The sequence below is a fragment of the Hevea brasiliensis genome, chromosome 5 (assembly GCF_030052815.1).
Source record: "Hevea brasiliensis isolate MT/VB/25A 57/8 chromosome 5, ASM3005281v1, whole genome shotgun sequence".
Classification (NCBI taxonomy): domain Eukaryota; kingdom Viridiplantae; phylum Streptophyta; class Magnoliopsida; order Malpighiales; family Euphorbiaceae; genus Hevea; species Hevea brasiliensis.
In genome coordinates, this window is record NC_079497.1 from 106900640 (window position 1) to 107044818 (window position 144179).

Genomic DNA, 144179 nt, shown 5'->3' on the forward strand with positions numbered 1-144179 from the left:
ATAATTATAAGTATGGAAGATAAATGGAGAGTAAAAAGGAAATAGTAAATTCTAAGAAGATATGTCAGGCAGGACAACAGTATAACAAATGGTAGATACAATTAATATCTGATAATAACACACAATAATTACAAAAAAATAATGAAACTAAAAAGGGAGACTAAGGGGTATGAGCTAAATCTTATTTATCAAACAATGGTATACCATAAATGGTGGGAGAACATTTCTCCTTCTTTTCAAATTGGCTCGTGTTTCGATTCTAGGAGATTATGTTAAGAAGAGAGGTCATGTCAAAGTGACCCAATTAATTAAAAATTTGATGGGTGTTAGTACATATCCAATCTTTTGAGGTGAAAATAATGATAATGGTGTACCTAATGTTAAGTATGAAAGAATAATCAGAGATGTGACAGGAGTTAAATCGAGCTAGTTACTAAGGCTTACAACCCTTTTGAACTATAAGCTGGAGGAAGTGCTATTTGCTAATGAGTTACAGCGAATGAAATTGTTGCTAATGGGAAAAGTTGAGGCTGAAGTTTAGAAAGCTATGGGCAGTATATGTGATTATATTAAGGAGAATGAACACGTGAAGTATCTTGTTCAGAATTAAGGCATGGCACATATTTCCAACAGCCGTGTTAGTTTAGATGGAACTTATAATTTTTGGGGCTCCTATCCATCCAGGATGAGCAATTTCCTACTAAGGCTGGCAGGGAATGATAATGTTCTGACAGTTAAGTTGGGAAAGGGGATACAAAAAGAATTTTCTATAGTTAATTACAAGTGTTACATAATGTGAAGAATGTGCTGGTAGGAGTCAATCATAAGGTTAGAATTCTCAAAATAATGAAACTAGTAATTAAGATAAGACTAAGCAATAAAAATGAAAGTTAAAGTTGATGATGGGATGGACATCCTTGAAGGATGAGATAGAACTAATATTAAGGAATAAGTACAGCATGTTGAAAAGATATCAACGATAGTAGAAATAGGAAAAGAAAGTGGATAAGATCCAAAGGACAGGAAGAAAGCTCGGTAGAGCTAGTTATAATGATGAGGATAAGAAGGAATAGGTATGCCAGGAACACACTAAAAGATGTTTGAAACAAGTTATTATGAGATGATAGATTAAAGGAGTAGTGGAGCCTCAATCTAAGTATCAATGTGTCAGGAAGTATGTCACACAATAAGAAGCTTTAGGAGGAAGTCAGGATATTCCCATTCCAAAGGAGGAGCGGGAAATGATAAAGTCGCATGGATTGAGTTATCAAGGAATATAAACACTTTTGTTATATAAGAGAAGAGACCCAGTTCACTTTCTAATGTTGATAAAAGCTACACTTGGGCCTTGGAGGGAACACTATCTGACTAGTTACATAAGATGGATAGAGGTTAGTCTAAGTACCTTAGTAATGACACAAAAGAGATTGAAAATTTGAAGTATCATGGGAGTGAGAAGATTTATAGGTATTGACCATTGAGGTCATAGGACAAGTAAAGGTTTCGAACGAGATGTATATGATAGGTGCTACAGGAAAGCATTTCATAGGATATTATAAGGTAAGGAACATAAGTCATGTTTTTGGAAAACAGAGATTATTGAAACAAAGGAATGAGGACTGAAGTCACCAAGAGATTCGTTAGGGCATAATAAAAGTGAGGTAAGCACCAAAGTTTATTAAAGTTATCAGATATCAAGTTGAGAGAAAAAAAAAAAAAAAAAAAAAAGAGGGGTAAACGAGTAGTCAAATGTGATGGTTTAGACTCAGAAGGAGGATGGTAGCTGGCATACTACGACAGGGGCAGATAGACATAAAAATTTTTAACCATCCATGCAGATCCAAGGCGGAAAGATGTAAAATTTGCAATGGGTGACCGTGTTCTTAAAGGTTTCTTCTATGAAAAGGGTTATGAGATTTGGAAAGAAAAGGCAAATTAGCACTCTGTTATATAGGACCTTTTAAGATCATGGACAGAGTGGGAGCAGTTGCCTATCAGTTAGAGTTGCCACCAAACCTTTCTCATGTCCACCCAGTATTCCACATTTTCATGCTTAGAAAGTATATTCCTGATCCTTCTCATGTGCTGTGACCAGACATAGTAGAGTTAAATGAGAATTTGATCTTTGAGGAGCAACTAGTAGCCATAGTAGACTATCAGATGAGACAACTTTTGTCCAGGCAAATCCCTATGGTTAGTCCTGTGGAGGAGTTAATCTATGGAGAAATGCACTTGGAAGTTAGAGCAGGATATGCGTAGCAAGTACTCATAAGTTTGATATGCAACTATGTGTCATTGTTCTGCCTTGTGTAAAATTCGAGGACGAATTTTTTATAAGAGAGAAAGAATATAACAACAAAAAAAATATAAAAATAAAAAAATAAATAAAAATTAAAAATTAAATTTAAAATTTAAAATTTTTCCAGGAATGAATCTGGACAAAATGTCTGTCCAGGTTCATTCCCAGAATTTCAAAAAAAAAAAAAAAACAACCAAACAGCCAGCAGACCCCCTGCCCTCTCTCTGTCAGACCCTACTCCTCGTAAGATGTAACATGCTCCTGTAGTACACCTAATAATTACCGTACTTTACCTACCGGTAACCCATTAAATATACTACAAGGGATTTTAAAACAATTTTCTTACTTTTATAAGTGGTGAACATTTTCTAATAGATATTGAAATCATTTATTTGAAGTTTTTAAACTAATAAAAATTTTTGTTTCATTTTATTTTTTTTGCAAATTTTATAGAAATTTCGGCAGAGTGCCGTCTGTATTTTAAGAAAACAGTTCTTCAAAACCTGAAAATAAAGACACTCCCAATATATTTCTCAATCACAACTTCATTAATCAATTTCATTTTATAAATCAGCACAAGCAACTCAATGCACTGTTTAAATTAAATCAAACATTGAAACCTCTCATTAAGGTAACAAAATTAATATTTACATTCATAAGATCATTAAAAATTTAGTAGTGCAAAACTTTATAAATACATAAAATCTCAAGATAACCTTATAATAATTTATATTTTATTACAATCCAAAAATATATTACAAAAGAGTTGGTACAACTGCTCAAAGGAAATTTCATACATATATTTACAGAATTACATCAAAATCTAAAATACAAGGTATACCTATGATATACCAATCTAAAATACAAGGGTATACCTATGATATACACGAAGATAGTCTCACTATGCTTTTTAGTAATCTTACTCAGCTGCTTTATATTTTCTTTCACCTGCGACAGCATATAAAGCTATCGCTGAGTGGTGAACTCAGTGGTGCACAAACTAATAATTTAAAACTTAATACAAGTTATGCTTGACAATTCATAACAAATAAAAATTTAAAATTTCTAAATTCTTCAAAATTCATAACATTCAGAAATCAATATTTTCATTCATGCAAATTATTCTTTTGAATAACATTTTGATCAAATAGTAACTATTTATCTACATTTCTTTTAAATTCTGAAATAATACGAAAATATTTTGAATCACTAATAAATTATTTATTTCAACTACAATTTATCAAACTATACATAATTTAAAGGGCGTTGCCAACAATTTACACAGTTGAACCCATGACCCAAAATTCAAATAGATGCCGTGTTGTACACCACGACATTTCACACTCTCCCAATAACTGAGGCTAAAAGGGAGAAACAAAGACTAGCCAGTATATATGAGTACTCATTCAAACTCTTCCCCCACTGGCAAGCCAGAGAGGAAGGAACTCGCCCCATCTAGTGGAGGAGATATCTCACTAGACAAGCTAATGAGAATTCACAACATATTTTGCCATGTCAACTGTGGTTTCAAATCATATTCAAAATAATTTCTATTTACAAAGTGTTTACAAATCATCAACATATTTAATCATCATAAATTCATGCTCAAGGTTGGCAATACATCAAACTTAAAATTTACAATCCTCAAAACCATGCAATAAATCCTTAAATGCATAAGAAAATTTACATGTAATTTATACAATTTCATTCAACAAATTAAAATCCTCAACACAACAAAATTATAAATCATAAAATAAACTTGTTCAAATCAATTTAGAAGTGAAAAGTAACAAAATATTTAGTTGTGCAAAAACCTTATACGAGTCGCCTCTTGGCTTTAACTCGATGTCTCTGGTTCTTTTCCGATATTCTTTTCCACTGAAACATACAGTTTCACAGTGTTTTAGTATCATAACTTATCATAAACCTAAAATAAATTCAAATTCACTTTTATCTAGCTTATATATGCTAAACTTGACGTTCTTCAAAACGTTCTTCAAAATTTGTGTTTTGGGGTTACTATTCACTACACTATTCAAGTCAATTTATTGACTTTCTAAGGCTTAATAGGTATGGAAATTCCAACTTCACCCACATACCACATTTTGGTTACTAAATTTGTTGGTTTTAGTTGTTTTCTCAAATTCTAAGTCTTTTAGGCAAATTTGCAAATTTCAGTTTTGGTGTCTTAATTGCATTGTTCCATTGGTCATTTTTCTGTTAGAATTTGACAAAACTTTCTTCATAGAAAATGTTCCCTATTGTCTTAACTTTATTTTCCTTTTTGAATCACTCCATTTGGAGTTTTATAGCTCAAGTTATCGCCATTTGAATCATGGCTGCCGGATTGGACTTAACCTAGATTTCTAGGCACCAAACTGGTTCTGGCAATTTTAGGTCACCAATTTTGGGTGGCCAAATGACTTGGTTAAGGACAGAATTTGGGTTTATGTTCTTCATGAAAGTTTTAGGTCTATATTTCAGCTATCCACTGGTAAAATTTCAGGTCATTTAGACCTACCTAGCCCAAGTTATGGCCAAATGAATAAATACTATTCATTTTGTCATTTTTGTACAGGTCAGACTGCATAAATTTGGATTTGGTCAATTTGTTCACTAGGTTTTAGTCACTTTTTGGGCATGATTCCTAAATGAAAATTGTGTCATTTTGTGTCTGTTTTCATTCCCAATTGGCTTCACACCAATTGGACTTGTAAATTTTCAGTTTTGGTCCCTAAAAGGGACCTTGGTCTTGCTGCCTACAGCATGACCTTAAGCAATCCGAATTTGCATTTAGTTCCAATGCTTCTAACATACTCCAATTGGTCACAAATGACCATTTCTCACCTCAAACCAAGTCCAACACACTATTTAACATATTCTCACTTTTTTATCTTCTAAACCCTAGGTGCCAAACCCTAATTTACCAATATGTTGCATTTAACTACTACAATGCATCCCAACATCACTTCCATACTCATACCCACTTACCTACACTTTGAATTCAATCAAATTCATGCACATACACATCAAAACCCTAGCTGGCCAAATTTTCCTCTTGTCCTCCAATAATTATTTTCTTTTAATTTTAAGTTAAAATCTAAGCTACTTGAATTAAAAACATGGAAATTAAACTAAGAAATGGAAGTTTGCTTACTAACCTTACTTTGAATTTTCACCTATTCAAAACCTCTTCCTTTCTTCTTCTTTTTGTTGTCAAGTTCTCTATCAAAGCTTAAAATCAAGATTTAATGATGGAAGTTTAACTTTCTATGGTGGGATTTAAGGTTTGATCAAGCTCAAAATGAGCTTCCATGGAGTTTTGGTGAGGGAGAGGTGAGAGAGAGATGGTTCACGTTTTTGAAGAAGATGAAGTCTTTTTTTCTTTTCTTTTCTTTTTCTTTTATGAATTTATCCTTTAGGAAGACCATAAATTAAATTAATTAAATTTTAATTATAATATTTATTGCATCATGCATGAGGTCATGCATGATGTCATCACTTTTTACTTTTTTTTTCTTTTTTTTATTTATTTTTCTATTAGTTCTTTAATTTAATTCCCGATTCTGATATTTTTTTTTCTCGAATTTCATTGACAGTTAGGTCAGGAGTCAGCACTCTAGGTCAATTGACCAAATTGCCCCTTACCAGTTCAGCCCGGTTTGCAAATAATTCAATATTTCTTCCGGCTCCCTGACCTAATTATTTGACTGGCTTAACAATTCTTTTTTGTAATTTTCTCTTTTTCCACTGTGTTCGTAATAGTCCTAAGGACTGCGGCGTCACATTTTTTAAATTTGAGTTACGATTGACCTCGCAGTCATTTTCCGATAAGGTCACCCATCGCTGTGACTTTCGGCTTATTTAACCTTTTATGTTCTGTTTTTTTTATTTTTACTTTTCTATCTGGTAATCACTATTTATCTTCAATCAGAGCTTTTCTAGGTGTCTTAAACATAGTTCTAATCCTTTTAATTTTTCGGACCGATACTGGTCACCAGAACAGTAATATATACCAGGCTATGCAAATAGGGGTTTTACACTCTCCCTCACGCATCTCTCTTTCCCCCATCTCTTCTCTCCTTTTTCTTTATACTTTTCGAATGGTGAGAGGTCAACCACCACTAACTGACGACCAAGTGGCTTCAGGCGACGCCAGCGAGCCACCAGCAGGCCGGCAGCACCGCCAGAAGCGGTGGTAAGAGAGGGAGAAGAGAGAGAAATGCGCACAGTGGGTAGTGGCTTCCCATCGTGATTTCGGCTTCATCCGACATCCGATTCGATTCAAGTGGCGTTGCAAAGCTTGTTCCGAGAGCTTTTTTTTTATACCCATTTTGCAACATTTGGTGGTCGAATGAGCGAGATATGAAGGAGAAAATTTCCAATTTTTCAAGCTTTTTCATCAGATCTAGGACGATCCGACCGTTGAATCGATGATCCGAGATCACTTATGGACTCAGGAAGAGGAGAGGAACATTATGGTATGATCAGATCTGGAAGATGTCGCTAGCGACCGACGGCCGGCCACCGTGTGCGGTGGCTCCGACGAGCTTTGGGGATAATTCAACTTCCAGAGACTTCCTTATAAATTTTTGAAATTTTTGAGACACAGATAACCTTTGGGTAAGATTATTTTCATCATTTCTCAGTCTGTGGTGCTTAAATGTAGTGTTTCTTAAACAGAAAAAATTGGAGAAAGATTCTAAGAAAAATATATGATGAAAGTAAAATTATTTGGAGATATTCTATAGTGTTTGTTAAATTTTTGAGTGATTGTAGAATATTTTTGAAAATATAAATGGATTTTAGTTAGATTTTTAGCATATGGGCATATAAGATTATCTGAAATTATGATATTTAAATTTTATATGATTGGTTGAATCTTGAGATTAGAGGTTTAAATATGTAAATATTGAATTGGGTTGAATTAAGAATATGTTAGTTGTTGGAAACTTATGGAATTGAGTAATATTCTTAAATAAAATATTCATGAGTGATTAGAAAATTACAATTCCTTTTGCGATAGCTTTATAACTTTATTAAGGACCGCGGGGCAAAATTTTAGAATTTTTAGAGCTTGTTTGAGTGGATTTTTACAAAATATCAATTATAGGGACTAAAATGTAAATTTTCAAGTTTATGACTATTGTCTGATTTGGAGGGCCCAGGAGGGGCCATATAATGTTGATGAGATGTGATCGTGGAAATTGAGAATTTAGAAGTGTTATTTGAATCTTTTTGTAGGTTGGGTAGGTCCTAGGTATAGGGGAAACTCTGCCGAATTTTCTAAATAAATTAGGATTATCTCTTTAGATTTATTTTTATTTGAATTAACACTAATGAATTCACAATAAAATTATGTAGGTGATCAGGATCAACCATTTTCCTTCACCCAACCTCTACAGTCGTCTCTGGTGTACTGTGAGTAAAATATTAATTTTAATTATAATTTTGATATTATTATATATTCAAGCATGCTTATGCATCACTTATAAATATGTATCTATGTAGTTAAACATTAGGCATGTTTTATATTGCATTCATAATTGATGAAGTGCCATGGATGTTGTTTGTGGTAATTTAGAGCAGTGTGCATGCGTTGGCGTGCGTGTGGTATGGTATTGGATATGGACAGAACGGGTAGACACGGCTTGAGAGACACTCACTTGGACCTGGTCCTTTATGGATAAGTCGGGGTAGACACTGCTTGAGAGACACTCGCTGAGACCCCGCATTTGGTTTATTAAGTGAAAGTCCGGCTTGAGAGACACTCGCTGGTAGAGGTTGGATTAAGAGAGCTGTATAGGGGATCAGCTCCCATATATGTACTGTTTGAACAGTGTCAGGTGTGTGAGTGCTCCAAATTGCCTTTTTACTGCTATGATGTGATATATATGAAAATTTTAATGGTATTGCATTCCACTCTTTAGGATGCATTAGCTTTAGATAGCTGTAGAAATTGTACTTAAAATTGGTATTTTACTCTCGGAGTTGAACGCTCACTCCTGTTCACCCTATTTTTCCAGGCTACAAGAGGAGACCTTTTCAGAATAAACCTACTTCTTTTTCGCAGGTTATCAATAATTACTTAATTTTATTATTATTCTCTAAATTTATAATTTAGAACTCCACATGTATTAGCAGTAGTATAAACCCTGTTAAGAATTGTGTCAATTTAAATTCTTGAAGTTAATAAATAAAGATTTGTATGATACTTAAATAATTTGTAAATGATGCAACCGGATTGAGCTGGGCTCTCCTAATATTAGTTTCTGATAATTACTGAGTTAAGTTGGCCTGAAATAAAATTATAATAGTTTAATTTAAATTATTTTATATGCATATTGGGCCTAAATTGTGGGCCTGGTCATGGATTTGAGAACAGTAAGGCTTACTATGGACCTCGGGGGCTTTATGTCGGCCCAGGTCCTAGTGTCGGTCCGGCCCATAGGTTGGGTCGTGACAAATGAAAATAATTAGTGATTGCCAGATAGGTAAGTATAAATAAGAAAAATAGAACATAAAAGGTTAAATGAGCCGGGAGTCACAGCGATGGGTGACCTTCCCAGGAAGTGACTGCGAAGGCCATCGTAACCTAAATTTTGAACAAAAAAATGTGATGTCGTCGTCCTTAAGACTATTGTGAACACAGTGGAAAAGAGAAAATCACATAAAATAATTGTTAAGCAGGTTAAATAATTAGGTCACGGATCTAGAAGAAATATCGAATAACTTGCAAACCGGATCGAACCAACGAGGGGCAATCTGACCAATTCACCCCTAGAGCTGACTCCTGACCTAACTGTCCAATAAAATCGGAGAAATAAAAATTTCTGAATCGAGAATTAAATTAAAGAAATAAAAAATTAGAGAAAAAGAAAGAAATTAGAAAAAGTGATTTATTACATCATGTGGATGACATCACACATGATGTAATAAGTAATTTTAATTTTTGCCAATTTTTTACCAAGTCAAAAATCATTATTAAAGACAAAATACATTAAAAATTAAAACAAAAAAAAAATCACTCTTTCTTCCTCACTAAAATCGGCAGCCACCTCTCCTCTCTCCACCACTGTTCTTCCTCCATGAAAGCTTAATACAAGCTTGTAAACTCCCACTTAACCCTACCTTGCCCCCAAATTGTTCCATTAAACCTTATTAACCTCACTTGAGAAAGAGATTGAAGAAGAAAAGAAAAGGAAAAAGGGAGTGAAATTAAAGAATTGGAATTCAAGTGAAGGTAAACAATTTACTTTGAAATTTTAGTTTTGATGCACATGTATTAAGTTAATTTAACTTAGATTTTAACCTAAAAATCAAAGAAAACAATTGTTGGGGGACTTTTAGTGAATTCGGCCAATATTAGAGGGAGATGGAATTGAATGAATTTGATGCATTTGAATGATTGTTTAGGTTGAATTATGTATGTAGACCATGAATATACACTTTGATTTCATTAGATTTTAAACTTAGGTAATTAAGGTTCTTGAACATTTAAAAAATTTGGGAAAATTTAGGAAAATAGTCAATTGATGCAATTGACCTTAGTTGAGTTGAGAAATGATCAATTGGGACCATTTGTGATGTGTGTGAATTGGTAGAACCAAATTGTAATTCGGATTGGTTAGTGTACAGATTCTGGCAGCTTGACCTAGGTCTCTTTCAGGGACCAAACTGAAAATTTACCAACCCAATTGTTGGAAGGCCAATTGGGAATGAAAACAGACACATAATGTCACATTTTTCATCTAGGAATTATGCCCAGAAAATGATCATAACATAGTGAACAATTAGGTTAAACTCGAGTGTAGTGCACTGCCACTGTACCAAAATGACCAAATGAACAGTGGCCATAACTTGGGCTATACAGATCCAAATGACCTGCTTTTTATGGAATTGGAAAGGTATGACATAGCACTAAAACTTTCATGAAGAATAACAACCCAAATTCTGCTCATATCTATGTTATTTTGCCACCCAAAATTAATGGTCCAAAACTGCCAGAACCAAATTAGGTGCCCAGAAATCTGGGTTAAACCAATCCAGCTAGCTATGTTCAAATGGCCATATCTTGGGCTACAAAACTCCAAATGGAGTGATTCAAAAAGGAAAGTAAATTTAAGACAATAAGGAACAAGTTTTATGAAGAATACTTTGCCAAATTCCCACAATAACATGATCAATGGAACAGTATAAAATAAGACATTAAATCTGAAAATTTTGAAATTATACCTAAGAGACCTAAAATTTGAAGAAACAATAAAAACCAACAAATTAGGCACCCAAAATATGGTATGTGGGTGTAATTGGATTTTCCATACCTATTAAGCATAAGAAAGTCAACATTTTGACATGAATAGTAATCCCGAAATGAAAATTTTCAAAAGCGTTAGTTTAAGCATATTGGAGCTAGAATTAAGCATATATGAATTAATTATTGGATTTATTATAAGATAAGATACTGAAACACTGTCAATTGTGTGTTTCAGCTGAAAAAGACTCGGAAGGGACAAAGGACTGAGTCAAGGCCTATAGGCGACTCACGTCAGGTTTGTGCACAATAAATTTATGTAATTGTTTTCCAATTGAAAATTTGAATTGTTATGTTTTATGAAATCACTGTGTTATTTATGAATTGTGTTGCCACTTTGTGACTGTAAAAATGACTTTGGAAATTATTTGGGATCTCTCATAAATTATTGGAAATAATTGTTTTAAATAAATTTTGGATTCACACTTAGCATGATAGTATCACATTATTCCTGCTCCATTTATAGGGTTGAGATCGTTTATTTTCCTTCCCTCTCTGGCTTACTAGCTGAGGTTGAGATCAGATGAGTACTGATTAGCTAGCTAGCCACCTCCCTCATTGATTTCGATTAGTGAGGTTGTAGATCGTTTTGGCGTGGTGTACAACACGGCATTGATCGGAAATTTTGTGTCATGGCTTAAGTTGTGCATGTATTGGCAACACTCTTTTTATTAAATTGTTTGACCAAAATTATGCTAAAAGACGTTTTTTTTAAAAAATTGTGGAATATGATTGTGAAATTTTTAAACTGTGAATTATTCATAAATATTTTATATGATGCCTTTACATTTTATTGTGCACCATTGAGTATTTTTATACTCAGCGATAGCTTCTTTTGCTGTCACAGATAGAGGCAAGGAAAAAGCAGCAAAGTGAGCTGCTGAATGTGGGGACTACCCAGAGACTTTTGTACGGGTATTTGATTATACTCTTGTAATTTCTTGATGTAAATAATTTTGTAGTCATATGTATTTTTGTAACTGAGCAGTTGTACAGTCATATATAATAATATGGTCTCTTGGCTTTTTATGTCTGTGAACTAAATTGTGAATGTAATCAAATATTTTAAATGCAATGTGAATGAATTTACTTAACTGTCTTACAAATATTATGAATTGTGGAGATTGGATGGATTTGTGTTGATTGAGTGATTTGGTGGTTGAGATTTGATGAAGTGCTATTATTGGAAGTGTTTTTCCACAGGTAATTTTTTTGTTTTTCTCAATTATTGCCGGCACTCTGCCGAAATTTTTTCAGAATTTATGGAAAAATAAAATGGACAACAATTTTAACTAGCTTTTAATCTTCAATTAAATGTTTTTAGTTCCTACCAAAAATGCTCACCACTTTCAAAAAGTAAGAAAATAGTTTTAAAATCTCTTGTAGTGTACTTAATGGGTTATCGGTAAGTGAAGTTCGGTAAGTCATTAGGTATACTATGGGATCATGTTATGCCTTACAAAGGGGTAAGGTATGACATGTTTTAGTGTTATCAGAGCATGGTTTTGAAATGAATTTTGATTGTGCATGTGCATATTTCCTTTGATAAGTACAACTGCTCAAGTGTCCTAAATTGATACATATGACATATTTACATCATGAATATGCACTAATGGAGGTCAACCTCCTTGTGTTTGATCTCAGGAAGTAGAAATTTCTAAAAACGGAATGGAAGAGGGAGGTCATTCCGTAGAGCAATCTGTTGAGGTTGAGGTCCAAGGAGAAGCCCCGGCACTCCAGAATGTGAGTGGGTCAGCCAGTCTAGCTCCTCCTCAAGCACGGCAATTTTTTGCTCAATTTGCACAGCAGATGGCTGCGTTTTTTCAACAAATGGCGGGAACTGTACCACCTCAAGCTCAGATGCAAGCACCAGTAGCACAACCACAGCCCCCAGCTTGGCAATATGAAAAATTAATGAAATTTGGGGCTTCTGAGTTCAAGGGCACCATGGACCCACTGGAAGTAGAACAATGGCTAGAACGGATGGAAAGGGTATTTAGAAAGCTGCAATGTGCCGAGGAATTAAAATTTGAATACTCAGTATCTCTTCTGCAAGGGGATGCATATGAATGGTGGAAGACCATCCCCCACAGCCTGATTAAGCCACCTGTTCTTACATGGGCAGATTTCTTGAGGGAGTTCAGATAGAAATGGCTCTTCGATACCTATGTTGACATGAAATTGCAAGAATTCTTGAATCTGAAACAAGGTGATAGGACCGTAACAGAATATGAGTGGGACTTTTCAAGACTAAGCCACTATGCTGGAAGGTTGGTCTCCACCCCCAGAGACAGATGCAAGAGGTTTGAGGCCAGGTTAAGGCCTACATTGAGAATGCAAGTAGTGGGGTTCCAACACCAGAATTTTTCTGAGTTAATATCACAAGCCTTGGAATGTGAGAGGATAGAAATGGACAGGTCAGTGAAGAAGAATACCCAAGAGAAAGAGAAAACTGAGAAAGCTACTGGCCAATCTACTGAGAGCAATTCTGGGAAGCGAAAACAATCTGGGGGATCCAGCTCTCGCTAATCTGGTAGAGGCAGATTCTATGGCTAAAGACCACCTCGGTCTGGTCAGCAGACTCAGCAGGCATCTCGGGGAGCATTATCAGTCTGGCAGTGTGAGATTTGTGGTAGAACACATGGTGGGGTGTGTTTCAAGGCCACCGGTGCATGCTTTAACTATGGAGGGACCAGGCATTTCACTAAGGATTGTACTAGTCCGCGCCGATCTGGACCTCCTGCCATATCTAAGGGATCAGCCCAAGTCTCTAATCCAAGAGGGTCACAGCCATCTGGTAGAGGTAGAGGCAGAGGTAGGGGTAGCACCCCAGAAAGTCAAAGCACTGTTAATCAGCTAGAACCTAGTGGCGCACCAGCTAGAGTGTATACAATGCGTCAGCGGTAGGAGGCTGAAACATCAGATATACTAGCTGGTATTTTCTCTATCCTTGACCAAGACGTATATGTGTTATTTAATCCTGGCTCCACACATTCATATGTCAGTGCTAGTGTGATTTGTTCTACTGCTATTTCATGTGTAAGAATGGACTATGATGTGCTAGTAACTAGTCCATTAGGCCAAGAGGTCAGGGTAAATAGAATATATAGCGATTGTCCTTTGGTAATCCAAGAACACACTTTTCTATCCAACCTGATTGAAATGCCCTTCAGAGATTTTGATATCATCTTGGGTATGGATTGGTTAGTCAGGCATCACACTATGATTGACTGTAGACTGAAGACAGTCACTTTTGGTCTTCCCCAGTATGGTGATGTGGTAATACAAGGGGAGAGGCAATTATTGCCATTAAATATTATTTCAGCTACATTAGCCAGAAAGATGATCAGAAAAGGGTGTGAAGCATGCTTGGCACACGTGATGGACACCCGAGTGGAGAGTCCAGTGTTAAGGGACATCCCTACTGTATGTGATTATCTGGACGTGTTTCCTAATGAGTTACCAGGATTACGTCCGGAGAGAGAGGTGCAGTTTGAGATTGATGTTATGCCTGGTGTAAACCCAATCTCCATAACACTATACAGAATGGCACCAGCAGAACTGAAAGAATTGAAAGTATAGTTGCAAGAATTGCTGGATAAGGGCTTTTTCTGCCTTGGTGTGTCATCTTGGGAAGCGCCAGTGCTATTTGTTAAGAAGAAAGATGGCACTCTCCACTTATGTATTGACTATCGGTAGTTGAATAAGATGACAATAAAGAATAGATATCCATTACCCCGCATTGATGATTTGTTCGATCAGTTGAGGGATGCAGCTATGTTCTCCAAGATTGACCTAAGATCGAGTTATTATTAGCTGAAGGTGCAAGAACAGAGTATCCCTAAAACTGCTTTTAGAACCCGCTACGACCATTATGAGTTCCTGGTCATGCCATTCGGGTTAACTAATGCTCCAGCTACTTTTATGGATCTAATGAACACTATCTTCATACCATACCTCGACCAGTTTGTAGTGGTATTCATAGATAATATATGAGTCTACTGGAGGAGTGCAGAGAAGCATGATAGACATTTGCGAATTGTACTGCAGACTTTGAGGGAGAAATAGCTATATGCAAAACTATCAAAATGTGAATTTTGATTGAAAATAATATCCTTCTTAGGGCATATAGTATCAGCTGAGGGCATCAAGGTAGATCCAAGTAAGATTGAAGCTATCCTTAATTGGAGACCACCCAGAAATGTCACAGAAATTCATAGTTTTCTAGGTTCAGCTGGATACTACCGCCAATTTGTGAAGGGTTTCTCTATGTTAGCTTCTCCACTGACCAAGTTACTTCGAAAAGATGTGAAATTTCAGTGGACGGACAAATGCCAGCAGAGCTTTGATGAGTTGAAGAGGTGTTTGACTGAAGCTCCAGTCCTTACTTTAACTACCCTGGGTAAAGAATACATAATTTACAGTGATGCTTCTCACAATGGGTTAGGCTGTGTACTAATGCAAGATCGAAATGTCATTGCATATGCATCATGCTAGCTGAAACCGCATGAGAGAAATTATCCGACACATAACTTAGAGCTAGTAGCTATTGTGTTTGCTCTTAAGATCTAGAGACATTATTTGTATAGCGAGAAGTGCTACATCTACATAGATCACAAGAGTTTGAAGTATCTGGGCACTCAGAAAGAGTTGAATTTGAGATAGAGGATATGGTTAGAATTGATTAAGGACTATGATTGTTTGATAGACTATCAGTCAGGAAAGAAAAATATTGTGGCTGACGCCTTAAGTTGTAAGACTATGGCAAGTCTACAGGATTTTCCTTTGTCTATGGTATATGAGTTGAGAGCATTGCATGCCAGCTTAGAGATTAATGACGAAGGGCAGACAGCAGTTGCATGGCATGTACAGCCAGTGTTGATTGATCATATCAGAATGGCGGCTCAGAATGACCAGAAATATCAGAAGCTATTAAAAGAAGTCAGACAGGGCAAAAAACCAGAATTGTCAGTGAGAGATGATGGCTTACTGCTACACCAGGGCAGGATGTGTGTTCCTAATGATGTTGATTTGAGGCAGATCATTATGAAGGAAGCACATGAGTCTCCTTTTGCTATGCATCCTGGTGGCACTAAAATGTACAGAGGACTGAAAGAGCACTACTGGTGGATGGGTATGAAAAGAGATGTAGCTGAATTTGTATCCAAATGCCTAAATTGTCAACAAGTGAAGGCAGAGCATCAAGTACCAGCTGGGTTATTACATCCACTACAGGTACCGGAGTGGAAATGGGAGAGAATAACTATGGATTTTGTGATGGGACTTTCGAGGACACAGAATAGCCATGATGCAGTATGAGTCATTGTTGATAGACTGATCAAGTTTGCTCATTTTTTACCAGTCCGGATGGACTACAGTTTAGAAAGATTGGCCAAGTTGTACATTGATGAGATAGTAAGACTGCAAAGAGTGCCAGTATCCATTGTATCTGACAGAGATCCTAGGTTCACTTTTAGATTCTGGGGTAGTCTTCAGAGAGCCCTAGGAACTAGATTGAACTTCAGCACGACATTCCACCCACAGACAGATGGCCAGTCTGATAGGGTAATTCAGATTTTGGAGGACATGCTATGAGCTTGTGTGATTGAGTTTGAGGGCAGTTGTGACACACACTTGCCTTTGATTGAGTTTGCTTATAACAACAGCTACCAATCAAGCATTGGATGCCTCCATATGAAGCTCTATATAGCAGAAAATGTAGAACCCCATTGTGTTGGGATGACGTGGGTGAAAGAAAGATGATTGGGCCCGAAATTGTTCAGCAGATTGAAGAGAAAATCAGATTGATCAGAGATCGACTCAAGGCTACATCATATCGTCAGAAGTCCTACATTGATTTGAAGAGGTGCGACATTGAGTATACAGTGGGTGAGAAAGTATTCCTCAAAGTTTTCCCTTGAAAGAAAATTATGAGATTTGGCAGAAAGGGGAAATTGAGTCCTCGTTTCATCGGGTCATATGAGGCTCTGGAGAGAGTGGGTCCTCTGGCATACTGCTTGGCACTACCTCTAGAGTTGGAGAGGATACATAACATTTTTCATGTATCCATGTTGAGGAGGTATAGATCCGATCCATCTCATGTACAACCAGTGGAAGAAATTGAAGTAAATCCAAACCTCACATATGAGGAAGAACCTATAGAGATTCTAGCTTATGAAGTGAAGCAACTACGGAACAAGCAAATACCGTTGGTAAAGGTGTTGTGGAACCATCATTCAGGCCAGGAGGTTACTTGGGAACGTGAGGAGGACATGAGGAGGCAACACCCACAGCTGTTCAGAGACTAATGCCAGGTAAAATTTCGAGACAAAATTTATTTTAAGGGGGGAGAATTGTAACACCCCTATTTGCATGGCCTACTATATTTTACTGTTCTGGTGATCGGTGTCGGTCCGGACAATTAAGGGAAGTAGAACCCTGTATAAGATATCTAGATAAGCCCAGAATGCAAATAATTAGTGATTGCCACATAGGTAAGTATAAATAAGAAAAACAGAACATAAAAGGTTAAATGAGCCGGGAGTCACAGCGATGAGTGACCTTCCCGGGAAGTGACTGCGAAGGCCATTGTAACCCAAATTTTGAACCAGAAAATATGATGCCGCGGTCCTTAGGACTATTGCAAACATAGTGGAAAAGAGAAAATCACAGAAAAGAATTGTTAAGCAGGTCAAATAATTAGGTCAGGGATCTGAAAGAAATATCAAATAACTTGCAAACCGGATCAAACCAGCGAGGGGCAATTTGGTCAATTCACCCCTAGAGCTAACTCCTGACCTAACTTTCCAATAAAATCAGAGAAATAAAAATTTTTGAATCGAGAATTAAATTAAAGAAACAAAAAAATTAAAGAAAAAGAAAGAAATTGGAAAAAGTGATTTATTACATCATGTGGATGACATCACACATGATGTAATAAGTAATTTTAATTTTAGCTAATTTTTTACCAAGTCAAAAATCATTATTAAAGACAAAATACATTAAAAATTAAAACAAAAAAATCACTCTTTCTTCCTCACTAAAATCGACAGCCACCTCTCCTCTCTCCACCATTGTTCTTCCTCCATGAAAGCTTAATACAAGCTTGTAAACTCCCACTTAACCCTACCTTGCCCCCAAATTGTTCCATTAAACCTTGTTAACCTCACTTGAGAAAGAGATTGAAGAAGAAAAGAAAAGGAAAAAGGGAGTGAAATTGAAGAATTAGAATTCAAGTGAAGGTAAGCAATTTATTTTGAAATTTTAGTTTTGATGCACATGTATTAAGTTAATTTAACTTAGATTTTAACCTAAAAATCAAAGAAAACAATTGTTGGGGGACTTTTAGTGAATTCGGCTAGCATTAGAGGGAGATGGAATTGAATGAATTTGATGCATTTGAATGGTTGTTTAGGTTAAATTATGTATATAGACCATGAATATACACTTTGATTTCATTAGATTTTAAACTTAGGTAATTAGGGTTCTTGAACATTTAGAAAATTTGGGAAAATTTGGGGAAATGGTCAATTGATGCAATTGACCTTAGTTGAGTTGAGAAAGAAATGGTCAATTGGGACCATTTGTGGTGTGTGTGAATTGGTAGAACCAAATTGTAATTCGGATTGGTTAGTGTACAGATTTTGGCAGGTTGACCTAGGTCCCTTTCAGGGACTAAAACTGAAAATTTACCAACCCAATTGGTGGGAGGCTAATTGGGAATGAAAATAAACACATAATGGCACATTTTTCATTTAGGAATCATGCCTAGAAAATGACCATAACATAGTAAACAATTAGGTTAACCGGGTGTAGTGCGCTATCACTGTACCAAAATGACCAAATGAACAATGTTTGTTCATTTGGTCATAACTTGGGCTATTCAAGTCCAAATGACCTGCTTTTTGTGGCATTGGAAAGGTATGACATAGCACTACAACTTGCATGAAGAACACCAACCCAAATTCTACCCATATCTAAGTTATTTTGCAACCCAAAATTAATGGTCTAAAACTGCCAGAACCAAATTAGGTGCCCAAAAATCTGGGTTAAACCAATCCGGCCATCCATATTCAAATAGCCATATCTTGGGCTACAAGACTTCAAATGGAGTGATTCAAAAATAGAAGTAAAGTTAAGACAATAAAGAACAAGTTTTATGAAGAATACTTTGCCAAATTCCCATAGCAACATGATCAATGAAACAGTATAAAACAGGACATTAAATCTGAAAATTTTGAAATTGTACCTAAGAGACCTAAAATTTGAATAAACAATAAAAACTAACAAATTAGGCACCCAAAATGTGGTATGTGGGTGTAATTGGATTTCCCATACCTATTAAACATAAAAAAAAGTCAACATTTTGACATGAATAGTAAACCCCAAATGAAAATTTTCAAAAGCGTTAGTTTAAGTATATTGGAGTTAGAATTGAGCATATATGAATTAATTATTAGATTTATTGTAAGATAAGATACTGAAACACTGTCAATTGTGTGTTTTAGCTGAAAAAGACCCGGAAGGAACAAAGGACTGAGTCAAGGCCTAGAGGCGACTCACGTCAGGTTTGTGCATAATAAATTTATGTAATTGTTTTCCAATTGAAAATTTGAATTGTTATACTTTATGAAATCGTTGTGTTATTTATGAATTGTGTTTCCACTTTGTGACTGCAAAAATGACTTTGGAAGTTGTTTGGGATCTCTCATAAATTATTGGAAATAATTGTTTTAAATTGATTTTGGATTCACACTTAGCATGACACTATCACATTATTCCTCCTCCATTTATGGGGTTGAGATCGTTTATTTTCCTCCCTCTCTGGCTTACCAGCTGAGGTCGAGACCGGATAAGTACTCATTAGTTAGCTAACCACCTCCCTCATTGATTTTAATTAGTGAGGTTGTAGATCGCTTTGTCCTGGTGTACAACACGGCATTGATCGAAAATTTTATGTCATGGCTTAAATTGTGTATGGATTGGCAACACTTTATTTATTAAATTATTTGACCAAAATTGTGCTAAAAGACGCTTTAAAAAAAATTATGGAATATGATTATGAAATTTTTGAACTGGGAATTATTCATAAATATTTTATATTATGCCTTTATATTTTATTGTGCACCACTGAGTATTTTTATACTCAGCGATAGCTTCTTTTGCTATCGCAGATAGAAGCAAGGAAAAAGCAGCAGAGTGAGCTACTGATTGTGGGGACTACCCAAAGACTTTTGTACGGGTATTTGATTATACCCTTGTAATTTCTTGATGTAAATAATTTTGTAGTTATATGTACTTTTGTAACTGAGCAGTTGTAGAGTCATATGTAATAATATGGTCTCTTGGCTTTTTATGTCTGTGAACTAAATTGTAAATGTAATCAAATATTTTAAATGCAATGTGAATGGATTTACTTAACTGCCTTGCAAATGTTATGAATTGTGGAGATTGGATGGATTTGTGTTGATTGAGTGATTTGGTGGTTGAGATTTGATGAAGTGCTATTATTGTAAGTGTTTTTACACAGGTAAATTTTTTGTTTTTCTCGATTACTGCCGGCACTCTGCTGAAATTTTTTCAGAATTTGCCGAAAAATAAAATGGATAACAATTTTAACTAGCTTTTAATCTTCAATTAAATGTTTTTAGTTCCTACCAAAAATGCTTACCACTTTCAAAAAATAAGAAAATAATTTTAAAATCCCTTGTAATGTACTTAATGGGTTATCGGTAGGTGAAGTTCGGTAAGTCATTAGGTATACTACGGGATCATGTTATGCCTTACAGAGAGATAAGGTGTGACAAGTGTATTTTAAACCCTTTTGCAGGTTAGGTAGGTCCTAGGTATAAGGGAAAATCTGCCAGATTTTCTACACAACTTAGGATGTCTTTAGTTCTTTTAAGCTTGTATTGAGTCCATTATATTAAATAATTATAATGTAATTGTCAGGTGAGCCGGGATAGTCTTCCCCCTTCTCCCAGCTGCCACAGTGACCTCGGTTCACATCTGTGAGTAAAATATTGATTTTAATTATAATTTCAATATTATTATATATTCAGGCATGCCCATGCATCACTTATAAATATATATCTATGTAGTTAAACACTAGGCACATTTTATATTGCATTCTTAATTGATGAAATACTATGGATGTTGTTTTATGGTAATTTGGAGCAGTGTGCGTGTGTTGGCGTGCGTATGGTGTGTGGTATTGGATATGGACAGGACCGGTAGATACGGCTGGAGCTGGACTCGCTGGAATTCGATCTTTTTATGGATAAGTCGGGGTAGGCACGGCTCGAAATGATCTCACTGGCCCTCACATTTGGTCTATTGAGCGAAAGTCCGGCTTAAGATGTACTCGTTGGCAAAGGTTGGATTAAGAAAGCTGTATAGGGGATCAGCTCCCATATATGTACAACTTGAACATTATATGGGTGCGTGAGTGCTCCAAATTACCTTTTTACTGTTAAGATGTGATTTGTATGAAAATTTTGAAGGTGTTGCATTCCACTCTTTAGGATGCATTAGCTTTAGATAGCTATAGAAATTGTGCTTAAAATCGGTATTTTACTCTCTGAGTCGAATGCTTACCCCTGTTCACCTTATTTTTCTAGGATATAGAAGATTTCTTGTTGAGTTTTAACCTGCCTCTCTCCTTCGCAGGTCATTTAATAATATCTGTTATGTTTTGTATAACTTTACTAAATTCTAGAACTCCGCTTGTATTAGAAGTACTTTATTTGATTTGGGTCTATATTATAAATATCACGTTGGATCTATAAACCTATTAAATGCATGTATAATTGGATTGGATGAGGGAGCTGAGTTCCCATTTGATTTTATGACATTATGAGTATGTGGAGTGTGAGCTAAGCTCCCCAAATTGTTTTATATATTGTGCTTACAAGTCGGGTGAGTCAAAACTCCCCGTTGTATAGTCCATGTTATGGTCAGACTCTGTTCAATTGAATTCTTGAAATTGGGCTTAATATAGGCCTTAGGATTGGGTTAAGAAATATTTAGGCTTACTATGGGCCGCAAGGGCTTTAGACTAGTCCAGGTCCAAGTGTCGGTCCGACCCATAGGTTAGATCGTGACAAAGTTACACTTTTTTTTTTTAATTTCTTTAAGAAAAAATCAATTTCATCTCTAATTTTTTTAATTAAGTATTTCCTTATTAAATTTTTCTTAAAGATAAATTAATTTTAATATGTTTTTTCTTATTTTATTTTAATTGATAGATTTCTAAAAAAAATTAAAATATTTTTACAAATATAACTTAATTCTAAATCAATAAAATTCTTTTAAAATTTTTTTGTTCGAACTGCCGCCATCATTTTTCAAACCCCCATCGAACCAGTTTAAAATGAGGCTCAAATCGGAACCAGTGGGATTTGAACCGTCTCTCAAACCGTCCTATGACAGTTTGGTTCAGATTTATAATTTCATTGAACTTAAACCGACGGTTCAAGAACCATAACCGATGGTTCCTAGACTGTGGCCACTCCTAATTAGGAAAATACTATTTTAGATTCAAATTCAAGAATTATTTATAAATTCACAATCAAGTCAATCAATTGGTCAGAGCACTTCTCTGTCAAGGCAAAAGCTACGGGTTCAAGCTCCGTCAATCCCGACTAATCCAAATCCAATAATCTAATAAAAAAAAATACATCAATTCATCTTTCCCTTTTCTTCTGCCAAAAGGGGTAAATAGCACAATATCATTTATAAGGAGAAATCTTTATCATTCCTTTGTTAAAAAAATTATTTTTCTCTATCCAAATTATCTAGAAGATTGTAATTATCTATGTTAGTATTTTTTTTCCTCTTACTTAAATAGTTAGCTGATATATAAAAATGCTTCCCTTGAATCCTGTTTTAATTCATCCGGCGTAGGTCCACCTCAAGAATTCAATTACTAAAATGTGGAAAAGCAAACAAACCTGAGTTTTTGTGTCCCAAGTTCCAACTTCATTCAAATATTTATCAGCTGTCATTTGTAGGCATTAAATTAAAAGCCCTCAAATTATGAGACAATACCATCTCAAAAATCCATTGATTGAGAGATTTGCATGGACAAGGTAGAGGGAGATTCTGAAAATTAATGAAGCAATGGTCAACTCCTATGCATTCAATAACTTACACATTATATCAGAATCAAAATGTGAAGAAATCTTGATACAGTCTCCTTGGTATATTGGCGAATATGAATATTTTAAGAGGAAAAGAAAGAAAGAAAGAAAGAAGGCCGTACAATTTCAAAAATACGTGGATGAAGTGTCAATACTTGATATATTAGTGGAGAATAGATAGGTACAAAGAAAGAGACTTGGATCTTTATTCCCTATGATCTCAATCAGGGCATATGGTACATAAAAGCACGAAAAAACAGAATAATGGTAGTTTCAAATTTCAGTAAGATGCTTAACGTGGATGTGCAAACCGAACATGCATTTTGCTGCATGGATCTCCTAGTCACCCAATTTCCAATTCCTATACTCAATCATAACAGATAAAAGACTGGTGAGCTTACAATTGGAATCTGCTCCATCAAGTGGTGAGCTGATAATAGGTTGTCGAATGCCTCAATCACAAAGACCATTTAAAGAGAATAGAAAAACCAAAATAGGAGCTGAAGCTTCATCCTTTGCCGCATGTTGAAACCCTTGCATCTTTGCAAACTGTACAATCAGCTGAAAATTTGTCATTCCATATCTCATTCCTCCTTCCATATACGGCCAGTGACCCTTAACTTCAGCTCTTGCCTATCCCCACCAGAAAAATAAAGAGCTAAACTCCTCTGAATAATGAGTCCGTCCTGGCTATCACGAACTTTCCCGTGACTATCACGGATGCTCCTGGGAATTCCTTGCCATGTTAGCTTGCGGCCATTCCCACCAACTTCTAAGCTATAGCTAAATTTCTTTGCTTCATGATCATCACCCATAAAACGTAAAAAGGCCATGTATACTGGTCCCATGCCCAGTTGAAATGCCTCGAAATGCAAGCAGAACTGTCTTCCAAAACAATTGAAGACCTTCACAGGATCACAAGATTCAAAGTTAATTAAAGTTTGGGATACAGTCTACAGTAACTAAAATTGTCCAACAAAACAGTAAGAAGTCCTTAATTTTGGTTAATTGGATTGTGGAAAAAGATTTCCAGAAATATAATGGCTTATTATTGCAATTTAACTTTATCACAGCGATGTCAATGCAGTTCACACAACACCAGTAAAATTCCTATTCGAACAGTATAAACTGAAGGCATAGGACCGTCAGAGGAAATTAACTATTCCCAAACAGCCCAGCAAGAACCAGTTGCAAATTTCTATTGAAAATCTAGTTTAAATTGTTTTTTCAGTACTGTCAAAGCATTTTTTTTTCATGCACCAAGATGAGTCAACTTCTAGCTCCAGGCCTGATTAAAAAAAAAAAAAAAACATAGAACAGTGAATATTAATTAGTATGCATGATCAGATCTTGCAATTAAAAAGTTAAGCATCTAAAAGGGTATACATATGTTTCTGTATCCATGGCAAACTTACATTCCTTGACATACCAAAATAGTTAAAAAATTCATATCACATGAGGACTTACAGTTAGCATCCATGTGGCATTTTCAACTTCATGGGGATTTGATTTGACATAACGATGATTAAGGGTACATCCATCATGCATGTCAACCTTGTGATCGTCCTTGAGATGTGCAACAAGGGTTGGGATGTCACCTGTGACAGAGCACTCAGACCCAGCATAAGGGCAATTATATGGACGAAATTGACAGTGTTGCTCATGTTTGAGCTTGCTGTAGTATGGGAAAATATCATGACATCCCAAATCCTGGTACTTGCAGGGTAGTTCTAGTGATTCTGCAACTTTCTCCAGCGCTAAACATCTTATATTTCCAAGATCATAGCGACACGTAGGACAACAGTTATGCACTCTAATCTTGCAGTTCATGCATAAAGTGTGTCCATTTGGGCACTATATATACAAAGTCCAACACAAAAGGTGTAGTTAAGATATTTGATCACTATATTCAGCAATTTTAAAAAGAGAGAAAATAAATAAAAAGAAAATTAATTTCTTGATTGGAATGCTAAACTGATAATTATTTTCTAGATTGGAATGCTAAAATGATCATCAAATTTGATTAACCAAAATAAGAAGTTACAATTTTTATTGTAAACAAATCATGACGTATTACTTCCTGATTCCTAAATGACTTGAACAATGCAGTGAAACAGACTAATCAGTGAAGCCTCATTCATTACTCTACAACCATTATTAAAGAATGTGAAGACTTATCTCCTTTACAAATTATGGTGCTTTCTTATGTATTTTCCAAATCCCCTTCATATGGGTCAACCAACACTCTCTGAGTCTGAAAGCAACTCTCCACCACAACATTATTCCAAGGCATCTATCATCATCTAGACACTATGCCTCTATATGGATATACATTTATATGTTAATGGTTAGCATTAAGGGCTTTATGTTATTTTTTTTAAAGAATACCTAGGTGGATTTTTGTTAAATTGTGCGTGTGAAATTTTGGATAGAATGTGGTATGGATTTTGGCTAAAAAAAAAAAAAAAAACTCTTTCTTTTTGAGTTTAAGAAAAAAAAAAGTGCAACATGTATCATTACATGGCCTAAAAAAATAAAGCTCAAAATCTTAGTTAAAAAAAAGGGTTAACCAACAGAAGATTAGGTTTCAGTTTGGACTCTGGAGGATTCCCAAACTTAACTGGCTGGCTTGGTTTAAAAAAATGAGCTTATGGTTTGAAGAATTCCCGAACCGAACTGTGAGCTCCCCTATCAGGAAGTCAAACTAGAAATGACCTCTCTAAATTATTTGAGGAATCGTAAGCAAAGAATTTCCTTATGATAACTTTTGGGAAAAGGAGAAAAAGAAGAGGTTGTAAATCCTGTTGTAAGCATTACATAGAATAAGAAAATTTTCAATTCTAAATGAGGAAGAATGGAGAAAAATGATTCATATAGCCGACTTCAACTAGTTTGGATTAAGGCTTAGTTGTTGTCTTTGTAAGTGGGGGAGAATCAACTCATCCCAAACTATGTGAAAATGCTGCCTCAAAAAATGGAGAGAGGTGGCTTAAGTAAGGGGCCAATAAGAGGGGTAAAATAGATGAAATCATGAAAAGACCTGATGAATTGGAGGGTACATTAAATTTGAGCAGACAGGGCACTCCAGCAGCTCATGCACACCATTGTTTGAATAAACTCCATGCTTTCCACCAAAACCGAGAGTACCTTTAGTTGTTGTACTGTTATTCTCTACTTTTGTTGTTCCAATGTCATAGTCTGCAACTGTAGGGTGAGATTCAAGTACCTCTTTGCAAGCGCTGCCCCCAGGAGCCATTTCTATTCCAAATTGGGCAATGATGACTGAATTTTACACTGTTGTATATTTTCAAAAGATCCAATGCCTCATTTTCCTGTGAATGCAAGGGGATTTTAACTATTTCAAAAAATCACACATAGTAAGCATGCAAACACAACATACAGAAAGCAAACTCTATTTTCTAAAGCACAACATACTGAATGCAAATTCTATTTTCTAAACAGGACTAATAAACTGCTAGTGAACAACATGGAACATTTAAAACAAAAGGGAAAATAAAGGACTAAAAGCACAAATAATATAAGAAGCTGCATTTCATTCAGAAACTAAATAATTGAAATGCATATAAAGACAATAACCCAGCTTTGAATATCATATAGAGTTTGAAAGCAGAAACCGAATAAAAATTGCCGAAAACAAAGAGCTCTTATGTGCAATTCCCTACAATCACATCACTTGTATGATTGGATCACTAACCATAAGCAATTGAAACTGAGAGACATCAAATAGGAATTTTGCAAAAAATAACCTTTCAAATAAAGCAGATGTCAAAGAGAAGTCATTTCAAATTTCCAATGAAGGTGCTAATCGATCAAATTTAAACCTGAAATATACACAGAAAGACCCTTTCAATCTATTCCAAGCAACCAAAATAAATTCAAAATATGCGACAAGAATACCAAACCAAAACAAAACCCATTTGAAAATTTCAACTGAACAACCATTTCCTACAAAAAAAAAAAATATCCAAGCATGGATTGTGCCAAAAAGTACAGTTAACATTTCTAATGTCCAATAAAGCAACCACAAAATGAGACAAAAACACTGAAAGAAAACAAACACCATTTCCCTATTTAATCCAAGTTCTCGCTTCTCAAAGTTTTATCTTAATCTAAATTTCAACCTTCTCCCAGATTGACTAAAATCACCTTAGCAATCCAATCAAGCACAAGCAAGACATTAAAATGAAAAAGGAAAACCCATGTCCAAGTCCCCCACAATAATTAAGAAACAAAGCAAAAACAAAGATACCCAGTTCGAGATTTTCCACGTCGGGTTGTGTCTTCACGTGCAATCAATCAATTTAGACAAATCAAAACGAAAAAAAACAGTGAACTGAAAATAAAATCGAAGAACAAACCAGAGAAAATTGATAAAAAAAAATAATAATAATAATAGTAAAAACGATGATAATAACAAAATTTGGCACACCAGCTCTTCATTACCCGTAGAAGGAAATCGAGGGAGGAAACGGGTGTGTCCTTTGTGCTTCGGTGGCGGAAGCCGTGAACGGCTTTTTGTTCGCTGTTTCTATATGCACCGCCACTGCTGCCCAATGCGGTGATGGGTAGTTTTTTTTAAGCCTGTTTGATAAAAAAAAAATTAAAATTATTAGGATATTTACAGTTGTAGTAAATTTTTTTTCGCGCATCATGGCAAAATCGGATGAAATTAAATTTAAAAAAATAATGGTAAATTACTAAATTATAATATAATATTTAAAATTTATTTATTTAATAAAATATTTTATTAATTTAAATTATAAATTTAAATATTTTTATTTATATTTTATATAATAAATAAAAAAATTTAAATATACATTTTAAATTAATAAATTATTTTAAATTAAATAAACTTTTAAAATATTTTATTATAATTTATTATTAATTTTCTCAAATTTAATTTAATACTTTAACTATAATTGTGATAACTAACTATTGATTATAATAAAAAAAATTGCCAATACTATAAAAATTTTAAATTTTTTTATCTAATAAATTGTCTTTTAATATATTTTAAAAATAAATAAAATAATCAATAATTATTGTTTTTTAGTCATTTCTTTTTTAAAAAATATAATTTCATAATAATTAAATAAATATTTGTTTAAATCAATACTTTATTTTTTATCTATATATAGTATATATAAATGTATAAAGGAGTAATATTGATTTTACTTAAATTACCCTTCATTCTTAAAATTAATTTTAATTATAATTTTATTATTTAAATTAATTTTAAATTTTATATAAATTTAATATTCTTAATCTTAGAATTTATATAAATTTAAAATTCTTAATTTTACTTATATTGAATTTTATTTAAATATAAATTTTATAAGAAGTAATTATATTTTATTATTTAAATTAATTTTTAAATTTATATAAATTTAGAATTTTTAATTTTAGAATTCATATAAATTTAAAATTTTTAATTTTAGAATTTATATAAATTTAAAATTCTTAATCTTACTTATTCTTAATTTCAATTAAATATAAAATTTTATAAAAAATAATTAATAAATAAAAAATTAAAAATATTATTAATTTATCTATTATTTATAAAAATATGAAAAAAATATATTTATAATGATAAATAAATAATTTGTTATCAATAATGCATATTAGAGACAATAATATACACTAATTATATAAATTCATCGTTAATATTATTTAGTAATAAAAATATAGATCATTAATAATTTTAATAATTAATGTCTTACAAACATTATCATCACTAATCTTTTAGCAATAAAAAATTTATCATTAAATCTTTTATAGTAATAATTCTACAATATATTATATTATCACTAATAATTTTTAGGGATAAAATATTTATCATTAAATATCTAATAATTTTATTTTTTAATATTATAATAATTAATATAAATTAAAATTTTAATATTATTGTAATAATAATTCTACTTTTACTAAAAATATATTATAATTCTTAATATAGTAATTCTATAATTATAATCCTTTAAGTATTATTACTTTTTACAATAATAATACACTAAATGAACAAGAATTTATTTCAAAAAATTATTTTATTTTTTAACTTTATAAATAATTTTCTTTCACATATTAGATGTGTAATATATTATGCAAGTTAATATTATTTTAAATCATGAAAAATTAAAATAACATATACAAATTAAATTAAAAAAAAGTAAAATAATAGAATTTAAATGAATTAAATTCAATGAGTTAATTTATATTTATTATTAATTTATTTTAATTTTTAAATATTTTCACCTATTCATATCTTAATACTTATTATCATATTTTTTTAATTATATTACATTGAAATTTATAATTAAATTAATATTATATGTTAATAATATAACATATAACTTTCATAAAAATATAATTAAATAAAAAAATAATTTTTAAATTAATAAATATGTTCATTTATATAATTAATTAAAATGACTTTAAAATTAATATATTAATTTAAATAATTGAATATAATATTTATAATATTATGATAATATTATATATTATGTAAAAAATTAATAAAAGATTGTATAAAAAAAATTAAATAACAAATTTTATAACAACACACGTTAAAAAAAATTATATATAAATAAAGATAAAAATATTTAATTTAATAATTATAAAATTCATTCAAATTGAGTTTATATTAAATCCATCCTAATAATTATGGCTTTTGCTCCCAATCCCGTAGCGGACCAAAGCCTCTGCCCACACGCAATATTTGAATTTTGTGTGAACCGTTGTCTTTCCACGCGGAGGAACATTGTGATAAGGAGTTTTCGATTACACATTGGTCAAAGAAGTTTTCAGTTTTCATTAATAATTTTAATATATATATTTTAAATAATATTTTAAATTTTTTATTAATTATTTTAAATTTATTTTTATTATTTTTATTTCTCAAACCTTTTTAATAAAAATTTTTTAATATAAATAATTAAAATTTATTCATATATATAATTTAGATATAAATATATATAATTAATATATATATATTAATATATTATAAATTACTTTATTATAATAATAGCTACTTATTATAAAATTAATAAAGTAACTATTAAATAATTTATAATAAAAAATATTACGTGAAAATACTATAAAAGGAAATGTTACATATTAATCATGTGACAATATTGTAAAAGAGAATGTCGTATGTCAAGTAAAAATTACTCGTGCTAATACATGTGACTATTAATAATTTTAATTTATATACTTTTTTTAATTTTAATATATAAAAATAATGTAATATTTTAAATTTTTTATTAATTGTTCCAAATTTTATTTTATTTTATTACTTTTATTTCTCTAACTTTTTAATAAAGATTTTATAATAAAAATAATTAAAAATTATCTATATATAATGTAGATATAAATATATATAATTCATATATGTTAATATATTGTAAGTTACCTTATAATAATGACTACTTATTGTAATATTAATAGAATAATTATTAAATAATTTATAACTTATATATAATAAAGAATGCGACATGATAATATTATGGAAGAGAATACTATATGTTAACTATGTGGTCGTACTATAAAAGAGAGTGACATGCAACATTTTTTTTTTGGAATACCTTCATATATGTACATATATGTATATGGTAATATCGTAAAAGAAAATGACATGTAACATATATTTTTTTTTTGAATTATGATTATCCTATACAATTTTTTTTTCTGAATGAAAAAAAAAAAATCAAATCTGTAGTCTCAGTTGTCCAAGAAGGGCTGAATCGGACTTGATCAAATTTTTTATGCAACTCATATATGTATATTAAGTATTTTCCAATTTGAAGCTCAACACACTTAGTTAACTGAAAATAATAAAATTTCACAAACGCTTTCAATCAATATATCAAATGTGCCTAACTTACATTTTTCACAATATGAATTCAAGGTAACTCACCATATAGATATTAAAAGTGTACAAATTCAAAATTTAAAGTAAGTTAGAGCTATTCAAGGCGATTAGTTTTATCACTTGATTCAATAATCTCAACACGCATGTATCAACAAACTCAAATCTAATATCAATATGTTCAATAACCACAATATCTGTCACGACCTAACCTATGGGCCGGACCGGCACTAGGACCTGGGCCAGCCTAAAGCCCTCGAGGCCCGTAGTAAGCCTAACTATTCCTCAAATCCATAACCAGGCCCATAATTTAGGCCCGATATGCATATAAAATAATCTAAATCAAACTGTTATAATTTCATTTCAGGCCGACTTAGCCCAGAAATTTTCAGAAAACTAAAATTAGGGGAGCCCAGCTCAACCCTGTTACCTCATTTATAAACTGTTTAAATACCATACAAATCTTTATTTATTAATCTCAAAAATTTAAATTAACACAATTTCTAACAAGGCCCACATTATTACTAACACATGCGGAGTTCTAGATTTTAAATTTAGAAAAGATAGTAAAATAATTAAATAATCGACGTTAAACCTGCGAGGAAGAAAACAGGTTGCTCTGTAAAATAACTCCTCCTGTGGCCTGGAAAAATATTGAACTGGAGTGAGCGTTCGACTCAGAGAGTAAAATATCAATTTTAACCATAATCTCTATAACTATCTAAAGCTAATGCACCCTGTAGAGTGAAATGCAATATCAACAACAATTGCACATCATAACATCAAAAAGGTAATTTGGAGCACTCACACACCCAGTAATATCAATCATAATATATGGGAGCTGATCCCCTATACAGCTCTCTTAAATCCAACCTGGTGCCAGCGAAGAACTCAAGCCGGACTTTCGCTTAATAAACCAAATCGGGGTCCCAGCGAAGAACTTAAGCCGTGACTACCCCCGAAGGATCGAGTCCCAGCGAAGATCTCAAGCCGTGTCTACCCGTCCTATCTATAGTCCAAACCACATCACACGCACGCTGACGCACGCACACTGCTCCAAATTACCACAACAACATCCATGGAACTTTAACAGTTGTGAATGCAACATAAAACGTGTGACACCCCTTACCCGTGTACAGTATACCCGAGTAAGCAATGTCACACGGTGTACCGGCACACTCTATTATACATTAATTAATTTTTATCATGGTTTTGAATATAACTTGTGAAATATAATATATATTTGAGCCATTTATCGAAATTATAATTTATTTGAGGTTCCGAAAATTTTTATAGAAAATCCGACAGAGTACCGGCTAAAAATGGAGAAAACAGTTATTCGGAACCTGTGAAAAACACTTCCAATATTCATATCTCATCACTCTCAAACTCCAATATCAAAATCTCAACATTTTTCAATTTCATTTCTCAATCATTCATCTAATGTGATAATCAAGTACAATTCACAGATAGATATTCACATTTTCCATTCACCAACACAATTTTCATTATTTACATGAACATCAAAATACATTACATAAATCCAAATACATATGAGAAAATAATAAAAAAAAAAATTAGTTACAAAATACCAAAATGAAACCTAGTGCCCTACCAATGCACTGCGGAGGGTGAGGTGACACGGACACTATGCAGAGCTGCAGGATGGACTCACCCAGTCTGCGGTCTACTGGGCTCACGATCAGTATCTCTAGAACCTACGTGTGGCAAAAGCAACGTGCTAAGCAATGATGCTTAGTGGTGCAATAATAAAATAAAAGAAAATAGCAGAAAATAAATATGTATTGAATGTATATGTCTTATTTGTTTTGTATTTGTTATATTCATTTATTTCTTTAACTTTGTCCATTTTCATTCATTTGGTTGCCCAAGTAACCTATACTGGACGACTGGACTGGATAAACGGGTAAACTAACACTGGGTATCAAGTACCTCAGGCCGTCACACCATCGGTCACATATGTATCTCCTTGTGCAAATGTAACAAATAACAAGTCAGAATAATATTAGGCATGAGGCCAAGTCTCAACACAATATCAAAATGGCTAAAAGCCATAAAATCACAGAATGGTATAATGCCATGTGCAGTACTGCTAACTGAACCCTATTGGCATGCCAAACTATCCAAACCAATCTTGTTAGGTATACAAGGGCATTTAATGCTTTAAAATTCTTCAATTTGTGAATTTCAAGTTTTGGTATCACTATTCACTTCATTAGTCAACAAAAATGTTGACTTTTAGATAGAAAATAGGTGTATTGGTTTTAACACTCCCAATGTACCACATTTTGCATTTAAAACTTGTTGGAATTAATCACCAAATCCATTTTTAAGCTTAGCACTAAGGGGCAGAATTTTCAGCTTTTGTACCATAAATTTACTGTTCCATTAGGGACTGTTACAGTGGAAATTTGAGGAAATGGTAAACATGAAAGTTGTTCCTTATTTTGTCTAGTTGAATTTATTTTTTTGAATCACTCCATTTGGAGTTTTGTAGCTCCAGATATGGTCCAAAAACCACAGCTGGCCGGATTTGAAAACTGCAGAATTTACCAAATCTACAGTACAATGAACAGTGACTGCCACTGCCTTGTTGGATAGGTTCTGGTCATAATTTGGGGTAGGTTTCTTCATGAAAGTTGTTTGTCTATATCTTAAATTGTTGCTGTAAAAATTTCAGATCAATTGACCCATTCTACAATGAGTTATGGCCAAATGAACAATTACTGTTCATTTGGTCATTCTGCAGATTCTGGTTGCAGGGTATCCGGATTGGGGTCAGTTTTTGGTCCACTTGCTTTGGTCTTTTGGACATGGTTTCTTCAGCAAAATTGTGCCATTATATGTCTAGTTTCATGTCCAATTGGCCAAGCACCAATTGAACCTACACAGCCAAAGATATGGCAGTCCAAACAGGCTGGACTCACAGCCTCCTTGCTGCTGTCACTAGGCAGCCTACCAATTTGGTTTGTAACACTCTAGTTCACTTCAAATTATGGTCAACTTACCTCAAATGGTCACTAATTGACCATGAGAATGTTCACTCACCATCTCATAAGCAAAATCAAATTTTCACTCCCAAAACCCTAATCCCCATTATGAATTTACACAAGATGACTTAATTAACTAACTAATTCACTATCCCCATATATCTATGCTTTAAACATGATCTCTAGTCCACTTTAAGTCCATCAAAACAATCAACCCTATCCCTTCCTTAGGGCTGCCGAAATTCATGGTATACATACACATAAATTGTGTTCATTTGACTTACAAATTCTTACTCCTTTTTAAGTCTCTAACATGGAAATAAAGAGTTTTAGGTATATATGTGCACTAACCTCTTGTAGAGCAGAATTTTTCAAGCTTAAACTTCACTTTCTTTCTTCTTCTTGGCTGCCAAAGGGTTATGCAAGGTGCAAGGATGAATTTTAGTGAAAGGAGTAGGAGGATTTATGGTGAAATGAGGAGAGAAATTGAGCTTGTTGAATGTGTTAATGGGGGTTTGGTCTAGGGCATGGTTTCGGCTGGTTTAGGGAGGAGGAAGATGGTTGTTGCTTTTTAATTTCTTTGGTCTTATTTATCTCTTTTTATTAGCTAATTAAATGGTTGTTTAATTTTGATTGGTGGGAACTTTTAATTGACATCATAATGATGTCATAATTTGCTTTTTATTGATTTTTCTTTTCTTTTCTTTTCTACTAGCTTTACATTAATTTTTTATCACCCTTAATTCATATTTTATGTCATAATAATTATTTACTCAACTGGACAAGTCGGCCAAAAATCGTCTCTGAAGGCGAAATGACCAAAATGCCCTCCGTTTGGCTTAAAGGGTCTAAATTGTTTGTACCGATTGAAAAATTTTTCTAAATATTTTCTTGGCATTCTAATGCCATAGGGACCTCAATGACCCTTCTCTGGAGTCCAAAAAATTATTTTATGAATTTTTCCCCGGGTCTAGGGCTCCTAGTTGCGAGAACCGCAACTTCCCTCTGGGTTACCCATCGCCTGGGCACCGGCTCATTTGACTTAGTTGTATTTTATTTCTAAAATTTTTACTAAATTTTTCTTATTAATATTTGAGTTAATTATGGTCCCTCACTTTAGTTTAAATATTTTTCCGATCATTCTAGCTGTCCGGACCAACACTGGTCACCGGAACAGTAGAATGTATGGAGTTGCTACAGGGAGGGTGTTACAACTCTTCCCCTCTAATTTAAATTTCGTCCTCGAAATTTTACCTGATGCAAACAGTTGAGGGAACTGTTGCCTCATCGTTTCTTCACTTTCCCAAGTTGCCTCCTCGGTGTTGTGGTGCCTCCAAAGCACTTTCACCAGTGGAATCTGCTTATTTCTCAACTCTTTCACTTCCCGAGCCAGGATCCGTAGAGGTTCTTCTTCATATGTCAAATCCGGTTGTATTTCAATTTCTTCCCTGGAGATGACATGTGAAGGATCTGAGCGGTATCTTCTGAGTATAGACACGTGGAACACATTGTGGATCTTGTCCAGCTCTGGTGGTAAAGCTAGCCTATAGGCCACTGGACCCACACGTTCAATGACTTCATATGGGCCAATGAACCTAGGGCTTAACTTACATTTTCTTCCAAACCTCAGTACTTTCTTCCACGGTGACACTTTGAGGAACACTTTGTCGCCAACCGCATATTCTATTTCTTTTCTCTTCAGGTCGGCATAAGATTTCTGTCTGTCTGAGGCAACTTTTAGATTGGCTTTGATTAGTTTCACTTTCTCCTCAGTCTGTTTCACCGTGTCCGCCCCACCGATTTGTCTTCGCCCAATTCAGATCCTGCATGCTGAGTTCTACATTTCCTCCCATACGATTGCTTCATACGGCCATTTGGATACTAGCTTGGTAGCTATTGTTGTATGCAAATTGCCGATGGGAGGTATCTATCCCAACTTCCTCTAACTCAATGACACAACCTCAAAGATATCCTCAAGGACGACATATATTTCATTTTAATATTATCATTTTAATTCAATATGTGTATTAATTCAATTGGTTCAATTGTTTACAGATTACTCTTTCGGATTGCCCATCCGTTGCGAGGATGGAATCTTTGTCTTGAAGTGGAGTTGTGTACCCAAGGACTCATGCAACTTCTTCCAAAATCTCGATGTAAACCTTGGGTCTCGATCAAATATGATGGAAAGTGGAATTCCATGCAGTCTAACTATCTCACTGATATACAATTCTGCTAACTTCTCCAGTGAGTAGTCAGTCCTAACTGGCAGAAAGTGTGCTGATTTTGTCAATCTATCAACTATCACCCATACTGCATCATGTTTCTTCTGGGTGAGAGGTAGACCACTTACAAAATCCATGGTGACCCGATCCCATTTCCATTCAGGTATGCGTATAGGCTGTAGCAAACCTGATGGAACTTGATGTTCTGCCTTGACTTGCTGACATGTCAAGCATTTAGTCACATAGTCAGCTATGTCCTTCTTCATACCAGGCCACCAATACTGAAGTTTCAGATCATGATACATTTTGTACTTCCTGGGTGCATAGCATAAACACTGGTATGTGCCTCTTTCAGAATACTGGCCTTCAATTCCACATCATCTGGTACACATACTCTTCCTTTGTAGTACAGACACCCATCTGCTTTCACCTCATAGTCAGTTGCTTTTCCTTCTGAGATTTTGCTCATAATAGCCATTAGCTTCTCATCTACCTTCTGCCCATTTAAAATCTATTGTAGCAGGTTTGGCCTTACTTGCAACTCAGCCAAAATAGCTCCATCTCGAACCAAAGATAGACGGGCATTCAATGATCTCAAGGCTGTCATGGATTTTCTGCTCAAAGCATCAGCAACAACATTTGCCTTCCCAGGATGATAGTCAATCACACAATCATAGTCCTTCAGGAACTCAATCCATCGCTTCTGTCTAAGGTTGAGCTCCTTCTGAGTTAGCAAATATTTCAGACTTTTGTGGTCTGTGTAAATGTAGCACTTTTCACCATACAAGTAATGCCTCCATATCTTCAGTGCAAAGATAATTGCTACAAGCTCTAGATCATGGGTAGGGTAATTCTGTTCATGTGGTCTTAGCTGTCTGGAAGCATAAGCGACCACCTTTCCCTCTTGCATCAATACACACCCTAACCCATTATGAGAGGCATCACTGTAGACCACAAAGTCCTTTCCTGACACTGGATGTGTTAACACTGGTGCCTCTATCAACATAGCCTTCAACTTCTCAAAACTGGTCTGGCACTTATCATTCCAGTCAAATTTGACATTCTTATGTAACAACTTGGTCATTGGAGCAGCTATTAAGGAAAATCCTTTCACAAATCTTCTGTAATATCCAGCTAGCCCCAAGAAGCTTCTGACCTCAGTTGTATTTCTGGGAGGCTTCCATTCCATCACTGCTTCTATTTTCTTGGGATCCACCCTAATCCCATCAGCTGACACTATGTGTCCAAGGAATGCAATCTCATTCAACCAAAAGTCACACTTGGATAACTTAGCATACAGCTTCTTTTCTCTCAGGGTTTGCAGAACAATCCTCAAATGCTCATCATGTTCTTCCCTGGTCTTGGAATACACCAAAATATCATCAATAAAGACCACTACGAACCGATCTAAGTGTGGAAGGAAGATACGGTTCATAAGGTCCATGAATGCCGCTGGTGCATTTGTTAGGCTAAAGGGCATCACTAGAAACTCATAATGCCCATATCGGGTCCTGAATGCAGTCTTTGGCATATCTGCTTCCTTCACCCTCAACTGATGATACCCTGATCTGATATCAATCTTAGAAAATACTCCTGCTCCCTTCAACTGATCAAACAGATCATCAATTCTAGGCAACGGATATTTGTTCTTCACAGTCACTTTATTCAATTGCCGGTAATCAATGCAAAGCCTCAAAGTCCCATCCTTTTTCTTTACAAACAGCACTGGAGCTCCCCATGGTGACACGCTGGGGCGTATGAACCCCTTATCAAGCAACTCTTGCAACTGAGTTTTCAACTCTCTCAATTCAGTGGGTGCCATCCTATAAGGAGCAATGGAAATGGGTGCTGTACCCGGCAGTGTCTCAATAGCAAATTCAACTTCCCTTTCTGGTGGAAAACCAGACAACTCTTCAGGAAATACCTCTGGGAAGTCTCTTACTGTGGGTATATCACTCAGGTTTGGCTTAGCCTGCTTAGTATCCACCACATGTGCTAGGTAGGCTTCACAGCCTTTTCTCATCATTCTTCTTATAACTGTGGCTGAGATGACATTGGACAAGAAATCTGTCCTTTCCCCCACAACAGTGATCTCATTACCTTCAGAAGTTTTCAAAGAAATTCTCTTTAATTTGCAATCAACTATTGCCTGATGACGTGACAATCAATCCATTCCCAAAATCACGTCAAACTCGTGGAAGGGCAACTCAATCAGGTCTGCCAAGAATTCATACCCCTGAATCCTTAACGGGCAACCCTTGTATACTTTGTTCACCACTACACTTTGACCTAATGGATTAGTGACCAGAATGTCTTGGTCACTCTCCCCTACTAGTATCCCCCTTTCTACGGGTAAGTTGATGCAGATGTATGAATGAGTGGATCCTGGATCCACCAATGCATGCACAGGTGTATTGTAGAGGGAGAACGTACCCCTGATGACGTCTGGGGCATCTTGCTCCTTTTGAGCTCTAATGGCATAGGCTCGCAGTGGTGCATTATCCGCCTCTCTGCCGCTCGAGATCTGTGCCTTTGTGATGGTCCCATCTGCGTCAGTTGCCGATTTCCTACCCCTTTGTGGTGCAGAGCAGTGTGCATGCGCTTGTGTTGGAGCAGCTGTAGTAGTTCTGCGTGGACATTTCTTCAACTGATGCTTTGTTGACCCACACCTTAAGCAGGCACCAGTCACTCTCCAACACTCCCCCTTATGCCATTTCAAACAGTGTGGACATGCAAAGATCTTTGCTGGTCCCCTGAACCCCATCCCTGGAGAGCTGCCCACTGATGGTGTGGACTGACCTCTCCTAGGGGTAAACTGTGGCCTGGGTCCCTGAGACTGACCCTGACCTTGTGGTTGACCTGAACTCTGTGCAGGTGGACCCTTGAACTTCTTCCCAAATGTAAGAGATGAACTAGACTGACCTGGGCCCCTCTTCTGCTGTCTCTCTCTTCTGGTCTGTTCACTTATTCTAACCTTTTCAACCTTCAGCTTCCACTAACTTGGTGAAGTCTATGATTCCCAAGGCAGTGATCATGATCTTTATATTATCATTTAATCCCTCTTCAAATCTCTTACACCTTTCAGCTTCATTAGGGACTATCTCCCTTCCATAGCGGCTCAATCGGACAAATTCCTTTTCATACTCGGCCACTGACAGCTGTCTTTGTCTCAGATTAATGAACTCTCTTCTTCTCTCTTCCAGGTATACACTACCCACATATTTCTTCTTGAATTCTGAGAGAAAGAAGTCCCAAGTTACTATTTCTAGCTGTACTTCACTGGACACAGTATCACACCATTCATATGCGTCGTCTTGCAGCAGAGATACAGCAGCTTCTAGATTTTGCTCTGGAGTGCAGTGGAGTTGTTTTAAAACTCTGCCTGTTCTGTTCAACCAATTTTCGGCTGCAACAGAATCATCTTCTCTCTTGCCAAAGAAGTCCACTGCTCCAAACTTCCTCAATTTTTCCAGGTGTGATTTCGGTTGTGGAGGTGGTGGTGGTGGTGCTGGCATTACCCCGGCCATTTGTCTGAAGAATTCGGCCATTTGCTGGAACATGCCCTGTGGAGGCTGAGCAGGCTCTGCTTGAGCTGGCAGAGCAAGTTCTCCCATACCCCTAGTCTCAGCTGCTGCAGGTGGAGCATGACTCTCCACTTCCTCCTCAACTGCCCTCTGAGATGTAGGGTCCATATCCTATTCAAAATAAGAAAGACAAACAGATCTACATTAGTGTCACCTCGACTCTTACAAATGCAATGCATGGTATGGACTCAATCTAAGCCCAGAAATGCATAAACCGTGCTCTGATACCACTAAATGTGACACCCCTTAGTATACCCGAGTAAGCAATGTCACACGGTGTACCGGCACACTCTATTATACCTTAATTAATTTTTATCATGGTTTTGAATATAACTTATGAAATATAATATATATTTGAGCCATTTATCGAAATTATAATTTATTTGAGGTTCCGAAAATTTTTATAGAAAATCCGGCAGAGTACCGGCTAAAAATGGAGAAAACAGTTATTCGGAACCTGTGAAAAACACTTCCAATATTCATATCTCATCACTCTCAAACTCCAATATCAAAATCTCAACATTTTTCAATTTCATTTCTCAATCATTCATCTAATGTGATAATCAAGTACAATTCACAAATAGATATTCACATTTTCCATTCACCAACACAATTTTCATTATTTACATGAACATCAAAATACATTACATAAATCCAAATACATATGAGAAAATAATAAAAAAAATTAGTTACAAAATACCAAAATGAAACCTAGTGCCCTACCAATGCACTGCGGAGGGTGAGGTGACACGGACACTATGCAGAGCTGCAGGATGGACTCACCCAGTCTGCGGTCTACTGGGCTCACGATCAGTATCTCCAGAACCTACGCGTGGCAAAAGCAACACGCTAAGCAATGATGCTTAGTGGTGCAATAATAAAATAAAAGAAAATAGCAGAAAATAAATATGTATTGAATGTACATGTCTTATTTGTTTTGTATTTGTTATATTCATTTATTTCTTTAACTTTGTCCATTTTCATTCATTTGGTTGCCCAAGTAACCTATCTTTGGGCATCGGATCAAGCTAAGCGGGTAACCGCCTTTGGGTATCAAGTACCTCGAGCCGTCACACCATCGGTCACATATATATCTCCCGGTGTGCAACAGAACAGCTAACAAGCTGTAAATAATATTAGGCACGAGGCCAAGTCTCAACACAATATCAAAATGGCTAAAAGCCATAAAATCACAGAATGGCATAATGCCATGTGCAGTACTGCTAACTGAACCCTATTGGCATGCCAAACTATCCAAACCAATCTTGCTAGGTATACAAGGGCATTTGATACTTTAAAATTCTTTAATTTGTGAATTTCAAGTTTTTGTGTCACTATTCACTTCATTAGTCAACAAAAATGTTGACTTTTGGATAGAAAATAGGTTTATTGGTTTTAACACTGCCAATGTACCACATTTTGCATTTAAAACTTGTTGGAATTAATCGCCAAATCCATTTTTAAGCTTAGCACTAAGGGGCAGAATTTTTAGCTTTTATACCATAAATTTACTGTTCCATTAAGGACTGTTACAGTGGAGATTTGAGGAAATGGTAAACATGAAAGTTGTTCCTTATTTTGTCTAGTTGAATTTCATTTTTTGAATCACTCCATTTGGAGTTTTGTAGCTCCAGATATGGTCCAAAAACCACAGCTGGCCGGATTTGAAAACTGCAGAATTTACCAAATCTACAGTACAATGAACAGTGACTGCCACTGCCTTGTTGGATAGGTTCTTGTCATAATTTGGGGTAGTTTTCTTCATGAAAGTTGTTTTTCTATATCTTAACTTGTTGCTGTAAAAATTTCAGGTCAATTGACCCATTCTACAATGAGTTATGGCCAAATGAACAATTACTGTTCATTTGGTCATTCTGCAGATTCTGGTTGCAGGGTATCCGGATTGGGGTCAGTTTTTGGTCCACTTGCTTTGGTCTTTTGGACATGGTTTCTTCAGAAAAATTGTGCCATTATAAGTCTAGTTTCATGTCCAATTGGCCAAGCACCAATTGAACCTACACAGCCAAAGATATGGCAGTCCAAACAGGCTGGACTCACAGCCTCCTTGCTGCTGTCACTAGGCAGCCTACCAATTTGGTTTGTAACGCTCTAGTTCACTTCAAATTATGGTCAACTTACCTCAAATGGTCACTAATTGACCATGAGAATGTTCATTCACCATCTCATAAGCAAAATCAAATTTTCACTCCCAAAACCCTAATCCCCATTATGAATTTACACAAGATGACTTAATTAACTAACTAATTCACTATCCCCATATATATATGCTTTAAACATGATCTCTAGTCCACTTTAAGTCCATCAAAACAATCAACCCTATCCCTTCCTTAGGGCTGCCGAAATTCATGGTATACATACACATAAATTGTGTTCATTTGACTTACAAATTCTTACTCCTTTTTAAGTCTCTAACATGGAAATAAAGAGTTTTAAGTATATATGTGCACTAACCTCTTGTAGAGCAGAATTTTTCAAGCTTAAACTTCACTTTCTTTCTTCTTCTTGGCTGCCAAAGGGTTATGCAAGGTGCAAGGATGAATTTTAGTGAAAGGAGTAGGAGGATTTATGGTGAAATGAGGAGAGAAATTGAGCTTGTTGAATGTGTTAATGGGGGTTTGGTCTAGGGCATGGTTTAATTTGGTTTAGGGAGGAGGAAGATGGTTGTTGCTTTTTAATTTCTTTGGTCTTATTTATCTCTTTTTATTAGCTAATTAAATGGTTGTTTAATTTTGATTGGTGGGAACTTTTAATTGACATCATAATGATGTCATAATTTGCTTTTTATTGATTTTTCTTTTCTTTTCTTTTCTACTAGCTTTACATTAATTTTTCATCACCCTTAATTCATATTTTATGTCATAATAATTATTTACTCAACTGGACAAGTCGGCCAAAAATCGTCTCTGAAGGCGAAATGACCAAAATGTCCTCCGTTTGGCTTAACGGGTCTAAATTGTCTGTACCGATTGAAAATTTTTTCTAAATATTTTCTTGGCATTCTAATGCCATAGGAACCTCAATGACCCTTCTCTGGAGTCCAAAAAATTATTTTATGAATTTTTCCCCGGGTCTAGGGCTCCTAGTTGTGAGAAACGCAACTTCCCTCTGGGTTACCCATCGCCTGGGCACCGGCTCATTTGACTTAGTTGTATTTTATTTCTAAAATTTTTACTAAATTTTTCTTATTAATATTTGAGTTAATTATGGTCCCTCACATTAGTTTAAATATTTTTCCGATCGTTCTAGCTGTCCGGACTAACACTGGTCACCGGAACAGTAGAATGTACGGAGTTGCTACAGGGAGGGTGTTACAAAACGTGCCTAGAGTTTAACTATATAGATACATACATATAAATGATGCATGGGCATGCTTAAACATATAATAATATCGAAATTATAATTAAAATTAATATTTTACTCACAGTACACCGATGACTATTGTGGCTGCTGGATGCAGAAAAATAGCTGACCTCGATCACCTAATAATTAAATTATAAATTTATTAGTACTAAGTTAAGATAAAACTCTAAAGAGGCAATAGACAGCCTAATTCATGCCGGAAATCCGGCAGAGTTTTCCCTACACCTGGGACCTACCTAACCTGCAAAAAGGCTCAAATAATACTTCTAAATTCTCAATTTCCACAACCACATCTCATCAATATCACATGGCCCCTCCTGGGCCCTCCAAATCAGACAATACTCAATATCTTAAAAATTACGTTTTAGTCCCTATAACTGACATTTTTCAAAAATCCACTCAAACAAGCTCTAAAAATTCTAAAATTTTGCCCCGCGGTCCTTAATAATATTATAAGGCTATTGCAAAATGAATTATAATTTTTTAATCACCCATGAATATTTTATTCAAGAATTTTACTCGATTCCATAAGTTTTCAACATCTAACATATTCTTAATTCAATCTAATTAAATATTCACATATTTAAACCTCCATCCTCAAGCTTCAACCAATTATATAAAATTTAATTATCTTAATTTCAAATAATCTTATATGCCCATATGCTAAAAATCTAACTAAATTCCATCTATATTTTTCAAAAATATTCTACAATCACTCAAAAATTCAACTAACACCATAGAATATCTCCAAATAATTTTACTTTCATCATATATTTTTCTTAGAATTTTTCTCCAATTTTTCCTATTTAAGAAACACTGTATTTATGCTCCACAGACAGCGAAATAATGAAAATAGTCTTACCCGAAGTTTATCTGTGTCTCAAAAATTCCAAAAATTTATGAGGAAGCCTCTGGAAGTTGAATCATCTCCATAGCCCACAGGAGCCACAGCCGGAACCACCGCGCACGGTGGCCGGCCGCCGGTCGCCGGCGACATTTCCGATCTATATGTGGTCTCAGATCGTCGATTCAACGGTCAGATCGTCCTAGATCTGACAAAAAAGCTTGAAAAACCCTAAACTTCTCTCCTCCATATCTCACTCATTCGACCTCCATTTATTGCAAAATTGGTATCAAAAGAAAGCTCTTGGAACAAGCTTTCCAACGCCACCTAAATCGCCTCGATCGGACGTCGGATGAAGCTGGAATCGCGTCGGGAAGTCGCCGCCCACTGTGCGCGCGTTTTCTCTCTCTTCTCCCTCTCTTGCCGCCGTTTTTGGTGTCTGGCCGTCGCCGGAGGTTCGCCGGCCAGGTGGGGAGCTGCTCAGGAGGTCGCCGGCCGGTCACCGAAAAAAGAAAGAAGAAGAAGAGAGGGAAGGAGAGGAGAGAAAAGAGAGAATGGGGGGGGGGGGGGGTTCCTGCGCCCGATTTTTTGAATTTTTTTTTTTTTTTTTATAAAAACTTTGGCAGTGACAGTGGAATTCCACTGTCACACGCCAAAGTCAAATCTCATCATTTTTTTTTTTTCGGTTGTTACATTCTTCCCCCTTAAGAAAAATTCGTCCTCGAATTTTCAAATAAACAAAGAAATAAGGAAAAGGAGATTATTAGAACAAGTGTAATCATTACTCCTTCAGCTATGCAGAGATTGGTAAAATATTTATTCTTCAAACTCTTCGTATATTATATATGACATTCTACCGCTCTCTGATTCTACTATAGTATCCTATTTGTCATCATCCCTTTCTAGAGGGCTTTTATCTTGTAAACATTTTATTGACCATTTTTCTGACATTTCAAGTATTCGCTATACCTCACTGTTCTTGACTTGATGTCTCATAACTTCAATCAACTTTGGTGCTTACCTCACTTTTATTATGCCCCAACATGTCTCTTGGTGACTTCAATCATCATTCCTTTGTTTTAATAATCTCTGTTTCCCCAATAACATAACTTATGTTCCTTATTCCATGGTATCCTATGAGTAGCTTTCCTGTAGCACCTAATCTAGGCATCTTGTTCAAGATCTTCACTCTTCTTATGACCTCAGTGGTCAATACCTATAAATCTTCTCACTCCCATGATACTTCAAATTTTTAATATCTTTTGTGTCATTACTAAGGTACTTAGACCAACCTCTATCGATCTTATGTAAGAGTCTCCTCCAAGGGCCAAGTGTATCATTTATCAATATTGGAAAGTGAACTGGGTCTCTCCTTCTAGGTAACAAAAGTATTTATATTCCCTGACAACTCAATCCATGCGACTTTATCGATTCTCACTCCTTCTCTGGAATGGAAATATCTAGACTTCTTCCATTAGCTTCTTAGTATGTGGCCTACTTCTGACACATTGGCACTCAGATCGAGGCTCCACTACTCCTTTAATCTATCATCTCATAATAACTTATTTTAAACATCCCTTAGTGTGTTCCTAGCATACCTATTCCTCCTTATCCTCATCATTATAACTGGCTCTATCAAGCTTTCTTCCTGTCCTTTGCATCTTATCCACTTCCCTTTTCCTATTTTTGGTATTGTTGATATCTTTTCAACCTGTTGTACTTATTCCTTAATTTTAGTCCTATCTCATCCTTACACCTTTTCCTTCAAGAATGTCCATCCTATCATCAACTTTAACTTTCATTTTATTTCTTAGTCTTATCTTGATTACTAGTTCTATTACTTCGAGAATTCTAACCTTACGATTTACTCCTACCAGCACATTTTTCACCTTATGTAACACTTGTAATTAACCATAGAAAATTTTTCTTGTATCCCCTTTTTTTTTTCTAACTTAACTATTAGAATATTATCATTCCTTACCAGCGTTAGTAGGAAATTGCTTATCCTGGATGAATATGAGCCCCAGAAACTATGAGTTCCATCTGAACTAACACGGCTATGGAAAATGTGTGCCATGCCTTAATTCTAAATAAGATACTTCACATGTTCATTCTCCTTAATATAATCACATACACTGCCCATAGCTTTCCAGACTTTAGTCTCAACTTTTCCCATTAGCAACAATTCTATTCACTGTAACTCATTAGCAATTAGCACTTCCTCCAGCTTATAGTTCAAAAGGGTTGTAAGCCCTAGTAACTAGCTTGATTTAACTCCTGTTATTACTCTGATCGTCCTTTCATACTTAACACTAGGTATGCACTTACTGTCATTCTCATATCAGGAAATTGTGTATGAATTGGTGCCTACCAAACTCTCAAATAACTAGGTCTCCTTGATTCAGTCTCTGTTCTTTAAATAACCCTCTAGAACCAAAAGCACAAGCTAAACTTAAAAAGAAAGAAAAATATCCTCTTATATTTAATTATGCCCGATTGTCCATATAACAACGTTTAACCTATGTTTCTCGATTTTTCTCTCCAAATTTCATCATCTCCTAGCACAATTGTGCTCTACCCATAATGCATCATCTGCATGAACCCTTTACCGTACCATTGTCCTTCTTGATATAATATTTTATAATTTATTAACTTTACTTATACTCGACCTATGATTTATATCTATCATCGTTTATATTGTGCTCTTAACTTTTGTTGATTCCTGAAAGATCTCTCTTACTCATAGATTCTTCCAACACTAATTCCACCCTTATCTATGGTCATTAATTTGATGCTTGAACTTTCTAATGATTTATAACCACCCAAACTTGTCACTTTTCATTCTACCCCTACTGTTGTTCTGTCGTTACTGCTTCACTACAAAGTGATTCTGTTGATCACACTAAAGACGTTTGCCTGACATTCATAACGAACCTCTAACTACCTTCTAACTATCTCAAAAGTCTAACCTAAAGCCTATGTGTCATTATTTATAATTCTTTCCACTCATCATACCTATTCGATCCCTTAGATTAACTTTTATTCAACTTACTACTTACTAACTTCTTTTTCTCTACCTAATTAGATAGTCCGCAATATCATCGCACACCTTCTACTTTTTGCTCATTATTATTGTATTCCTCGCCTAATCTTCTTGATACTGTTAACAAGTTAAAAGAATCTTGCCCCATTACTATCCACTTCACTTTAGAAATAGAGAATAAATAAAGTATGATCCAATCATGTAACTCCAAGCTCTATATTTTAGCCCCTGGCACTACTTCAACTACATCATGCTATGAGTATCACATTACTAGATTCCATATCTCCATCACTATTCTCACTAATTTGGTCCCAATTTGGGTTTTCCATCCTTGTCATTCACCTTACCAAGAATAACACTTAGCCTACCCTATGTCTTACTTTGTTCCTTTTATTATGCGCTCTTTAGGTTATCCTTTCATTTATTTCCTTTGTCTTACCCAAAATAGAACTTGACTATTCAATCCCTGGTTCCATTTTTCTTCCTAACATGACAGCTGTACTTGCTAACTATATCTTTTAGAGTCTCTATCGCGTTATCATATGTCTGTGCTACTCAGATTTGGTCTTTTGACCACTCTAGCTAGTACTTCTACTGGCATTTAGATTATATTGGATCTGGCACCAATTGTCCAAGCCTTCATTCTGCACTTTCTCTATCCATTGGCCTTCTACAATTTATCTTCGCTAATTTATTACTCTTAACACTATTATAATTAGATTATACTATTGTTTTGAACAATATGAAGTTAGAAAGGAACTCAGGAAATTGCAGTCATACCTTTATCGTATGATTTCTATTCTTATCCTTTAGCTTACATAATACCCTTACCATCTCGAGAACTGATTCTGCAGTAATTTTATTTATTTGTTATTATTACTATTATTTTCCATGTTTACTCAATTAGCCAAAACTTAAGATTCCGGGCACCCAAACCCGTCATCCAATTCAAAGGATTTACATCCATCGTGATCTGATTATATATGATTCCTATAATAGAACTTGCATCCTCCGCAGGATACCTGAGCCAACTTCTCTCTACCACACTCTACAGTCCCATCTGGGGTACTATTTTGTTGGTCACCATTATTAGTAATAACTTTCGATCCCTTCTGAAAAGATAGGACTATACCCTAACTTGCTGCAACAAAGATACTACATTTACCACCTTGCCCAAAACCATGTCAAATTAATGTCTCTTTTATCATATCATAGCTCTGTAAATCATCAATTCATAGTTCCGACCTTCTCTAGGTAGTAGGGTTATACTTTACACCTTACTGATACACACAAGGTATACTATTCTCACTAAACTCTAAGCAAAACGTCAGTCGTACTACAAAAATGATCCAAAATTCCATACTGAAGACTAGATGATCTCACTCTATAGGTGTCACCTTTACTTTACAACTAATCCGAAACCTCTGGTCTGATGGCAACTCTTGATGTAACTCTAGCTCATGTTAGGGTAACTGAGTCACTGACTCTAGTTATCACCCCACTGTGACCTTTCAATATTCTAACTCTAGACCCCTAACTAGGAGTTCCCAACTCCTCTGCAGATATAGAACTCTGTTCTGGCATAACTGTATCAAAACAGAAGCCATCTGTAAACACCCTCATTATGGAGCACCACGGGGTTGCACGTAGCTCTACACAATAATCTCATGTCGGTACTGTAATATGCAGCTTACAGAGCAGACATCGAGAACATTGTATAGTTACTACGATACGTCCCGACAGACTAGGTCTCCCAATTTCTTATCTCTCTTGAATCTTCTATTATCAAAAACTTATTCTGACTAGATCATCTACTGATGATTGCCAGCAGTGGTATCCTCATCCTTATCTAGGCCAACTGTACTTTCAAGACTCACTTTTATGTACTCGTGCCTTGCACGAAATGGGCACACCATTTAAACCCATACTGACAAAAATATAGTATTTATTGGAGTACATATCCTCATGATAGACCTCAACATGTCTGCTAACTCTATTTCACCTTTCTATGTACTCCACGAAAATCGAGACACTAACTGAGGCACTTTTATAGTTCCCGAGGTATAACGCAGAATCTAGAAACAAGGAATTACAGAAAAAGACGAAACAGAATCCAATACTCTGCATGTAACATCCTAACAAGACTCCTTTTACACTCCCAATTATATTATTTCCCATGAATCTAGAGCCTAGGCTCTGATACCAACTTTGTCACGACCCAACCTATGGGCCGGACCGGCACTAGGACCTGGGCTAGCCTAAAGCCCCTGAGGCCCGTAGTAAGCTTAACCATTCCTCAAATCCATAACCAGGCCCATAATTTAGGCCCAATATGCATATAAAATAATCTAAATCAAACTGTTATAATTTCATTTCAGGCCGACTTAGCCCAGAAATTTTCAGAAAACTAAAATTAGGGAAGCCCAGCTCAACCCTGTTACCTCATTTACAAACTGTTTAAATACCATATAAATCTTTATTTATTAATCTCAAAAATTTAAATTAACACAATTTCTAAAAAGGCCCACACTATTACTAACACATGCGGAGTTCTAGATTTTAAATTTAGAAAAGATAGTAAAACAATTAAATAATCGACGTTAAACCTGCGAGGAAGAAAACAGGTTGCTTTGTAAAATAACTCCTCCTGTGGCCTAGAAAAATATTGAACAGGAGTGAGCATTCGACTCAGAGAGTAAAATATCAATTTTAACCATAATCTCTATAACTATCTAAAGCTAATGCACCCTGTAGAGTGAAATGTAACATCAACAACAATTGCACATCATAACATCAAAAAGGTAATTTGGAGCACTCACACACCCAGTAATATCAATCATAATATATGGGAGCTGATCCCCTATACAGCTCTCTTAAATCCAACCTGGTGCCAGCGAACTTAATAAACCAAATCGGGGTCCCAGTGAAGAACTCAAGCCGTGACTACCCCCGAAGGATCAGGTCCCAGCGAAGATCTCAAGCCGTATCTACTCGTCCTATCTATAGTCCACACCACATCACACGCATGCTGACGCACGCACACTGCTCCAAATTACCACAACAACATCCATGGCACTTTAACAGTTGTGAATGCAACATAAAACGTGCCTAGAGTTTAACTACATAGATACATACATATAAGTGATGCATGGGCATGCTTAAACATATAATAATATCGAAATTACAATTAAAATTAATATTTTACTCACGATTAATCGATGACTATTGTGGCTGCTGGATGCAGAAAAATAGCTGACCTCGATCACCTAATAATTAAATTATAAATTTATTAGTACTAAGTTAAGATAAAACTCTAAAGAGGCAATAGACAGCCTAATTCATGTCGGAAATCCGGCAGAGTTTTCCCTACACCTGGGACCTACCTAACCTGTAAAAAGGCTCAAATAACACTTCTAAATTCTCAATTTCCACAACCACATCTCATCAATATCACATGGCCCCTCCTGGGCCCTCCAAATCAGACAATACTCAATATCTTAAAAATTATGTTTTAGTCCCTATAATTGACATTTTTCAAAAATCCACTCAAACAAGCTCTAAAAATTCTAAAATTGCCCCGCGGTCCTTAATAATATTATAAGGCTATTGCAAAATGAATTATAATTTTTTAATCACCCATGAATATTTTATTCAAGAATTTTACTCGATTCCATAAGTTTCCAACATCTAACATATTCTTAATTCAACCTAATTAAATATTCACATATTTAAACCTCCATCCTCAAGCTTCAACTAATTATATAAAATTTAATTATCTTAATTTCAAATAATCTTATATGCCCATATGCTAAAAATCTAACTAAATTTCATCTATATTTTTCAAAAATATTCTACAATCACTCAAAAATTCAACTAACACCATATAATATTTCCAAATAATTTTACTTTCATCATATATTTTTCTTAGAATTTTTCTCCAATTTTTCCTGTTTAAGAAACACTGTATTTATGCTCCACAGACAGCGAAATAATGAAAATAGTCTTACCCGAAGTTTATCTGTGTCTCAAAAATTTCAAAAATTTAAGAGGAAGCCTCTGGAAGTTGAATCATCTCCATAGCCCACAGGAGCCACAGCCGGAACCACCGCGCACGGTGGCCGGCCGCCGGTCGCCGGCGACATTTGCCAAATCTGATCATACCACCATGCTCCTCTCCTCTTTCTCAGTCTATATGTGGTCTCAGATCGTCGATCCAACGGTCAGATCGTCCTAGATCTGACAAAAAAGCTTGAAAAACCCGAAACTTCTCTCCTCCATATCTCACTCATTCGACCTCCATTTGTTGCAAAATTGGTATCAAAAGAAAGCTCTCGGAACAAGCTTTCCAACGCCACCTAAATCGCCTCAATCGGACGTCGGATGAAGCCGGAATCGCACCGGAAAGTCGCTGCCCACTGTGCGCGCGTTTTCTCTCTCTTCTCCCTCTCTTGCCGCCGTTTTTGGTGTCTGGCCGTCATCGGAGGTTCGCCGGCCAGGTGGGGAGCTGCTCGGGAGGTCGCCGGCCGGTCACCGGAAAAAGAAAGAAGAAGAAGAGAGGGAAGGAGAGGAGAGAAAAGAGAGAATGGGGGGGGGGGGGGTTCCTGCGCCCGATTTTTTGAAGTTTTTTTTTTTTTTTTATAAAAACTTTGGCAGTGACAGTGGAATTCCACTGTCACACGCCAAAGTCAAATCTCATCATTTTTTTATTTTTTTTTTCGGTTGTTACAATATCGCACAATGTGTTACAAAAAGTAAAGAAGTTAAAGGTTAGATGATTGAACATCGGAAATTTTTATAGTGATTTAGCCAATAAGCTTACATCTACTCTCTTAAAAATCACATTAATTCTTCATTCCACTATTTTGCTCTTTTCAATGGCAGGAGTCAAAGTCTTTTACATCAAGAAATCTTTCCCAAGGTACTTGCAAACCCCTGCAAATGTTATCTTAAACACTCACATCAAGCTTCATATGGTGCTTGAGCAATCCTTATAAATATTGTTTAATATGTTTTTCACTCAATACATTTAGATTCTATAAGGAGATATGAGTAAATTTGCCAATGTAGCTCAATCACATTTAATGCACTTGAATGAAAGTAATAAATGGTTTTTAAAAGTAGAAAACAATTATAAGTCTTCATTGAGTTTAAAGTATTGTAAAATAAGTGCTTATATAGTCCCTTTTCATTTTGGACAATTTAAAACTCTTTTTGAATATTGCAAATATAAGTTTTAAGGAAATAGCCATTATTTTGTTATTTTTGCGATTCTATGCTCATAACAAAATAATATAGCAAATTAAGAAAAGTTTTTATACCAGTGGCAATGTAACTTAGCAAATGAAAACCTTCTATGTCTAACTTGGTTTTGGGACTTTTAAATATTCATGCTAAGTTTTGAAAAAATAATTAGCTTAGTTAAATACTTTAAAGCATGACAGAAAGTAAGTTTTAAGCACTTAATTTTGAAAAACTTTAAAGAGTTCAAGATATAGATAAATTTTCACTTCTCTTTCAATTCTTTCTATAATAAACCTAGGACTCATTAACTTAAACCTAAGCTTTCAATTCCTCTTCAATGTAACTTGAAAGGCAATCATCTTGTGCTCACTTGGCTTTGATTTATCATTTGTTAGCTTTGAGAGATATCTATCTACAAATTAGCCAAACACAAGTTTTTTTCTTTTCTTTGAACCTTAGAAACACTGCATAAGTTAAAGTAAAATATTAGATTAATTCTATTTGAGTTTTGGTATTATTGAAATCAATGTTCATTTTAAGTTTATAGGCCAACAAATTTTTTTTAAAATTTTTCAATTTTAGTCAAACTTTTTAATCTTTTTAATTTGATCTTAAACATTTTTTTTATTATTTTCAATTTTAACAATAAATATAATTAAAATAATTGAATTCATTTATTGACAAAAATAATTTAATTCTTTGCGCTCATTATCAATTTTAGATAATTCTTTACTTTTATTAATTTATTCAATAATTTTTAATATTTTCATTAATTTTAAGAAACAACTTATTGATAGAAAAATAATCAATATATCTAACATTGTTATCTTAATTTTTAAAATCCCTCCCTACTTATAATTCACGTCTTTCTCACTATTTTATCTACAATTTAATGCCTACAAATGAAAAAAATTGATAAATTAAACATAAAATAAGTGCAAATAATATAACAAAAAGAAATCTAATTATAACTTTCAGAACAAATGTGTGTATATATATAAAGAGGGAGAGAAATTAATTAAGATAAAATTTTATTTGATTTAATAAAATGGTATTTTATCAATTTAAGAATAATTACTAAAATTGATAAAAAAAATATATTAAGATGATTAAGTAATATTAATAATATAAAAAAATATTTGAATTGTTTTTCTCAATTGAATCATCTAATCAATCTAATTGCTAAAATTTGAATTAATATGAAAATTTGAGAATTAAATTAATAAAATTAAAAGGCTTGACTATGACTTAAAAGTTTAAAAAGCTCTGAATTTTTTTAGTCATTTGGACCTTTTTTAATCAAACAGCAAACATAAATGAACTAGTAGAAATCTTAGATTAACCGAATATAAACCCTTAATTGGCCTCAATCAAAATTTTGGAGCTCCACCCCACTACTTCTATTTAATTTTTGTAGAATCTTAATTAATCATGATTCGCAAAGTTCATGTGTAAAATAAGTTACATAAACAAGATATTTTATCCAAAAAATTTGAGGCATGCATGAGCTCATTTAATTATTTTAATTTTATTATATTAGCTATTTCAGCAGCATTAGCAGTTCAAGTAGTTGTCAATTGTTTTATTAACTATTAGTTAGTAAATATTAGTCATTAGTAATTAGTTGTTTATATATTTTGATCTAAAAAAGAAGTGCTCGATAAAAAAAGCTATTATATTAACGGTTAAATATAAAAAATGATAGTATTATCTTTTTTATTCTAGTTAAAATGCTTTAGCTTAGGGCGGCTAATATTTCATGACCAACTTTCTCAATTTCTAAATACTAATACAAATACTACACTATAGAATAATATAAATATGACTTATATATATGAAACTTCTGTTAGCACTTGTCTTGTCGATCTATGGCCTTCTCACAATTCCATCCTTCCACCTTAGGCTAGAATGTAAATAGCTGTATTTTGTGTGTTTTTGCTTGTAGGTCCCATGAGTTATTGGTGATGATTAAATTAAAGACTTGTCATGCTTTAGCCGTCTCCAACAAAGGTATTTCTAAGGCCTTCATGTTGTCCAACTAGTGAAGGCTATTAAAAATTACAAAAGCTTTTTTTTTCCCTATCAATAAATAGGCATACACACGGTCCAGTAACGGGAATGGATGCTTATTAAAACTGTAACAACCCAGGAAAAAAAAAATTTTGATTTGAGTTTGGCGTGTGACAGTGGATTTCTACTGTCACTGCTAACGTTTAAAAAAAAAAAAAAAAAAAAAGGTTAAAAAAAAAAACGGGAGGGCCCCCCCCCCCCAATTTTTCTCTTCTCTTCTCTTCTCTCCTCCTCTCTCTTCTTCTTCTTTTTTTCTCCGGTGACCAGCCGGCGACTTCCCAAGCGGCTCCCCACCCGGCCGGTGACCCTCCGGCGATGGGCAGACCACCAGAAACGGTGGCAAGAGAGGGAGAAGAGAGAGAAAACGCGCGCACAGTGGGCAGCGGCTTTCCGGCGCGATTCCGACTTCATTCGACGTCCGATCGAGGCGATTCAGGTGGCATTGGAAAGCTTGTTCCGAGAGCTTTCTTTTGATACCAATTTTGCAGCAAATGGAGGTTGGATGAGTGAGATATGGATGAGAGAAGTTTCGGGTTTTTCAAGCTTTTTCGTCAAATCTAGGACGATCCGACCGTTGGATCGACGATCCGAGACCACCTATGGATTGAGGAAGAAGAGAGGAACATGGTGGTATGATCAGATCCGGCAAATGTCGCCGGCGACCGGGGGCCAGCCACCGTGCGCGGTGGTTCCGGCGGTGGCTCCGGTGGGCTATGGAGATGATTCAACTTCCAGAGGCTTCCTCATAAATTTTTTGAAATTTTTGAGACACAGATAAACTTCGGGTAAGACAATTTTTATTATTTCTCTATCTGTGGAGCATAAATACAGTGTTTCTTAAACAGGAAAAATTGGAGAAAATTTCTAAGAAAAATATATGATGAAAGTAAAATTATTTGGAGATATTCTATGGTGTTTGTTGAATTTTTGAGTGATTGTAGAATATTTTTGAAAAATATAGATGGATTTTAGTTAGATTTTTAGCATATGGGCATATAAGATTATTTGAAATTAAGATATTTAAATTTTATATGATTGGTCGAAGCTTGAGGGTGGAGGTTTAAATATGTGAATATCGAATTGGGTTGAATTAAGAATATATTAGCTATTGGAAACTTATGGAATTTAGTAAAATTCTTGAATAAAATATTCATGGGTGATTAGAAAATTACAATTCATTTTGCAATAGCTTTATAATATTATTAAGGATTGCGGGGTAAAATTTTAGAATTTTTTTGAGCTTGTTTGAGTGGATTTTTGCAAAATGTCAATTATAGGAACTAAAACGTAATTTTTAAGATTTTGAGTATTGCTTGGTTTGGAGGGCCCAGGAGGGGCCATATAATGATGATGAGATATGAGTTGAATTTAGAAGTGTTATTTGAGCCTTTTTGCAGGTTGGGTAGGTCCCAAGTATAGGGGAAACTCTGCCGGATTTCCGGCATAAATTAGGTTGTCTATTGCCTCTTTAGAGTTTTATTTTAACTTAGTACTAATAAATTTATAATTTAATTATTAGGTGATCGAGATCGGTTATTTTTTTGCATCCAGCAGCCACAATAGTCATCGATGTACTGTGAGTAAAATATTAATTTTAATTGTAATTTCCATATTATTATATGTTCAAGCATGCCCATGCATCACCTATATGCATATATCTATGTAGTTAAACTCTAGGCACGTTTTATGTTGCATTCACAACTGTTAAAGTGCCATGTACGTTATTGTGGTAATTTGGAGCAGTGTGCGTGCGTTGGCGTGCGTGTGATGTGGTGTTGGCTATGGATAGGACGGGTAGTCACGGCTTGAGATCTTCGCTGGGACCCGATCCTTAGGGGGTAGTCACGGCTTGAGTTATTCGCTGGGACCCCGATTTGGTTTATTAAGCGAAAGTCCGACTTGAGTTCTTCGCTGGCACCAGGTTGGATTTAAGAGAGCTGTATAGGGGATCAGCTCCCATATATTATTATTGATATTACTGGGTGTGTGAGTGCTCCAAATTACCTTTTTGCTGTTATGATGTGAACTTGTTGCTGATGTTGCATTTCACTCTACAGGGTGCATTAGTTTTAGATAGTTATAGAGATTATGGTTAAAATTGATATTTTACTCTCTGAGTTGAATGCTCACTCCTGTTCAATATTTTTTCAGGCCACAGGAGGAGTTATTTTACAGAGTAACCTGTTTTCTTCCTCGCAGGTTTAACGTCGATTATTTAATTGTTTTACTATCTTTTCTAAATTAAAAATCTAGAACTCCGCATGTGTTAGTAATAGTGTGGACCTTGTTAGAGATTGTGTTAATTTAAAATTTTGAGACTAATAAATGAAGATTTGTATGGTATTTAAACAGTTTGTAAATGAGGTAACAGGGTTGAGCGAAGCTCCCCTTATTTCAGTTTTTGATGGCTATCAAGTTGGGTTGACCCGAATAAAAATATTTTATTTTATTTAATTGTATTTACATGTTGGACCTAAGTTTTTGGGCCTTGGTTATGGATTTGAGAATAGTAAGGCTTACTACAGGCCTCGGGGGCTTTATGCCATCCCAGGTCCTAGTGCCGGTCCGGCCCATAGGTTGGGTCGTGACAAAAACCGAGGCAATTTTAATAAGGTCATTATTCCTATATAAGCCACACATGCACGCTGTCCACAATTGATATGGGATCCCAAATGACCAATCTCTGGGCACGTTCGACTCATTCGTGGACCTTAACCAATGCTACTTCAAAACACTCGGCCTTACCTTTTGTTTTCACTCAATTGTTTGTGAGTAGATAGACACACACACGTCTTAGCGACGAGAATGGAGGCTTGTTAAAATTATGATAATTTTAATAGGATTTTTATTTATATATAAATCACATATGCATACTGTACACAATCCACGTGGGATCTAACGACCGAAAGCCTTTGTTTGGCTGGTTTAAAAATATATGAATGTAAGTTTTATCGGTAGGATGTTTTTACATGAAAGAAATTTTGAAAGCGTTGAAGCTGTTCCTGCACGCATACAAAGCACTTATCAAAACACCATTTGAAAATTATAGAACTTCACATTTCATCGCCTAAATAAAATAAAAAAACATCATCTCCTCACTCCCCAGCTCACTAATCAAACCCCTCACTCACTTTCTCTCTCTTTCTTCATTTCTTTTTCTTTTCTCAACGCTCTCTCTCTGTTGAGAAATGGAGGAAGAAGATCATCAGAAGATCCTAGATTTAGTCAAGGAACTAGTCCATTGCTTACTCTCCCAAAATACCAACCCTAAAACCCTAAATTCTAGCACTAACCACAACCCTTATTCACCCGATTTCTAGAACGGTCTCCACTACGCTATACGCATCCCTTCCAGCAGATTAACTCCCTCGATTGCTCCTGATGCTGCTGTAATCGCTGAGTCTATTAAGCGCTACCTTGCCACTCAAGGTAAGTCCTCGCAGGCTCTTACTTTCGCTGATCTTTATAACAAATTCGCATTAAAAATGGGCCTGGTAGCATTAATAGTAAGTGGGCAGTCCTTTATTTGCTCAAAATTATATCCGAGGATAGGAAAACTTCCAAAAATGGACCTAATTCGGTGCTTTATTGCCTAATTTAGCTTTAAACGACCCTGATTTGAACAATTATTCCTGGATTCTCCATAATTTAAAGAGAGGAGATAGGAGTTGGGATAATGGAGTTTTATTGGTCACGAAAGACCCAGAAAATTTACGTGAGATTGCATTTAGGGAGTATGTGAATTTGGTTAGAGAGGAAAATGAGGCGTTTGAGGAGGTTTTAGTGAGAGATGTATTAGATGCTTGTCAAGGTATTGATGGAAAGTGTTGAACCCATGACCTCAAAGGAGCATAGATTTTGATGATAACAAAACTCAACTAGAATCAAACTAACATTGTTTTAGGTGTTGTGCTTCTCAAAGGATAAAGAAAAAGATTCATAGAGTTGATGATGAACTTGTATTTTAAAGAAAGGTTGACAATCCTAAGATAACATAAGATGAATCAAAGACAAAGAAGAAAGAAAAAGGTTACCTTCCAAGCTGCATTGAAGATCAAAATTGAAGGTACATAGTTTAGAAGTTAGTTTAAACTTTAAGGATTGCTTGTAAAAAGATTTGAGGAGTAAAAGTCGATGATACTTATTTTTAATCCCTCAAATTCTTATCCTAAGTTTTCAAAACTTATTTTTGAATCATCAATGGCCTAAAAGTATTTTTTTCAAAGTTATGCAAAAAAATTTTCCTGGTATGCTAACTGGTTTGCTACTGTTTTGGTATGCTAACTGGTTTGCTAACTGTCTCAACTTTGCACAACATCGCAAAAAATGACAAAATAACCGCTATTTTCTTGAAATTTGAAATTGTAACATTCAAATGAATTTTCAAATAGTCAGAAATAATCCAAAGCTATAAATACACTTACCCTTGGCAATTTTACACTTAATGAAAGTCTCTCTACTGTTCCTAACATTTTAAGATTATTAAAGCTTTCATTCAAAGTGCTTAAATTATTTTTATTGCTCATCATTGGCTTGCCTACTCATCTGTTTTTTATAGATTCTGTTGTATTGAGTGAGATTGAGTTTTAAACACCTTCTTACCAGTTATGAGAGGTCATACAAGCACCTATTAAAGCTTGATTGTGAAAAGTGTTTGGGATAACACTTGAAAGAAGTGTGAAGCTACTTGTAAAAGCTTTGGTGTGAAGATTTGTAAAGGACTTTTGTCTCTTGCCTTTAAAAGAGAAGATTAGTAGAGTGAAGACCAAAGTGGGATCTTTGAGAGAGTGGATATAGGCTAGTTAGGCTGAACCATTATAAAAATTCAGTGTTTAATTCTCTTAACCCTTACTAATTTATGTATATTTATTTCTAGTTGAATTATTTTTATTAAGTTGAGAATTGATATTGTGTACTGTCAACACTGCTGCAAACTAAAAAATTCTGTTTACCGTTGAATCTGCTGATATCTAATATAATTTTCCTACTGCTATATCTGTCCAATCGATGTATTCTGCTTATCGCTTCTATTTGTCTTTGTAATTTTATTCAGATTACTGAAATTTTTACTTAGTGCAAATATATTTTGTCATATCAGTATACTGCATGTTTTTAAGCCAACTTTGTATCAACTAATTATTTGAACAATATCACACACATTTCACAGTAGAAAATTAGGTTGAACTAAGTTGCAATTTTTTAAAGATTTTGAGCAAGAACCGAAAAATTATTTTAGTCCAATCCACCCCCTTCTTGGATATATTTTGGGACATCAATTTGGTATCAGAGCTTGTCTCTCTTGCTTGAGGATTAAACACTTTAGAGTGATCCATACACATGGCTGGTTCATCCAGTAACTTTGCTAGTATACTTGCTCCTTTAGTAGAAGGTTATTCAATCACTAAACCACCACTTTTTAATGGCACAAATTACTCTTTTTGGAAAACTAGAATGGGAAACTTTATATAATCTGTTGATATTAATGCTTGGAGAATAATTAAAGATGGTCCTTATATTCCTTATAAAAGTAGTGAAGGAACTGTGGAAATTTCTAAAGCTGAAGTTGAATTTGATGACAAGGATTGAAAGAAAATTTCTACAAATGCCAAAGCTATTAACATTCTTCATTGTGCTTTTAATATTAATGAGTATAATCGTATTTCAGGTTGTCAAACTATAAAAGAAATATGGGACAAACTATAAAAGAAATATGGGACAAACTAGATGTAACATATGAAGGAACCGATGTAGTGAAAGAATCAAAGGCAAACCTCCTCATCCATGATTATGAGTTATTTGAGATGAAAGCTAGTAAAACAATTGCTGAAATGAGTACCAGATTCACTGATCTTGTCAATCTTCTTAAGGCTCTTGGAAAGAAATTTAAGGAACAAGAACTTGTAAAGAAAATTTTAAGATCTCTTCCAAAGTTATGGAAAGCAAAGACCATTGTTATTCAAGACACCAAGGACTTCAGAAAGTACACCTATGATGAGCTAATTGGTTCTCTCATTGCACATGAAATGATCTACTAGAAAGATGAAAATAAAGGTGATCATAAGAAAAAGAAAGGTACAGCCTTCATATCTGAAAAGGTTGATGAGAAAAAGAAAAGTGTTGCTTTCAAAGCTAGTTCAAGTGATGACTCAAGTACTTCATGTGATGATGATGAAGATATGGCTATGATAGTCAAGAGGTTTAAAAAGGCATTTAGAAAAGGTGGAAGCAAATACAAGAAGTTCACAAAGAAATATGCTCCAAAAACTCCAAATCACTCAAGTGAAATTATTTGTTGTGAATGTAAGAAACTAGGCCACATTAAACCTAAGTGTCCTACATGGAAGAAGAAAAACAAGTTTAGAAAGGATACAAGTAAAAAGGCAATGGCAGCAACATGGAGTGATAGTGACTCTTCATCAAATAATGACACAAGTGACAAAGATATTGCAAACAATTGTATAATGGCAATTGAAGAAAAATGTGAAAGCTCACACATTGAAGATAGTGATAATGAGGTAAATCTTGAAGCTTCTAATCTTGATGAGTTAGAACTTGCATTTGTAAAGATATATGACAAATATAGATCTTTTAAAGGGAAATGCAAAATTTTGATACATGAAAATTATGCTTTAAGATCAGAAAATACTTCTTTGAGTATGGTTTTAAAGGAAAATGAATTTTACAAATCTCAAATGAAGCTATTTAAAGAAGTTAATGATGAGCTTCAAAGATCAAAAAAAGTTTGTGAACAACTTCTTGAGAAAAATAGAATTCTTGAAGCAAAAGTTGAATCTTTGACAAGAGATTTAACTAAATTTATGAAAGGAAAAGAAACGCTTAATGTACTTCTTGGGAATCAAAGATCCACAAATGAAAAATTTAGAATTGGTTATGATGGATTTATGAAATATGGAAAATACAAATATTATTTTGTTAAAGCTTCATCTTCTTCTCAACCAAATATTACATGCTTTTATTGCAATTTAAGGCAAAGAAAGTGTGGGTGCCTAAAGGAACCCTACCTAATATTACTAACATACAAGGACCCAAAGTTGCTTGGGTACCTAAGGACAGTTAACTGATTTCAAGTCTGCCTAAGGAGTATGCTAAAAACAGAATACTGGTACATAGATAGTGGCTGCTCTAGGCACATGACAGGAAATAAAGGCAAATTCTCCTCTCTTACTTTGAAAGAAGAGGTTATGTCAAATTTGGTGATAAAAGTAAAGCTAAAATCATTGGATGTGGAACTAGTGGTAAAAATCCCTGCATTGAGAATGTTGCATTAGTACAAGGTTTGAAATATAATTTTTAAGTGTTAGTCAACTTTGTGATAATAGTTTTAAAGTCATTTTTACTCCTACACACTATGAGATTAATGGAAATAATGTTATGTTTGCTGGTGCTAGAATAGATAATATTTACCTACTTGATTTAATAAGCCTTGAAGAAAATTGTGAAACATGCTTTATGACTCTTGATGATAGTGCATGGTTGTAGCATAGAAAATTAGGACATGCTAGCATAAGCACACTCGCTAAACTTTCTAGAAGAAATCTTGTTAGAGGCCTTCCGAAGTTAAGTTTTAAAAAAGAATTTCAATGCAAAGCATGTGTACTTGGTAAGCATACAAAATCAGCTTTTAAATTAAAAAAAATGTTGTAACTATGTCTAGACCATTAGAGTTATTGCATCTTGATCTTTTGGTCCAATCACACCTAGAAGTTTAGGAGGGAAGGCATACACATTTGTAATTGTTGATAATTTTTTAAGATTCACATGGACTTTCTTTCTTGCTCATAAAGATGAAACCTTTGATGTATTTGAATCTTTTTGCAAAAGAATTTAAAATGAAAAAGGCTATTGTATTACATTGTTGAGGAGTTATCATGGAAAGAAATTTGAAAATAGATTGTTTGAAAATTTTTGTTCTCAAAATAGTATTTATCATACTTTTTTAACTCCTAGAACTCCATAACAAAATGGAGTTGTTGAAAGAAAAAATAGATCTTTGTAAGAAATGACAAGAACAATGCTGAATGAAAATAGTTTACTAAAATATTTCTGGGTAGAAGCTATAAATACAGCATGCTACATTCTAAATAGAGTTTCCATTAGAGCTACTTTAAAGAAAACTCCTTATGAGCTTTGGAAAGGAAGAAAACCTAATATTGCATATTTTCATGTCTTTGGTTGCAAATGTTACATTTTGAATAACAAAGACAACAATCCCAATAAATTTGATGCTAAATCTTGTGAAGGAATATTTCTTGGTTATTCAACAAATAGCAAAGCATGTAGGATTTTCAATAGAAAAACCTTGACTATGGAGGAATCAATGCATGTACTTTTTGATGATGCTAACACTTCCTTACAAAGGAAATATTCTTGTGATGATGAAAATGAGCATATTCTAAATTTCAAGAATTAAAATAAAGATAAGCTTGATCCAAAACAACTAGTAGAGGATGATCAAAATGACAAAGAAGAAGAACTTCCTTGTCCCACAAATTTTGAAATTCAAAAAGACTCCTAACAAAATGTGGAAGAACTACAAATTAAGGAACCTCAACATCAAGACATTCTACAAGAATGGAGGTACCATAAAAATCATTCCAAAGATGACATTCTTAATAGTCCATCTCAAAGGATGATGACAAGAGCTCAACTTAGAAGATATTTTAGTAATGTTGCTTTTGTCTCTCAATTTGAACCCAAAACATAGGATACTCAAAATGATGAGAATTGGCTTCTTGCTATGCAAGAGAAACTAAATCAATTTGAAAGAAATAAAGTGCGAACACTAGTTTCTAAACCTAAAAAGCATTCTATTATTGGAACTAAATGGGTATTTAGAAATAAGATGGATGAAAAAGGGTATGTAATTAGAAATAAAGCTAGACTAGTAGCTCAAGGATACAACCAAGAGGAAGGTATTGATTTTGATGAAACATTTGCTCCGGTTGCTAGAATTAAAGCTATTAGAATATTATATGCATTTGCATGTTTTAAGAATTTCATGCTTTATCAAATGGATGTTAAAAGTATATTCTTAAATGGATATATTGATGAAGAAGTTTATGTGGCTCAACCTCCTGGTTTTGAAGACCCTCATTTTCCAAATCATGTTTGCAAGCTTACTAAAGCTCTCTATAGTTTAAAGTAATCTCCTAGAGCATGGTATGAGAGACTTAGTAAATTTTTGCTTCAAAATGATTTTAAAAGAGGAAAAGTAGATACTACTCTTTTTATTAAGAAACTAGGAAAAGACATGCTCATTGTGCAAATCTATGTAGATGATATCAATTTTGGTGCTACTAACCATTCTCTTTATAAGAAATTCTCCAATATGATGAAAAGTGAATTTGAAATGAGTATGATGGGTGAACTTACTTTCTTCCTTGGATTGCAAATCAAACAAATGAAAGATGAAATTTTTATAAATCAGTCCAAGTACCTAAGGGATATGCTAAAGAAATTCAAAATGGAAGATATGAAAAGTATTGGAACTCCCATGAGCTTAACAATCAAATTAGAGAAAGATGAAAAAGGTAAGGAGATAGATAATAAACTCTATAGAGGTATGATTGGTTCTTTGCTCTACTTGATAACATCTAGATTAGACATTCATTTTATTGTATGTTTATGTGCAAGATTTCAATCATGTCCAAAAGAATTTCATCTTGTAACTGTTAAAAGAATTTTTAAGTACCTTATTAGCATATACAACATTGGCTTATGGTATCCAAAATGCGAATCATTTGATCTTATTGGTTATAGTGATTCAGATTTTGCTGGTAGTAGATTAGACAAAAAAAAAAAAAAACACTTCTGAAACTTATCAATTTCTAGGCCATGCATTAGTTTCATGGCACAGTAAAAAGCAAATTTCTGTTGCACTTTCTACAGTACAAGCTGAATATATTATAGCTGGAAGTTGTGTTGCACAAATTTTATGGATGAAACAACAGTTTGAAGATTTTGAAATTAAGTTTGATCACATTCCTATAAAATGTGACAACACTAGTGCTATGAACTTATCAAAAAATCCTGTCCAATACTCTAGAAGCAAGCATATTGAAATTAGACATAATTTTATTAGGGACCATGTTCAAAATGGAGATATTCAAATTGAATTTGTTCCTTCTGAAAAATAACTTGCTGATATTTTTACAAAACCATTTAATGAGAAAACTGTTTACAAAATAAGAAGAGAACTTGGTATGACTGATGCTCTTGCTTAACATTTGATGCATATTCATGTTACTATGTGAAAATGAAGTGATATATATTGATTTGTGGTGTTAAAAATGTGTTCTTAAATTTCTAATACAATTTGAAAATTTATTGGTCTGATCTGACGTGAACAGTATTCTGCAGAATTTAATGACAGTAGCATACTAATCTATTTGCTAATTTTCTTATTTGCTAAGTACTTTACCACTGCTCCTAATTCTTCATTGGCAAACTGGTAGTTAGGTCTGATTGTACTGAAATTCTAAGATTTTTTTTTTCTGAGCGTCTATTTTGTATTTTTAAAAGTCATATTATTTAAATACCCCTTTTGTTTAAATCTATGTTTCTTTATGTGTTTAGAGGGCAAAATAGACCTTTTATATATTAATGAACATAATTTCTAGCGCGGGACTCAAAAATTTGCAGAACCATCAGTCTTCTCTGTTTCTCCACTGATACACGATATCAATCTCTCTGCAAAACTTCCATTTCTATCTTTTCAAGTTTAAATTTCAATTTTTTTCCCTTTTTCAACGCATCTCTTCCCTAAATCTGATTGAACACATCTCTTCTCCATTGTTAACCCGTTTCACTCACAACCCTCTCTGCCATCATCTCCTTTCATTTTCTTTAAAACTTTCGAAACCCATTTCCTCTCTAACAAAGCCCTTATTCCGCATTTTTCAAAAACAGAAAATCCCTAAAATCCTTTTTGCTCATTCCCCGATATCTCTCTCTCTCTCTCCGAAGGAAATCAATCAACATTAGTTCTTTTTGGGTTAAGTTTTTTCGACACATTCTCTCTTTTTCTCACTTTCACTGACCTTCATCCGCTCTACAAATATCAGGTATTTTATTTTTTTTGTGACATTGTTGTGGTATTTATCTTTTTATATACATCTTCAATTTTTCTTGAAATTAGTTGATGGGTTTTCTTATTTTGAGCATTTTCATGACAACAAAATGCATTATATGTCAAAATTATAAATTTGTTATTGATATTCACAAACCTTGATATTTCTTACTGTCTATTCTTAAAATTTTGAATAATACATGACATTGCTTCAAAAATTTACTGTTGTTCTTCTAATAGTTATACGTTGACTGCTCACATTATTCATTTTGTGAACCTAGCATTATCTATCCCTACTACCAACCCTTTCTGATTTGGTCATGGCACATTTAAAAGGAAAAGGAAAAGAAAAGGTTACCCCAGCCTCATCATCTTTAGATTCTGCCAATGCCAGTGTCCCTTCATCACCTCCTTCTACACAGAAAGAAGCTCCGCTGGTCATTTAAAAAACAAAAGAAAAGTCCAAGAAGAGGACCAGTGAGCCTGTCCAGGAGAAAGGTTCTAAGAAGAAAAAGATTTCAAAAGCTCTAATTGTGCTTATGGAAAGGGTCATTCATGAACCAATGTACATCCACTGGTCTGCTTTTAATGAAGTCTCTGTTTCTTTACAGTCTCTATTTGAATACCAAAAATGGGACAAATTATGCTCTAATACTGAGGGAATATATGTGGATTTAGTTCAAGAATTCTATAGAAATTTGAGAGTTGATGATGCTGAAAGTGATGAATCTTTTAACGTTAAAATGAAAGGAAAAGTTTATGAGGTGACAGTAGAAAGGTTAGCTAGAGCCCTAGGCATCCCAAACAGTGAGAATAGAATCTGTTCTCACAAAGAAGTCTTTGTTGTTGGAGGGTTTAATAAGAAAGATTTTGAAGCTGAAGTCTTTAAAGGGGAAGTGAAAGATAAAACCAACAACACCCATGCTCACCAACACATCAAAATCCTTCACAGCTTCATCATTTATGTATTGAATCCTAGAACTGGTAGTCCAAACTATTTAAGCACACTTGATCTCTGCATAATATGGCATATTGTGAATAAAATTAAGTTTAATCTTGCCTACTTTATGCTGAAACAAATCATGAAATGGAAACCACCTTACAAACTACCCTATGCCCATCTTCTTAATGACTTATTTAGAGATTTTGGGATATCTCTAGAAAATGAGAAACTTAGAACAATTATGATCCCCATTACAAGCCTGCAGAAAGATGATGATAGTAGGAAATTGAGGTTTGAACAAGGTGTTAGGTCTAAGGATAGTGCAAGTGATGCTTTTTATGTTGAAGGAATTCTGGAATAAGTGAATAATTTAAGGCGATTTGTTGAGATTGAATTTGGAGAAATACAAAAATTTAGATCTTTTCAAGATGTTCTTATGAATGCACTTGATTCCAAGATTGATGGAACTTTGATGATGATGTATAAAATTATGGATGAGTTAACCAAAATCAAAGTTCATTTGAGTCTTTCAAGCACTGAAGCTAGAGAAACCAGTAAGGCTACTGCCACTGGTTCTGTTCCACAAACAGAAAAAGAAAAGGAAACAAAAGAGGAAAAGGAAGAAGAAGAAGAAGAAGCAGAAAAAGAAGAAGAGGAAGAGGAAGAAGAAGAAGAAGAAGAAAAAGAAGAAAAAGAGGAAGAAGAAAAGAAAACAGAATAAGAAGAAGAGGAAGAAGAAGAAACTGAAAAAGATGAAGAAGAAGAAACTGAAAAAGACGAAGAAGAATCAGATAATGAAGATTCTAGCAATGATAGTGATGGAAAAGGAAGCAGTGAAAAAGAGAATGGAGATGACATGAGTGACTCTGCTTCTGAGCAGGAACCACTAACTCCTGCTCCTGCTGCACCTACTAAAGGAAAAGCAAACTCAGCTAAAGAGGAACAAAGAAGTAAGCAGAAAGAAAAAACTGATAAACCATCTGGCAAAAAGGCTAAAATTGATAAAAAGCCTACTGCAGAATCTGGTATTGCTGCTGCATCTGAGTTAGCTCTTGGCCCTATTGTCCCTTTAACACCTAGAACTGCAATGGCTACTGAAATCCTTCAAATGTTGAGTGATAAACCTGTCAAGCCAAAAAGGGTGAAGATGGCTGCTCCAAGACAAATCAGAAGAAGCTCTAGGCTGAAGGAATAGATCACCATACTAGATGCTTACTGATTTTATTTTATTCTATCTAATAGTCTGTCTCTTAGTTTGCTACTCTATTTGTTATTTTTAGCTTTCTGGATGTTAATTAGTTTGCTATATTATCTACTATTTTGTCTATTTTAGTTCACTGCACTTAAACTGATTTTTTGTTTATACATATGTGCATGTTTTCTCCCATGTTCTTTTGATAATGACAAAAAGGGAGAGAAGTGAATGATTGATATTGTTGATATAACTTGTGATTAATATGTTGTTGATATAGCTTGTGAAAATATCTTGTGCATATTTAGTTAGTATTTTAGTCTTACTTGCCTAAAACTCCTTGTGACTAAAAATGCTTATGAATATTTCATTGAAATTATTAAGGAGGAGTTATTTGTTAATATGTGTTGATATATATATATATATATATATATAGGGGGAGTTATTCCCACATATACATTCATACACATACTCACACTTGTCAATTCTTATATGGTGATTCAATTGAGTTTTGTCATCATCAAAAAGGAGGATATTGTTGAACCCATGAGTTCAAAGGAGTATAGATTTTGATGATAATAAAACTCAACTAGAATCAAACTAATATTATTTTAAGTGTTGTGCTTCTCTAAGGATAAAGAAAAAGATTCATGGAATTGATGATGAACTTGTGTTTTAAAGAAAGGTTGACATACTAAGATAATACAAGATGAATTAAAGACAAAGAAAAAAGAAAATATTACCTTTCAAGCTGCATTGAAGATCAAAATTGAATGTATATAATTTAGAAGTTAGTTTAAACTTTAAAGATTACTTATAAAAAGATTTAAAGAGTAGAAGCCAATAATATTTATTTTTAATCCCTCAAATTTTTATCCTAAATTTTCAAAACTTGTTTTTGAATCATCAATGGCCTAAAAGTATTTTTTTCAAAGTTATGCAGAAAAGTTTCCTGGTATGCTAACTGGTTTGTTATTGATTTTGGTATGCTAACTGTCTCAACTCTGCATAATATCGCAGGCTATTTTCTTGAAATTTAAAATTGTAGCATTCAAATGAGTTCTCAAACAGTCAGAAATAATTCAAAGCTATAAATACACTTACCCTTGGCAATTTTGTACTTAATGAAAGTCTCTCTACTGTTCCTAAACTTTTAAGATCATTAAAGCTTTTATTCAAAGTGCTTAAATTATTTTTATTGCTCATCATTGGTTTAACTACTCATCTCTTCTTTTAGATTCTGTTATATTGAGTGAGATTGAGTTTTAAACACCTTCTTAGCATTTATGAGAGGTCATACAAACACCTATTGAAGCTTGATTGTAAAAAGTGTTTGGGATAACACTTGGAAGAGTGTGAAGCTACTTATAAAAGCTTTGGTGTGAAGATTTGTAAATAGTTTTCGTCTCTTGTCTTTAAAAGATAAGATTAGTGGAGTGAAGAATCAAAGTGGGATCTTTGAGAAAGTGGATGTAGGCTAGTTAGGCCGAATCACTATAAAAATTAAGTGTTCAATTTTCTCAACCCTTACTCTTTAAACTTATGCATATTTATTTCTGGTTAAATTATTTTTATTAAATTGAGAATTAAAACTATTTACTGTCAATACTGCTGCAAACTGAAAAATTTTGTTTACTGTTGAATCTGCTGATATCTGATATAATTTGCTTATTGTTATATCTGTTGTCAACTGATATTCTGTTTACTGCTCTGTTTGCTGTGCTGTGATTTTATTCAAATTATTAAAATTTTTATTGAGTGCAAATATATTCTGTCAGATCAGTATACTGCATGTTTTTAATCCAACTTTGTATCAACTAATTATTTGAGCAGTATCACACACATTTCATAGTAGAAAATTAAATTGAACTAAGCTGTAATTTTTCAAAGATTTTAAGCAAGAACTGAAAAATTATTTTACTCCAATTTACTCCCCTCTTGGACATATTTTGGGACATCAGGAAGTATGTAAAATTTGATCCAAATGTTGATGGGTATGTCCTTTTGGACAACTTTAAGGTTCCTAGAGCTACTAGGCTTACGGTCAGGAAGCTATGTGAGTTGGGGTGGTTGTTCATGAAGGTTAAAGGGTACATTTCAGAGAGTATAGATCGGCTTCCAGTTGAAGATGCAGGCACTGTAGGGCATGCATTTTGTGCTACATTGCAACATGAGCTCTCAGAATACTTTAAGTTGTTGGCTGTGCTCGAAGCACAGGCAATGAATCCTATTCCTTTGGTTTCAGAGACATCTAGTTCAGGGAATTACTTGTCATTGAGGAGATTGTCAGTTTGGTTTGCAGAACCAATGGTGAAAATGAGGTTGATGGCTGTTTTGGTTGATAAGTGTAAAGTTTTGAGGGGTGGTGCAATGGCTGGGGCTATACATTTGCATGCCCAGCATGGTGATCCACTTGTTCATGGGTTTATGAGGAGTTTACTTCAGCGTGTGTGTTCTCCACTTTTTGAAATGGTTAGGAGTTGGGTTTTGGAAGGGGAGTTGGGTTTTGGACATTTTTGCTGAATTCTTTGTTGTGGGTCAGCCTGTGAAAGCTGAGTCACTTTGGAGGGAAGGTTACCGGCTCCATGCTGGGATGCTTCCCACATTATTTCACAATCTCTTGCTCAATGCATCATAAGGACGGGGAAATCAATAAATTTTCTTCGTGTTTGTTGTGATGATCGTGGCTGGGCTGATACTGCAACAGAGGCTGCTGCTGCTGCTGGGACCACAACTAGAAGAAGAAGTCTTGGATACGGTGAAACTGATGCACTTGAAACTCTGGTTGTTGAAGCAGCAAAGAGAATAGATAAGCATCTACTGGATGTTTTGTATACAAGGTATAAGTTCAAAGAGCATTGTCTTGCAATCAAGCGGTATTTACTGCTAGGCCAAGGTGATTTTGTTCAGTACCTTATGGATATTGTTGGACCAGAGCTCTCCGAGCCTGCTAATATCATTAGCTCATTCAAGCTAGCTGGGTTGCTGGAAAGTGCAATTCGATCGTCTAATGCTCAGTATGATGACCGTGATATTTTAGATAGATTGAGGGCCAAGATGATGCCACATGGCACTGGAGATAGGGGTTGGGATGTATTTTCATTGGAATACGATGCTAGAGTTCCGGTAGATACAGTGTTTACAGAGTCTGTTATGGGAAGATATTTAAGAATTTTCAATTTTCTGTGGAAGGTGAGACGGGTAGGGCATGCACTTATTGGTGCATGGAAGATGATGAAACCAAATTGTATTACTTCTCATTCTTTCACTAAGTTGCAGGGTGCAGTTAAGTTGCAATTACTTTCAACATTGAGGCGATGCCAAGTTCTTTGGAATGAGATGAATCATTTTGTTACAAACTTGCAATATTATATCATGTTTGAAGTCTTGGAGGTGTCATGGTCTAACTTTTCAAATGAGATGGAAGTAGCAAGAGATCTTGATGATCTACTTGCAGCCCATGAGCAGTATCTCCATTCAATTGTGGAGAAATCTCTTCTTGGTGAACGTTCTCAGCCCCTTTACAAGTCTCTCTTTGTCTTGTTTGACCTCATATTACGTTTCAGACGTCATACAGATAGGTTGTATGAGGGCATTCATGAATTGCAAGCTAGGTAAGAATTCATAGCTATGGACAGTGGTGCAATTAATTTTGAAAGTTGTAATTTGTTTAATGCAATGAGCATTTTTTGAATTACACCTGCTTTTCCCCCCTGTAGAACCATGGCATCCTCTTTACCTTCTCAAGACAAGAACAAATCGCAAAGTCAGACAACAGATAAATCTTCAGAACCTGGATCATGGATCAGTGATGGCAGAAAGGCCTTAACACAATGTGCTGGGGAATTCCTTCGAAATATGGGGCTCCCGGATGCCATTGCGATGGAATATACAACATTGCTAGAAGGATTCTTGCCTCAATTGCTTATGCAGCAACATGTTGACTTGAAATTTCTCCAGTTCCGGCTTGACTTCACTGAATTTTATTGTCAATTTCATCCTATTAAATAGAAGTTACTGAAGCTTAACACATCCGGGTTCAAACTAAATTTGCAATCCCAGGTATGAAAAGACTGCTTCAGTTTGACTAATAGCTCATCACCATGTGAGAACAATTTGCAGTTCATTTCTGACATCTGGACAACCTGTTTGTATTGCAATGCTTATTTTAGGTACTTGAAGATTCTTATTTCTCAACTTCTCTTTGTCAAATTTCATTATTTTGCTCTAGTTCCTTGGTCAAAGGTATTGACACCTGTATTTTACCTTTTCAGATGGTTTTTAATCCTATGACGGCTTGCATGAAAGCTTGCAATCATGTTGAAGGTATTTTTGTATCATTAAATGATGGTGTTAAAAGTAGTATAGATGGTTTGAATATTTTAGTTCAATTTCTTACTGGCGATTTTTCTTCCAGTTGCAAGCTTTATATATTTGCTTGTATATTTGTTTTATGGTTCTGCAATGGCTAAATGATGATTAAGGTATTCTAATGATTTCGACTTTGCATGTTTTTATTTTTCAACACTGGGGCTTGATTGTACTAGTGTAGTTGCAATAGAACTTCACCTAATTCTTTATCTTGTTGGTAAGCTTGCCTTGCAACAAAAAAAAAAATCGTGATTTTGTAAGGGAAGATGAGCATGCCTGCAGTATTCTAATTATCTTGCTGTCATATGGATGACAAAGACGTTATTAAGATTATAGATAGATTTGGTCTTTAAATTAATTTACTTACGGGAAAAGGGCTCTATGTATTTTCTGTAGATGGCTTGTGTTCCTGGAGAACTGAAATTAGGTGAAGGCATCTAGTTGAATAAAGGGCAAGAGCAACTTTCATCAGAGATGAAGGAGAACTGGAAGTTGAGTCCAAACTCAAGCTTGCTTCAAAGTGCACTCTAATCCAAGTAGGGAATGTACATATTTTAAACCTTCTATCATTGTTGGCACTTGGGTTAAAAAATGTTTAAATGAAGCAGCCTAGGCCAGCATAATATGGATTACATTATCGTCTTGTCAACAGAAATTCTGAGTGTTCTTTGGGTTGACAACTTTGTTGGAAATTGTCATTGAACATAATTACATGACTCAGGTTAAATGAAGGTTTTATTTTTTTCTGATGAAGACTTTAGTGTTGGAATTATCTCATGGTTGGGTCTCTAGTGTTGCTTTCGTAGATGGATTTATCACTATCCTGCAGTTTGTCAACAAAATATCGAAATTAAAGTTCATTCTGTGGTATCATCAATATTTTTGTTACATCCCAAGTGAAGAGACAAAGAGGTTGGTTTTGCCAAAGTTTCAGTTTAGAAGCATGACTTTGCTGGGTCTGCCTGGCAGAGGGAGACAAAAACCCTTGAGCGTAATTACATAATCATTGGTAGTTTCATTATGTAATTGTGAAACTCAGTAGTTTTCTCCATTTATATCATGTTTTTGTTTGCTTTTCTCTTTAATGAATATTTAAGCCAAGCATAGTCCAGCTTAATTGGAAGTTTTAAGTATTTTTATCATGTTTTGAGTTTTTGTTTCTCTAGACATATGATCTATTTGCATTATCAATTAGCCTCTTGAACTCACTGCAGCCATGTAAACATAAACAATTAATTTAAAAATTTAACAACCTAAAGCTTGTTATTTAAAAATGTAAACAGAAACAATATTAAAGGACGAATCTAAAAAAAATTTAAAAACTTGGTTGCAAATTAATATTCTAACAAGAATTAAATGCCAAATCTCAATGAAGGTCAGCCTGTCAACGAGTACTTCTTCCCAGTGAATGGAAGAAATTGCTGTTTCTTTGGAGATTCACTTCTAATAATCTTGGTCTGTGTCTTTTCTGATTTGCTTTCAGAATCAGGGGAACCAAACACTAGCTTTCGTGGACTTTTCTGGGGTCTCAACTCTGCATCAATTGTTCTTGTACGTTTATTTATCCCAACAGAAGATGAAGTGGATGAAGCCAACTCTGCCGCAGGCTTCCCATCCAAACGTCTTGCCAAACCTGTAAACGGAATGAACTTTGCTTCCTCCTTACTTGGCCCCTTCTCTTCAGCCTTCTTCTCCTCTTTAGCTATTTTGGAAGGTTTTACAGGCTCTTTATAATCCAGAGGAGGAGCAAAATCGACCTCGTAATCGGTATCAATAATGCAAACAGCAGAAGAAGGCCTGGTCTCCACTACATCGATAAAAAAATTCTTACTATTATGGTTGATCACAATAGTATCTCCAGTAGTGAGGCAGAAGAACTTGAAACTCAGGGTCCCTTCCAGGACTGCTTTTGGATTGAGAATGCCCAAGAAATCCATAGAATGGGGTTGCAGCTTTATGTAAGTTCCTCTTTCAAGGGTAGCACTCTTCACGCTAAGTAATTCACCTTCCTGCAACTGCAAATTCTTCATCATCCAACTCGGCAAAAACACAGAACCCTCATCAGCAGTGAACTCATAAACTCCGCAATGCGAAACCCGTCCAGTGGAATCGTTACTGATTTTGAATAGCATCCGGAAACCAACTTTCAGGCGCAGGAGATGCTCAAAAGCTGATGGGGGCATTATGATTCGATCACCATGCTCAAGATGGGACTTCCCAATTAGGGATAGAGGAAAACACATGTAAGTGCCCTGGAAAGAAAGGCTTCTTTCAATATTCATATGTTGAAAGTGATTTTCTTTGGACGTGTTTTCTCTGCCATGATTGCTTTCTTCTTGTTCCTCCAAATAATCATCGTAATCAGAGGGTCCGTAGCTACTACATTCATCATCATCTTCTTCTTCTTGAGAAGATTTGTTCTGATCGAGGGGATAAGGGCTTTCTTGGAAATCTTCGGGAGGCGTCTGCCTTTGCTCTTTAGCGTCTCCCATGGCACAAAAAAAAGAGGATTCTGATTTTGCAGAGATTATTTTTTTTCGTTTATGCGTAAGTGCGGTGCCTATATATAACTGGACTAATCCTAGTTGATTAAGGCCTTTTAGCCACACGGATACACAACCTCTAAATCCCAGTGTTTTCATCATTTATACTAGTTAGTAATTCTCACCTAATTAGGAAAGCAATTTCTACGAAAAACAAGCAATTTCCCTAGATGATTCCTTTCTAGTCAAGGAAACCTTAAAACACTACCTCTGAAGTTTGAAGCGATTAAAAAGGAAAATAACTCCTAATCGTCTTTGAATTTTATTTTGTATGTTACTTTTATCCCTTAATTTTAATTTATTATTAAAAAATTTTTAAATTTTAATTTTATTTCACATAAGTTTCTCTAATTTATAATAATAGTTTTTCAGGTTAAAAAAAATTACTAAAATTATTATTATTTTCTTTAACTTATCTCCTCTCATACTAAAAAATAAAAAATTGATTATTTTATTCATCGTGGCCTATCACAAAAATGTTAATTTTATCACAATGAATGGTTTCAGGAAAGGAAGAGAATTATCCTTCATTAAAAAGTATTGAAATTGCATTAGTAGACATCACAGGAACAAAATTAAAGTTTTAAAAATTTTAAATTTAGGGATAGAAATAAAATATATGACAGTCTATAAAAATTACCCTTTAATAGTTGAAATTAGTATTATTCTCATGGATATAAAAGTAGAGAAAGTGGAGCACTTCCAAACACATTAATAAAATTTCATATGCTAAAATTTTTCTATATATATATATTTTCCCTTTATCGTCTCCTTTCTTAAAAACAAAAAATATTGGACAAGACCCAACTGGACTAGCAACGCCTTCCAAAATTTCACAAAATTCACAGGAACGTTTACTTTAAGATGCTTAACGTATTCATTTTATTCATGTATCTGAGTCACTATAAGGAATGAACCTTAGAAGTGACACTTGACAGGTTTAAGATTGAGGGTGTTTCTGTACAACTCATAAAAATAGCTCATTGCTTCCAAGATCAGGATGGCCTCAGGGTGTTTTTAGGTGCACTTATCCAAAGGGTACCAGCAATGGCAAATCTCCAAAATGCACTAACATGCTCTGGTAAAGCATATTCAATGCCAACACGTGGACCGATGAGTATGTTTTCAGGCTCAGGTCCATCCAAGAGTTCTAAACCACCTGTAACGTATCCATTTATTTAATATCAGGATTGCATAAATTCCATTAAAATTTATAGATTGACATGGAAACTGGAGCTTACCAGGCGTATAAAGGGGATGATTCGACCATTCCTTTGAAATCCCCAGTGCTTGACCAATCTAAATGCAACAATGAATAAACATTAAGCACGCTAAGGAACCTGACTATACCACAGTTGTAAGATCTGAAAGAAAATTTCAAGGTTTCACACAATACATATATTTCTTTCTACCATAGTGCAATATGGCAGCATAACATAAGAATCAGTTCCAAACATAAGAAGGGGAATGGAAAAGAAGCAACAAAAGATCGTTTTTTTTTTTAAAAAATTTTTTATTTTGCAATGCTTGCAAGGGGCAAGGAAAAGCTGAGGCCTCACTGGCTGTCATTATCAATGAGGGAAATTTCTATTTTCTACTCATATTCGCCATACAAAATAGAAACTCTCTTCTACTTATGTGTATGATACTGATGCCAACTTCCGTTTAATGGTTTATAGCTAAATGTAACAATTTCTTCTTGACTGCTTGCAGGGCAATGGGAAAGATAAGGGATAAAAGAAAATCAATCTAGCCCGTGAACTGTTTACCAAAGAAGCAATCACAAAAACTAGTAATGTTAATCACTAAAAAATTTTCATTCCATATTCAAATTAAGGCTAATGCCACAATCATCTTTCATTTTCATATTTATGTTATCTTTATATTAAGCAGTCTAAATTCAACTTATAAAAAAGAAAATTTTCTCATAAAAAAATTTAGTTCTGATTTTTGAAGTTAGTTGAAGTCCAGTGCCATGGCACACTTTCTAACTTATCCACATCTGGCTAATCTACTTGGCACCAATGGCAGTCATGTTTAAATGAATGGCTCCATCAATTTAAACAACAGAAAAAAAAAATTGCAGATTTTAATCTGGCATGAATTAGGTAAATTTTACTTGTTATGGTTCAACTTAATTAGGGAGGTATATATTATCATACATTCTTTTAAGCAACATCCATTCTACTTAAAATATTACAAAATTCATTTGCATGTGTGTAAATGAGTTTACAAATCATGAACACAACAACTACACTAAAGAAAAGAAAATGAAATAAAAACCTTCCCAGGCCCAGTAAGAAGAACTGGCTTATCAGTTTTCTGACCTCGACGCTGCTGAATGGTATCCAACCCTGTAATTAAGCTCAAAATGATTTAAGGAACGAAAGTAGGACAAAGGGTGAATGCCTTATTCAAGCTTTCTTCAAGATGAGATACTTCCATACTCGAGTAACAGAATAAAGTCTCAATACAAGTATTTACAATTTAAGCAGTACCAGATAGTTATAAACATGGTCTTAGGCAAAAAGCTCAAGCATTCCGTGTCCTTGCCTTTCAAGTACATATCATTGAAGGAAAGACTATTGAAAGTCATTTCATTGCTTTCACATTGTTCTTGTAATGATTTTAACTGCATTAGGATTGTTATTTACTTACTGAAATTAGCACCCAAGCCAATCGCTTTCATGAGATTCTGTACATGCCTAATCTTTATGAGCTGTAGTAGAATTAAAACCACTGAGGTTGTTAACTTCATATTATAAAGATAAAATCCATATATAGGTCAAATGATAATTGAATGAATGAGTTGGAGTTTTCCAATTCAAGGCGACAATGCAAAATAATTATCATTGAAGCCTCCTTTTATATAAATTCCCAGTAAAATGGTTTGCTAGATTTGCAACGATATTCCCACCATTGAAACAAAAGAATGACAGCCATAAAATTCAAAACAACAAGAAGGCAAACACAGCTAGCGACTTTCAAAATGATACTAAGTATATCAGTGGAAAATTACCACTCATGGGAGCACAAGATCGTATCAATACTGCAGCCCCAACCCCTTCCTTGTCTGCAACTACATTAAGCATTGTGTGGAGACCATAGCAAAGATAAACATACGCATGCCCTCCCGGTCCAAACTATATCCAGATAAACAAACCAGATGCAAAGATTACTACCAACATTCAAAATTTTGAAATCATTCAAGATGTAAAAGTGCTGCAATTATACAAATGAATTTCAATAGTCAATAATGTCTTACAACTGGAGCTGTTCTTGCGGTGATACCAAATCTGCCGTGACAAGCTGAATCATTAGGCCTGTAAGCTTCAACCTGTCAAACATAAATTCCTTATTACAATTTCAATATGGTCTTACATGTCAGCCCCTTAACAAATCGAAGTATTCAAACAACGTAAGACTAAAAATTCTAGCTTTTCTCATTGTTCTCAGTTATCGCAGCAATCAACGCATGTAATAAGTTCAGTATCGCCAAAAAAAAAAAAAAAAAAAAAATCAAAATCTCTACTTTTCAAAGAGTATCTCGAGAAACAAACAAAACTACTTTTATTGCATTACCTCAGTAATCTGAAGAACAACATCATCTCTCCTAAGGAACTTGCCAAGCAAGCGGGGAGCAAGATCAAGAGCGTCAATTTGAAAAAACTCGAGGGGCAATATTCTCATTTTATCAAAAGATAGTGGGTTTGAATTTGGGATTGTTAAAGAAAGAATTTTGGTTTGGGTTTGAGCTTGGCATGACTTGGATTTGGCCCTAATGGTTACAGATTTCAGGCGCAGACTCGGCCGAGTTTCCAGGTCTTTATCGCCGGGTTCGCTCGGTTGAATCGCCTTCGTGGATTTCGCGACTCGCTTGAATTGCTGAGCCCTTTTCATTTCCTTGTTGGTGAGGGACCAAAGGAAAGGCGTTCAAAAACGAGAAAGGAAATGCCGTTTAGCCGTTTACTCTGGAACATGAGCGGCTTGTCGACGGCACCGGTATGGGCTTTTGGCGGGTTTATTTTTATTTTTATTTTTGTAAGGTTCAATTTCTTTTTTTATTTATTAAAAAAGATAGGTAAAGTGTTCAATTTAGTTTAACCTATTCTTAACTTTTTATTTAAATTAGCTTAAAAATTTTTATTTAAACTTAATTTAATCTAAAAATTAAAATTTATAGGTTAAATTTCTTAATTTTATGATTTAAATCAAAATTAAGAAGTTTAATTTTCTTATTTTTTAATTAAATTGAGTTTAAATTGAAAATTTTAAATTAAATTAGGTAAAAATTTAAAAATATATTAAATTAAATTTTTATAATAAATATAAGAGTGTAATTAAGTTTTAAGTCGAAAAAGATATATGAATGGAGAATAATCTCTTCTTAGTCCTTTCACAATGTTCATATAAAAATTTTCAATATAGTTAATTATTTTTTAATTAAACACGAAAAGCAAAAAAAATAATATCAAATTATAACATTTTAACTAATATTTTTTGATATTAATGCATTTTAAGATAAATTTTATAGTCTTTGTATATTATATTTTTTACTATTAAGCTGTTTCATAAAAAATAATTTAATTGAAAAATATTTTCTAAGGAAAATATCTTTTAAAAAATAATTTATTTTTTATATTTGATTATAAATTTGAAGTATATTTAAAATTTTTTTATCTAAAATATATTAATAAACCTTAATTTTCTTTTCATTTATATTACAATAAAAATATTTAGATTATACAAAGTTTACTTTTTTAAATATTTTTATTATTAAACATAAAAATATAAAAAATAATAAATTGATTACCTATTAACTAGTAACGAAAATCAATTGTTAAGAGTGATCAATGGATTGGTAAATTAAAAAATATGGGTTTATATCATATATTTATATATATATATTTTTTATATTTTAATATGTTAAATTTATTTTTTTAAGATTGATTTCAAGATTATCTCTTATAGTACAATTTACGATTATTATTTTCATTTAATAGACTTTAATTAAATAAAAAATTAAAAAAAAAACTTTTTTTTCCTTTCAACAGAAAAGCATTTTCTATTTTAAGTGTTTTAAAAAAATTACAGAAAATATAAAAATATTTTCCGTAGCAGCCTAAATTGTAAGAAAAAGTTCAATGAGTTTGGATCTAACGGTAAAATTTCAAACTGAATTGGGCCTGGCAAACCCAAGCTAATTGGTTCCCACTTCCCAGATCATCGGAGTAGAAGGCACAGCAGTATGAACTGTGAAGGGAGGAGAGAACATTCACTATGCTGAAAGTGCTTTTTATTATTTATAATATTTATAGTTATATTTTTTATTTTTTAATTTAATTTTATAATTTATATAAATTTAAAATTTTTAGAATTTAAAATTTAATTATTTATATAATTTTAGAGTTTATATAAATTTAAAATTTTTAATCTTGTTTATATTTAAATTCTACTTAATTGAATTTTTATTATAATATAATTTAAAATAAAATTTTATAAAAACACTTTCATGATTTATATTATTTACAAAAAATAAGAAATTTTTTATTTATATAAATAGCTTTTTTAATGAATCATAGTATATTTTTATCTTTATCTTATAATTATTTATGCAAAAATATTTTAATACAATTATATTTAAATTTACATAAATAAACAAGAAAATAAATTAATTTTTTCTAGTCAAACATATGAATTTTTTTATCATTTTTTAAAATTTTCTTTTAATTTAATTTCTTATAAATTTATTTAAAAATATTTCATATAAAATAAATTTATATATTTTTAATTATAGATATATCTCTAAAGTTCTTAACTATTGCATTAATATATAGATTAGTTCTCATTAAAATTGAATTTAGAAATCTTATGTAAATAATACTGCATTTATTGATAAGTTATATATATATATAACAATGGAAAAATATTGTAAAAAATTTATATTTATTGATTTATAAATAATATTTAATTATTATATAATATATAATAAAATCATATGCATATAAAATTTTTAAATAATATATAATTACATATAGAGCATATAAAATAAACTATATATATATATGAAAAAAATTAAATAGATAAATATATTATTTAAAAAATTAATAACTAACATAAACATATTTGAGTTTAATTATAAAATTAATATAATTAATAAATTATTGAAATTTATAATATTGATACTTTTATTTTAAAATGGTAAACTATTAAAAGTTTAAAAATGTTAATGTATGTATATATATAAAAAAATATATAATATTTGTTAATTTTTTAATAGTATAATCTTATTCTAGTATGACAAATAATGAATACGTATAAAAAAAATTAAAAATAATATTTTGAATATATAATTGTTATTTCAATTAAATATATTTATATTTAAATGTAAACTTAAATTAATATTAATTTAAAAATAGTTTAATTTTCATATGAATATAAACATCATATCATTTATTAAAATTTTTATTTATTTAGATTCAACAACTTTCATTTTTGAAATTTAATATTTACTTTTAAAAAAATAATTATAAAAAATTTAATTTACAAATATGTTATAAATTAGTTTGATAAAGTGTTTTATTGTAAATCATATAATTGTTTATACGTTTTTAATATAATCATTCTAATTAAAATTAATAATATACAAATGTGAGTATTTTTTATTATATTAGTATTAATTTTTTCATTTTTTATATAAAAAAATTTAGTTATTAATTTATTATTTATAAATAATTCATTAGTATTAATATATTTATTAATATTATCTTTAAAATTTTTCTTCATAGCATATCATGAGAAAATATAAAACTAAATAAAATATTATATACCCACTAAAAATTAATAATATTAATACTTATTGATATGAGTGTCCATAAATAATTTTATTAAATAAAATTAAAAAATAAAATAAAAAATAACTAAAAATTTAAAATTATATGAAATTATACTAAATTAAATTTATTTCACTATTATTTATATAAAATCTTAAACAATTGATGCATACATTTTGCATAGTCATTTAGGTCTAATTTCATAGCTATTTTATTTTATTATTAGTCATTTTTAGCTAATTTCATTAGTTATTTAGTTAGTTTTTCATAATTGTCAATTTTGAATTAATTTGTAATTTTTACTTTGTTTTGTAGGAAAATTGGTGTTTTTAAAGGACTGAAGAGAAATTTTGCCATTGAGGAGTGACTTCTACAGCCAAAGATGTCAAAAACAAGTTTTCAAGCTGAAATATGCATTGATCAAATTGTGCATAACTTGCCGCATAAATAAGCTATGCAGATCTGCATAAGGAGGAAAATCACTGTTCCAATACCTGCCGAATGGTGCATAAGGAGAGTGCATGGCTTATGCAGATTCACGCCTCCCTTATGCAGATTCACGCCTCCCTTATGCAATCTCACGAAATCGTACATAACCTATGCACCAAGTCATGCAGTTTCGCATAAGTGAACCAGAACCAGCGGAAAACTGCATAAGGGACTGCATAACTTATGCAGTCCACTTATGCAGTCCCACAAAGGTTTCATTAATGAGCTGGCAGAAGATTCCCTCAGAAAATTCCTCCTAAAACACACCATTTTAGGGCTCCATGTCAGAAAATGCTATAAATAGCCTCATTTCCCATTTTAGGAGAAAGCAGAAAAAGAAGGGAAGAAGAGAAAAAGGGGCAGCTGAAGAGACACAATCATTTTCCACACCATTTCTAACCAGATTTGAAGATTTCTTTCTTTTCTTACATATTTCCCACATTTCTAGTGTTGAGCTTTTTGTTTCTTAGATTAGATTAAAGCTTTATTTCCATTTAAATTCACAATATCTTGTAAATATTATGGATAGTGAGTAGTTTTAATTTGATTCTGGAGTAAGGGTTGTAATATTTGAGATATTTGTGGATTTTGATTGGGTAATCCATATTTTGTGATCTTAATGAGTTTTATTCATTTCTTGTGTGCTAAATGACATGCTTAGTGTAGGATACCATTAAGTGATGTTCTTAATCCATAGTTGAGGCACCGAAAGGAGAAAACCTTGTGATAGATAATCAAGGAATTGGACTTAATTAACTTAGATCTAGAAATAGACTAAGGATTAAGAGGATTTATAGATTAATTAAGGAACTTAATGGGTTTTAATTAACTCTAACTCCACGAAAGTAGGATTAGATTGATTAAGGCACTCTTTGTCCCACTTGAAAGGGTATTCAAAGGATTTAAGAATTAATCTCCTTAAAACCCGTAAGTTTCGCAAGATTGGATAACCAATTTGAAATCCCAAAATAGCTCGAATATGAAATCCCGAACTCCGGAATCGCCTTTTTATAATTGTTAATTTCCAATTGAATTTAATTACTTGCCATTTTAAAATATTGCCATATTTGAATTTGCTTATTTTAATTTGACGCAAATTTAGTTAAATCATTACATAATATAATAGATTATTAATTTTGCACATATAGATTTCATACTCCAATACCCATCAACCTATTGCTTTAATTTCAAAATTAGTTCAATTTAGTCAACTTTTATATCAAAAATTAAATCATTAACACAACTCCTCGTGGGAACGATATCTTTTCTATATTACTTGTACGACCCGTACACTTGTGGTTGGGCCACATCAAGTTTTTGGCGCATTTACCGGGGAGTTGTTTGTTTAAGATTGAATTCTTGATTATTTTAGTTGTTTTTAGTTTTATCTTTGTTATCTTTTCAATTTTTGTGTTTGTTTGTTCTTTTTCAGGTACTTTTAATCTTTTATGAGAAGAGCTAGAAGTACAAGTGACACATCCTTATTGTTTAATCCTGAAATTGAGAAATTTTGCAAAGCCAACAAGAAAGAAACCAGAAAAAGAAAAGAAGCATTGAGAGAAACTGAATTAGAAGCAAACATGGCTGATGAAAGAATGAGAATTGGTGGTAATGCTGGAAATGATCGAAACAATGAAAATGCAGCCCAAGGTGAAGAGATTATAAATGCTAATGTGCCTAGGGGAAGTATGATGGATCATGCTTTTCCTCGTTTTGATGATTTGAGAGAGAGCATAGCAAGACCAAGAATTGATGCAAATAGCTACAAGATGGATTTTGGAGTTCTTCAAATGATTTAAAATTCTCAATTCGGAGGACATCCTTCTGAAAATCTACACACACATCTGAAGAAGTTTGCTATGATTTGTGACATGCAAAAACAACCTGGAGTGTCTGATGATGCAGCAAGATTGAAGCTATTCCCATTCTCTTTGAAAGATAGAGCATTGGATTGGCTTGATTCTTTACCTCACAACTCCATTACAAATTGGGAGCAACTTACTGATGCATTTCTTGCACAATATTTTCCACCTGGAAAAACTCAAGAATTTAGGAACCAAATGACAGCTTTCAGACCAAGAGAAGATGAAACTCTTTATGAATCATGGATGAGATGGAAGGAATTAGAGAGACAATGCCCACATCATGCCATTCCAAAATGGATGATAAACCAGAATTTTTACACAAATGTCACTCCTGCAATTAGAGGGATTATTAATGCTCAAACAGGAGGAGAATTTATTATGAAGCATAAAGATAAAGCTTATGAGCTATTGGAGAAAATTGCAAAGAACACTCATCTTTGGAGTAGTCCAAGAGGACCAGCTCCAACTCAAAAAAGGCAAGTTGCTGGAATGTATGACCTTGATCCATTCAATATGATTAATGCAAAGTTTGATGCACTTACAAATGTCTTGGCTAAGAAGATGGAAGATTTAAGTATGTTGGTTAGTTCATCATCATCATCTGGAAGTTCACAACAAGTGGCTTATGCAGAGGTAACTACCAGCTGTGGAGTAGACTATGGAGAGCAAGCAGCATATGTTGGTAATTATGGAAACAAACAGATGGGGAATCCTTACTCTCAAACTTATAATTCAACTTGGAGGAATCATCCCAACTTTTCATGGGGAAATCAGCAAAGTCAAGTTCCAAATCAGAATTTTCAACCACAACAGCAACAAGGAATTCCATATCAGCAAAATAGGCAACCATTGCCTAATTTTCAGCAGAAAAATGTGAATCTTCCACCAAAACAGCAAGAACAAAGTCCCACCACAGAAGCTTTATTACAACAGATTCTTGCTAACCAAACTAAGCATGATGAGGAGATGAGAGAGATGAAAGCAAGGCTAGAACAGATGCAAACACATAACAGAATGCTGGAAAATCAGATTGCACAACAAGCATCTTCCTCAGGTACCAAGTCTTTTGGAAAACTTCCAAGTCGACCAGAAAACCCAAGAGAGCAATGTCAAGCTATTACTTTAAGAAGTGGGAAAGTTGTAAATAATGAGAAGAGTGAAAAAAATGAGAAAAGTGAAAATAGTGAGAAGAGAGAAAATGAGAAAGAAACTGATGAGAGTGAAAAACAAGAGAGTGCAGAAAAAGGTAAAGAGGAGGTTGAAGAGAAAGAAGAGAAATACATACCTCCAGAGCCTTATAAGCCACAACTTCCCTTTCCACAAAGATTTCAAAAAGCCAAGCTTGATAAGCAATTTGGAAAGTTCTTAGAGGTCTTGAAGAAGCTTTACATAAATGTGCCTTTTGTTGATGCTCTTTCACAAATGCCCTCTTATGCAAAATTCTTAAAAGAAATTCTCTCAAACAAGAGAAGAATTGAAGACCATGAAACTGTAGCTTTGACAAAAGAATTTAGTGCTATCCTCCAAAGGAAACTTCCTCCAAAACTCAAGGATCCAGGGAGTTTTTCAATTCCATGCCACATTGGGGAATCATGTTCTACAAAAGCTTTATGTGATTTAAGGGCTAGTGTTAGCCTTATGCCCCTCTCCATTTATGAGAAGCTCAATATGGGAGATCTTAAACCAACCCACATTTCTCTTCAGTTAGCTGACAGATCAATTAAGTATCCTGAAGGGATTTTGGAGAATGTGCCTTTGAAGGTTGGGAAGTTCTATATACCTGTTGATTTTGTCATCTTGGACATGGAGGAGGATTCTAATATTCCAATTATCTTGGGAAGACCCTTTCTAGCTACAGCAGGAGCATTAATTGATGTTAAGGGAGAAAAATTGACTCTTAGAGTTGGTGAAGATCAATTGGTTTTCAATATTAATAACACTATGAAGAAGCATCATTTTGAAGCTGATACTTGTTTGAGAGTTGATATCATTGATGAGCTGGTTGAAGAACACTTCAGAAAAAGATATCCAGAAGATCCACTTGAAAATTGTTTGGTTCATGGAGGAGGCATAGACTATGACAACCCTCATGTGGCTGCATACGCTCAACATTTAGAGGGAAGTCCACCATTTATTTCTGCTCCAGTTTTTCAACTTACACAAAAGGAAAAAGTCGAATCTAAGCAACCATCATTCAAGGAAGAAGATGCACCTAAGGTAGAACTTAAGCAACTTCCTTCTCAGCTCAGGTATGAATTTCTTGGCACTAATAACACTTATCCAGTAATTGTAAATGCAAACTTGAGTACTTTAGAGGCTGATAAGTTGTTAAGAGTATTGAGGCAATTCAGGAAAGTTTTAGGATACACCATAGATGACATTAAGGGAATAAGCCCACACTTTTGCATGCACATAATTATTTTGGAAGAAAATTGTAAGCCATCTATTGAACATCAGAGGAGGTTGAACCCAAATATGAAAGAAGTTGTTAAAAAGGAAATTTTGAAGTTGCTTGATGCAGGGATCATATACCCTATCTCAGACAGTACTTGGGTGAGCCCAGTACATGTTGTCCCAAAAAAGGGTGGAATGACAGTGGTCAAAAATAAAAATAATGAATTAATTCCCACAAGAACAGTGACTAGTTGGCGAATGTCCATAGATTACAGAAAATTAAACATTGCCACTAGAAAAGAGCATTTTCCACTCCCCTTCATTGATCAGATGTTAGAAAAACTGGCTAGGCATTCTTATTTTTTCTATTTAGATGGATATTCAGGTTTTTTTCAAATCCCTATCCATCCAAATGATCAAGAGAAAACCACTTTTACTTGTCCATATGGAACCTTTGCTTATAGGAGGATGCCATTTGGGTTGTGTAATGCACCAGCCACTTTTCAAAGGTGCATGATGGCAATCTTCTCAGATTTCATTGAAGATATAATGGAGGTTTTTATGGATGATTTTTCTGTTTATGGATCTTCATTTGACATATGCTTAGCTAACCTTTCTAAAGTTTTGTAGCGATGTGTGGATACTGACCTTGTGTTAAACTAGGAAAAGTGTCATTTCATGGTTTAGGAAGGGATAGTGCTTGGACATCTGGTGTCTAACAGAGGAATAGAGGTTGATAAAGCCAAAGTTGAAGTGATAGAGAAGATGGCTCCTCCTACCAATGTCAAGGGAATTCGAAGTTTCCTAGGACATGCCGGGATCTACAGACGCTTTATCAAGGATTTTTCTAAAATAGCCAAACCTTTGTCTAATTTGTTAAGTAATGACACACCATTTGTATTTGACCAAGAGTGTTTGGATGCCTTTTGCAGGTTGAAGCAAGCTCTTATCACTGCACCGATCATGCAACCACCTGATTGGAGCCTACCTTTTGAAATTATGTGTGATGCTAGCAACTATGCAATTGGAGCTGTTCTTGGTCAAAGAAAGTACAAAAAGGCTTATGCTATTTATTATGCTAGTAGAACATTGGATGAGGCCCAAACAAATTATGCAACAACTGAAAAGGAATTTTTAGCAATTGTCTTTGCATTGAAAAAATTCAGACCTTACATTATTGACTCAAAGGTGATTATATTTTCAGATCATGCAGCCATCAGGTATTTACTCCGTAAAAAGGAGGCTAAACCTAGGCTCATTAGGTGGATTCTGATGCTACAAGAGTTTGATTTGGAGATTAGAGATAAGAAGGGAGCTGAAAATGTAGTTGCAGATAATCTTAGTAGGCTGAAATTTGATGATGAAGAAATGGATGAAGTCCCTATTGATGAGTTTTTCTTGGATGAACAACTTTTCTCTCTTGTTGCTAAACTACCTTGGTATGCAGACTTTGTGAATTATCTATCTTATGGAGTTTTGCCTCTAGGAATGACATGGCAACAAAAGAAAAAGTTTTTGCATGAGGCAAAATTTTATAGATGGGATGATCCTTTACTCTTTAGGAGATGTTGTGATGGTTTAATTAGAAGATGTATTCCTGATGAGGAGACACAGAGTATTATGCATCATTGCCATGCTTCTGATTATGGAGGACAGTTTGGAATCTCTAAAACAGCTAGTAAAATTTTGCAAGCTGGTTTCTTTTGGCCAAATCTTTTTAAGGATGTGAGGAAATTTGTGTTGGAATGTGATAAATGTCAAAGGAGTGGAAACTTGTCAAAAAGAGATCAAATGCCCCTAAATGGTATTCTTGAAGTAGAATTATTTGATGTTTGGGGAATAGATTTTATGGGGCCATTTCCTCCTTCATATGGTAATAGATACATCCTAGTTGGGGTTGACTATGTGTCAAAGTGGGTTGAAGCTATTGCAACTCCAACTAATGATGCTAGAGTGGTAGTGAAATTCTTGAAGAAATTTGTCTTGAGTAGATTTGGAGCTCCTAGGGCTGTAATTGGTGATGGTGGTTCACATTTTTGTAATAAGCAATTTGAGAGCTTAATGAGGAAGTATGGTGTAGTGCACAAGATAGCTACCCCATACCACCCCCAAACTTCAGGACAAGTTGAAATTTCTAATAGAGAACTCAAGCATATTTTGGAGAAAACAGTGAGCAATTCTCAGAAAGATTGGTCTATCAACATAGATGATGCTTTATGGGCATATAGGACTGCTTACAAAACCCCTATAGGAACTACTCCCTTTAGGTTGGTGTATGGTAAGTATTGTCATTTACCTGTGGAGCTAGAACATAGAGCATATTGGGCCATTCAGACCTTGAATTTTGATCTCAAGCAAGCTGGTGAGAAAAGGCTATTGCAACTTAATGAACTTGAGGAATTAAGGATGGATGCTTATGAAAGTGCCCGTATTTACAAAGAAAGAACCAAGGTTTGGCATGATAAGCATCTTAGAAAAAAGGAATTTAAAGAGGGTGATTCAGTTTTATTGTTCAACTCAAGATTGAAATTGTTCCCTAGAAAACTTAAATCAAGGTGGACTGGTCCATATAGAGTTTCTAAGGTTTTCCCTTATGGAGCAATTGAAATTTGGATTGAAAAATCTAGGAATTTTAAGGTTAATGGGCATAGATTGAAACATTACATAACTGGAGACCCAATAAAAGGAGCAAGCTGTTATAAGCTCTCCAATCCCTCACCTCTTTTTAGTGAAGTGCATGAAGAGTCCAGCTAAGGACTATAAATTAACCCTCTTGGGAGGCTTCCTAAACTCTTTTATTTTCCTTTTTGTTGATTTACTTTTATTTTTATTGCTTTTGCTTTTATCTTAAATCTCCCCAAATTCAATTTTTGACATTGTTGAATCTTGTCCCTTGTAGATGTATTTCAATGGAGGAAGGCTGGTGAACTGCTGGGAGTGATTCTTAACCTGAAAATTTTGTCCTTAAACTCTCCCAAAATTGATTGATTTTTGCTGCATAACCTGTGCAGGTCTGCTACCTAGTTTATGCAGAGAGAAAAAAAATAAAATTCTGCAGCAAATGAGGGGTCTGCAGCAGATGACTTATGTTCTTGGTGAGGTTGGGTATGTAACTTTTAAGTATTTGTGTTTTAAATGTTAATATGGTGGTAAGTGGGTCATCTTTGTAGTTTTGAGTTTATTTGGGTTGTGGGATTCAAGGTGGACATATTGCATTTTCTTGGTATAACTTGGAGAGTTCATTTCTCATTTGTGGATAAATGCAACTTTATGCAGATTTTATTAAGTTTTAATGTGTTAAATGTTGATTTGCAGAATTTGAGTCAAAATGGCATGGTTCACAAAGTTTTTTTTTTATGTAGGATTCATTTTTACAAGCTTGTGTGATGCAATTTTAATGGACTTTGTATATATTGATGTGTTTTTGGTGAAAATTTCTCATGGTTTATGCTTCATGGAATTATATTTCTTCATTCTGGGGTATTTTTCACACTTGCAAATCATTTTCAATTGTTCTCTCAATCTTGTTGAATTGTGCATAAGTAACTGCATAGCTTATGCAATCCTGCATAACCAAAATTCTTGCCATTTTTCACCTCTATTGCAAACTGCATAAGGTAGTGCATAACTTATGCAACTCTGCATAGCCACATTTTGTCAAATTTCAAAACTTGCCGAGAGGTGCATAAGCAGGGTGCATAACTTATGCACTTCTGCATGACTTTAAATCCTGTATTTTCTCTCTCTGCCGAAATCTGCATAAGGAAAGCGCATAGCTTATGCATTTCCACATGACCAAAAACTCTGAAAACCAAAACTTGCCGAGAGGTGCATAAGCAGAGTGCATAGCTTATGCACAACTGCATGACCACTCTCCCTAAATTTCAAAACTTGCCGAGAGGTGCATAAGCAGAGTGCATAGCTTATGCACAACTGCATGACCACAAACTCTGAAAACCAAAACTTGCCGAGACCTGCATAAGAGGAGTGCATGACTTATGCACTTCCGCATGACCAAAAACTCCAAATTTCAAAACCTGCCGAGAGGTGCACAAGGAAAGCGCATAGCTTATGCACTTCTGCATGACCACACTCTCCACAATTCAAAACATGCCGACAGGTGCATAAGGAAAGCGCATAGCTTATGCACTTCTGCATGACCACACTCTCCACAATTCAAAACATGCCAACAGGTGCATAAGAGGAGTGCATGACTTATGCACTTCAGCATGACCGAACTCCCAAAAGACCAAAACCTGCCGAGAGGTGCATAAGCAGAGTGCATGACTTATGCACTTCCGCATGACCACTCTCCCTAAATTTCAAAACTTGCCGAGAGGTGCATAAGCAGAGTGCATAGCTTATGCACTTCTGCATGACCTATTTCTCTGAAATCCAAAACTGGCCGAAACTTGCATAAGTTAGTGCATAAGCCATGCACTCTTGCATAATCAGTTTTTCACACCTTTTTATCACCCACCAAAACATGCATAAGAGAGTGCATAAGTTATGCACACCTACTTTTCCACTTATGCAGTTTTACACAAACCCTGTTCAAATCGAAATTTCTTTTTCGGCAACTATTTTTCCCACCTCCACTTCCCGATATCCCTGTTCATTTCCTTTTCACCCCCCACGACCTTTATTCTGGCATAACTCTTCCTCTCCCCTTCTTCTCCACTCGTATTTTCACCGCATAAACCCTAATTTCTCCCTACATTTTTCATTTCCGCCCTCATCTCCTCCATCCTTACTATCGGGAACCAATGGAGTCGCCTCCCCATTCCCCTCCAACCTCCCCTCTCCAAGTTTCACCATTGTCAATGAGGCCTCCCAACCCCGATTCCCCTCCGCAAGAAACACCTCCACCACCTCCCACAACCACCTACAAGCGAAAAATTAGGTAGAAATCTACGAGACCCATTGCTTCTGCACCACCTCTCTCAAAGCGTAAAGAACCACCCACCACCCCAATGTCAGAACCTCCACCCAAAAACCCAAAAACTTCAGCCTCCACACAAGCCAAATCACCCTCTTCCAGCAAAAAGCAAATGTCAGCAACCCCACAGGTCTCAAAACTACCTTGGTCCCTTCATGATGCAACTCACAAGGCAACCTTTAAGAGACTTAAGGAAAGGAGGGTGCAACCCACTAGGTATATTTCTGCAGACTCTCTCCAATCACTTGGTTTATTTGACAATGTGGTTGCCTATCTTGATGGTATGGGTTGGATGGAATTTGTGCACAAGCAAGAAATTGTTTATCCAGCTTTAGTTTTGGAATTTATTTCCTCATTCTCTGCCACCCTGAAATTGCATGATGTAGATTTTAAGCCAACTATGAAATTTAGATGTTTGGGGCAAAATAGAGAGTTATCATTGGATCAATTTCATAGCATTCTTGGTTTTGCAATTGATGGGCTATTTAGAGTGCCATATACAGGGGTAGAGGTAGCAAACAAGGGTATTTGGAATGCTGCTCAATTTTAGAGAATTATCACCAACCAACCTCAGACTTTTTCTGCTGGCAGATCAAAAACCTCTCAAATATTAGACCCTGCACTTAGGTTTATTCATAGGCTGATTGCTAGCACTATCTTGGGCAGAGGGACTAGTTCTGGTGCTGTGGGGAAATCTGAATTATTCATGTTATGGTGTGCTTTTCACAAGGTCAAGGTTTCTCCTGGTTATTTCTTTTGTGAGCATGTGTTGCATATTGCCACCAAATCCATAGGTGACATTGTCTTGGGTGGTCTCATAACTGTAATATCCAAGCATTTTGGTTTTAATCCTGAAGAGCACCCAATACCAGCACTTGTAGACACCTTATATTTTGATGCTACACACCTATCCAAAACAGGATTCAGTTTGCCACATTCTGACATTGCACAACTAGCAGCAGAAACTGAACCCACTGCACAACCAGAAGCCCAACCTGTCCCACAAAGACTCTCACGAACCTACCCCACCCCTCACCGCACAGACACCCCAAAGAGCTTCTGCACAGCCCACACCCTCTGCAGCTGAACCCTCTTCATCCACAGCCCCTCCTGCATTCAACACTAAAGCCTTATTCACCTACCTTGAAAGGCTTAGTGATGATATATACTTTGTGGATAGGAAGCTTGACACTGGTCTTGATACCCTCAAGGATCGTCATGATCAACTATTTGACCTTGTCATGGAAACCAGAGACAAGCAGAAAGAATTAAAGGAGATGATGAAGCAACTGATGGTTTTTCTGGGAATGCCTCCTCCACCTCCATCACCTCCTCCAGCACCATCATTTCGACAGCAGCCAGATGCAACCCGCCCCTTAGCCACATCTATGGACAAGGGCAAAACAATAGAACTAGATTAGTTTCTGTTTTACTTTTGTTCAAACTTGTAGGACTTTTTCTTTGTAAATGTGTTTAAACAATTTTAGTTTGTTTTGAATTCTGTTTTTCTTAAAGTTTTATTGGATAGCTATTACATTAGTTTTCTTTGATTTCCATTGCCTTTACTGCCCTTTTTGTGTATATTTGTCCATACTCTGTCTATATTTACATGCTTCTACTGGTGGTTGCACATTTGTCTTTGCTCAGCATCATGCAGCAGCTTTTGAATATACTGCACAGGCTGTGAATTCCCTTATGCAAATATCTTGCATAGCCTGTGCAGCCCTTATTGCCACTCATGCAAAACCGCACGGCCTATGCACCCTACTTATGCACATGTTCTGGACAGCACTTTGCTCTGCATAACCTGTGCAGCTTCTTATGCATCCCTTTATATCTTGAATTCTCATCTGCTCTATACCAGGTAACTCCTTCTTTTTGCTCTTAAATCTCACAATTCCTGGTAACTTTGAGTTTTTATAATACACTACTTGAGACATTGAGGACAATGTCTAATTTTGAGTTTGGGGGTGCACATTTTGATTTTTGCTACATTTTTTTTTTTTTACATTTTGAGTATAGGAACATCTCATCCCATTCCATTTGCATATATTGTAAATATTTTACACATACATCCTTACATACATATACATAACACATTTACACACACATTTTACATCACTTAGAAATTGTACACATTGCACATAAATAGACTTCCTCCATTTAGTTATTTAGTTAATGCATTACTCATTTTTAGGAATCATGCATCATGCATTAAAATCTTTTGCCAAATCCCTTGAGTATTGAAAAGCTACCTATGAGAGTGATTTGACTTACCTTTAGTTGGGTTTGTGGATTGAAAGTTTTCTAAGAGGTGCAAGGTTTTGAAGTGTCTATCCCTTGCCTATATCTTCTTAGCCAAAAAGCCACCCAACTAGTCATTTGGAGATGGAAGTGTTTAGAGGGAGTTATTGGATATAAGGTAGTCAAATGATATCTCACTAATCCTAGAACAAATTTTCTAAACCTTTCAAGGCGAAATATCAGCTTGTACTTGAAAAGAGAGATGATTAGGCATTCTTTGATTTAAACCTTCTCATTTTAAACCTTTGGCCCTTTTCCTGATTAAAATTGACCCTTGCAAACCCCTTTGAGCCTTTTTATTCCTAATCTTTCTTGGAACCCTTATTGTTACTTAGCCAATGAACTAAACACTCCAACCTTTTTCATGAGAATAATTATTTATAACATTAAGTACATAAAAAAAAAAAGAGAAAAGAAAAAAATTCAATAAAAGGGAGAAGAAATGCTTGTCACCTTGTAAAAGTGCTAGTATATGTGCTTTTCACCATTGTCATTCAAAATGAAAGAAATCCACCCAAAGTATTAAAAGAAATGAGTTTGGGGGTGGCAATTTTAGGAACGATCATTAAAAGAAAATGCAAATTACAAGTCTAAAGAATCAAAATGTCCCCTCATTTTTATGTGTTTTGTAAACTATGCTAGCACTTGACAATCCTCATTGTGTATTTCTCTCCTCCATACATAAAAAAAAAAAGAGAAAAAGAAAAAAAATATAATAAAATAAGAAGTGTACCTTATGTTGTCAAGATTGAAGATATTCTCATGCTTTGAATCCTTTTTATCCATCTTTCTTCTTAGCCTCATTTTGAACCCCATGGCCCCATTACATCCCTAAAAAGACCTTTGATCCCTTGATAGTACTTGCTACATTAGTGGAGATAGGAGTAGGGAATTTGCCTATGGGATTAGAAAACTATTCATTCATTCATTCAATTCCATCATTCTATATAGAGACACTTTGCCTATTGATTGTCCTATAATTCCTTTTGAGCATGACTTTCTCTTTTGATTGGTTGGTTTGGGGATTTTGAATAATAATTGACTTGATGGCTAAGCGGTGAAAGCTTGGATAAGCATTAGATTCTTTGCATTTTGAAGGATGGGTATATGGATTGTTGGAATGGCTAAAGGTGTGTTAAGTTACTTTAATAGGTGATTTTCATAGCTCTTTGGATAAGGCACCCCTAAAAATTTTTGCATCATATTTTAAAGTTTGCTTGAGGACAAGCAAAGGCTTGAGTTTGGGAGTATTTGATGCATACATTTTGCATAGTCATTTATGTCTAATTTCATAGCTATGTTATTTTATTATTAGTCATTTTTAGCTAATTTCATTAGTTATTTAGTTAGTTTTTCATAATTGTCAATTTTGGATTAATTTGTAATTTTTACTTTGTTTTGTAGGAAAATTGGTGTTTTTAAAGGACTGAAGAGAAATTTTACCATTGAGGAGTGACTTCTACAGCCAAAGATGTCAAAAACAAGTTTTCAAGCTGAAATATGCATTGATCAAATTGTGCATAACTTGCCGCATAAGCTATGCAGATCTGCATAAGGAGGAAAATCACTATTCCAATACCTGCCGAATGGTGCATAAGGAGAGTGCATGACTTATGCAGATTCACGCCTCCCTTATGCAATCTCACAGAATTGTGCATTACCTATGCACCAAGTCATGCAGTTTCGCATAAGTGAACTGTAGAAATCAGCGCATAAGGGACTGCATAACTTATGCAGTCCACTTATGCAGTCCCACAAAGGTTTCATTAATGAGCTGGCAGAAGATTCCCTCAGAAAATCCCTCCTAAAACACACCATTTTAGGGCTCCATGTCAGAAAATGCTATAAATAGCCTCATTTCCCTTTTTAGGAGAAAGCAGAAAAAGAAGGGAAGAAGAGAAAAAGGGGCAGCTGAAGAGACACAATCATTTTCCACACCATTTCTAACCAGATTTGAAGATTTCTTTCTTTTCTTACATATTTCCTACATTTCTAGTGTTGAGCTTTTTGTTTCTTAGATTAGATTAAAGCTTTATTTCCATTTAAATTCACAATATCTTGTAAATATTATGGATAGTGAGTAGTTTTAATTTGATTCTGGAGTAAGGGTTGTAATATTTGAGATATTTGTGGATTTTGATTGGGTAATCCATATTTTGTGATCTTAATGAGTTTTATTCATTTCTTGTGTGCTAAATGACATGCTTAGTGTAGGATACCATTAAGTAATGTTCTTAATCCATGGTTGAGGTACCGAAAGGAGAAAACCTTGTGATAGATAATCAAGGAATTGGACTTAATTAACTTAGATCTAAAAATAGACTAAGGATTAAGAGGATTTATAGATTAATTAAGGAACTTAATGGGTTTTAATTAACTCTAACTCCACGAAAGTAGGATTAGATTGATTAAGGCACTCTTTGTCCCACTCGAAAGGGTATTCAAAGGATTTAAGAATTAATCTCCTTAAAACCCGTAAGTTCCGCAAGATTGGATAACCAATTTGAAATCCCAAAATAGCTCGAATATGAAATCTCGAACTCCGGACTCGCCTTTTTATAATTGTTAATTTCCAATTGAATTTAATTACTTACCATTTTAAAATATTGCCATATTTGAATTTGCTTATTTTAATTTGACGCAAATTTAGTTAAATCATTACATAATATAATAGATTATTAATTTTGCACATATAGATTTCATACTCCAATACCCATCAACCTATTGCTTTAATTTCAAAATTAGTTTAATTTAGTCAACTTTTATATTTAAAATTCAATCATTAACACAACTCCTCGTGGGAACGATATATTTTCTATATTACTTGTACGACCCGTGCACTTGCGGTTGGGCCACATCAACAGTATTAAAAAAATTTTATGTTTTTCATGCTGATTATATATGTTTTTATAAAAATTATATAATATTAAAAATTAATTAATCTTGACAAATTTATGCATTTCATTATTTAAAAAATTTAATATAAAAATATATAAATAATAAAATAATAAATAATTAAATATATATATATATATATATATATTTATAAAATACTTACAATTATAAAATTATATTATAACAATAGATTTATCATAATAAATTTTATTAAAATAAATTTTTATTTTTATTGATATACTCTTATTTTTGTTAATTTAATTTAAAAATAATAAATACACATATAACATAAATATTATAAAAAATAAAAAATTATTATATTATCGTAACAATATAATTATGATACATGTAACGAGTACACAAAATATGAAATGGACGTTTTTAAAAGCGGGTACTTAGAGTCAGAACTTAACCACAAAACCCTAATCAAACTCACTGCTCTAGATCCCTCCAATACCTTCTCCCCTTTTGTCCCCAATAAGTTGAACTAAAGAACTAAAATGAAAATTTTCTTGCTCAACGCATCATAAGGATGGGGAAATCAATAAATTTTCTTCGTGTTTGTTGTGATGCTGCAACAGAGGCTGCTGCTGGTGCTGCTGGGACCACAACTAGAAGAGGAAGTCTTGGATATGGTGAAACTCATGCACTTGAGACTCTGGCTGTTGAAGCAGCAAAGAGAATAGATAAGCATCTACTGGATGTTTGGTATACAAGGTATAAGTTCAAAGAGCATTGTCTTGAGCGGTATTTATTACTAGGTCAAGGTGATTTTGTTCAATACCTTATGGATATTGTTGGACCGGAGCTCTCTGAGCCTGCCAATACCATTAGCTCATTCAAGCTAGCTGGGTTGCTGGAAAGTGCAATTCGATCGTCCAATGCTCAGTATGATGACCGTGATATTTTAGATAGATTGAGGGTCAAGATGATGCCACATGTCGCTGGAGATAGGGGTTGGGATGTATTTTCATTGGAACATGATGCTAGAGTTCCGCTAGATACAGTGTTTATAGAGTCTTTTATGGGAAGATATTTAAGAATTTTAATTTTCTGTGGAAGCTGAGACGTTGAGAGCATGCACTTATTGGCGTATGGAAGATGATGAAACCAAATTGTATTACTTCTCATTCTTTCACTAAGTTGCAAGGTGCAGTTACTTTCAACATTGAGGCGATGCCAAGTTCTTTGGAATGAGATGAATCATTTTGTTACAAACTTGCAATTTTATATCATGTCTGAAGTCTTGGAGGAGTCATGGTCTAACTTTTCAAATGAGATGGAAGTAGCAACAGATCTTGATGATCCACTTGCAGCCCCTGAGCAGTATCTCCATTCAATTGTGGAGAAATCTCTTCTTGGTGAACGTTCTCAGCCACTTTACAAGTCTCTCTTTGTCTTGTTTGACCTCATATTACGTTTTAGAAGTCATGCATTGCAGATAGGTTGTATGAAGGCATTCATGAATTGCAAGCTAGGTAAGAATTCATAGCTATGGACAGTGGTGCAATTAATCTTGAAAGTTGAAATTTGTTTACTTCAATGAGCATATTTTGAATTACACCTGCTTTTTCCCTCCATAGAACCATGGTACCCTCTTTACCTTCTCAAGACAAGAACAAATCGCGAAGTCAGACAACTGATAAATCTTCAGAACCTGGATCATGGATCAGTAATGGCAGAAAGGCCTTAACACAACGTGCTAGTGAATTCCTTCAAAATATGGGGCAGGAACTGGATACCATAGCGATGGAATATATAACATTGCTAGAAGGATTCTTGGCTCAATTGCCAGTGGAGCAACATGTTGACTCGGAATTTCTCCTGTTCCGGCTTGACTTCACTGAATTTTATAGTCAATTTCATACTATTAATTAGAAGTTAGTGAAGCTTAATACATCTGGGTTCAAACTAAATTTGCAATCCAAGGCATGAAAAGACTGCATCAGTTTGACTAATAGCTCATCACCATGTGAGAAAAATTTGCAGCTCATTGCTGACATCTGGACAACCTGTTTGTATTGCAATGCTTATTTTAGGTACTTGAAGATTCTTACTTCTCAACTTCTCTTTGTCAAATTTCATCATTTTGCTCTAGTTCCCTGGTCAAAGGTCTTGACACCTGTATTTTATCTTTTCAGATGGTTTTACTCCTTTCTGATGGCTTACATGAAAGTTTCCAATCGTGTTGAAGGTATTTTTTGTATCATTAAATGATGGTGTTAAAAGTAGTGTAGATGTTTTCAATATTTTAGTTCAATTTCTTACAGGCGATTTTTCTTCCAGTTGCAACCTTTATACCTTTGCTTGTATATTTGTGTTATAGTTCTGAAATGGCTAAATGATGATTACGGTATTCTAATGGTTTCGATTTTGCATGTTTTTATTTTTTCAACGCTGGGGCTTTGATTATACTGGTGAAGTTGCAATAGGACTTCACCTAATTCTTTACCTTGTCGGTAAGCCTGCCTTGCAACGAGAAAAAATGGCGATTTGGTAAGGGAAGATGAGCATGCCTGCAGTATTCTAATTATCTTGCTGTCATATGGATGACAAAGACGTTATCAAGATTATAGATAGATTTGGTCTTTAAATTAATATACTTACGGGAAAGGGCTCTATGCATTTTCTGTAGATGGCTTGTGTTCCTTGAGAACTGAAATTAGGTGAAGGCATCTAGTTGAAAAAAGGGCAAGACGAACTTTCATCAGAGATGAAGGAGAGCTGGAAGTTGAGTCCAAACTCAAGCTTGCTTCAAAGTGCACTCTAATCCAAGTAGGGAATGTACATATTTTAAACCTTCTATCTTTGTTGGCACTTGGGTCAAAAAAATGTTTAATGAAGCAGCCCAGGCCAGCATAATATGGATTATATTATCGCCTTGTCAACAGAAATTCTCAGTGTTCTTTGGGTTGACAACTTTGTTGGAAATTGTCATTGAACATGAGTACATAACTCAGTATAAAGTTTCTGAAGTTTTAAATATCATATAATTTTCAGTTAAATGAAGGTTTTATTATTTTCTGATGAAGACTTAAATGTTGGAATTATTTCATGGTTGGGTCTCTAGTGTTGCTTTCTTAGATGGATTTATCACCATCCTGCTGTTTGTCCACAAAATATCGAAATTAAAGTTCATTCTGTGGTATCATCAATTTTTTTGTTACACCCCAAGTGAAGAGACAAAGAGGTTGGTTTTGCGAAAGTTTCATTTTGGAAGCATGACTTTGCTGGCTCTGCCTTGCCGAGAGAGACAGAAACCCTTGAGCGTAGTTACATAATCATTGTTAGTTTCATTATGTAATTGTGAAACTCAGTAGTTTTCTCCATTTATATCATGTTTTTATTTGCTTTTATCTTTAATGAATATTTAAGCCAAGCATACAGTCCAGCTTAATTGGAAGTTTTATTTATTTTTATCATGTTTTGAGTTTTATTTCTCTAGAAATATGATTCATTTGCATTATCATTTAGCCTCTTAGCCTCACTGCAAACTTGTAAACAGAAACAATTAATTTAATTAACAACCTAAAGCATACTATTTAAAAATGTAAACAGAAACAATATTAAAGGAGGGATCTAAAAAAAAAATTAAAAACTTAGTTGCAAATTAATATGCTAACAAGCATTGAATGCCAAATCTCAATGAAGGTCAGCCTCTCAATGAGTGCTTCTTCCCTGTGAATGGCTGAAATTGCTGTTTCTTTGGAGATTCACTTCTAACAATCTTGGCCTCTGTCTTTTCTGATTTGCTTTCTGAATCAGGGGAGCCAAACACTAGCTTTCCTGGACGTTTCTGGGATCTCGACTCTGCATCAATTGTTCTTGTATGGTTATTTTCCCCAACAGAAGATGAAGTGGATGAAGCCAACTCTGCTGCAGGCTTCCCATCCAAACGTCTGGGCAAACCTGTAAACGGGATGAACATTGCTTTCTCCTTGCTTGGCTCCTTCTCTTCAGCCTGCTCCTCCTCTTTAGCTATTTTGGCAGGTTTTACTGGCTCTTTATAATCCAGAGGAGGAGCAAAATCCACTTCGCAATCCGTATCAAGAATGCAAACAGCAGAAGAAGGCCTGGTCTCCACTATATCGATAAAAAAATTCTTACTATTATAGTTGATCACAATAGTATCTCCGGTGGTGAGGCAGAAGAACTTGGAACTCAGAGTCCATTCCAGGACTGCTTTTGGATTGACAATGCCCAAGAAATCCATAGAATGGGGTTGCAGCTTTATGTAAGTTCCTCTTTCAAGGGTAGCACTCTTCAGGCTAAGTAATTCACCTTCCTGCGACTGCAAGTTCTTCATCATCCAACTCGGCAAAAACACAGAACCCTCATCAGCAGTGAATTCATAAACTCCGCAATGCGAAACCCGTCCCTTGGAATCGTTACTGATTTTGAATAGCATCGGGAAACCAACTTCCAGGCGCAGGAGATGCTCAAAAGCTGATGGGGGCATTATGATCTGATCACCCTGCTCAAGTTGCGACTTCCCAATCAGGGATAGAGGAAAACACATGTAAGTGCCCTGGAAAGGAAGGCTTCTTTCTGTATTCATACGTTGAAAGTGATTTTCTTCGGACGTGTTTTCTCTGCCATGATTGCTTTCTTCTTGTTCCTCCAAATAATCATAGTAATCAGCGGACGTGTTTTCTCTGCCATGATTGCTTTCTTCTTGTTCCTCCAAATAATCATAGCAATCAGAGGGTCCGTAGCTACTACATTCATCATCGTCTTCTTCTTCTTGAGAATATGTGTTCTGATCGAGGGGATAAGTGTTTTCTTGGAAATCTTCAGGAGGTGTCTGACTCTGCTCTGTAGTGTCTTCCATGGCTAAATAAAAAAAAAAAAAAAAAAAAAACACAGAGGATTCTGATTTTGCAGGGATTGTTTTTTTTCGTTTATGCGTAGGGTTTAATTCGCTGATGGAGTGCGGTGCTTATATATAATTGGACTAGTCCTAGTTGATTAAGGTTTTTGAGCTAGAAGCATACACAACCTCCAAATCCTAGTACTTTCATAATTTATACTAGTTAGTAATTCTCACCTAATTTGGAAAGTAGTTTCCGAGAAAAATAAGTAATTTCCCTTAGATAAATTCCTTTCTGGTTAAGGAAACCCTGAAACAGAGTCTGAACCAATTAAAAAATTATAGAAAATATAAAAATATTTTTCAAAGCAGCCTAACAATAAGTTTGGACCTAACAATAAAATTTCAAACTGAATTGGGCCAGGCGAGCCCAAGCTAATTGGTTCCCATTTCCCAGCTCATAGGAGTAGGAGGGAGAGCCGTTATATTTCTAAAATCTGGTACTCAGATCAGATCAGTTAGGAACTTTACCACAAAACCCTAATCAAACTCACTGTTCTAGATCCTTCCAAGAACCTATGTCCTTTTGTACCAAATCTGTTTGACTAAAGAAATAAAAGGGAAATTTCTAGATCCTTCTAGGTTTGGCCGAACGCTCCAGACTCCCCCTTCTTATATTTCTTTCCTTCTCCTCTCTATCAATCTGTTTTCGAGTCTCTTGATCCCAAGATACAATCTTTATCTCTCAATCGACCATTTCAAATTTCTAGATTCCGCTCTTACATGGCCAAGTACGGAGAAGGCGATAAGCGCTGGATCGTAGAGGAAAGACCAGATGGTGCCAATGTCCATAATTGGCATTGGGCAGAGACCAATTGTTTGGAATGGTCGCGGAATCTCCTCTCCAAGCTTCTTTCTAATCTCGTTATTCTTGACGGCGAAGGAAACCTTTTCATCAAGATCAAGAAGCTCGAGAAGGTCGACGGTGAGGCCTACGTTAATGTTCGCAAGGGTAAAATCATTCCTGGATATGAACTTAATGTTTCTCTTTCTTGGGAAGGTGAAGCTAAGGATTCTGATGGGAAATCTTTGCTTAAAGTTGATGGATCTGTGGAGATCCCGTATATTTCGGACGAGAATGCTGACGAGGATCCGGAAATTAAGGTGACCGTTAAGGATGAAGGACCAATTGGAAAAACATTGAAGGAAGCAATGGTGGCCAAAGGAAAACCGGTTATTGAAGAGAAAGTTAGGGTTTATGTTCAGAGTATGGCCAAGGGTGGACCTGCTAAGGATGAATTGGAAACAAAAAGGGTCGCGCCCAAGGGGCAATCGACGGCGGTAAAAGAGGAGGTAGCTTCGGCGAAGATTGCAGCAGGACAGAAGAAGGAGGTGAAGAAAGAATCAAAGAAAGGGTTTAAAACAATAAATCTGACAGAGAAGTTTAGTTGCAGAGCTAGGGATATGTATGAGATATTGATGGATGAGAATCGATGGAAAGGTTTTACGCAGAGTAACGCGAGAATTAGTAAAGAAGTAGGAGGGGAGTTTAGTATTTTTGATGGGTCGGTGACGGGGACCAATGTGGAGTTGCAGGATGGGAAGCTCATAGTGCAGAAGTGGAGGTTCGGGAGCTGGCCTGATGGAATTGTTTCAACGGTAAGACGTTCTTGTAGAATTTGCTGAATTGAATGGATTTTGGATTAGATGGGTTGAATTATTTATGCATTGTTGAATGAAGAATGCTTAACTGAATGGATTTGGAATGATGGTTGCAGGTAAGACTTACTTTGTATGAGCCTGAACCTGGCCTTACTGTTGTCAAGCTATTGCACACTGACATTCCTGAGGAAGACAGGTTGGTTTTTATTTTACGTGTGGTTGAAATTTGGCAACTCTACTGGTTTTATTGTTCCTGAATATTTATTTGTTTATATTTTTTGTTGCCCATGCAGATACGGGAATGCAACTGTGGCAGAAAACACAGAGAGAGGATGGAGGGATCTTATTTTCCATAAGATACGTGCTGTTTTTGGTTTTGGCATATGAGCTATTTTGATATTTTCTACAAAGTGTAGATTTTTTTATCAGATTTTCTTTCTCTCGGCAATGAAATTTTAATTAATGAATGCTGGGATTATATAACTGTGTGTGGACTGTCAATGTGGTTGTAGTCTCTTGTGAAACTGGTTGTCTTGGAACTCATGTTTTCCAATAACCAAAATGCTTTGATGAATTTGAAGGTTCAATAGAAATGACAGAAAATGGGTGTTCTATCAAACAAGATTACGAAATGCCTCTCTTTATTTTCCCCTGAGTCTGCCTGCCTGTTATACTATGATTCATTTTACTGTTGTCCTTCCCAATTAAACCATTTTTGAAATTTGGGTGCAGAATAGTTGCAGAGATGGCAGTGATATTTGTGATCCAATATTATCATAGGCAAAAAATCTAAGCATGTGTCAAATTTTTTGTTTTTGACTTTTAAATTGAAAATTTCGTTTAAAAATAAAAAGCTCTTGATTAACACTCTTGCTGATGGTTTTCTTGGAAATGGAAGATGAAGGTTTTGTTTGACAATACTAGCTGTTTTAGTTGTTGTTAGTTATCTTAATAATTGTCAACTGTTGTGATCTGCTGTTAATTGTTTGACGTTAGTTGTTATTAGCTAATTGTTTATATAGCTATTAAAACAAAAGTGTTTGATAAAAATAATAGTTGAATTAGATGATAAATGTAAAAATAGTGATATAATCTTGTTAATTTTAATAAAAAATCATTAAACGGTATAAATAAGAGAGATAGTGTTGACTCTAATCAAAATATCTAATCAAAATATTAAACGTTACTTCAAAAGTCGCTGACTAACAAGGTTGAAGCAACTCTAATTATTGATTATGTTAAGATTGCTTGGAAAATGGAAAGTTGAAGAAGGTGCATGAGAATTAGGGTTGGGTGATGGAAAATAGAAAACAGATTCAGGTGGATTTTCTTGTTCCTAAATCTGGGTTAGAGACAGCTTTCATCTTTGTGATGCACACATGTATACGGTATGAACATACAAAAATGAATGAAATTTAATTTTTTGGTCGAATATTGATTAAGATGAAGATTTTTCTCATATTTTGCTGTGTAGAGTATAATTAGATTTTCAATCCCATTCTGCATAGTTCTCATACATGAGGGGCCTTGTAGAGCAACCAGGAATGTATTGTCGATTTAAAAATTTAAATTTATTGATGAAAATATCAAGATAATTATATATTTTTAATAAAATTTATGACAAAAACTGTAATCAAGGAACATGATGTGACCTTTTATTTTTTTTAACAAAAAAAATGAGAGCTCTCTGATGATTATAGTCCTCTTAAGTTCGAGGCTCAAGGTCATTTGTTGTCGATTTAACTCAAACTGGAGGTGGCACTCAATAATCCGCTGCTATCTTTTATTGCATTCTTAAGCAGAGATAGTATGTTAAATTGAAATGGGACAAGACTATCTCATAAGGTTAATCCCTAAATTACTAAGTTCTGTGGTTACATGTCGTGACCTTGTATTTGGAATATCCAAAATTGAAGTCTACTGTGGGGACACCTCAAATGGATGTTAGGTAATGAGGAATGGAGATCGGAGAAATTGGGGTCATGGAAGTGAGGGACCTCAATGCAAAGCTAGAGGAAATTTCTGGTCTCTTTGTTCAATAATTATAGAATGCATTGGTGTACAATAGTGATTTCATGTAGATAATCTTACATAAAATGGTAAATCAATACAATAGTGATTTCATGTATTTAATCTTACATAAAATGATAAATGAATTATATGTGTGTCAATTTATGATTTGCTCGTCATTTCTAATTATATGCACCCATGAAATAATGAATTTATTCTAACACTGTATTTAGATTATGATTTGGGATGATTTCATATTAGATGTTATGATTACACTCTGTGTTTGAAAAGATTATTCTTAAAAAGTGGTGATTTGGATTGTAAAACGAACGTTTTCTAATTATTATATTACTATAACTTTTTGAACAATCACATTATTTAGATTTTTTATTTTCTCATTTTATCTCTGCATAATATATAAAATTTTAATTATATAACTTTATTGTTATATATTTATAAGACGTATTTTGTAATTAATTAAAAATATAAAATATATTTTTAATTATTATTATTATAATATTATTATTTATAAATTAATATTTTATTTAAATAAATATTTTTAAATCATTTATATATTTAAAATAATAATAAAAGATATTTCAATAATTTTTACATTTATTTTATTGTATTATATTATTTGATCAAATAAGAGAAGATTATTAAATCATTCTGTATTATGTCATTTTTTTAAATATATTAACAATAAAAATTATATTATATAATACTATACAATATGATATATCAATAAATTTTGCCGCACTCAATCAAATTAGAGTAAAATTTTCCCTAGTAGTCATATTTTACTGAGGCCTTAGATCTTGTGCAATATAAATGCTTAATTTCACTTGTTATTTTGAATTATATCAACAATAAGAAATCCTTCATATTCAAACAATCACCACCACAAGGAGAATCAAACGATCGCATTCATCATGCTTCCACATAATCCAACACTCAATTTCTCCATCTATATCTCAATGAGAAAAAGGAAAAATTGAGAGAGTTTGTTTACTCGAATCAAAGTTTAAAAATTTTTAAGTTGCAAATTGAAGTTGAGGATAGTAATATAATAAATATTTAAGTTGAGGGATAATGTGTGAAATTTATTTAAATTTAAGAGATTTTCAACATCAATTAACATTTAGAAATGATATTAAATGATATTAGTACAACATTCTAAATTATGGTGGGTTATTTTATAGCTTATTTTATTTTGATGGGTAACATTTTTTTTTATTTATTTACATAAATAAAAATTATAATATAAATTATAAATACCCAATACATGGATTTTTTTTCAAAGGATAATATGATGGGACGAATTTAAATTTTTCATTAAGAAGACTTAAATTTGAATTTAAATGAAATTATTATAAAAAATTATAAAAAGAGAAAATCAATCAATCTATAGTGTGAAATAAAAAAAATAATTATAATGTAAATAATAGTGATATACATTTTAAAAAAAAAAAAAGAATTAATTAGCGTGCATGCTTCCTTTCAAAAATATGGTCCATTAAAAATTATAAAATAAAAGTAATTGTGGCAAAACTATAAGATTATCTTTGGACGGTCCAAGAAAATTATAAATTAGTTTATCAATTATTTATATTTATTTATCATTAAAAAAAATATTTTTTTATATTTATATACTTAAAATATATTATAAATATTCTCACTCAAAACTTTAAATTAGAAAAATAACATAAATTTATTAAGTTATTAATTCAATCTATTTTATTTATTAATTTTTAAAATATTATTCATTACTTTTGTAAAAAAAAAAGCTAACACATATTTTAAATTAAAGTAAAAAGATGAAATTAAACATTTTTATTTAAATTGAGAATAATTATTAAATACAAAATATTTATTAATTAAATTTATATGAAATAATAAATAATATTTATTATAATTTACACATATTAATTGAATTTATAATTAATATAACTATTAATGTTTTAAATATAATTTTAAAATTTTTTTTATAGGTAGTGAGTGGGATTGCATAGGGCTTGAAGTTACCACTACATCATTTATTTTATGTAGGATTGTTTATATGAAATGATAAATTAATGATGAATAAATATACATATATAGTAGACAATATTGTTTAGTAGACAATATTTGATAATATAGATTTTAAAGTGCTCATTTTTCGAACAAAATGACAAACTCTTCACCCAAACAAAGGAGAAAGCATTCCAAGCCCATCACCAAAAGTACATACAAAAATTATTAATTAGTTTTAGCTTAATTAATTTTTCATAAATACTTTTCTCAATAATAATGTTAAATAATTCTTTATTAATTAAGAACAAAATTTTTTAAAAGAAGAAAATATTTAAGTGCGTCTAATGTAAATTTAATTTTATATAAAAATAAGAAATTTAATTTTATATAAAAATAAGAAAAATAAGTTTAATGAGATTGCACTCAAAATGCTTATCAAATAAACCTTTGTTATGTTAAACTATTAATTAATTATTTCTTTATTTCAAACCCACGAAATTCGATTATTTCAGTAAAAATAAGTTTGATTTAATTTTTAGTTAGAAATAATAAAAGTTTTTAATTTTCAGTTGAGTTGAATAAATTGAAATAATTAAATTTTCATTAATTAATATATTAATTATAATTTTATTAATAATATATTATTTATATAATTTTATAACAATATTTTATTTAACTTATAATTATTATTTTAATAATATTAAATTATTATTTTTTTATAAATAAAAAAATTATAAACATATATTTAACAATAATTAATTTATTATTAATATAAAATATATTTTATTTTTTGATTAATTTAATTATAATCAATAACCAATCGAATATTTTTTATTTTGGTCTAGTTCAATTAATAATTGCAGAGTCAATTAACAATTTGATTGGAAAAAGCTTGAGGGATTAAATGTATTCGTATTAAATGTGGAATAATAAGTATAATAAAGTCATTTGATGTATAGAAATTAAGTCATTTTACTAAAATATCCTTTAGACTATTTTTATAGGAGAATGCAGAAAATGAAAATTTGAATTTTAAATTATTTTTGTTGTATTTATTATAGCTACAAATTTCAATACAAATTAAAAGTTTTATTTTTTGCTGTCTCTCTCTCCTCTTTTCTTTAATCAACGATTTTCCTTTTTTTTTTTTTTTAACTAGGCTTACACATTTAAAAAAAAAAGTTATTTATGTAAATTGAAAAAACACTTAAAAATAAAAATAAAATAAAAATAAATAATATTGTTTATTTATTTATTTATTTAATGTGTAAATTAATATCAAAAAAATACAATATATATTACTTTATTATAATTAAACAAATGATCAATCTGAATTTAAATTAATTAAATTAACTCAATTAAACTAACAATATAAACCGGTTAAATTGATTCGATTAATGTATATATAATAATAAATGATTAATTAATATTATAATTTCAAATGAATTCAATTGATTTAATTAAAAAAAGTATTTCATATAAATAAATTATATATTTTTACTCAATTGAATTAATTAAAGGATTAATTCACTGAAATATGTTATCAATCTAACATGTCATATATTTAATTGATTCAATTGAATAATTTAAATGATAATTGTTATAGTTGATCTAAATATATACGAATAATACGACATGTCGCATATTCAATTGATTCAATTAACTAAAATATATATTCAATTAAATCATTTAAATAATAATCGTCACAAATGACTCAAAATATATATGGTCAATTGACATAATGTGACATGTTATATAATCAATTGATTCAATTTACTCAATTAAGGGCTAATAATAATCGTCACAATTAACTCAAAATATATATGGTCAGTTGATTCGATTGACTCAAAATATATATGATCAATTGACATAATGTGATATATTACATAATCAAATGATTCAATTTACTCAATTAAGAGCTCAATTTGTCATATACTTAATTGATTCAATTAACTAAAATATATGATCAATGTAACATGTCATATACTCAATTAATTCAATTAATTAAAATATATATTTCATTGAATCATTTAAATGATAATTGTCATAGTTAATCTAAAATATATATGATTAATGTGACATTGTATATAATCAATTGATTCAATTTATTCAATTAAATGTTTAATATACTAAAATATATGATCAATGTGATATGTTATATACTCAAAATGATTCAATTGATTTAAATATATTCAATTGAATCAATTAAATGATAATTATTATAATTGACTCAAATATATATGATCAATATGATATTACACATAATCAAATGATTCAATTAACTCAATTAAAAGCTCAACTAACTAAAATAAATAGTTGAAGTAACATGTTACATACTCAAATCGATTCAATTGATTTAAATATATATTCAATTGAATCAGTTAAATGGTAATTTTCATAATTGGCTCAAATATATATGATCAATGTAACATGTCACATACTCAAATTGATTCAATTGACTCAAATATATATTCAATTAAATTATAATTTTTGCAATTGACTCAAATGTATATAATTAGTGTGACATTATACATAATCAATTTGATTCAATTGACTAAAATATATTATTAATGTGGCATGCAACATATTCAAATTAATTCTGTTGACTCCAATATATATATTTAATTGAATCAACTAAATTATATTTTCACAATGGACTTAAATATATACGATGAATGTGATATTGCACGTAATCAATTGATTCAATTAAAAGGTTAATTGACTAAAATGTATAATCAATATAACATGTCAAATACTCAAATTGATTCAGCTGACTTAAATATATATTAAATTGAATCAATTAAATTATAAATTTTGCAATTAATATAATTAATGTGACATGTCACATGCTCAATTTATTTGATTGATTAAAACATATATTGAATTAAATTATACAGATTCATTCTATTTACTTAAACAAAATAAGCATATTAATTTATTTGTTACTGTCTAATTCAATTTGATATCATAGATCAAATTTAAATTAATTTTAAATTGAATAATAATTAATTAATTAAAATAAAATTAAAATCATTTTTGTTTAAAAATCAAATAATTAAATTTAACTAAAGTCAAAAATTAAAATTAAAAGTGAGATAAATAATTTGATTTAATCAAAATTAATCCTAATATTAACCGATCATTTTTTTTTAACTAAACTAGCCAAATTAAAGGGCAGAAAATTTGGCATATTTTACCTTACATGTTTTATGTAATATACTTGATTTTTGTCAATTGGTATAGAGTTGAGAAAAAAAATAAAAAAGCCTCTAAACGATAAATATTGACTAAAAGAAAATTGTTTCATCACAAATATTGACTAAAGTAAAAAGTAAATATGGATTATACTCTTTAAAGCTTTAATAAAGTAAAATTAAAATAAATTTTCAAAATTAAAATTTAAATATTAAATATATGTTATTAAAATTCAAATAATTATATATATTTTCTTCTAATGTGTGTAGAGAAGAAGTTTAATTTTTTTCTTGAAAATAAATGCATAATTTATTACTATTTGCTAAAAAAGAGGATGTAATTGAAAGGAAAGTATTGAAAGAGGAAAGAGTAAAGGATGGAGGAAAATTTTACCTTAAAAAATATAAAGTGTAAACAAGACATTTTATGTTGCTGAAAACTCTTTGATCCACATTAATTATCCCTCAATCATGATCCTTTGATTAAATAGAAATTCAATTTGATTTAGTTAACTGAATGCTCACTCCAATATGTAATACTTCGATAAATCTTTAAATTTTAATTTTTTTAGTGAAACATAGAAATTTATGAAAATATTTTGGTTAATTAATGAGGTTTTCAAAGGATAATTAATTCCATAGTCATTTTTTTTTTAAATGTTTTCAGTCTTAAGTGAAACAAACATTGAAATATATGTAAATAATTAATATAAAAAAATTTAATTATGTATAATTGATAATTGCATTATCTATGTTGTTTATTTTTCTTATATTTAATAAAATCAGGACAATTTTATTAAGCGTATTAACTCTTATAAGTTTATACACATCCATTTATAATTAATGTATGTGCATATTTATTGTCAATAAAAAAAAATAATTTTATTATATTTTCTTACTTTTTTTTCCTTAAACCTATCAATAATTAAGTCGTTGATATGATATTTTTAATCCAATCTCACTAAAATGTTTTTAATTCCCAAATCTTATCATAAGCTATTCAAATACTAAAGTAATGCCGCCCACATGCTGCTATGATATATATATATATATATATATATATATATAAAACAAGATTCATCAACTTATATAAAAATATAAAGAGACAAAATGCAATATCATATACATCACAGTCAATTGGAATTTTCACCCATTTATAATATAAATTATTTTAATCCCCCAATCTTTCGAATTTTACTTTTAATAATAATAATAATAATAATAATAATAATAATAATAATAATAATAATAATAATAATAAGTTATTTTAATCATATTTTTCTCTCTAATATTGTAATTTTTGCTAAATTTAAAAGTTAGTTCATAATAAAATATATGTGAAATATAAAAGTTAGTTCATAATAAAATATATGTGAAATATGTTTATGTATAATTTAGAAAAAAGAATAATTAAAGCAATTAAGAAAAAATGATGTTGGAAAGCAAATTATAATTTTTTTTCTTTTTATTTAGTATTTAAAATCTTATAATTTTAAAATAATTTTAATATTACTTAAATAAAATTCTTTTAGCAATAAACTGTAAATTATGTGATAATAATAAAATTTAAAAAATATTTTGTGATTAGTTTTTCACGGTAAAAATTTCAATTTTTATTAAAAAAGTATTTTAAAATATTAATATCTATTTACAGCGATGGGTAACCATAACGGCGATGGGTAACCTTAACGGCGATGGGTAACCTTAACGGGAAGCGACTGTGAAAACAGTTAGCAATCCTAAACCTGTAGAGAACCGTGTAAAATAATTATTGGGACTCCAATAAAGAATTATTGAGGTTTAAATGGCAATAGAACGCCAAGAAAATGCTAAGAAAATTTTATAAACTGGTACATACAATTTTGACTCGGTAAGCAAAACGAATGGCAATTTGGTCATTTCACCTTCAGAGATGATTTTTGACCAACTTGTCCATTTAAGTAAGTGAGGTATATGATCTAAAATATGAATAAATATTGCTAAAAATTTAATTAAAAATGATAAAAGAATAAAGAAAAAAAATAAAAACTAAATGAAACTAAATTAGAATTATTACATAAGCATTATGCAATAATGATGTCATTAAAATTTTCCACCAATTAACATAAGACAAGCACAAGTATAAAAGGTAAAAGAAATTAAATAAACCAAAAGAAATCACTAATCTTCTTCCTCTATCCATGATGGCTGAATCATATTTTGAGAGGAAACCACCATTTTTCTTTTTTTAAGCTCAATTTCCTTTAGGTTTTCATCATAATTTCCATAAATCCCAACACAAAACCTTGATTTTTAACCTTGCTTAACGCTTTGAGGGCAAAAAGAAGAGAAGAAGTGAAGGTTTACCAAGTTGGGAATTTCATCAAAGAAAGATTAGTGCACTAATTATATTTCCTTCCTATTCTAAGTATGATTAGCATGTGAAATTAGGTTAAAACTTCTTGAAAATGAAAAGAATACTATGAGTAAGTGAAACCCTAATTTCAGCAGCCATGGGAGGAGGTTGGAATTTGTTGATTTGTTTGAATTAAATTGCTTAGAAGTGGTTTTTGATGAGGATATTTGATTTAGATGTTGGTTGGCATGTGTTACTTGAAATTGCAAAATCTATAAGTTAAGGTTTGGTATTAAAATTGGGGATTTTATGATATGTTGATTAATTGATGATGTTGAGATCAATTATAGACTATTTGAAGTACTTTGAATGTGATTTGAGGTTGATAGTAGTGTGGAATGATGGTATTGGGAGTGTTGTTTTTATGCAAGATTTTCTAGACCTTAAGTCCAGTGTAGTTTTTAGGCTATAAGTAGAGTTGTGTTACTCTAATTAGTGTGAGGCCAATTGGAGATGAAACCTAGGACAATTTTCCACTTTTTATTGAAGAGACCCTGCCCAGAAAACCAACATAAAGTGACCTAAAAATTACTTGAATCCGGGTATCCAAAATCTGAACTTGGAAAAATGATCAAATGAACAGTATTTGTTCAAATGGCCATAACTTGGTGTAGAAATGTCTAAATGACCTGATTCTTGAATCCATGGAAAGCTTAGACATAGTAGAACAACTTTCATGAAGAATAGAAACTCAAATTCTTACCATAACCTAATCAAATTGCTAACCAAAGTTAGCTCATCAAAACTACAAGACCCAAAATTGCTCAAAAATTCTGGACAATGACCAATCTAGCCAGTTATGACAATTTGATCACAACTTGAGCTACAAAACTCCAAATGTAGTGATTCAAAAAGAAAATTAAAGTAGAGACATTAAGGAACAACTTTGGTGAAGAAAGGTTAGCTAAAATTCCACTGTAGAATGGTTCAATGACACAATAAACATAGGTGACAAAATATGAAAATTTAGAAATAATCCTAGGGAGCCTTGAATTATAATTGACAACTAATGCTAACAAACTTAAAACCCGAAATGTGGTATTATTATGAAATTAGAATTTGTAATCCTATTATTTATTAGATTGTCAAAATTTATATGAATAGTAATGTAAATAGTAAATATAATGACACAAAATGCAAGAACTAAATTGCTAGAGGAAATTAAGATATGAAATTTAGAATTCATGAAATGTTCATGGATTACTTGGAATAGGAATGGTAATTTATCTAAATGACTTAATGAACATTTAACTTATATGAATAGGCAGTTAGGATTTGTATTCCCATCACTAGTAGACCTCATAAGACATAAGTAATACAACTTGAAACATGAAATAAAATTAACCTAAATGGATTGTTAAGTATAAATGAGATGAAGTTAACATTAGGACTTATGTTTTTATCACAAATAAGATAATAATGCCTTGCACAATAAATGGTACATGAGAGGAATTAAAGTGAATCATAAATACTTAGTAAGTAAAATATTTCTTGAATTATGAATTCATATAAATATTGTAATGAGTAAATAAATCACATGAATGTGTGAATGGGACATTAGTTCTCATCATGAGAAAAGGGAAGAATATTTTGAGTATAATGGTATATGAAAATAATTGATGTGAATTGTGATCGATATGGATGATATAATGAATGTATAAATTACGTAGTAATGTGATTTGGAAATTATGCTTCCATCATAACTAGAATTAAAAATGCTATAAAATGTAAATAGAACATATAATGAAATAATAAAACTTATGAATATTTAATGGTACTAGTGTGCCCATGTATTGCCTAGACAAGTGTGTCAGATTGGATAGATTGACAAGCCAATAGAGGATTATTTTAGCAGTACTGCGTAAGGCTTTATGTCTGTATTTATGGTTTTATGCCCGCATTAATGACTTGTATGCCCGACTATTTGTTATCATGTAAATTAATGAAGATTGAGAATTTTTGTATTTGAATTGAGCATAAATGAATTTGTATGGAAATGAATAGGGAATTGAAACACATAATGATATTTGAAATGATGAGATGGTTGTGATAAATATGGTTGAGATTTTTATTGAAAATTATTGTTAAAATTTTTAAACAGGTGAATAGTAAAATACGCCAACTGATAATAAAATAGGAAAAATTTCGTTAGTTTCTCCTTTAGAAATATAATTTATTTTTAAAATATAATGAGAACAAATTATTAAAGGAATAAAGTAAGATAAGATAGAGTGCTCCGGCACCGAGTGTGACATGTCTTGCTTGGCTACACTATAGACGGGTGAGGGGTGTCACAGTTCTCTAAAATATTTTGAGAGTAATGTAACAGAGTAATGGTTAGAGAATCATATCAAAACATACCTATTTAGGCAATGGAGGCCTATGTATATGATCATGAGAGATTCCTCAGTGTGATAAATGAGATTTGGTTGATAAATGTTAAACCATAGGCTATAGAAATGTACCTTATCAGCGATGATTTTGCTTGATATTTTTGATGGCTTCTCTTGTGTCTGCATTGGATAGAGCTTGATCTTGTCAATTCGACTTCTATCTGAGCTCCATTGTGACACCCCTTACCCGTCTACAGTGTAGCCGAGCAAGATATGTCACTCAGTGTGCCGGAGCACCTATTTCAATTACAATTTATTCCTTTTAATTCATTTATTTATAATTTTTGATAAATCTGAATTTTTCCGCAATTTTTATAGAAAATTCAGCAGAGTGCCGGCTATAAATTGGAAAAACAGTTCTTCTAAACCTATTTAAAAGACACTTCCAATATAATTTCCAAATTCAAAACTCCATTACACACATTTCAAATCAATCTCAAAATCTCAATACTATTTTCAGAATTTTTCTATTCACATCACCACTTGAAGCATAGTCATGAATATTTCTCAACATTTCATTTTTCAACATATATTATACAGAAAATTTCAATAACATGAAATTTTATATATTTACATTATCAAATAAGTTCAAGAGTTTATAGTTACAATCCAAAACTAATACAAAATGCAAAATACAAAATGCTACCCAAGGTCCTAATGTCCTACCATATGCACTGCAGATATGAGGTGACTCTGGACTCAGGATGCAGCTCTGAAAGTTTACCCGGTCTGATGTCTGCTGGGCTCCCCAGCTAGGTCTCCAATACCTGCGCGTGGCAAAAGCGACGCGCTAAGCAATTCTGCTTAGTGGTGACAATATAAAATAAAATAACTAAAATAAAGTAAGTATGCAGAATGTATGTTTACATTTTTGGTAGACTTAATTTCTGACATCTATTGCAATATTATTTGATTAAAGTTTGGTAAAATTTATAGTCATTGCCCGAGTAACCCATTTTAGTCTACTGGACTGGATAAACGGGTAAACTGGCACTGGGTACTAAGTGTCACGGGTGCCTCACGTGGCTAGATATTGTCCGCTTTGGGCCTCAGCCCTCACGGTTTTGTTCCTGGGCCGAGCCTCTGCCCAACCCAAAACGCGTCTATAGGGGTGGTGGGCCCACTATCGATATTGTCCCCTCTGGCCTCATGCCTCAGGGTTTTGTTCCTATACCAAGGCCCAGGCCCAAGCCCTCTGGCCACTCCTGCTGACACTTGGCTAGAACGCGTCTAACCAAGCAAGGCCACCCCCTTCATATAAGTCCAGGAACTCCCCCATACTTGGCCGATGTGGGATTGAGTCACCTCTGTGACATCTCCCCCACCCGATCCTGCAACGACCTCGTTGCAGTTCGGCCACCCTGCCTACACCTCTGTGCGCTTGGCGTGAGTCGACCAAGATGGGTCGGCTCTGATACCAAATGTCACGGGTGCCTCACGTGGCTAGATATTGTCCGCTTTGGGCCTCAGCCCTCACGGTTTTGTTCCTGGGCTGAGCCTCTGCCCAACCCAAAACGCGTCTATAGGGGTGGTGGGCCCACTATTGATATTGTCCCCTCTGGCCTCTGCCTCAGGGTTTTGTTCCTATACCAAGGCCCAGGCCCAAGCCCTCTGGCCACTCCTGCTGACACTTGGCTAGAACGCGTCTAACCAAGCAAGGCCACCCCCTTCATATAAGTCCAGGAACTCCCCCATACTTGGCCGATGTGGGATTGAGTCACCTCTGTGACACTAAGTACCTTAGACCATCACACCATCGGTCACATTGTGTCTCCCAGTGTGCAACAGAACAGCTAATAAGCTGTAATAATTATTAGGGATAAAACCCGAGTGTAACAACTCAAATAACATAGCCAAAGGCTATTATGTCACAGAATGGCATGGGAAGCCATTAAACACAGAATGGCATGACGCCATATGCAGTACTGCTAACAGAACCCTATTGGCATGCCAACCTATCCAAACCAATCTTGCTAGGTATACTAGGGCATATTACACTTTTAAGTTTCACAATTCTTGAAATTCAAGTTTTTGTGTTACTATTCAATTCATTAGTCAACCAAAATGTTGACTTTTACATGGAAAATAGGTACATTGGTTTTAATACTCCCAACATACTACATTTTGCATTCTAAAATTGTTGGTATCGGTTGCCAATACCATTTCTAGGCTTAATGTTAATTGGACAGAATTTTCAGTTTTCAAGCTTTGTGTTTACTATTCCATTAGTTATTTTTGCAGTGGGAATTTGGAAAAATGATCAACATGAAAGTTGTTCCTTATTTTGTCTAGTTGCATTTCCTTTTTTGAATCACTCTATTTGGAGTTTTGTAGCTCAAGTTATGGCCCAAAAACCACAATTGGCCGGATTATGATTTTTCCAGAATTTCTGGACTGACCAAATCAATAGTATTAGGAGCAGTGACTTCAGGTCACTTTTTGAATATGTTATGGTCATAATTTGGGTTTGGTTTCTTCATGAAAGTTGTTGGTCTATATCTTAGCTTGTTGCTGGTAAAATTTCAGGTCATTTAAACCTTTCTACCTGAGTTATGACCAAATGACTAAACACTGTTTATTTGGTCATTTTGCCTAGCAAAATGCAGGTCACCCGGATTAGGGCAATCTTTTGGTCAACTTGGTTTGGTTTTCTAGGCATGGTTTCTTCACCAAAGTTGTGCTATTATGTGTCTAGTTTCATGTCCAATTGGCCTTGCACCAATTGAATCTCTACAACTCCAGTTATTACTGCCCAAACCTGCTGGACTCATGCCTAGTCCTGCAGGTCACCAAGGGCAGCCACACCAAACTCAAATCCCACTACACAATTCACTTCATTTTTTATTCAAACAAAACCAAATGGTCACTAATTGACCATTAAAACCTACTTTCATCATCACATGATCAAAGTCTCATTTTCATCTCAAACCCTAACTCAAACATCATCAACCATGCATTATCATTTGCATTTCATCACTCCACTCAAGAGATGCATATTGAGGGTAGCCATACTACCATTTTAACTCCATAAAAATCATCACAATCTTACCCCAACCAAGGCTACCGAAATTATGGGATGGCATACAAATAGTATTTCATAAATTTCTTTGTAAATTGTACTCATTCATAGTCCTTAAATATGAATTTAAAGTGAAAACCAAGGTTAAGTCACAAACCTCTAATGGAGTGAGATTTCCAACTTGCTAGGGTTCTTCTTTTTCTTTTCTTTTTGCTCCCAAAAGGCTCTCTAAGATGTAAGAACACTTTTTTGTGTTGGGAATATAGAATTTAGTTGGGTAAAAGTTAGGGAAATCAAGCTTTCAAAAGCTTGCTCATAGTGGCCATGAAGGGTATGTGTGACGGCAAGAAGAAGAGTGGAGAGAGAGTTATGATTTTTTTTTTTCATTTTTCAGCCCATTAAGTCTCTTTTAAATAAACTTATGCCATGTGTCAATATTGGATTGGTTGGGAGAATTTTAGTGACATCATTATGATGTCATAATTCCATTTTCTTTCATTTTCTCTCCTTTTCTTATCTATTTAATTTCAATTAAATTTTTAACAATATTTATTCATATTTTATGTCATAGAAATTATTTATTTAACTGGACAAGTTAGTAAAAAATCATCTTTGAAGACGAAATGATCAAAATGCCCTCCGTTTGGCTTAACGAGCCAAAATTGTGTGTACCGATAGAAAAATTTTTCTAAGTATTTTTTTGGCATTCTAATGCCATAAGAACCTCAATGACCTTTCTTTGGAGTCCCAGTAATTATTTTAAAATTTTTTCCCCGGGTCTAGGGTGGCTAACGGCCTTCACCGTCACTTCCCTTTCAGGTTACTCATCCCCGGTGTTTCGGCTCGTTTAACCTTAGTGTATTTCATTTCTATAAATTTTCCTTGATTGTTATGAGCATTATTTAGTTTCTTTATAACTCCTTGCTCTAGTCTATTTAAAATTTCAAACATTCTAGCTACCCGGACTGACATTGATCACCGAAACAGTAGACTGTACGGACTAGCTGAAGTGAGGATGTTACATCCATCTTGATTAGTTTGGCTATACTATGTGCGGATGATTTAACCGATCTCCCTATACTTGGATTTGATAATTATAGGTAGACATCAGGTTGCCAGTGCTCCGCTTGTCTTCCTACTGGGTCTAATCTCCACTAAACTGGGTTAGGGCCTGTTTGGATTAACTGTTGAATACAACTGATAGCTGTTACTGTTAGCTGATAGCTGATAACTGATAGCTGATGATAGCTGTTTTATATTAAGTGTTTGGTAAAATTATATTTAGCTGTTGCTGTTAATATGTGAAATGACTAATAAGGGTATATATCATATAATTTATTTTATTATTTAAATAAATATAAAATTATAAATTTATTACATTATATTATTTATTTTATTATTAAATTAAATATATAATTATTAAATAATATATTATATTATTTAAATAAATATATAATTATTAATCTTTTATATTATATCATTTATTTTATTATTGAAATAAGAAAATAATTATTTTTTTAAGATAATTAAATAATTTAAAAAATATAGATAAAATAATAAAATAATTATTATTGTTAATAGAAAAATTTATAATTAATTTTAAGTTTTTGGATATAAATAAATATTTTATATTTTATATTATTAATAAAAAATATTTTAACAAAATTGAAATACATTAATTAAAATATTAAAATTATAAATAAAAAAATAAAAATATTAATAATATTAATTTTCAAGTTAAATAAAAAAGGATAATATGATCAAAATAAAAAATAAAATCAGATCATTTATCACCGATGAGAAATAACTCTAAAAATAGAGTCGATACAAACCGCAATTGATTGGTATCATATCGATTGCCCATCACTCAAATTCAATTTTTAAACTTGCTAAACACCACATTTTACCTGTTTGGGTGTCTATCAGCTATCAACTGAATCCAACAGGTAAACCAAACACCCCCTTAGTCATAATGTGTCCGTTCCAAAAGAAATCGGTTCGGACCTTGAGGTAGTACTATATCATGAATATTCTCCATTTCGAATTACAGTACATTACTAAGAGGAATTACAATGAAATTTACAAATTATTTATCAAGAAAAATGGTTGTAAAAATCGTATAATAATATTAAATTATAAGATATTAATTTAATAACTATAAAAATTTTATCTTTAAATAATAATGTATTAAAATATATATTATCTTTTCAAAATTATCCCAAATAAAAAAAAAATCAACAGCATTGAGTATTGAATGGAAGCACACATGCTGCGGTGGGCTACCAAAATGGCAAAACGACACGCACTCCTTAAAACCTATCCGTCGCCGTAATTGTACAATGCAAACATTGTGTCGTCACTATTGCTCTACCAAAATCACAAAATGTGCTCATTCTTTTATCAAGATTCAAAAATCCCTAACAAATATTTACCTAAAAGAATAATAAATTACTGACAAGGGCTTAAATGCAATGATTTCACCAACAATTTTAAGTAGTATTTAAAAATGTTTAACCAAATTAGCATTCATTTTCCTTTTATGAATTTGGATTATATTTGGTATGACTATGTAATATAATTAATTATATAATAAAATAAATGATATAATGTATCATTATATTTCTATATTTAGTTATAAAATAGAAATGTAAATAATGTCATATAATGATAAATATTATTTCAATGTTTAATTTATTTATAGTATTAATAATAAATGATAATGACGACAATTATTAGTGATCAAGTTATAGTGGTGGTTTTGGCAATAGTGTCTAAGTGTGGTGTTGGTATCGATGGTGATCGGCTGGTGATAGCAATTGAGCAATAATAGTAGCGATAGTCAAGTAGTGGTAATGATAATAGTAGTAGTAGTAGTATTAGTGATAGTGGCGATAATAGAATGATATTGATAGTGGTGATGATAATTATTAGTGATCAGGTTATAGTTGTGGTGTTAACAGTAGTGTCTAAGTGTGGCGCTAGTATCAGTGGTGGTCAAGTGGCGACAGCGATTGAGTTATGGTGGTAGAGATGGTCAAATGGCGGTAATGATGACAATAGTAATAATATTAGTGGTAGCGGTGACAATAGAATGATATTAATAATGGCGACAGTGGTTGTTATTAGCTGATGATGGCTAAGTGATAGCTAGATGGGGATGATACTAGTGGTGATAATAATAATGCTTAAATGATGATGGTAATAATAATAATAGCCAAATGATAATAGAAACGAAGTATTGTTAAAGGTAAATGAAATAAATTAAAATAAATAATTATAATTATATTTATTTTTTTAATATAATAAACACTGCGATTACTTAAAATATAAATTTTATTACATTATTTTTTCTATACATTGTCAAACAAAATAATAAAATAATTTACATCTTTGATTTCATTATACTAAACATAGGCTTTGCTATTTAGGAAATTGTTTTTCAGTTTTTATAATGATATTAATTTATAAAAATGAATTGAACATGGATTATTCTACATAATTGACTAAAAAATATTGCCTATATCTCACTCACATAATAATAATAATAATAATAATAATAATAATAATAATAATAATAAAATAATGGTAATCCAAACCGTTAAACATGTAATGGAAGAGCTTCATTTTAACCGTCTGCTGGACTGTCACCCAAAACTCTCCTCTATACAACAAATTTTCATTGCCAACTCCATTAGCCTCCTCTCCAAGGCCTCAAAATTCTCTCTCTCTCTCTCTCTCTCTCTCTCTCTCTCTCTCTCTCTCCTTTTCTCCATATATATAAAAGAGAGAACACAGCACCAAATCTCATCTTCGTCATCCAAAAACCCCAATTCGCTCATCTCTCCTTCGATCCAATCCAACACCTTTCTTTTTCTTTCCCTCCAATTCGATCTCATATATACTTATAAGCCCATAAGTCATCGATCCATGTATTGTTAATGAATCCATTTTTGTTCAAATTGAATCACAATTTTTATTTCTCTGATTCAATTGAATCGATCGTTTTGTGGATCCGTTTTTTGCTAGAAATGAGGCTGTAGAACTGGAAGATTAGATGATGGATGAATCTATGCTAGTGTAATTCTTTTCTTTTTCTAACGAAAAATTTTACACAAAAAATAAGATGCCAGGAATAGCGCAGAGAAATGAGCAATTCAGTAATGCATCATCGGGCGTTTACTCGCTTTCAGCCAATGGATTCTGGTCAAAGCACCGTGACGATGTTAACTACAATCAGGTCCAGAAGGTCCTAGATTATTTCTTTTTGTGTCTATATATATGTTGGGATTGAATTGGATTACTGTTTTCTATCTAACTTGTGGCGAGCTTTTATTTTTATCTTTGGTTTATATGGGTACAGATTGGATCTTGCTTCTCAAATTAATCAGTGATGGTTTTATTTGTTGGGTTGTTCTTGATGTTTGGGTGTTATTTAGCATCTCTTTGTGTTTGGATTATTAGTGTTACGTTCACCAGATCCACTGTAATACCTTGTTTATGTTTTTACATATGCTGTTCAATTGATATTAGAGATTATGATTCTGGGGCTGTTACAATTACAAAAGTCTGCCAATGAATTGTTGCAGTTCATTTTTTTTTTCCATTAAAAACGAAAGCTGATTCTCTCCATTATGCACGAACATTTTGGTGAATAAACTGCCTGTCCAGGAGTATGCATTTACAAGTTAGAGCAATTTGTCCATGAGAATTTTCAGGACTGTTTTAAATTAGTGAGTTGTGATCAGTCAGTAACAAAATTTTATGTACTTCATAGTTCTGGAGTGAGCTGTCACCACAAGCTAGACAGAAGCTTCTGCGGATTGACAAGCAAACCCTGTTTGAGCAAGCTCGTAAGAACATGTATTGTTCTAGATGCAATGGTTTATTACTCGAAGGTTTCTTGCAGATTGTTATGTATGGCAAGTCTTTGCAGCAAGAAGGGGTAGGGGGCCACCTTTCTTGCAATAGAACATCAGCCTCAGAAAATCAAAGTGATGGAGAACCAAATATGATGAATGGGTGCCAAGATGAAATTCAAGATCCATCGGTCCATCCCTGGGGGTGTCTGACCACTACACGTGATGGCTCTTTGACACTGTTGAATTGTTATTTGTATTCGAAGTCCCTTAAGGGTCTACAAAATGTGAGTGCTGATTCAATTTTATTGTCTCACACTTTTCTCTCTTCTGTTTTAGTGGCTCATTTCTGCTTGAAATCAGGTCTTTGACAGTGCAAGAGCAAGGGAACGGGAAAGGGAATTGCTCTATCCTGATGCCTGTGGTGGAGGAGGTCGGGGTTGGATAAGCCAAGCAATGGCAAGCTATGGTAGAGGACATGGAACAAGAGAAACATGTGCTCTACATACTGCGAGGCTTTCTTGTGACACATTAGTGGACTTCTGGTCAGCACTTGGAGAAGAGACTCGACAGTCTCTTTTAAGGATGAAGGAAGAGGATTTTATTGAGAGGCTCATGTACAGGTGTGTTTGAATGTGTGCATTTAGCCAATTGCATAGCCAATTGCTTATTCCTTACATACATCATTCATTTTGAAATTGGTGGAATAGAAAATGAGAACTCAAAGCTAGTTGGCCAATCTGCATTTATTGGAGCTTAAAGGTAATTACTGGCACTGGAGATGGTCATTGTGGTGACATTGGAAAAGAAGAAACTAAAATGTAATTTGACAGCATGAAAGACTTAAAATTTTCAGTATGGTGTGTAGAGAATGCAGATATGTGCCGTCTTCTTTTGAGAATTGCTGAAATCTTCTATTTCATGTCTTCGAATGCCATATAGTTATTACTTATTTGATCCTAGCAACCTCCCTGATAGATAACCTCTATAAAACAGAAACATCTGGACAGCATGCTGTTAGGAAGTTAGTGACTACATGTTTCACATTGAACTAAAAGGATGGAAAGCTATGTGACATTGGCCTGGTAGTTTTTACAGTTTCTTTCTTGGTGATATCTTAGCCTTTCTGCACCACAAATGTGGTATTGAAGCATTAAGAAACAGAGCTAGATGGCTGGAATAACTAAGAAATTGCAATACCCTAATGGGTAGCGGACGGTCATCCGTCATAAGATTATGTCTTTTGAAGGCTATTTTCAAGACATGATATAATAATTGTGGGAGAAGATTGAAGGATTAGACTGCCAATTTTCTTTATTGGAGGAGAGTTGTAAGATAAACATTTGCACTCAGGTTCTGAGGGTGCACTGAATAGGCCATTACGACACAACATGACTTGATGAATCATAAAGCACTAGTCTCTTTGTCTAATTCAAAAAAAAAAAAGAAAAAAGGAAGAAGAAAAGAAAAGAAAAGAAAAAGGATTGATACTCGCTTCCTTCCAATTGCATATAATATTATGTCAACTAATTAATGTTTTTGCTTTGGGAATATAAGGTGACTTAGGTTATATTCCCCTGACCCATGATTACATGTGGTTTGTGGTGGATTATATCCTTCCATGTAAATTAGTCTATAATTCAAATGGATTGAGGCCACTTTGGCTTAGTTAAAAAGGAAAAAGGGAAAACAGAAAAGAAAAGATAGAAACTTCAGAAGAGTAATGGACTTAAATTTTACCCTTTCCTTTCCACAGATAGTGATCAGGGAGAACTAAATGTCATTCCAAATGTTGAAATTGAAGAAAGTGGAATGATTGCATTCCGTAGACTAGTGTGAGAACTTTGGCGAAGAAATTGTACTGCTTTTTTATTTCACTAGGTAGTTAGGTCTTCCAGTGATCTTTAGGGAAGAGAAACATGTATGGGATTCATTCATCAAGTTAGCCTATATTATATCAATTAGCACTGTCTTTATTATCATTATTGTAGTTTTAGCTGTTATGGTGGTTGTTAAAGTGAGCCTCATGTTGAGCTGGATTCTGGTTAAAGAATTACAACCTTGTAAAACTATCATGCTAAAAAGTTGGAAAAATAATGGGAAAAAAATGTTGTGATGATGCCCCATATATTGGGCAGACATGATGGAATTAGATAATTTTAGAAGGTGAACAGATGTTATAACAAGGGCCTGGTTAGATATTTATTTTGATGTGCTAGTAATACACGTAGTATTTTGCATTTAAGTTGTGGAATTCAAAAAGGGGAGTTGGGACAAGGGGAAATTCAAGGAGAGTAAGATAGAATACACATGGCCCAGTGTTAAGATTTGCTTTCCTAGTTTTGTGCACCCAAACCAGGTTTCGTCATTGAATCCTTATTACACTGTTATGGTTGTTAAAGTTATTCATCCTATGCTTTGTCATTCATGAGGCTATTCTTGTTTGAAGATTGAAGAAATCTATTGAGGAAGTATTGCTATGAAAAAAAAAATTCAGTTAATTGTGCTCAATAGCTAGTCCTTTTGTGATTTCCTTTTTCTACAACTTTGCGTTCTGGTTGATAATTTGTGCGTTTTCTTTTGAAAAAAATAAAAGCCAAAAGCTTTAACTATAATATATTACTCCTAAAATTTTTTTATGAAGGTTTGGCAAATATATATGCTACTGGTTAAAGCGGCTTTTTCTTTATTTCCTATTTATGTACTGATAGTTCTCATGCTGCATGTTTTTTTCCTTTCAGGATTTGGTGTTCAATTCTAACTTCTTTTCTTCAATAAAATGTGTCTTCTTGCCACAGGTTTGACAGCAAAAGATTTTGTAGAGATTGTAGAAGGAATGTTATTCGTGAGTTCAAGGAGCTAAAGGAGCTCAAGCGCATGCGGCGAGAACCTCGCTGCACCAGTTGGTTTTGTGTTGCAGACACAGCTTTCCAGTATGAGGTGCTGCTTTTATTTTCTAAATCTGTGTGGTTTTGTGGTGCTGAAGAGTGAAGATATAAGTGTCACCAGAGAAGTGCCAATCATGTTATTGGTTTTATTACTAGCTCATATATTAATTACGATTTGATGAAAATTCATTGCATATATGATTGACATGATACATATTTTTTCTACCATTTCCTCAGGTGTCTGATGACACAATCCTGGCTGATTGGCACCAAACTTTTGCTGATACTGTCGGATCATATCATCACTTTGAATGGGCTGTTGGAACAGGAGAAGGAAAATCTGACATTCTAGAATTTGAAAACGTAGGCATGAATGGAAGTGTTCAAGTTCATGGCCTAGATCTTGGAGGTTTAACAGCATGTTTTATCACCTTGAGGGCTTGGAAACTAGATGGCCGCTGTACTGAGCTATCTGTAAAGGCTCATGCATTAAGGGGTCAACAATGTGTGCATTGCAGGCTAATTGTAGGTGATGGTTTTGTTACAATTACTAGAGGGGAAAGCATCAGAAGGTTTTTTGAACATGCCGAAGAGGCTGAGGAAGACGAGGTAGTTCAGGTTTATTTATACCTATTTTTCCTGAGTCAAATATTTTTCTGAAATAATTCTTTTTACATTGTAGTTAATTTTAATCTTTATGTTTTCTGCATCTAGGATGATGATTCCATGGACAGGGATGGAAATGAGCTGGATGGAGAATGCTCCCGTCCCCAAAAGCATGCGAAGAGTCCTGAACTTGCTCGAGAATTTCTTCTAGATGCTGCAACTGTTATTTTCAAGGAACAGGCATGTTTCATAGTTTTGCAATATGCTGGCTTTTCTTTGTGATTGTTTGTTAAGAAGTGAATGATAAGTTATTTAGAGCTGTCATTTCCAGTATGGAGCTTTTGAATCCAAAATGTGCATATGATGCCTTCTATCATTGGGAGAGTATGTGGTAGTTTGCACGAGGGAAAGAGGTACCAGTTAAAAATATTAATGGAAAGGAATATTATTAACAGTTGTGTAGCCTTAAGTTGCTTTTCCAATTACAGAGAAAGAAATAATAATTGGCATTGAGCCTGTAATTGCTGTCTTGATCGTTGAGTTGCATATAAATATTTGCACTGTAAGTTCAGCAAGAGGAATGCAGAGTCAATGAATGAAACATGCAGGATGTAAATTCTCCATATGAGTGTTTTGGGGCAAGGTCAAAGAGAGAGTTCTTGCAATGACATAGATGGAATTACTGAAGGAATGTGATTGAAAGGTTGTGCAATCTATAGGTCCTTTTTAAATCTGGCCTTGTTGGGGGGTGGGTTGGTGGGGTGTTTTAATTATAAGCTTAGGCATGTAATAGGGCCATTCTTTTAGCCGACTATATAATAAATTGATTTGTCAGGTGATCTCTTTTTGTTAACTGCACTCTAATATCTGCATTCCTTCTGGCCTTGACAATAAAAACTGGTTATCTATTAAATAAATCTGATTTCAGGAAAAACTCAGCCATTTTTTCGGATAATCTCCCCCCACCCCTTTTCTCTGTCGCCCTTGTCATTGCCCTCAGTATAAATAGATCATTGGTGCAACAAAATCTTCACTCATCTGGATTTGCTAGAAGATGATGAATAGGTATCACCATGGTGTAGATTCTGTTGCAATGTGTACAAGAAAATGCAGCTGTGTTTCTGTATATTTGAATTTTCAATTTCCACAACTTATTCCATTTGATACATTTTTCAGGTTGAAAAGGCTTTCAGAGAAGGAACTGCCCGCCAAAATGCACACAGTATCTTTGTTTGCCTTGCATTAAAACTGCTGGAAGAGCGTGTTCATGTTGCATGCAAAGAAATTATCACATTGGAAAAGCAGGTATTACTACATGTGATTTAGGATAAGATTTCAAATGAGTTGTAAATCAAAACTGGGGGAGTATTGATTTTCCTTTTTTAGAAGAAATATATGAAACAATTGCCATTCTTCCCCACAGATGAAACTTCTTGAAGAAGAGGAAAAGGAAAAGCGTGATGAAGAAGAACGCAAGGAGAGAAGAAGAACAAAAGAAAGAGAGAAAAAGCTTCGAAGAAAGGAGAGGTTAAAAGGGAAGGAAAGGGATAAAGAAAAGAGGTGCTCCGAATCAAATGATTGTCTTGAAGTTTCAAAGGATGAAACATCAGCAAGTGTTGATGAGGAACCTAATAATGCTGTCAGCTGTAGGGATTTAGTTAGTGAAACTGGTGACATTTCTCCGTCCAGGCCTGGATCTCCTATTATTCAAGAACAATTCTCAAATGGGTATGCCATTTCCGCAATGCTAAACAACTCCTGTGGTAGTCCTGATGGAGAAGTCACTAATTTGAAAGACTCTTTTATGATTGAACAATCAAAATTTTCTCGTCGGATATTGAAATTTCGGAAAGAAGTTCCACTTGATCCCTCTTTGAAGTGGTCTGATAGACGCCAACTTGCAGTTGTTTCAGAAAATGGGGCTACAGTTAATAGATCTGAGTCGAGACCTTACAGTGACAATTTTGAGACTCCTCCAAGGGGTGTCAATGGATTGAATAGGCAGTCAAGGATAAATGGACAGAAGTCCAATGGTCGAAATTGTGGCCATAAGTTTAATGAGAAGTTTCATTGTCTTAACAACAGGATGAATGACAGATATGACTTCCATTCTTGCAGCTGTCACCAAAAAAATGAATACAGGGTGAAGGTTGAATCACATGTTTCTGCAGTAAGAATTGGCCGAGATAGCAAGTCTGTTGGTAAGTCAGAATCTACGCTGGATATGTCCAAGCAATTTTATCGTGGGAACAAGTATGGGCAACTAGATTACATGCGTGAAGGTTGTGTAAGACCCAAAAGCAAAATCGTCACAATGAAGAATTCTTCTAGCAGAGATTTGCTTCATTCTAAGAAAGTTTGGGAGCCTATGGAATCACACAAAAAGTATGCTCGGAGCAACTCAGACTGTGATGTTACCTTGAGGTCATCTGCTTTCAAGGTTGAAGAATTAGAACCTGATAGTAACATATTCAAGTTTTTTCCTGGTGACAAGTGTTATAGTGAAGTTACTGGAAATTTTAGTGAAATTGATAATGAGGAGAATAACATGGAGGAATCAGGAAACTCTAACTTCAGTATAAATAAAGGCTGCCAGAATGGACACAATGTGGTAGTGAAGGAACCTTGCTACTCAACAGAAACTCCTTATGAGGAAATTGGTTCATGTCTTGCAAAGAACTCTGTCTTGAGTGGGATTTCTGATCCTAGCATAGGTAGCACTTCAAATTCTGATAACTGTTCATCATGCCTTAGTGAGGGAGATAGCAATACAGCCTCTTCGAACCATGGAAATCTTGAATCCTCATCCACATCAGATTCAGAAGATAGTAGTCAACAATCAGAAGGAAAAGAAACCTCACTATGTCAAAATGGTTTCTCCAATTCTCATGAGGTGACCACAGACAACAATCGAAGTGCGAATGGAGGCGGTCAATTTGGAGGCAGGGAATTGTTTGGGCTTCCACCGGATGGTCTGAGAACGAATGCTTTGGGAAATCTGCCAACAAAAACTGTGCAAAATACTGATAATGGAATACCAACTGTTGCTATTGGTTCTCAACATCAAGGCATGTTTCCATCTATGCAAAACCAAAATTTACAATTTCCAGTCTTTCAAGCTCCTTCACTGAATTACTACCATCAAAATCCAGTTGGTTGGCCAGCTGTTCCGCCTAATGGATTCATGCCCTTTCCCCACACTAACCACTATCTATATGCTGGCCCTCTTAGCTATGGTTTAAATGGAAACTCACGGTTATGTATGCAGTATAGTCCTGTGCAGCATTTGGCAACTCCCATTTTTAATCCTGGTCCGGTGCCAGTTTATCAGCCAGTTGGCAAAACAAATGGCTTGAACTCAGAGGAGCAAAGGAAGATGTGCATGGAGCAGGAAGCTCTCAAAGAAGCTAAGACAGAGAAGGTGGCATCAGCTGGATCACGTCCAACAGAAGTGCTGCCAAGTGGAGAAGGTGGAAAAGTGGATAATTCTGCCAAATCACTTGTCAGTAACACCAGTTTTTCCTTGTTCCATTTTGGTGGGCCTGTAGCTCTCTCAACAGGATGTAAACCAGATTATGTGCCTTCAGAAGATGGAATTGTTGGAGATCTTTCTTCTAAAGTTTCAGCGGATCAAGTTGAAAATGATCCTGCTTGCAATAAGAAAGAGGCTACTATGGAAGAATACAATTTGTTTGCAGCAAGCAATGGAATAAGATTTTCGTTCTTCTAATATATTAATGAGAAGGTGTGAGGTGGCTGTTTGGGAGTGCAGTCCTTATCTTCTTATTTGCTATTGGAAGTTTGAGTACTTTGAAGCTAGTACGCAATAATCTTCTTCCTCTGAGAAATTGCAATTTAGCTATAGTTTCTTCAGTTGATTGATAACAAATTTGTCTCATTTTTTTTTTTTAATTTTCAATGTAGAGAGAGAGAGAGAGAGAGAGAGAGAGAGAGGTTGGAAGAGTGGTATAATGCTTGAGTTTTTCTGTATGAGGTCAGTTCTACCTTTTTTAATGTCTTTGTATTAATGAAGCATTTGTTGGTATGAGATTTTTCTTCTCCTTGGTGTTGGAATGGAAGACATTTAATTTTGGACTCTTCTGTCTAAAAGTTTGAACATTGGCAGTTTCTGACAGTTGGAGTTTTGACTCTATAACTGCCTGATCATGTTTGTTTAAAACAGAAATTTACTAAGTGTCGCAAGGTGTTTTGCGGTCGCCTGGACGAGCACTCACCGAAGTGGAAAGAGTGAGGAGTCGCCACTTTGATTTTGAGGGAAATCAAAGGAAACCATTTCGAGAAAGGCAAATTAAAATGCAACCACTTCCAATGCAGAGATTCTAGGTTCGGGGTCCGTAAACGGGTGGGGAAGGTGTTAGGCACCCCACCTCGTCCCTTAATGTGGGTAAGCAGATTTAACTTTACGCTCTTTATAAATTAAAATCGATAGTTAGGGGGGATCGAATGGAATGTTAGTCCTTTAGATAAAAGGAATGTTTGATTTTTCACTAATTTGGAATACCCAGATACACAAGTAAATGAGACAACCTTAGTGAATTGACGTCGTGTATCGTTTTTATTTTTGGGATTATTTTGCGTACAGGTTAAAATTTGGTTTGAGAATCAGATAAGAACCCTCCTCCGATCTCTATTAAATAATTATTAAAATTCTGAGTGGAGATCGGATAAGAACCCTCCTCCGATCTCTTTTTAAGTATTTAAAATTTTGGATTAAGAATCGGATAAGAACTCTCCTCCAATCTCTTTTAAATATTTATTAGAATTTCGAATTGAGAATCGGATAAGAACTCTCCTCCGATCTCTTTTAAATATTTATTAAAATTTTGGATTGAGAATCGAATAAGAACTCTCCTCTGATCTCCTTTAAATATTTATTAAAATTTTGGATTGAGAATCGGATAAGAACTCTCTTCCGATCTCCTTTAAATATTTATTAAAATTTTGAGCTGAGAATCGGATAAGAACTCTCCTCCAATCTCTTTTACTTGAATGGGAGTCGGATAAAGGCTTTTCCGACCTCTTGAAGTCTTACATATCGTGGGAGCCTAAGGCTAAGGGTTCTGACCTTCAAAGATACCGAGGACCAGAAAGAAGATTCTTTTAAACTCTTCGTCACCTCGGGATTAGATAGGGGATACCAAACCGAACTTTATCAACCTCCTATGTGGTCGCCTTACCGATACCTTTTGACAGGCGATACCCGATCTATTTCGTTTATTTAGCTGATATTCGGTTTTGTTCCGCCTTATGGCGTTTTACCCAATTGCCTTCTGTGTTAGTCTAGTGATTCAACTTTACTATTTTCCTGACTTATTGTTCAGACCTTTTATTATTTTCAAGAAATGCTTAAGATACAGTTACCTACAGTTTATCCAACTACTTACATGCTACTCGGGGCTAGAACTTTTGCATTTAGAGGTAACAAGGAATAGCAAAAACGGACTGACTAACAAAGAAATGAACTCGGGAATAACCTTTTTCGCGTAATGTAGACTTAGTGAAAATTACAAACGTAAAAGCAAAGGAAATGCGTAAAATAAAACGAGCACTTGATAAAGCAGCGATATAAACACTTACCTGTGGGGAGCCGAATCTATTGAACCAACTGCAAAATCACAAGACGTGATAGGACTGCGAGCTGATAGCCTGATGACTAAGGTTCACCGTGAAATGAAGGATACTTTGCTAAAAATCAGTCAGGTTAAAAAAATAATAACCGAGTTTGGATGAAATAGAGCTTGAACAACGGGGGTGAAAATAAAGATAACAAAGCTAGAAAGCGAGAATGTCACAGGATGATGAACCGCCTGAAAATGGAGTTTCAGTATTCACAAATCCCCTTGTAAGAAAATACTTTAGAAAACTAGTTTCAAAAGTCTTTCTTATGAAAGCTCTAAATAGCAGAGTAACGAACTGAATTAAGTTTCAGAGTTCTTCCACTATAGTTACCACCTCTTTTATATTTTTTTTCGTGTTTTTTCGTCCTTCAACAGTTTTTCATGCAGGTATTTATAGGAACCGGGTGCTCCCCCTGAAGGGTCAAGATCTATTTTGAGGGAGATGGAGGGTCAGGATTTCGAAGGACACAATCTCGTGGTTGGGAATTAAAGAGAATCAAGATGAACGTCTAAGATCTTTTTCAGGACATTTGTCCTTTTTCTCTTCTAATCTGACGGTCCCAAATTTTCCTGTCCAGGGCAATCCGAGGGCTGGGAATAAAAGGCGCCGGTCTTGTCGTCTTTTTCTTTGATCCAAAGGCTCTGGGCTCGTCCTTGCAAGTGAGATCAACGGTGGAGATTGTGATGTACAGGACTGTCATGACATACTCTGGCACCTGTCAGCATTGTGGGCGATTCTCAGGCATGCGGTGGAGATCTCGTCTGCAACGCTTTAACTACCTCAGTTCTGATTCTGACGACAGTTATTGGGATTTGTCTTATTCTCCTTGCCTTCCGATCTTCTTAATATGCTCCTTTTCCGATCTTTCATACCGGCCTCCCCTCTTCCAATCTCTATCATTCCGGTCCTCCCCTTAATCAGGTCCGGTCCGGTCAAAGCATTAATTTCCCTCGATTCCCGAAGCGTCCGCTTCGTTTTCTGCTTAGCAATAAATGCTTGATCTTCCTCTATATATACCCCTGAAAGGAAAAAACCTTCCTCATTCGATTTTCCTCTTTTTTTTTCTCCTTACTTTCCTGTTCTAGCTGTTCCGGCAGTAGTTCCGGCCATGATTGTGGCTTTTGATGCTTTTCCGATGGACCTCTTTATTCTCCGACTGAAAATTTACGATCCCGGTGATCGGAGAATTATGATAACCTCATTCAATGATAGTGGGAGAACCGGACTAACTTACCGACCTGGATCGAGGACTTCGATCTCATTGATCTCGAATTGTTCGATCGATACAAATGGCGAACTGATTTCGGGCGAGAAGACTGCTAATATTCCCCTTAACACCGGTGACTGCTCCTTGGCGTTCATCTGGCTCCTCACCACACTGGGTGTTCCGACAGCGGCTCGGTTTCGAGCGGTAACTTTGATGACGACCTCTCTCATTCTCATGAGAGTCATAGTCCCCCCATCTAAGCTGTACATCTATCCGATGTCAACAGCCGATCTCCTGGTCAAACACATCTTTTGACTCAGCCACGAGACTAGGCTTTGACATAGGCCTTTTAGATAGGATGTTCCACCGGTCTCTAGAGATCGCCCAAATGATGTAATTTTACTTTCAATGTAATCCGATCTCTAGAGATCGTCGAAATGATGTAGTCCGACTTTTAATATAATCCGATCCCTAGAGATCGCCCAAATAATGTAATCCGATCTTTTGGAAATAAAAATTTTATTTTGTCAATTATCATCTTATTATTGTTGCATTGATTATTTTCCGATCTCTGAAGTATTTACCCGAACTGACTCTTAATTTAAATGACCCTTAACCGACCTGCAATTCAAAATATTTATCTTAATCTGCCGATCTCTAGTTAGCCGATCTCTTTATGGAATTTCTGAAATATTCGTGAGACGTATCAGAAAAAGCTGGCAGATCTCACTAACCGATGCACCGCCTGGGACGCCGTGAGCATTTAATGCTCGGACGGGTATAAATAGGGGAAGGGTTAGCCAGTTGCCCCTTATGTCATTTTCAGCCTTCTCGCGAGCAACTTCAAAATTCTCTCATTTTCTCAAGTTCTTCCGACACCGATCAGACTCCGGTAAGGGTTTTGATCTTTCTTTTAGTTTAAAATTTCTATTTCCTTTGAAAATGAGCGGCGCCGAGGGTCAGAGAGTGGCAAGCCCCCCTTCCGTTCAGATCTCGTGGTCATCTGATGAAGTGGAGGTGGTTGGACCAAGCGTGCGACCTGAACCTCCTAGGGTCTCTATTCCAGCTCGGGGGCAAGCAGCACCATCAAGGCGCGTACCTTCTTCAGGGAGAGAGAACCTTCCTATGGACGAGCTGCCATCAATCTTGCAAGAAACCGACCTGCAGTCGTTCAGCCAGGAGTACAACATTGAGCCTGATTCATACGAACTTATCCGGTGTCACGGCGATCTCCGAGCTGATCACTTCTTCGAGGAGAACGACATGATTATAGTATACGAAGAGCAACTAAAAGCCGGGCTGCGGTTCCCTCTTGATGACTTCTTCAAGAAAGTCTTAAAATTTCATCAAATGTGTATAGCCCAAGTTCACTCGAACTCATGGCGGATCCTAGTAGCCTTTAGAGGCCTTTGCCGAGCTAAGGGATTCCGTCCTACAGCTAAGGTATTCGCCGAACTTCATAGATTAACTCGTCGAAAGGACGACGAGTATTGGTTCTTCCAGGCGAAGCCGCATTGCGGGCTTTTCACCGATCTGCCCTCCTCCCTGAAGAATTGGAAGAATCGCTTCTTCATTCTAAGGAGCAAAATTCCGAACGGCTTTGAGGGTTTCCCTCGTAGCTGGCTATACCAAGGTCCTTTAATTCCGAAGCGCCTCACATTGAATAGGGAAGAAGGCCTGATGGTGATGGAGCTGAAAGAACAGGCGGGCAGAGAGAAGTTCTCTTGTTTGGATGCAGTGACTGCCGAACTGCATCACTGGACAATAGAGTTGATCACGGGCGAAAATTGGGGGCTTAAACTCTCTGACCTCGGCATCAGTATTTTTTATATCTCAGATCTTTGGACCTTAGCGATCTCACTGACCTCTTCTTTGTGCAGGTATGACAAGCGGCGAAGCTTCCAAGGAGAGCCGAAAGCAGAAGAGAGAGATCTCTTGGAAAGTACGGGAGATGAAGCGGGCTGAGGAAATGTAGACACCCAGGCATGAGCCCAGGGAAATGCAAGGAGGCTCGTCTCAACCCTCGGGACTGCCGGTCATAGAAGTGGTCCGATCTCCCCCTCTCCAAGAAGAGCCGCCTCCACCTCCTCCAGTCGCTTCGAGTGCGGAAGGAGGTCCTTCTCAACCTCCTGTAAGGCCCCTTTCTCGAGGCACTCAAGTTCTGATCCACTCGTTGGAGAAGAACCGGACTGTTCGGGAAAACCCAGGTTTTGCTAAGGTATTGGGGTCCTCCATCTGCCTTCGGGAGGATCGGGACAGGCTGTCCCCGGACAACCTTGACGACATCCTGACTCGATCTATGAGCCTGAATGTGGAGTGTTTGGTGAACCAGCACATTGTCGGGGAGAAGGCTCATCGCCTGGGTAAAGAGGTCGAGAGGATGGGTCATGAAGCGGCTTCCCTCCGATCCCAACTGTCATCCGCTCAGAACTACATATCACAAATTGAGGGGCGAATGAAGTTCTATGAGGATAAGCTGGCCGAGCAAGCTCATGTTCTGGCCGAGCGAGATCATGCTCTTGAAGAAGTTCAGGCGCTCCGAGCCGGTGAAGTTGCTCGCCTTACTGAGGAGCTCAGAGCAAAAGAAGAAGAGGCGATGACACGGGAGGCCGGTGCTTATGTGAGTGCTCACAGGGATCTCTTGGCCGAGCTCAAGAAGCGTTATCCCGAGGAGGACTTCTCCTGGATGGTCGACCTGGCTCCCCAAGACGAAGAGGAAAGCGAGGAAGAGGCTGAGGGTGAGAGAGGAAGTGAGCAAAATGTAGATCAGGCTGGGGGCGATCCTCCAGCCGAATGACTTGTACAAGTTTTAATATGAAATGAAATTCCCTTTTGTTCAGTGAATAGATATGATCGGAAAATCTCTAAATTACTTAAGCACTTGATTGTCTGAGTATATTGAAACAACTAAAAGTGATTATTAATCTAAGTGTGGGAGATCGGAAAACACAATAAGCATGAGATCGGTAGGGAACCAACGCTAAACGGGACTTGATTAAAATTGGAAATTTGGCTTGAACACTTAAGGTCGGGATCATCATTAAACCGGATTGGAACTTTAACTTTATCAAATAATTATTTCTCACACTTTTTTTTTTAAAAGGGAGATCGGCAATAAGACTGGTGACCACAAAGATCTAGTGTTGGTTCAATTTAGTTTGACAAGAGAGATCGGGAATGTAATTGACTGGTCAGGAGATTTGACAATTGGTTCGCGAGGTCGGTGAGTGACTTGAGAGACTGGTAAGGCTTTAACTGATATGAGGGCTTAGCATTGATTCAATTCCTTGTGAGGAGAGATTGGAAATGTGGTTATCTGGCAAAGAGAGATCGGAAATGTAATTGGCTGGCAAAGGGAGACTTAGTGCTGGGGATCGGTTTCGAAATTTATTGATTCTGGGGATCGGCCAAAATATGGTGTCGACACTAAGTCTATAAAAAGCACTAGTTAATGAAGAATACAGAAGCATCTCCTTGCATTATCCTTTCTTTTCTCCATACCATCATTCTCTTTGTATTTTCTGCAGAAAATAGTAAAGGGATAAGAGGGTTCTGTTTAGCACTTCTCAATGCACAGGGTCTTAATTGGTTTGCGAAATACGATTACAAAACTGGAATAACTGTACTTCATTGTATCCTAGAGGTTCTTTACATATCCCTGTTGCTCACTCATAAGTTTGTTTGACTATATAGCCTGAAGGAGAATGGTTGTGCTCACCCTTGAAGCTTTGCTTGTTTGATTATTTGGACTTCCTGGCTTATTCATCTTCAACAGTGGCATTTGCAACATTGAGGGAAATGTCTACTGATTTTGTCAAGTTGGAACGTTTTGATGGAGGAAATGGAACAATGACGATGAGATATGAAGGAGATATATTCTGAATGGCATGTTAGATGCACTCTTTGATATCTACAAGAGAAAGGAACTGGAACTATGGAACTTGAGTTCACTTCTGGAAGAGTTTTACCAATGTTTATTAGTTTCCAGTTTATCAAAGAAAAAAAAGTGTATCATATTCCAGAAGTTAGGAAGAATCTAGTAGTCTTTTGAATGAGTCACGGTTTCACCTCTGATGATCAAACCGAACGCACATAGAATATGACACTCTCAAGGAAGATATACCAACTGCATGCCATGAGAATTCTTCCAGAACCAGATAATATGAACAATACAAAAGCTAAATGCTAAAATTTGTACGCTACACAGTTTCATGAATTTAAATTTTTGATCAATTCGATTCTATTCAATTTAATATAAGATCACAACAAAATTTAAATAAAATAAAATAAAACTAATTTTTTGCCCCAGAAAACTGTAAAACAGCAAGATACAATCCTGACTCGTCCACAAATTCAGCCATCTCGAAAGAATTATCAGATGCAACCTTCTGCAAGGTCATCTTATCAGGCAATTCAGATACTATAACATCTTGATGTTGTTTCCTTTGCTGCTCTAATGCTTCTCTCCCTTGGGGATGGCTAATGACTACTCTTGCACCTATACAAATAATAAGCAGAAATAAAAACCTCAAACAAACAATTCCATGCCAAATAAGCTTCAACAAAACCTCACCATAATTGATAAAAGATTTTCAAATAAAAAGAAAAAAGTGACTTATGATTTCAAAGTAAAGCAACTGAATGACTATAATCATGTCTTCAGCATCAATCTTATGAAGGTAACTTTACACCCTAAAATATAGGAATATTAATGGTTTAAACAAAGCTTTATATCCTAAGGTTTGAGGTTTCACTTTTTTCAAACTCTAAAGTTCTGATAAGGCATTTTTAGAGATATCAAAGAGTATCAATTTAAAAGAAGAATGGGCATATCAGTGGCTTTCTCAATTACCTTGTGAGCAACATTTTGCAAGCATTCTGAAAACTTGGTCAAGTTTAAAGGGCAAAGCTGGCAGAAAATAGAGAAATACAACATCCAAAGGAGCCCACTTTTCTGGCACATGTATCAGCTCCCCTTGCCAACACTTAATCTTGTCATATTTTTCTTTGATGCAAGCCAATATAAAAAGTGAATCATGGACAACAAGCAACAGACTACAGGGTGATGTATCAACCAACTGATCTACAAATTCTTCCGAACCAATTGAAACCAAAACCCTTGAAGTCTCTTCAATCCTTCCTGCAGTAATTATCTGGGCAATCTTTTGTTTATGCTCTTCTTTGGGATTTAATTCGTCATAATCAAGAAATGACCAATCTTTTTCTATAAAATCTTCAAAGTTTATTACAGATACTGGTCCCTCATCTGAAGGAACCATAGCACCAATTGATGACTGGTCAGCATGTAAGCAACAATGTGAATTGGATGGAAATGAGCAAGAAAGAGAAGATATGAAATGAACACGATGACTGACACTACGAGTGGTAATGTACTGAGGTTGTAACTGATGACGAGGTGAGGACTGGCGGGACGGCAACTGAAGGATGACAGACGAAGGCAACAAAACAGAATTCATAGAAGAAACCATTATACTCCCTAATGGAAGTATTTCTAGTGTAAGATGAACACTTCTGATCTTCTGATGATACTTCAAAGATGAGAGGAATAAAAATGTGTTACTGATGAATCCTGTCCATAGATCCTTCTGGTTTGAACATGTCCTTTAGTCTTTAAGTCCTGTCAAAAACACATATTCATTTTTGCTTATTTTCTTCTACATGATAGGTAAAATCCAAACTTTAATTCATACTGCAAAATATGCAGACAGTCAAAGCATGTCAATTTTCATTGTCTAATCCCTTCAAAATGATTGAACACACAAAGATTCAGAAATTTATAAAATGTTCATAACAAGCAAGTTGCATCAACCAATTTTCTAATAGCTAAGCAACGGCATGGAAATATCACCTTCCATTTTTCTTATCATTAGTTAATGTAGAGCTCATGTTTACAATTCCTCTTCTAGAATTTGCAAACACAGTCTCATCGACTTAAAAATGACCACAAGAAGATCGATTTTTATTCTGAAAACAGGACTAATGCTTACAATTAACACCATAGCAATTAACAAGAAACCCCATAACAAATTAGCAATTACCATCTCAACAAAGCGAAAAGGGATTAGAAGGCAGTAACCAATTCATATAACTGATAGAAATCGATGTCACATCTCTAAACCCTAACACAGAGAGAGAGAGAGAGAGAGAGAGAGAGAGAGAGAGGAGCTTTGTGGACATTGTACCGAAAGAGCTGAGAGCAGAGAGATGGACCGAGCAGCTTGGTTGACGCAGCTGCTCTTCCCAATTCACTTGGGCTGCCGCAAAAATTGAGACAGAGGGCCTGAGGTAGCTGGACTGCTACTGGAAGCCTGGAATACGAGAGAGAGATTGCTGATGGCCTGAGGTTCTTCGTATTGGTATTTGAACAAAAGAGCATAATGGGCTTGAGAAGGATCAATTGAGGCCAGAGAACAAGGAGAGGAGAATCAATTGAGGCAGAGGTAGAGGCAGCGAAGGCAGAGAAATCGAGAGGGAAAGAAGATAGAAACTGAGAAAGAGTGGCAGTAAGCTAAGACGGCGGCGTATTTACCATTTTCAACTCGCAGATTTTTAGTAGTAACCATAAACCTAAAATCAAAACGCACAGTTTAGTTAAAACAAATATTCAAATTTTCTTCTATAATTATTTTTTTTTTCTTCCGCAATTTAAAGATGATGAAGGTAATTTTTTATTCTTAATTTAAATATAACTAAAAGCTTTTCATTATGATATAATCAAAGTTTTAAATCTGATTTAACCGATAAAAATAAAGAATTAAAAGTTTAAAATTTATCAGTATATTATTAAATATAAATTAATAAATAATAATAATAATAATATATTTTATAAATAATTATTAAAATAAATTTAATTAAATTTTAATATGTAATTTAAAAAAAAATAAAATCTTTATTTGAAATTTAGATTTTAAACAATAGTATTTTATGATAAAAGAAATATTTAAAACAAAATTTTTATAGTGGTAAATTTATTTATATTAATAAAAATAAATTTTAGTACATGAAAATTTTATAGCATAATAAATAGAGAAAATTTTTTATTTTTATTTTATAAAAGATTACAAAATAAAAATAATTTAATAATTAAGCTAACATATAGAATAAATTATTGATATTATTAATTATTTAAATTATAAGATAATGAAATGGATGAATTTTTTTTTTTTTTGCAATTATCACATTTTAATAGGTTGTTAATTAATTATATTATTATAATATAATTTAAGTCAATAGAACAAATAATTTTGATGCATTTTGTATAGTTATTTACTAGATGCAATTTTATTTTGATAAATATTAAAAGAAAATATGTTATCAAATTTATTATTGTAATAATATGCCATTATTTTTTAAAAAAATAACTATTTTATAATATATAATTATATTTATTTAATAATACACTATGATTTTATTAAAAGGAGTGTATTCTATATCTTGTATGTGTGGGTGTATTTTTAACTAATTCAAAAAAAATATTAATTAAATCTTAATTCAAATTGAAATAATTTTTAAATTTTTAACTCTCTACTTTCACTAATTCATCGAGTAGATTAAGTTTGAAAACATTTTTATTATTTTGAAATCATAGTTCACAATAATATGGTGGCTTTAAGTGAAAAATTATGTATTTTTATCAAATTTTCCTTTTATCATTTTATTAGGTTAATCAATATTCTTTATTTAAATCTATTTAGAAATATGGATGGATTTGCCCAAAAATAAATTGAAGTAATGAAAGTAGAGGACAATAATACATTACAAAATATTATCCATAAATTGGAGAATATAAAATTTAAAGTAGTTTGGCAAAAAATTACTTGTTACTATCTTATTACAAAAAAATTTGTGTCCCACGTTTGAAGAGGTATAGAATTTCAATATGAGATATATATAAACCTAGATTCTCCAATCTCATTAGCTAGTTTTTGGGTATAGTTGTCCTAAATTTGTATTAATGGAATCAGAGCCGTCCGTCCACTGTGATCCCCAGTTATAATCGTACGATACAGGTAATGACGTCAAAATAGCAATGTTCACTCGGGGCTAGATTAAGTCAGCTTAAAGTTAGTTGATGTGAATGCTCTGCGAAGCGTGGTAGAATGTTATAATCTCATTGTAAGAAAACTTATATCCTATATTAAAAGTATGAGATTTCAATATGGGGCATATGTGAATTTGAGCTCTCTAACTTCATTAGCTAACTATTGGGGTATGGTTCTCCTACGTTTGTATTACTACTTTATAAATAAATTCATTTATTAAAAGAAAATTAATTATAAATATTAACTTTTGTGTTTTATATAGATATGTGCGGTTTCAGTTTGGTTCAGGGTCTGCCTAGGAACCAAAATCGAACTAAAATTTTAGTATAGTTCTGGTTCAGTTCTTCATTATTTTAATTCGATTCTTCGATTCCAGTTCAGTTTGATACAGTTCTGATTCGGTTCTCGATTTTTAAAATAATTTTATGTAATTATTTCCTTAAAAAGCCATATTCAAATTAACATTTAAATTTTAAATTGGATTGTTGGTACATAATATACCATATAATATATCTTTTAGCAATTTCTAATTTATATAATCTTTAATTATGAGATGCATACATAATTTATTATTAAATATATGATATAATATAATAGTATAAGTATATCATGTAATATATATTTTAACTATTTATTAATTATATAATATTTAGTTATAAGATATAAATATAATTATGAATTAACATATATATAATATAATAGTATATTTATAATTAAGAATTATAAAGTAATTTAATATATTTATAACAAAAATTATTAATAAAATATAGAAAAATAAAATAAAATATTATATTGTATTTAGTTCATAATATATATCATATATAAATATATATAATTATATTGAAAGTATATAAATATATAAAAAAATATAAAAAAAACATATATATAAAATTGGTTCTTGGTATGGTTCTGATTTGATATGGTTCCAATTTGGTTTTAGTACGGTTCTGATTCAGTTCTTAGTGAAGAATCAAAACCAAACTAAAATATCAAAAAAATTTCATTTTAGTATGGTTCTTCAGTTTGATCCAGGTCCTCCAAGAACTGTATACAACCCTAGTTTTACGTTACTCACATTCAACTAATCTTACAATTTTTTTTCATGGCCTCACAACTATGCTCTCTCAACAAGAAAGGAGAACATAACGCGACTCTAACACTGAAAGAGGTTGCAAAAGAAGCCAGTCAACCCAATAATTACTTAAAACAATGTGATGCGGGTCTAAAGTGCAGAGTTCTTGAGAGTTTAATATGTGAAACCTGCAAAACACAAAGGAGGTTATGATAAGGATGGTGAATTCCTCATCGAAAAGCCTCTGATAATTAAGTTAGATTTAAAAAAATTAAGAGAATTAAAGATTGCAAGAATTGTGGGTTTGATGCCAAGAATTGTTTACCATTTTAAGTATTTATTTCTTTTATTTATACTGATTATAGTGATTGAAGTATACGTAATTATGAGATTGAAAGAAGATGCCATAATCTTTTATGTATCCTTAATAGGATTAGTTTGTTTATCGTTTGACAGGTGAAAAGATGATATCTTTTTCGTGTACACTTCCTCTAAAATGATTGTTTGAGAAATCCTTTATTACGTCGCATTAAAAAATGATGTTCTATTAAGATTTGCTCTCAGTAGGAATTAGATTAACACTTGATCGTGTGAATTGTATTGGTTGGATATCAGGAATGGCAACGGAGCGAGTTCGAAGACAGGAATCTCTTCCCCTGCCTCATCCCATAGGAGTTCAGGGTCGATGAGGGAACTTCTCCACCGATGTGTGAGGTGGGATGAGTTTTTTTTGTGGCGGCTTTTCTTTTTATTTTTTTATTTTAATTTACTGTTATATAATATAACTTTATTTATTAAAAAAATAAAATATAAGTTAGAAATATAAATTGTAATCATAATTTTAATAATATATTTCAAATACTTTTTCTAAAACTATAAATTTAAATATATAAATATATAAAAATAAATTATTTTTTAATAAAAATAATAATATATTACTGAACATGAGTTATGAAAATTCAAAATGAGAAAAAGGTCTTTCCATCTTTGCTCTGTGCAATATCAAAGTGATAAAACTTAATAAGGTTTGAAATAGGTCAAATCAGGTTCGAGAATTTTTGCTATCCAACTAGATTTCAAATTGAATATCAATGATCATTTAAATCTGAATAATATCATATGTTATTATCTTAATGAGTGATTGAATTTAAACCACATCATAATATATTTTTTTAATTTAAACCACACCATTAATATAGTTTTTAATATTAAATAAATTTTATTAAAAACATATTGTAATAATTTATGTAACATACAAGCATTTAATTAGTTTTATTCATTAAAAAATTACTATCAACAAGTTTTACTACGAGTTATAAAGTTTCAAGTTCAAATTTTATAAATAATTATATCAAAAAAAGTTGAGTGATAAAAAATTTTAAAAATTAAATATATAAAATAATAATTTTTCATTGTCAAAATAAATTTAAATTTCATTAATGTAATATCTTATTAACACTAAAAAGGGAATTGACTAATTGGTTCATAAATAAAAGTTTTGGGTGCTTATAAAAAAAATAATGCCCTTGGCATTATTTGTAGCCCTACTCAACAACTTTTTAAATGAGAAAAACCCCATGTTGAAAAGAAATTACATTGTATATTTTGATTATATACAGCATTTGATATGAAATGTGATGCATACATTTTGCATAGTCATTTAGATTTAAATTCATAAACATTTTACTTGATTATTAGTCTCTTTTAGCTAATTTCATTAGTTACTTAGTTAGTTTTTCATAATTGCCAATTTTAGATTAATTTGTAATTTTTACTTTGTTTTGTAGGAAAAATAGTATTTTTGAAGGACTAAAAAGAAATTTTACTTTTGAGGAATGATTTCTGTTGTCAAAGATGTCAAAAACAAGTTTCAAAGTTGAAGTATGCATTGGCCAAATTGTGCATAACTTGCCGCATAAGTTATGCAGTTCTGCATAAGGAGAAGAACCTGTCCCAAGAACTTGCCGAAATCTGCATAAGTTGCCGCATAACTTATGCAGACTTATGCAGATTCGTGCCTCCCTTATGCAACCTCACAGAATTGTGCATAACCTATGCAGTCTTGCACCTTGCTCATGCAATTTCGCACAAGAGAGCCAGAAACCAGCGAAAACTGCATAAGGGACTGCATAACTTATGCAGTCCACTTATGCAGTCCCACAAAGACTTTATTGATGAGCTGGCAGAAGATTCCCTCAAAAAATCACATCTCAAACACACCATTTTAGGGCTCCTTGTCAGAAAAAAAAAAGTTATAAATAGACCCTTATCCCATTTTAGAAAAGGAGAAAAGAAGAGAGGAAGAAAAGAAAAAGAAGGAGGCAGCAGCTGAAGAGTCAAAAATCGTCTCCCACACCATTTCCAACCAGATTTGAAGATTTCTTTCTTTTCTTGCATTTTTCCTACCTTTCTAGTATTGGGTTTCTTGTTTCTTAGCTTAGATTAAAGTTTTATTTC

At 33.8% G+C, this 144179-nt stretch overlaps 7 protein-coding genes, 1 long non-coding RNA gene, 1 other non-coding gene and 2 pseudogenes across 12 annotated transcripts; 4 read left to right on the forward strand and 7 right to left on the reverse strand.

Annotated features, from left to right (window-relative positions):
- Positions 1 to 22894: 22894 nt before the first annotated feature.
- On the reverse strand, positions 22895 to 27374 carry LOC110656647 (E3 ubiquitin-protein ligase SINAT2). Of its 3 annotated transcripts, XM_021813522.2 has the most exons (6): positions 27218 to 27361; positions 26521 to 26595; positions 25980 to 26085; positions 25794 to 25900; positions 24221 to 24607; positions 22895 to 23658 (listed from the first exon to the last, which is right to left on the reverse strand). In XM_021813522.2, the coding sequence occupies exons 4-6, from the start codon at positions 25812 to 25814 to the stop codon at positions 23338 to 23340; spliced, it is 729 nt and encodes a 242-aa protein (XP_021669214.2). In that variant the 5' UTR covers positions 25815 to 25900; positions 25980 to 26085; positions 26521 to 26595; positions 27218 to 27361; the 3' UTR covers positions 22895 to 23337. The 3 variants fall into 3 exon arrangements, with proteins under 3 accessions (XP_021669214.2, XP_021669213.2, XP_021669212.2); XM_021813521.2 differs by having other exon boundaries at positions 25794 to 26085; positions 27218 to 27362; XM_021813520.2 differs by lacking the exon at positions 26521 to 26595 and having other exon boundaries at positions 25794 to 26085; positions 27218 to 27374.
- A 3651-nt stretch (positions 27375 to 31025) lies between these two features.
- LOC131179959 (uncharacterized) lies at positions 31026 to 50867 on the reverse strand. Its single transcript, XR_009148964.1, has 3 exons — positions 50734 to 50867; positions 42902 to 42958; positions 31026 to 31281 (listed from the first exon to the last, which is right to left on the reverse strand). It is a non-coding gene; the product is annotated as an uncharacterized LOC131179959 (long non-coding RNA).
- A 6358-nt stretch (positions 50868 to 57225) lies between these two features.
- Positions 57226 to 71272, forward strand: LOC131168936 (gamma-tubulin complex component 3-like; annotated as a pseudogene).
- Positions 71273 to 72944: 1672 nt separating this feature from the next.
- On the reverse strand, positions 72945 to 74447 carry LOC110656645 (uncharacterized). The gene has a single exon (XM_058147319.1). The coding sequence runs from the start codon at positions 74275 to 74277 to the stop codon at positions 73009 to 73011; it is 1269 nt and encodes a 422-aa protein (XP_058003302.1). The 5' UTR covers positions 74278 to 74447; the 3' UTR covers positions 72945 to 73008.
- A 500-nt stretch (positions 74448 to 74947) lies between these two features.
- Positions 74948 to 78194, reverse strand: LOC110656646 (DNA-3-methyladenine glycosylase). Its single transcript, XM_021813518.2, has 6 exons — positions 77758 to 78194; positions 77441 to 77512; positions 77195 to 77318; positions 76459 to 76529; positions 75417 to 75474; positions 74948 to 75334 (listed from the first exon to the last, which is right to left on the reverse strand). The coding sequence occupies exons 1-6, from the start codon at positions 78073 to 78075 to the stop codon at positions 75171 to 75173; spliced, it is 807 nt and encodes a 268-aa protein (XP_021669210.2). The 5' UTR covers positions 78076 to 78194; the 3' UTR covers positions 74948 to 75170.
- Positions 78195 to 83542: 5348 nt separating this feature from the next.
- On the reverse strand, positions 83543 to 83649 carry LOC131180304 (small nucleolar RNA R71). The gene has a single exon (XR_009149080.1). It is a non-coding gene; the product is annotated as a small nucleolar RNA R71 (small nucleolar RNA).
- A 12744-nt stretch (positions 83650 to 96393) lies between these two features.
- Positions 96394 to 98918, forward strand: LOC110656644 (gamma-tubulin complex component 3-like; annotated as a pseudogene).
- A 628-nt stretch (positions 98919 to 99546) lies between these two features.
- Positions 99547 to 100931, reverse strand: LOC110656633 (uncharacterized). Its single transcript, XM_021813502.2, has one exon. The coding sequence runs from the start codon at positions 100723 to 100725 to the stop codon at positions 99547 to 99549; it is 1179 nt and encodes a 392-aa protein (XP_021669194.2). The 5' UTR covers positions 100726 to 100931.
- A 295-nt stretch (positions 100932 to 101226) lies between these two features.
- On the forward strand, positions 101227 to 102988 carry LOC110656643 (uncharacterized). The gene is made up of 3 exons (XM_021813517.2): positions 101227 to 102363; positions 102483 to 102562; positions 102660 to 102988. Exons 1-3 carry the CDS (start codon positions 101488 to 101490, stop codon positions 102751 to 102753), a joined length of 1050 nt encoding a protein of 349 aa, XP_021669209.2. The 5' UTR covers positions 101227 to 101487; the 3' UTR covers positions 102754 to 102988.
- An 18089-nt stretch (positions 102989 to 121077) lies between these two features.
- Positions 121078 to 129788, forward strand: LOC110656641 (uncharacterized). The gene is made up of 8 exons (XM_021813511.2): positions 121078 to 121636; positions 122165 to 122533; positions 122610 to 122869; positions 125045 to 125186; positions 125372 to 125743; positions 125849 to 125980; positions 126917 to 127045; positions 127164 to 129788. The coding sequence occupies exons 1-8, from the start codon at positions 121514 to 121516 to the stop codon at positions 129468 to 129470; spliced, it is 3834 nt and encodes a 1277-aa protein (XP_021669203.2). The 5' UTR covers positions 121078 to 121513; the 3' UTR covers positions 129471 to 129788.
- A 6917-nt stretch (positions 129789 to 136705) lies between these two features.
- LOC110656642 (uncharacterized) lies at positions 136706 to 139136 on the reverse strand. Of its 2 annotated transcripts, none has more exons than XM_021813513.2 (3): positions 138791 to 139136; positions 137440 to 138225; positions 136706 to 137085 (listed from the first exon to the last, which is right to left on the reverse strand). In XM_021813513.2, the coding sequence occupies exons 2-3, from the start codon at positions 138074 to 138076 to the stop codon at positions 136880 to 136882; spliced, it is 843 nt and encodes a 280-aa protein (XP_021669205.2). In that variant the 5' UTR covers positions 138077 to 138225; positions 138791 to 139136; the 3' UTR covers positions 136706 to 136879. The 2 variants fall into 2 exon arrangements, with proteins under 2 accessions (XP_021669205.2, XP_021669207.2); XM_021813515.2 differs by having other exon boundaries at positions 138647 to 139136.
- Positions 139137 to 144179: the final 5043 nt, after the last annotated feature.

What these genes read in the sequence shown, in the direction of transcription:
- LOC110656645 (XM_058147319.1), bottom strand. Translation starts at nt 74,277, where the DNA reads ATGATGAAAACACTGGGATTTAGAGGTTGTGTATCCGTGTGGCTAAAA.
- LOC110656646 (XM_021813518.2), bottom strand. Translation starts at nt 78,075, where the DNA reads ATGAAAAGGGCTCAGCAATTCAAGCGAGTCGCGAAATCCACGAAGGCG. An exon ending in CCGCAAGAACAGCTCCAGTT is followed by an intron (nt 77,319 to 77,440) that starts GTAAGACATTAT and finishes ATCTGGATATAG; the next exon opens with TTTGGACCGGGAGGGCATGC. An exon ending in TCATCCCCTTTATACGCCTG is followed by an intron (nt 75,335 to 75,416) that starts GTAAGCTCCAGT and finishes GATACGTTACAG; the next exon opens with GTGGTTTAGAACTCTTGGAT.
- LOC110656642 (XM_021813513.2), bottom strand. Translation starts at nt 138,076, where the DNA reads ATGGTTTCTTCTATGAATTCTGTTTTGTTGCCTTCGTCTGTCATCCTT. An exon ending in TGCAAAATGTTGCTCACAAG is followed by an intron (nt 137,086 to 137,439) that starts GTAATTGAGAAA and finishes TTATTTGTATAG; the next exon opens with GTGCAAGAGTAGTCATTAGC.
- LOC110656633 (XM_021813502.2), bottom strand. Translation starts at nt 100,725, where the DNA reads ATGGAAGACACTACAGAGCAGAGTCAGACACCTCCTGAAGATTTCCAA.
- LOC110656643 (XM_021813517.2), top strand. Translation starts at nt 101,488, where the DNA reads ATGGCCAAGTACGGAGAAGGCGATAAGCGCTGGATCGTAGAGGAAAGA. An exon ending in CTGATGGAATTGTTTCAACG is followed by an intron (nt 102,364 to 102,482) that starts GTAAGACGTTCT and finishes TGATGGTTGCAG; the next exon opens with GTAAGACTTACTTTGTATGA. An exon ending in GACATTCCTGAGGAAGACAG is followed by an intron (nt 102,563 to 102,659) that starts GTTGGTTTTTAT and finishes TTGCCCATGCAG; the next exon opens with ATACGGGAATGCAACTGTGG.
- LOC110656647 (XM_021813520.2), bottom strand. Translation starts at nt 26,009, where the DNA reads ATGGCTCCTGGGGGCAGCGCTTGCAAAGAGGTACTTGAATCTCACCCT. An exon ending in TGTACCCTCCAATTCATCAG is followed by an intron (nt 24,608 to 25,793) that starts GTCTTTTCATGA and finishes TTGTATATATAG; the next exon opens with TGCCCAAATGGACACACTTT. An exon ending in ATGCCACATGGATGCTAACT is followed by an intron (nt 23,659 to 24,220) that starts GTAAGTCCTCAT and finishes GATCCTGTGAAG; the next exon opens with GTCTTCAATTGTTTTGGAAG.
- LOC110656641 (XM_021813511.2), top strand. Translation starts at nt 121,514, where the DNA reads ATGCCAGGAATAGCGCAGAGAAATGAGCAATTCAGTAATGCATCATCG. An exon ending in CCCTTAAGGGTCTACAAAAT is followed by an intron (nt 122,534 to 122,609) that starts GTGAGTGCTGAT and finishes GCTTGAAATCAG; the next exon opens with GTCTTTGACAGTGCAAGAGC. An exon ending in CTGTTATTTTCAAGGAACAG is followed by an intron (nt 125,981 to 126,916) that starts GCATGTTTCATA and finishes TACATTTTTCAG; the next exon opens with GTTGAAAAGGCTTTCAGAGA.